Genomic DNA, 144179 nt, shown 5'->3' with positions numbered 1-144179 from the left:
TAAAGAACTGCCTTAACTCTACCTGGCATTGATTTAACAAGGTGCTGAAAGCATTCTTTAGAAATGTTGGCCCATATTGATAGGATAGCATCTTGCACTTGATGGAGATTTGTGGGATGCACATCCAGGGCACGAAGCTCCCGTTCCACCACATCCCAAAGATGCTCTATTGGGTTGAGATCTGGTGACTGTGGGGGCCATTTAAGTACAGTGAACTCATTGTCATGTTCAAGAAACCAATTTGAAATGATTCGAGCTTTGTGACATGGTGCATTAGCCTGCTGAAAGTAGCCATCAGAGGATGAGTACATGGTGGTCATAAAGGGATGGACATGGTCAGAAACAATGCTCAGGTAGGCCGTGGCATTTAAACAATGCCCAATTGGCACTAAGGAGCCTAAAGTGTGCCAAGAAAACATCCCCCACACCATTACACCATCACCAGCAGCCTGCACAGTGGTAACAAGGCAAACCATGTTCTTATTCTGTTTACGCCAAATTCTGACTCTATCATGAATGTCTCAACAGAAATTGAGACTCATCAGACCAGGCAACATTTTTCCAGTCTTCAACTGTCCATTTTTAATGAGCTTGTGCAAATTGTAGCCTCTTTTTTCTATTTGTAGTGAAGATGAGTGGTACCCGGTGGGGTCTTCTGCCGTTGTAGCCCATCCGCCTCAAGGTTGTGCGTGTTGTGGCTTCACAAATGCTTTGCTGCATACCTCGGTTGTAACGAGTGGTTATTTCAGTCAAAGTTGCTCGGCTCATTCTCCTCTGACCTCTAGCATCAACAAGACATTTTCACCCACACGACTGCCACATACTGGATGCTTTTACCTTTTTACACCTTTTTTTTGTAAACCCTAGAAATGGTTGTGCATGAAAATCCCAGTAACTGAGCAGTTTGTGAAATACTCAGACCGTCCCGTCAATATATTTAAATATTTGCTGAAATGTAAGGGGTGTACTCACCTTTGTGACATACTGTATATTCATTTAGAAACATCTTAAGCTACCATATACATCACATCAATGCAGATAATGTGAACAAAAATATTCAGTTTTGTTGACCTGGGAAACAATACAAGGTAGTTCATAAATTTGTACTATTTGGTCTGGTGCAAACCCAAATAGCTGGTTAAGCTTCCTCAGCAGCCAGGCAACTATGTTTGTAAAAGCAGCTACTGTAGCCTTACTGCTGTCAGCTGCTGCCCGTGGTTCAGGGTTTTTCAGGGCGTCACAGTGGGTGTTAGCTGTTAGCCACCACGAGCCATGGACAGAGAAGGAATATATCCAAAAGAGGAAAAGCCTAGCTGCTGACATCCTCCCATACTGCAATTAACTTGATGCGATGTGTAATTATAAGGGTCTTGATCCAAAGTGATGAGTGTGCAATTCTTTCTTCCTCCCATAGTTCATGTTCTTCCAGCTGACAGACCAAAGGACGAGTTGTGGAGTCTGTTTGAAGGTAAACCACAAAACTGTTTTGACCCATGTTGTCTTGGACAAAACACATACATGTTGTTCCAACCAGTAAATACTTTACAGAATGGGAGGGAAATCTTTCTTAAAGGAACAGTCAATGAAAAATTTAAAGTTACCTTATAAAAGCCTGTCCTGTTTTTCATGTGAAAAACAAAAGGTATAAGAAAATTCGATAAACTAAAAGGTAAAATTAAAGATAATCCTGAGCTGTTATTTTATAATGAAATTGAATGGGGATTGGGGCTGTCAAAAATTGCAAAAACTTGTCATAAAATTGTTCCAGATTACACTTTTGCACTATACTTGAATTTGGTTGCCCGAGGAACAGACACTTGCTGTAAATTCATTGAATTACGCCAAATAACATAACTAAAATTTACAATATCTGTAAATTAGATTTTATAATTAAGGGTTTTTTATAATTAAGGGTTGCCAGAATTTTGCTTCAAAATTCACATTTTGTGATCCACAGATAAAAGTAAACATTACAAGTTGGGTAAATGCATTTAAGGGGGAACTATTCCTATAACTGGTTTATTCATTTGAACCCATTTGCTCTTTTTTGCAAGGAAATTAATGACTCAATACAAAAATGTCAAGCTCAAGCTTAATGTTGTTTGTCTTGTGTGTGTGTTTCAGATGTATATTTGTGTGCCGTGCTGGTTTGCTGCTTTGGACTTTTGTGCATGTGTATGTTTACTGTAGCTGTGAGTTGTCAGTATCTGCAGAGGAAGAGACGTTTAAAAGGTTTGAACCTTTCATAAAGTTAAATAATCAATTTCCTATAAGTTATGAAGCATAATTAGCATGCATAATGATATGTGCATTGGGGTGTTAAAAACGCTCTCTTTGCCTCTCTGCACTTGGATTTTAAAGGAAATTGATTGAAAAATGAATTTGACTTAAAGCAATGTTTATATTTATGCATTTATTTTATTTATTTAGATAATGCGTACAATATTTATTGTGAATTACTTTGCCCACAAAAACCGTTCAGTGGAAATCTGATATTTTACATGATGCCAAACTTGACCGTTTTACAGCCCTTACTGTAACACTGTTTTACTAAAATGATATATTGTAATAATTTTTTTTGCCTATTGTTTTTATCAGAAAACTATCACTTGGTCAAGAGCCCACAGAACAGGTGAGAAAACATATGTGTGTGTGCGTTAGCGCATGCATACATGAATGTGTGCATGTGTGTGTGTGTGTGTGTGTGTGTGTGTATAAAGGTTAATTCCAGTCCTTGATTGTAATTGGTCAAATGTAATAAAAACACAGCAATGATCACCGCACCCAACAATTCTTTGCTTGTGTCTGTAATAGACCCCTATACCCTAATTTCCTATGTCCTACATTAGTTTGCTAAAATAATACATTTGAATGAATTCAAGTCCATGACTCCATGTCTGGTCATCTCAAATGCTGGTGTTTGGTAGTTTTGCAATATGATACGAGTGTATATTAGCATATTTTATTTTATTTTTTTCCTATGGCATTTGAGATTGGTTGGACCCAGAAGTGGTGCATGACATCAAACTTAACAAGCGGATAGAGTGGCTGCTGTCCCAAATCTGAAATTGTTTATTTGTCTTTGTGTGTGCAGCTCAGGCGAGACAGTCACCAGTGTAGTCAGTCTGTCTCCTGCTCTTCCCAAAAAAGAGAGGAAGTACAAGAAAAAGAAATGTGTGGAGCAGCCAGATGTGCCACCAGAAATACCGGCTAAAGGTAACATTTCCAAAATTATTTCTATAGTTCCTCTGAAACTAGAAGCCAGGTCATTAGCATAACCTAAAAACAAAAAACTTTCAGAGAAGTATACCAATATTTTGTTGTCGCTTTAAAATCATAGTAATGAAAATATTCAATCTCAGCCCCTATTGCAGACAAAATGCGGAAGCCAAAGCTTTTAAAACCTCAAACCAGAAAAGTGGTTTTGGTAAGTTACCTCATATAAAATGTAGCACACAGACATTTGAGTTTTATGTATAGAACTACCAATACATCTATTCAATCTTATTTTTATAATATTGATATATAAATATATATTTTGCTATATAATATTAACATTATGTGATGTATCCGTCCTCCATTGTGTTTCTGACTCAACAGCCCAAAATTGCTGAGGAGAGTCTGACGTATGCTGAACTTGAACTAATGAAGCCATTGCCTGATGCCCAAACTGCAAAGACCGGAACTGTGTATGCTCAGATACTCTTTCAGGATAGGCCGGTGTAGCCTTAAACCATTTACTTTATTATTTATAACAACATATAATACTGATTTAGGTTATCATTGTTTTTCTCTTCTGCTAAAACATTGTCTATTTTCAAACACTACCTAAAAGGAATTGTACATATTGTATATGCATTCTTTTTATCTATGTTTAATTGTTATCTGTGACTTTCCAAAATGTTTTATATTTAAGTATAGGCCATATGTAAAACAGCACTCTAAGTGGATATTTCTTTATTGATAAGCGACGATGACAAAAGACAGGCCATTGTTACAAATTGGGATTTACAAATCCTTGGGATCTTTTGGATAATGTAAGTACACAACTGCATGAGATATATCACACTGTGCAAGTCTTACATATTGTGGCTTTAATAGCAACCAACTTTTGCATTCCCTATGGTTTTGGGATTAGTACGAGTTCAGCAGTTTTGGCATTGATGGCATCTGAAGCATGCTGTCGATAACCACAAATTCATTTTAACTTAGCTTTCAATAACAAACAACAATTGTGCTTTAAGTAATGCAACAACTATTAAAAAGTGGGTTGAAACATTGCTTTGCTAAAGTGCCTACATGTTTTATACAATTCTGCATTATTTGAGATGTAAATTTGTCCCAAATAAGCTGTCAGTGGAGCTTATCTTGCATTTAACCCAGAAAAACCCACCATACATTTCCATCAAAATCATGGAATTCATAGAGCTGCTGTGACTTTATCACAAACTTCCAACGTGCAAGAAAGTTATCTTACTGTGAAATGAAAAAGGCCCCTTAAACCACACTGAGCTCAACCAGGGCCGCTGCCTTTACCACTAACAAGAACCATCTGTGAATTTAATACAGAGACCCCATGCTCAACACAAGCAAAATCATATACTGCAAGGTTTCTCTTTTCTATGTCATTTTATTTTGTAAATGTACTGTAAATTAAACATCTCTTGATAAAGCACTGAATATTTGACTGTTTGTTTCAGTAGCCCAATTCTTAATCTTAAAGGATTTTGTGTGTGGTTATTGCACTGCAGATTGTAGGATGGTACAAAGAAAGTTTCACATGTGTTTGTGTTTTAAATGCTCAGTGCTTGGAAAATTACCATGTTGGAAGGTACAGTAGGATAATATCTACCTTGTACATAGTAAAACATTTAGTGAAACATTTCTCAGTCTCTAAAAGCATAAATTACTGTAATTACTATATGTTATGTACACTACAAGCCATTTGTTATTACAATTTTCTGGCATTTTGAATTGCTAAAATGATCAAAGAAACGATTACACTACTCAAACAGAAGTATAGGAATTATTTATATGACCAGAAATGGACTTAAACTATTCAATATGTATTTTTAATCCTTTGCTAAGGTTACACCTTTCCACATTCTGTCAAACAGTCCTCGTGAGGTGCATGCTGGGATGTGTTTTAAACTGTACTGAATGGGGTTCCCGTGTAGGCTGGGCACACAGCTGGCTAGATAAGCTGGCAAGCTGGGTAGCTAATAAATAGCTAAAGGTACAGGCAAGTTATGACTAGGGAAATGTTTCCACCAGATACTAAACCCTAACACACCTAACAAAAGAGATTCATGGGTCTGTCCAAGCCATCCTAGTATTAGTCTTAGTCATACATGGTATGTAATGTTCTTTTTGGAAACATACTGTATGGAAACCCCAACAGCATGACATATAATTTGTTCTCGACTAGATTTACACTGTACAATAATTAACCATGACTAAGAGTTTGATGCAATCTGGGAAAAATGACATGTCTTCTGTCTTAAATATTTCATCAAATGAAGAAAATGACTTGCATTGCTTTTAACATGCCCTAAATCAGCCTAAGAATAAGTTGTGAGAAGACATGCCAAAGCCAGGGAAAAAGCGTACTAAAAATAGACATATGGGTGTGCACATTAAAGAAGGGTTTTCATTTTTTCTGGCCATCGGTTGAGTCGCAGACAAAATTCCAGGTAAACATTTATGAAGTAGGTCAGCTGAGGCTTGCTTGTACACGTCTTGCCTGAGACGTACTAAATAAACTGAACAAAAACCACATCCTTGCCTTATTAAACAAACTGTCCATATGCCAGTTTTCCAGCGATGGTCTAACAGCCTTTAACTACACACTTTCCTATTTTGGGGATTTTAAGGAAAACAAAACAGCATCAAATCCATTACAGAATAAAAGGTCTATCTATGCTATTTACTAGCTGTATACTTTTAAAAAAAGATGCAAAGGCTGTGACTGCGGCGGTACACTTTAAAAAGTACACATATTTACCTAAAGAATGGATATTAGTACCTCAAAGGTGCATATTGGTACTGCACCACACAGGTACAAATCTATACCTAAATGATACATTTTAAGACCTTTTAACTATCCCTTTAACCATCCCATTAACCAATCAGTGATCCCGTCACTACATTATTTAATGGATACTGTATAGAAAGCAGGTTGATATCGCAAAAATAAGTCCCAACAGTGTAAAATAAGGGGCAGTGATTAGTTTAACAACCTACTTGCTTGCGAAGGTAAAATACAATTTGCAGGCAAGAAGCTGCCCACAAACTCTATCAAAGATTAATAAGTGACTACTGTGTCAATGGAGAGTTCCACTTACACCTTGTGGGATTTGAACCTGGGTCTCCCATATGGGAGAACTAGTGCTCTAACTCCTAGACTACAGAGGATGAGCTGTGGCTGGTTTGCCAAAATCTGGTCCTGTGTATTGCTGTCTATGCTCAAACTGTTGGCTGGCTGGTACAGTCAGAGTCAAACCCACAAATACATGAAAACAATCAGATCTAAAGAAGATTTGTTTGCTTCTTTCAAAACCCAAATACACTGTTGGCATCTGCTGTATTATTTGCTAATTGTATGTCTATTACTCTTTCTTAAATTGAAACTTACAGGAATACATTTAGCTTGAAAGCACTAAATGTTATGTCAAGTACTTTATCTTAAATTTAATCTCAAATGTCCAGCAGAAACCTTAAGCCCACATCAGCTATGAAGACTGCTTCAGGAGACATAGGACCAGTGATTAAATTAACAACCTACTAGCTTTGTGAAGGTAAAACAGAATTTAAGGACAGAAGCTGCCCACAAACTCTATCAGGGGTAAAGAAATTACTACTTGTCAATTGAGAAATCCTCTTAAACCTTGCGGGATTTGAACCTGGGTCTTCCATATTGGAGAACTAGTCCTCTAAGCCCTAGACTACAGAGAATCTGTTGGAGCCGGAAAGCCAAAATCTGGTCCTGTGTATTGCTGCCTATGCTCAAACTGTTGGCTGGCTGGTACAGTCAGAGTCAAACCCACAAATACATGAAAACTATCAGATCTAAAGAAGATTTGTTTGCTTCTTTCAAAACCCAAATACACTGTTGGCATCTGCTGTATTATTTGCTAATTGTATGTCCAGGACTCTTTCTTAAATTGAAACTTACATGAATACATTTTGCTTGAAAGCACTAAATGTTATGTCCAGTACTCTATCTTAAATTTGATCTCAAATGTCCAGCAGAAACCTTAAGCCCACATCAGCTATGAAGACTGCTTCCGGAGACATAGGACCAGTGATTAAATTAACAACCTACTCGCTTTGTGAAGGTAAAACAGAATTTGAAGGCTAGAAGCTGCCCACAAACTCTATCAGAGGTAAAGAAGTAACTACTTGTCAAGGGTGAAATCCACTTACACCTTGTGGGATTTGAACCTGGGTCTCCCATAGGGAATAACTAGTGCACTAACCCTAGACCACAGAGGATGTGTTGAAGCCGGGCAGCCAAAATCTGGTCCTGTGTATTGCTGCCTATGCTCAAACTGTTGGCTGGCTGGTACAGTCAGAGTCAAACCCACAAATACATGAAAACTATCAGATCTAATGAAGATTTGTTTGCTTCTTTCAAAACCCAAATACACTGTTGGCGTCTGCTCTATTATTTGCTAATTGTATGTCCAGGACACTTTCTTCAATTGAAACTTAAATTAATATATTTTGCTTGAAAGCACTAAATGTTATGTCCAGTACTCTATCTTAAATTTGATCTCAAATGTCCTGCAGAAACCTTAAAGGTATAGCGGAGGATTTCCTTGCATTTTAGAAAAGAACTGCCTTCTCCACTTTTTTAAAAAATGCAATTGCGCAACACTCCTGATTGACAACTAGGAAAACCAATAGTCTTGATGATCCACCCGGAAAAAGAAAATCCTCCGCAATACCTTTAAGCCCACATCAGCTATGAAGACTGCTTCAGGAGACATAGGACCAGTAATTAAATTAACAACCTACTTGCTTTGTGAAGGTAAAATAGAATTCGAAGGCTAGAAGCTGCCCACAAACTCTATCAGAGGTAAAGAAGTGACTACTTGTCAATGGAGAAATCCACTTAGACCTTGTGGGATCTGAAACTGGGTCTCCCTATTGGAAGAACTAGTGCACTAACCCCTAGACTACAGAGGATGTGTTGAAGCAAGGTAGCCAAAATCTGGTCCTGTGTATTGCTGCCTATGCTCAAACTGTTGGCTGGCTGGTACAGTCAGAGTCAAACCCACAAATACATGAAAACTATCAGATCTAAAGAAGATTTGTTTGCTTCTTTCAAAACCCAAATACACTGTTGGCATCTGCTGTATTATTTGCTAATTCTATGTCCAGGACTCTTTCTTAAATTGAAACTTACATGAATACATTTAGCTTGAAAGCACTAAATGTTATGTCCAGTACTCTATCTTAAATTTGATTTCAAATGTCCTGAGAAACCTTAAGCCCACATCAGCTATGAAGACTGCTTCAGGAGACATAGGACCAGTGATTAAATTAACAACTTTCTCGCTTTGTGAAGGTAAAATAGAATTTGAAGTCTAGAAGCTGCCCACAAACTCTATCAGTGGTAAAGAAGTGACTATTTGTCAATGGAGAAATCCACTTCCTTCTTGTGGGATTTTAACCTGTATTTCATGTATTTGTGGGTTTGATTCTGACTGTACAAGCAAAAACAGAAACCTTAAGCCCACATCAGCTATGAAGACTGCTTCCGGAGACATAGGACCAGTGATTAAATTAACAACCTACTCGCTTTGTGAAGGTAAAACAGAATTTGAAGGCTAGAAGCTGCCCACAAACTCCATCAGAGGTAAAGAAGTGACTTCTTGTCAATGGAGAAATCCACTTAGACCTTGTGGGATTTGAACCTGGGTCTCCCTATTGGAAGAACTAGTGCACTAAAACCTAGACTACAGAGGATGTGTTGAAACCTGGTAGCCAAAATCTGGTCCTGTGTATTGCTGCCTATGCTCAAACTGTTGGCTGGCTGGTACAGTCAGAGTCAAACCCACAAATACATGAAAACTATCAGATCTAAAGAAGATTTGTTTGCTTCTTTCAAAACCCAAAGACACTGTTGGTATCTGCTGTATTATTTGCTAATTGTATGTCCAGGACTCTTTCTTAAATTGAAACTTACATGAATACATTTAGCTTGAAAGCACTAAATGTTATGTCCAGTACTCTATCTTATATTTGATTTCAAATGTCCAGCAGAAACCTTAAACCCATATCAGCTATGAAGACTGCTTCAGGAGAGATAGGACCAGTGATTAAATTAACAACCTACTCGCTTTGTGAAGGTAAAACAGAATTTGAAGGTTAGAAGCTGCCCACAAACTCTATCAGAGGTAAAGAAGTGACTACTTGTCAATGGAGAAATCCACTTACACCTTGTGGGATTTGAACCTGGGTCTCCCATATGGGAGAACTAGTGCTCTACCCCCTAGACTACAGAGGATGTGTTGAAGCCAGGTAGCCAAAATCTGGTCCTGTGTATTGCTGCCTATGCTCAAACTGTTGGCTGGCTGGTTCAGTCAGAGTCAAACCCACAAATACATGAAACCTATCAGATCTAAAGAAGATTTGTTTGCTTCTTTCAAAACCCAAAGACACTTTTGGCATCTGCTGTATTATTTGCAAATTGTATGTCCAGGACTCTTTCCTAAATTGAAACTTAAATGAATACATTTTGCTTGAAAGCACTAAATGTTATGTCCAGTACTCTATCTTAAATTTGATCTCAAATGTCCAGCAGAAACCTTAAGCCCACATCAGCTATGAAGACTGCTTCAGGAGACATAATACCAGTGATTAAATTAACAAACTACTCGCTTTGTGAAGGTAAAACATAATTTGAAGGCAGGGGCGGACTGGCCATCTGTGTGATCTGGAGAACCACAGAGCGGCCGGTACTCAGGACGGCCGGTGGGCCGGCCCACCACCCGCCACGCACGCAGTCATTAACTGGTTTTTTTCCCCCCACTAATCTGTTTCACACTCCAGTACTGTAGGTGGCAGTAATGCACCTTTAAGTTGGATGCCAGCTGCACTGGCCGTGGCCGCCAAGTAAGGAGAAGAAGTGGTATGAGTAGGAAGAAAAACCAACCGCAAAGACGTTAGATAGAAGTAGAACATAGAAGCATAGAAACCAACAAACAATATGCATAACGCGGCCGCGGGTAAAAAGCGGAAAGAAAAGGGTGGGGCTGAGAAGGCGAGAGAAAAAAAATTGCGGAATTTAGATAGTGAGGCAGCTAAATGTCACAAAATAACTGAACTATTTAGTTGCAGCACAGCCAGCAGCAGCACCACCTCGCTGTTAAATATTAGTAGTGAAGATGTGAGCCAGACAGCTATTCAGCAACATGCCACCACCAGTGATGAGGGACAGAAAGATGAGCTGGTTTCACAGGTAGATCCAGGGCAAGTAAGTATGGAACATGAGAGGAGAAAGAGAGTTACTTGCTAGGGATGATGTTAGGAAGTGATATGCAGGGGTTGCTACATTTTTAATGATTACAGAAGTTAAAACAGCTAAACTTCAACATTTTAGCTGTAAAATGCCACATGCAGTAGCTAATATTAAGAAATATGTTGTGATTTTACTTTAAAAAATGTTGGTAACGTTACAGTTAATGCTTACAAACTTTGAAGATTTTGAATACAGAAGTTACATTTGTAATGGTGTGTTTTCATTTAGATGTGGTATTACAGTTTTTTTCGATTGCTAAACGACAGTGGGCACAACTGGAGCTACATGTGCAAAACTCTAACTACAGTCTGCAATACCAAAAGTCACATGAGCTAAACTGTACATATCACCTGCAAAACTCACTTCAAGAAACACAACTCTAAACACATGACTCAAAACAACTCAGTGCAGCCAAACACTAAATACAACCCTCAATGAGATAACACACACTGTCACTCACAACACACTGAGAGGAAAAACACTAACATCAAACACCAATACACAAAATACTAACTTTTTATCTTTACAGATTGAACAATTTCAGTGACTTCATACAAAGTAATGTTTTCTTCAAATAATTATTTATTGATTTATTGATTTATCACATGATTTATTGAAATTTTTAGAACAGAACAATTCTTTAAGGTAAATGAAAATTAGCAGTTTGCTTCAGTAGTCTGGAGTAATTTATGGAATTACAGGAATGAGAAAAAAAGGTAGAAACTAAAAGTACATACTGTAATTCATATATGAAACATTTTTTTATAATTGAGTAGCTAATCGTGCCTCTCTCTAGCATCAGGCCACTACATGCCACCCTTCTCCCTCCACAAACCCGTCTTCCTTGTTCCATTTCCAAAATTAGTTTTTCTGAGCTCTACATATATATATATATATATATATATCATATTTATATGAAAGGTAATATTTTATATATATGATATATATATATATATATATATATATATATATATATATATATATATATATATATATATATATATATATATATATATGAAATTGGAATTTATATTTATATGAAATTGCAGTCAGCAGTGTTTGAAAGGCACAAGACTGAAATCAATTCTGTTTTGAATGTGTGGTTCACAGTTTTGACAGCAGTGTGTTAGCATTTGAACAAAGTGTTGTAAATCCACAGTGTGGTGCAGGTTGTGGTTAAAGTCATGGGATAAGTGTGTAGAGTTTTGAAAACTGTGTTCAAGCAATGAAAAACCAACTAGAGTTTGGTCCACATGAACTGCTGCTGTGCAGACTGTAGTTAGAGTTTTGCACATGTGACTTCAGTTGTGCCCACTGGCGTTTAGCAATAGAAAAAAACTGTATTATTTGTGCAGTAAGATTAATTACTGCATAAATTAATTAACATTATTAAGTAATAAATTCATTTTAAGACATCATGGAATAGATTGTAAAATATGCTGTTATAATAGCATATTGTATAATCTATTCCATGCTATCTTGGAATAAAATCTGTTTAAAAAAAATCTATTCCATCATTTGTTTATTCAGGTTGAGCTTAGACCAAGATCTGAGAAAGACACCCACTCCAGCTCAACTTTGAATTTTTTAAGCGCCCCAAGTCAGACAGTCACAGCCTAGAGGTTTTTTTTTTCATACCACCCTCAGAAGAAGACAAAATACCTGACAGTACAGAGAGTGTTTAAACACAAAGATGGCACAGAGAGAAAATGGCTTACATACTGTGAAGAGAACCATACCCTGTATTGTGCAGTATGTTTAGCATTTGCCAAACCAACTGAAACCAGTCCCTTCATAAGTGGAATGAAGGACTGGAACCATATCAGTCAAAGAGTTGAGGAACATGAAAGGAGCAACATACACAGAGGTTGTGCTGAGGCATATTTTTTGAGGGCATCTAAATCAGATATAGCCAGCCTGCTACATGGTCCCCAAATTGTGGCTCACAGAGATCAAGTAAGGAAGAGACGGCAGGTGTTAGAAAGAGTAGTAGATGTAGTGAAGTTCATAGGAAAGAGAGGACTGAGCTACAGAGGACAGCAATTTGAGGCAGCGTACACTCTAGATGACCACAACATTGACCACGGCAACTTCCTAGAGCTCATCATTCTTCTAGGGAAATATGATGTATGTTTGAAGGAACATCTCACTGAGTGCATAGAAAAAAGTAAAAAGATGCACCAGTCACAGGCTAGGGGTCGTGGTGCTGCTGTAACATTTTTATCCAAAACCACTGTGAACACTGTAATTTCTACAGTGAAGTGTCTAATTCAGGAGACCATTGCAAAAGAGGTTGCTGAAAGTGTGATATTCTCTGTGCAGATAGATACAACCCAAGACATTACGTCCCATGAGCAATGCTCTGTAATTCTGAGATATGTTACAGATGCAATTCAGGAAAGGCTTCTTGCAGTGGTTAAGTGTGAGGCATCCACTGGTCAATACTTTGTCCAGATGCTGACAGATGTGATGGAACGTTTTAATCTGGACATCAGTAACTGTGTCAGTAATGCTACAGATGGGGCATCAAACATGCAAGGCAAGTACAGAGGCTTCTCCACACTCCTGTCATCCAAAGCCCCAAACCAGGTACATGTTTGGTGCTATGCACATGTGCTGAACCTAGTTCTGGCTGACACAACTGAAATGGCCATATCCAGTGGGTCCCTCTTCTCCCTCATGAATGACATTGCTGTGTTCATTCGTGAATCGTATCAAAGAATGAATGTGTGGGAACAAAGAAGCCAGGATACTCGACACAGACGTCTCTCTACTATCGGAGAGACAAGGTGGTGGGCCAAAGATGTAGCCTTGAAGAGGATCTTTGGGTCATTTGGAAAACCAGACCAGGCTTTATACATTGATGTCCTCATGACACTCAGCGTCTTTCAAGGTCAGGCCAATTTAAAAACTGCAGTGCGTGTCAAAGCTAGAGGATTCTTAGAGGCTCTGATGAGGTATGACACAGTGTTAACTGCTCAGCTTTTCCTGCGGATATTTGAGGTCACAACACCGCTGTCAAAATACCTACAGTCAAGTGGACTAGATATCTTAACTGCACACAGGATGGTAATGGCAACTCAAGAAACCATGAAGAACATGGCAAGAGATTTTGAGTCAGTTAAGCAAGCTGCTGATACCTTTGTCCAGTGGGCAAATGCACAACTCATGGTGGAAGAGGACTGTGAGCTTGAATTGGAGGCAGAACTTCCACAGAAAAGGAAGAGGAAAAGGAAGATGATGGCTGGTGAAATGACAACAAGTGATGAGACTCTAACAGATGCAAACAGAGCCTATGAAGTTGAGGTCCATAACCAGATTATGGATACAATCACCGAGAGCATCCACAGGCGTTTTCTGACCCATGCTACACTCTATGCCGACTTGGCTCTTCTTGATCCGAGAAACTTTGCTGAAGTGTCATCAGGTACTCTGCCTGATTCTGCATTTCAAGAACTTAGCAAATGCTTGCTCAGGTTTGACAGCAGAGCAACAGCTGTCAATTTGCAGTCTGAGTTAAAGTGTCTGGCAGCTCAGTGGCCACGGCTTAAAATGTCTGCACTTGAAGAGTACAAAGTCAGGATGGTAGGGGGTTGCTGTGATGATGACGAAGAAGACACAGATGTACTAAACAAACAGTGCAAATCTTGTAAGGAATGCCCAGTCTGTTGCTATCAAATTCTGAAACGCTACAACCTCTTCACAGATGCCTATCATATCCTTGGCTGGGGATACAGGTACCTCCTTACTCTGCCTGTGACACAGGTAGCCTGTGAGAGAAGTTTCTCTGTTCTCAAACACATCAAAAGTCGAATAAGAAGCACACAGTCACAAGAACACCTTGAAGCATTCATGCTTATGTCCACAGAGAAAGACATCCTCATGTCCCTTGATAATGACTTGGTCATAGACAGAGTTGCAGAACAAAGCGACCTGTTGAAGAAAATCCTTATCCCCCAACATTGAGTAAAATTCCATTGCTGAATTGTTTTTTTAGGTGAGTATTCAACCTCCATTTACATGTGAGTTTTCAAGTTAAACTGTATATTAAAACCTCTTTACTTTGTGATTTATCATATAACTCATACAGTACTGTGTTGTGTGTTTCAGATACCTGTTTTGTATTGGTTCAGCCAGAGGGACTGCAGTGTGTTGAGACCTCCATTTATATGTGAGTATTCAAGTTAAACTGTATATTAATACCTCTTTACTTTGTGATTTATCATATAACTCATACAGTACTGTGTTGTGTGTTTCAGATACCTGTTTTGTATTGGTTCAGCCAGAGGGACTGCAGTGTGTTGAGACCTCCATTTATAAGTGAGAATTCAAATTAAACTGTATATTAAAACCTCTTTACTTTGTGATTTATCATATAAGTCATACAGTACTGTGTTGTGTGTTTCAGATACCTGTTTTGTATTGGTTCAGCCAGAGGGACTGCAGTGTGTTGAGACCTCCATTTATATGTGAGTATTCAAGTTAAACTGTATATTAAAACCTCTTTACTTTGTGATTTATCATATAACTCATACAGTACTGTGTTGTGTGTTTCAGATACCTGTTTTGTATTGGTTCAGCCAGAGGGACTGCGGTGTGTTGAGACCTCCATTTATATGTGAGTATTCAAGTTAAACTGTATATTAAAACCTCTTGTACTTTGTGATTTATCATATAACTCATACAGTACTGTGTGTTTCAGATACCTGTTTTGTATTGGTTCAGCCAGAGGGACTGCAGTGTGTTGAGACCTCCATTTATATGTGAGTATTCAAGTTAAACTGTATATTAAAACCTCTTGTACTTTGTGATTTATCATATAACTCATACAGTACTGTGTGTTTCAGATACCTGTTTTGTATTGGTTCAGCCAGAGGGACTGCAGTGTGTTGAGACCTCCATTTACATGTGAGTATTCAAGTTAAACTGTATATTAAAACCTCTTTACTTTGTGATTTATCATATAACTCATACAGTACTGTGTTGTGTGTTTCAGATACCTGTTTTGTATTGGTTCAGCCAGAGGGACTGCAGTGTGTTGAGACCTCCATTTATATGTGAGTATTCAAGTTAAACTGTATATTAAAACCTCTTTACTTTGTGATTTATCATATAACTCATACAGTACTGTGTGTTTCAGATACCTGTTTTGTATTGGTTCAGCCAGAGGGACTGCAGTGTGTTGAGACCTCCATTTACATGTGAGTATTCAAGTTAAACTGTATATTAAAACCTCTTTACTTTGTGATTTATCATATAACTCATACAGTACTGTGTTGTGTGTTTCAGATACCTGTTTTGTATTGGTTCAGCCAGAGGGACTGCAGTGTGTTGAGACCTCCATTTATATGTGAGTATTCAAGTTAAACTGTATATTAAAACCTCTTTACTTTGTGATTTATCATATAACTCATACAGTACTGTGTGTTTCAGATACCTGTTTTGTATTGGTTCAGCCAGAGGGACTGCAGTGTGTTGAGACCTCCATTTACATGTGAGTATTCAAGTTAAACTGTATATTAAAACCTCTTTACTTTGTGATTTATCATATAACTCATACAGTACTGTGTTGTGTGTTTCAGATACCTGTTTTGTATTGGTTCAGCCAGAGGGACTGCAGTGTGTTGAGACCTCCATTTATATGTGAGTATTCAAGTTAAACTGTATATTAAAACCTCTTTACTTTGTGATTTATCATATGACTCATACAGTACTATGTTGTGTGTTTCAGATACCTGTTTTGTATTGGTTCAGCCAGAGGGACTGCAGTGTGTTGAGACCTCCATTTATATGTGAGTATTCAAGTTAAACTGTATATTAAAACCTCTTTACTTTGTGATTTATCATATAACTCATACAGTACTGTGTTGTGTGTTTCAGATACCTGTTTTGTATTGGTTCAGCCAGAGGGACTGCAGTGTGTTGAGACCTCCATTTATAAGTGAGTATTCAAGTTAAACTGTATATTAAAACCTCTTTACTTTGTGATTTATCATATAACTCATACAGTACTATGTTGTGTGTTTCAGATACCTGTTTTGTATTGGTTCAGCCAGAGGGACTGCAGTGTGTTGAGACCTCCATTTATATGTGAGTATTCAAGTTAAACTGTATATTAAAACCTCTTTACTTTGTGATTTATCATATAACTCATACAGTACTGTGTGTTTCAGATACCTGTTTTGTATTGGTTCAGCCAGAGGGACTGCAGTGTGTTGAGACCTCCATTTACATGTGAGTATTCAAGTTAAACTGTATATTAAAACCTCTTTACTTTGTGATTTATCATATAACTCATACAGTACTGTGTTGTGTGTTTCAGATACCTGTTTTGTATTGGTTCAGCCAGAGGGACTGCAGTGTGTTGAGACCTCCATTTATATGTGAGTATTCAAGTTAAACTGTATATTAAAACCTCTTTACTTTGTGATTTATCATATAACTCATACAGTACTGTGTGTTTCAGATACCCGTTTTGTATTGGTTCAGCCAGAGGGACTGCAGTGTTGAGACCTCCATTTACATGTGAGTATTCAAGTTAAACTGTATATTAAAACCTCTTTACTTTGTGATTTATCATATAACTCATACAGTACTGTGTTGTGTGTTTCAGATACCTGTTTTGTATTGGTTCAGCCAGAGGGACTGCAGTGTGTTGAGACCTCCATTTATATGTGAGTATTCAAGTTAAACTGTATATTAAAACCTCTTTACTTTGTGATTTATCATATAACTCATACAGTACTGTGTGTTTCAGATACCTGTTTTGTATTGGTTCAGCCAGAGGGACTGCAGTGTGTTGAGACCTCCATTTATATGTGAGTATTCAAGTTAAACTGTATATTAAAACCTCTTTACTTTGTGATTTATCATATAACTCATACAGTACTGTGTGTTTCAGATACCTGTTTTGTATTGGTTCAGCCAGAGGGACTGAAGTGTGTTGAGACCTCCATTTATATGTGAGTATTCAAGTTAAACTGTATATTAAAACCTCTTTACTTTGTGATTTATCATATAACTCATACAGTACTGTGTTGTGTGTTTCAGATACCTGTTTTGTATTGGTTCAGCCAGAGGGACTGCAGTGTGTTGAGACCTCCATTTATATGTGAGTATTCAAGTTAAACTGTATATTAAAACCTCTTTACTTTGTGATTTATCATATAACTCATACAGTACTGTGTGTTTCAGATACCTGTTTTGTATTGGTTCAGCCAGAGGGACTGCAGTGTGTTGAGACCTCCATTTATATGTGAGTATTCAAGTTAAACTGTATATTAAAACCTCTTTACTTTGTGATTTATCATATAACTCATACAGTACTATGTTGTGTGTTTCAGATACCTGTTTTGTATTGGTTCAGCCAGAGGGACTGCAGTGTGTTGAGACCTCCATTTACATGTGAGTATTCAAGTTAAACTGTATATTAAAACCTCTTTACTTTGTGATTTATCATATAACTCATACAGTACTGTGTTGTGTGTTTCAGATACCTGTTTTGTATTGGTTCAGCCAGAGGGACTGCAGTGTGTTGAGACCTCCATTTATATGTGAGTATTCAAGTTAAACTGTATATTAAAACCTCTTTACTTTGTGATTTATCATATAACTCATACAGTACTGTGTTGTGTGTTTCAGATACCTGTTTTGTATTGGTTCAGCCAGAGGGACTGCAGTGTGTTGAGACCTCCATTTACATGTGAGTATTCAAGTTAAACTGTATATTAAAACCTCTTTACTTTGTGATTTATCATATAACTCATACAGTACTGTGTTGTGTGTTTCAGATACCTGTTTTGTATTGGTTCAGCCAGAGGGACTGCAGTGTGTTGAGACCTCCATTTATATGTGAGTATTCAAGTTAAACTGTATATTAAAACCTCTTTACTTTGTGATTTATCATATAACTCATACAGTACTATGTTGTGTGTTTCAGATACCTGTTTTGTATTGGTTCAGCCAGAGGGACTGCAGTGTGTTGAGACCTCCATTTATATGTGAGTATTCAAGTTAAACTGTATATTAAAACCTCTTTACTTTGTGATTTATCATATAACTCATACAGTACTGTGTGTTTCAGATACCTGTTTTGTATTGGTTCAGCCAGAGGGACTGCAGTGTGTTGAGACCTCCATTTATATGTGAGTATTCAAGTTAAACTGTATATTAAAACCTCTTTACTTTGTGATTTATCATATAACTCATACAGTACTGTGTGTTTCAGATACCTGTTTTGTATTGGTTCAGCCAGAGGGACTGCAGTGTGTTGAGACCTCCATTTATATGTGAGTATTCAAGTTAAACTGTATATTAAAACCTCTTTACTTTGTGATTTATCATATAACTCATACAGTACTGTGTGTTTCAGATACCTGTTTTGTATTGGTTCAGCCAGAGGGACTGCAGTGTGTTGAGACCTCCATTTATATGTGAGTATTCAAGTTAAACTGTATATTAAAACCTCTTTACTTTGTGATTTATCATATAACTCATACAGTACTGTGTGTTTCAGATACCTGTTTTGTATTGGTTCAGCCAGAGGGACTGCAGTGTGTTGAGACCTCCATTTATATGTGAGTATTCAAGTTAAACTGTATATTAAAACCTCTTTACTTTGTGATTTATCATATAACTCATACAGTACTATGTGTTGTGTGTTTCAGATACCTGTTTTGTATTGGTTCAGCCAGAGGGACTGCAGTGTGTTGAGACCTCCATTTATATGTGAGTATTCAAGTTAAACTGTATATTAAAACCTCTTTACTTTGTGATTTATCATATAACTCATACAGTACTATGTTGTGTGTTTCAGATACCTGTTTTGTATTGGTTCAGCCAGAGGGACTGCAGTGTGTTGAGACCTCCATTTATATGTGAGTATTCAAGTTAAACTGTATATTAAAACCTCTTTACTTTGTGATTTATCATATAACTCATACAGTACTGTGTTGTGTGTTTCAGATACCTGTTTTGTATTGGTTCAGCCAGAGGGACTGCAGTGTGTTGAGACCTCCATTTATATGTGAGTATTCAAGTTAAACTGTATATTAAAACCTCTTTACTTTGTGATTTATCATATAACTCATACAGTACTATGTTGTGTGTTTCAGATACCTGTTTTGTATTGGTTCAGCCAGAGGGACTGCAGTGTGTTGAGACCTCCATTTATATGTGAGTATTCAAGTTAAACTGTATATTAAAACCTCTTTACTTTGTGATTTATCATATAACTCATACAGTACTGTGTGTTTCAGATACCTGTTTTGTATTGGTTCAGCCAGAGGGACTGCAGTGTGTTGAGACCTCCATTTACATGTGAGTATTCAAGTTAAACTGTATATTAAAACCTCTTTACTTTGTGATTTATCATATAACTCATACAGTACTGTGTTGTGTGTTTCAGATACCTGTTTTGTATTGGTTCAGCCAGAGGGACTGCAGTGTGTTGAGACCTCCATTTATATGTGAGTATTCAAGTTAAACTGTATATTAAAACCTCTTTACTTTGTGATTTATCATATAACTCATACAGTACTGTGTGTTTCAGATACCTGTTTTGTATTGGTTCAGCCAGAGGGACTGCAGTGTGTTGAGACCTCCATTTACATGTGAGTATTCAAGTTAAACTGTATATTAAAACCTCTTTACTTTGTGATTTATCATATAACTCATACAGTACTGTGTTGTGTGTTTCAGATACCTGTTTTGTATTGGTTCAGCCAGAGGGACTGCAGTGTGTTGAGACCTCCATTTATATGTGAGTATTCAAGTTAAACTGTATATTAAAACCTCTTTACTTTGTGATTTATCATATAACTCATACAGTACTGTGTGTTTCAGATACCTGTTTTGTATTGGTTCAGCCAGAGGGACTGCAGTGTGTTGAGACCTCCATTTATATGTGAGTATTCAAGTTAAACTGTATATTAAAACCTCTTTACTTTGTGATTTATCATATAACTCATACAGTACTGTGTGTTTCAGATACCTGTTTTGTATTGGTTCAGCCAGAGGGACTGCAGTGTGTTGAGACCTCCATTTATATGTGAGTATTCAAGTTAAACTGTATATTAAAACCTCTTTACTTTGTGATTTATCATATAACTCATACAGTACTGTGTTGTGTGTTTCAGATACCTGTTTTGTATTGGTTCAGCCAGAGGGACTGCAGTGTGTTGAGACCTCCATTTATATGTGAGTATTCAAGTTAAACTGTATATTAAAACCTCTTTACTTTGTGATTTATCATATAACTCATACAGTACTATGTTGTGTGTTTCAGATACCTGTTTTGTATTGGTTCAGCCAGAGGGACTGCAGTGTGTTGAGACCTCCATTTATATGTGAGTATTCAAGTTAAACTGTATATTAAAACCTCTTTACTTTGTGATTTATCATATAACTCATACAGTACTGTGTGTTTCAGATACCTGTTTTGTATTGGTTCAGCCAGAGGGACTGCAGTGTGTTGAGACCTCCATTTATATGTGAGTATTCAAGTTAAACTGTATATTAAAACCTCTTTACTTTGTGATTTATCATATAACTCATACAGTACTGTGTGTTTCAGATACCTGTTTTGTATTGGTTCAGCCAGAGGGACTGCAGTGTGTTGAGACCTCCATTTATATGTGAGTATTCAAGTTAAACTGTATATTAAAACCTCTTTACTTTGTGATTTATCATATAACTCATACAGTACTATGTTGTGTGTTTCAGATACCTGTTTTGTATTGGTTCAGCCAGAGGGACTGCAGTGTGTTGAGACCTCCATTTACATGTGAGTATTCAAGTTAAACTGTATATTAAAACCTCTTTACTTTGTGATTTATCATATAACTCATACAGTACTGTGTTGTGTGTTTCAGATACCTGTTTTGTATTGGTTCAGCCAGAGGGACTGCAGTGTGTTGAGACCTCCATTTATATGTGAGTATTCAAGTTAAACTGTATATTAAAACCTCTTTACTTTGTGATTTATCATATAACTCATACAGTACTGTGTTGTGTGTTTCAGATACCTGTTTTGTATTGGTTCAGCCAGAGGGACTGCAGTGTGTTGAGACCTCCATTTACATGTGAGTATTCAAGTTAAACTGTATATTAAAACCTCTTTACTTTGTGATTTATCATATAACTCATACAGTACTGTGTTGTGTGTTTCAGATACCTGTTTTGTATTGGTTCAGCCAGAGGGACTGCAGTGTGTTGAGACCTCCATTTATATGTGAGTATTCAAGTTAAACTGTATATTAAAACCTCTTTACTTTGTGATTTATCATATGACTCATACAGTACTCTGTTGTGTGTTTCAGATACCTGTTTTGTATTGGTTCAGCCAGAGGGACTGCAGTGTGTTGAGACCTCCATTTATATGTGAGTATTCAAGTTAAACTGTATATTAAAACCTCTTTACTTTGTGATTTATCATATAACTCATACAGTACTGTGTGTTTCAGATACCTGTTTTGTATTGGTTCAGCCAGAGGGACTGCAGTGTGTTGAGACCTCCATTTATATGTGAGTATTCAAGTTAAACTGTATATTAAAACCTCTTTACTTTGTGATTTATCATATAACTCATACAGTACTGTGTGTTTCAGATACCTGTTTTGTATTGGTTCAGCCAGAGGGACTGCAGTGTGTTGAGACCTCCATTTATATGTGAGTATTCAAGTTAAACTGTATATTAAAACCTCTTTACTTTGTGATTTATCATATAACTCATACAGTACTGTGTGTTTCAGATACCTGTTTTGTATTGGTTCAGCCAGAGGGACTGCAGTGTGTTGAGACCTCCATTTATATGTGAGTATTCAAGTTAAACTGTATATTAAAACCTCTTTACTTTGTGATTTATCATATAACTCATACAGTACTGTGTGTTTCAGATACCTGTTTTGTATTGGTTCAGCCAGAGGGACTGCAGTGTGTTGAGACCTCCATTTATATGTGAGTATTCAAGTTAAACTGTATATTAAAACCTCTTTACTTTGTGATTTATCATATAACTCATACAGTACTGTGTGTTTCAGATACCTGTTTTGTATTGGTTCAGCCAGAGGGACTGCAGTGTGTTGAGACCTCCATTTATATGTGAGTATTCAAGTTAATCTAGAATAATATGCTTTTAACACAACATCTAGTCAACATCAGTGCTATTGCTATAATTTGGATGGGATAGTATCATGAGCCACAATTAAAGTCTTGTGACACTCATGCCAGGCGTTATTGTTGTTGTCGAGTTTCCGCACTCCGATTGCTTTGGGCCGGGCCTAGTCAAAGTCCAGGGCTGTTTTTTAGTCCCAGTCCGTCCCTGTTTGAAGGCTAGAAGCTGCCCACAAACTCTATCAGAGCTAACGAAACGGCCACTACAGCCTTATGTAATTCAAAAAATTAGTGCTCTAACCCCTAGACTACAGAGGAGGACATAACATTTAGTGCTTTCAAGCAAAATGTATTCATGTAAGTTTCAATTTAAGAAAGAGTCCTGGACATGCAATTAGCAAATAATACAGCAGATGCCAACAGTGTCTTTGGGTTTTGAAAGAAGCAAACAAATCTTCTTTAGATCTGATAGTTTTTATGTATTTGTGGGTTTGACTCTGACTGTACCAACCAGTGCTTTAAGTGGCCCAAATGAGGTGCCGGTACTCTATTTTTTTTTTGCTGACTCGACTCCTATATTGAAGGGGTTTTATATTTAGCAGTCAACAGACGACCTTGTAAAAAATAATTAATCCTTTTATAAATTTGTGGATTTGCTTGAGCTAGAAATAGCTACTGAACATAAATAAAATGTGCAAAAGGATTTTGAAAAAATACCATTAGAAAGAGCTATTGTAGAAAGAGTTTTTGAACATAAATAAAATGTGCAAAAGGTAGATATGTGATTAAAATTTTCAGCATGGTTAAATGCTAAAACTAGTGGTTCAGATAGAAAAAGCTTGAAAAAAACATTAAAATGACACCAAGACCATGTCTATGGGGTCAAGAATAACAAAATACTGGCCATTTGAAACTCTAAAGTCATTTATTTTGTCCCATTTTTTTCCATTTTGCGGGTGGTAAAACTACTGTGCACGTCGTTCAAATTCATTGAAATTTCGTTTACTTTTAGTTTAGCAATTAAACTAAATGTATATTACAATTTCAAGCATGTTTTCTGTACATCGCCTGAGGAAATCCGAAGTTGCGTCGAGGGGAACCAAACTGAAAGCCGCGACAGCGGAGATTATCACGTACCTACAAGGCTTGCGTCTGACCTGCAGCTATCATTCTGGCTTGGTGGGATGTCAGCGAGTCCTCTGATTCTGACGGCGTTCTTTTACTACTCAGAGTCTAAAACAAGGAGGGCATATTACGTGTTCATTGTATTTTCATTTTAACCGAGCAGCTATGGTTGAGCGTTTCACACACAAACACACACCTCTACAGAGCACGTTGACACTGACTGACCGACGCATGCGCTTTTAACTTGTAAACGCAAGGGTGTATGGGTAATGTAGTCTCTGCTCTCGGTGGAACGAATTAGGAAGCGTACATTAAGGGCGCTCTGAAAAGCGGCAGCGCAGCCAAATGATTAAATTAAACCTCTGATTTTTAAACAGATGAGCGTTCCGGTATGCTAAAAGCACGTTCTGGGCGCACGTAGAGGTGGTGGTACGCTCAAGAGCTATTTTTAGAAGTGGCGGTACTGAGTACCGGGGCGTTCCGGCCCACTTAAAGCACTGGTACCAACCAGCCAACAGTTCTCCATTGACAAGTAGTCACTTCTTTATCTCTGATAGAGTTTGTGGGCAGCTTCTAGCCTGCAAATTCTATTTTACCTTCACAAAGCGAGTATGTTGTTACAGTTTTTGTCAATTGCTAAAACACAATTTCTGAAACCTTGCACCTTTTTCTGAAAACATTAAACACAAATTCTCATCTTCAAGCACTATTTGCAAAACCTCTAACTTCTCTTGCAAAATGAAACTTTCGCCCCAAAACAGTTTTACCTTTGTGCAAAATTAAACACTGTTCTCAAAACAGTTTTACCTGTGTGCAAAATTAAACACTGTTCTCAATTCATAAACAAAGTGATCAAAATGATATACACTATCAAACAGTGAGTAAACACTACACCAAAAAATAGAAAACACATTGTTCAAAACATATAGTTCTCAGGGAGTAAATTTTTAAATTTTTACAGTGTAACTCTCAATGTTTTGGACAAATTGCAAATGCTTTGATACAATCAAGCAGATGATTATGTAAAAATGTCTGCTGTTTGCATTTTCAATTCAATTTTCATAAAAATACATTACACTGGTTTCTGTTGAATGGTCTTACACCTCAAAACATTTAGCAATTAGTTCATCGTGCAAGGCATGAAATTGTTGACCATATGTGTTATGATCTGTTACTGTAAGCATAAAGCATGTTTTCTATGGGTTTTTTCGTAAATGTGAACTGAATCGATAAATTCCTGTCAAGTGAATCCTGAAATTTTGAGTAATTTTTTTATTTTTTTACAGTTTTTTTACAGACGCTAGGACACATTTCTCAATACTTAGTTCACTTTTGCAAAACTCTTCACACAGTTCTCCTAACCAACTTTCAGCTTGGCAAAGCAGTTCATTTCACATTCAAAATGCACTACAACTACCAAAACACTATATTCAGGTCTCAAATCAACTCATTCTTCCAGAACGCTAGCAAAGGTTGACAGCCGACCAACACACTTTGTCACCCACAAAACGATGACCTAAAAAACACTTAGAACATGTAGCATTATACAATGTTTTCTTGTGTAAAACAAGGATGCATCTCTGTTATAACTCACTGCAATATATGTTACTGGAATGAATCAGACATGATGCAGAATTCGTCAATATTTTATGTCGGGTTTTTTTTTTTATTAATTCTAAAATACAAGAATTTGTATACACACCATCCACTGATACAGATACAATAGTAATGCTAATCTACTCGGTTGTGGAAAGCTGTGGCTGGTCCAATTGTCCAATTGTTTTTATAGCATTTAATTTTACAGTTTTTCTCAATTTCTAAGACACATTTCTTGAATGCTGCTCTCCTTTTCTCTAAACTGTGAACACAAAACCCAATTTTCAAGCTACATTCACAAAACCTCAGACTCCTCTTGCAAAACCAAACTTTCACCTCAAAACAGTTCAATCTGTGCTCAAAACTGAACTATGTTGTCAAATCGTGCCCCGGGTCAATCAAAATTAAAAACACTACAAACAGTCACTAAACACTACGTAGAAAAATATAAAACACAATGCTCAGGACATGAAAGGGATAGTTCACCCAAAAATGAAAATTCTGTCATCATTTGCTCACCCTCATTTTGTTACAAACCCACATACATTTCTTTGTTCTGATGAACACAAAGGAAAATATATTGAGAAATGTTTATAACCAAACAATTCGCGGACCCAATTCACTTTCATAGTAGGAAAAAACTATACTATGTAAGTAAATGGGGTCCACGAATGGTTTGGTTATAAACATTTCTCAATATATTTTCCTTTGTGTTCATCAGAACAAAGAAATGTATGTGGGTTTGTAACAAAATGAGGGTGAGCAAATGATGACAGAATTTTCATTTTTGGGTGAACCATCCCTTTCATGTCCTGAGCATTGTGTTTTATATTTTTCTACGTAGTGTTTAGTGACTGTTTGTAGTGTTTTTAATTTTGATTGACCCGGGGCACGATTTGACAACATAGTTCAGTTTTGAGCACAGATTGAACTGTTTTGAGGTGAAAGTTTGGTTTTGCAAGAAGATTCTGAGGTTCTGTGAATGTAGCTTGAAAATTGAGAAAAACTGTAACAAAAGGAAAGCACAATGTTCAGGGAGGTACAATTTGTTCATTGTACAGTATACAGCCTAAAATGCACTGTACTTCTGTATACAACAGTGAACTGGCTTAAATTTGTTGTGTCACATCATTTGAAGGTTAAATTCATTTTGAGTGGTTGTGTTTAATAAATGGCATGTGTGCTCTAGTTGTAATTGATTGTTGCCGCTTGTGTTTATATGGGGGTAATATGATGCCAATATTATTGAAAATGGACAGACTAAAAGTCACAAATAGATATTACAACTTGTAAACACAAAACCCAATCTACAAATAAATTAAAAATTCACACACACGTTCCTCGTGATCCACAAATGTAAAACAAGATCTACGAATTGTCTTTGTGATCCACAAATATAAAGCATGATTTACAAAAAGAAATCAGTGACTTGTACTTGAAAACCAGAATTTGAATGAATGTAAAGTGACTTTTTTGCAGACGAAAATCATTTTCTATTTGTAGATTGTGTCACATTTGTTTTCAGAATTCTGACACTATTGTTTCGCTTTTGTGACAAAACAACGCCATAATCGTCGAAAATGAAGAGACCACAACCTGCAAACACGAAACAAATCCGCAAATGGGCTCCAAATCTGCAAACAAACTCCTCACGATCCGCAAATGCAAAACGAGATCTACAAATATATAAAAATCCACGAACAGACTCTTCATGACATACAAATATAAAATGCGATTTACAAATAGATTTAAAATCCGTAAACCAACTCTTTATGATTCACAAATAGAAATCATCGACTTGTACTTGACAACCAGAACTCAAATGAATGCAAAGTGATCTGTCTGCGCATGAGGGTCATTATTTGTTTGTAGATTGTGTTGCATTTGTTTTCAGAATTTTGGCACAACCGTTTCGCTGTTTTCTATTAAAAAAATCCACAAATGCCCTCCCCACAAACCCGCAAACAAACACAGTCTAAGTTGTATTTTCCAACCATTGTAAACAGACATTCTTACACATTCTGTGCAAAGTTCAGAATGCAAGTGTTGAATCTGTGTTTGCAGATCACAGGGCATTCACGGATCCTTTTGCACACGTCTACAGATCTTTTTGGCACTATCTTTCCGCAGAGTTTGTCACTACGATCCACGCGTGTCGTCAGCCAATCAGGAGTATTGCTTCAAATTGATGCCACGCCCCCTCAATAAGCTCTTTTCAAAATAAAAGCTGGGCTCGCTGCCATTTACCGTTGCCGGTGTCACAGCGCTGAAAGGCGGCCAGACCGGGTTATCGATATTATATTAATGATATTAAAGCATTTAGTATAGCATGGCAAATATGTAGCAGTAACGTAAACTAGAACAAGCCCTCGTTTAAGTTATTATCAGTGCCTGACAATTCAGCTGGTTAACTGTATGCAAGTCTATTATATTTCCATGAAATTGCTTTTGTGAACAACAAATCCGTGCTGGAAACAACACAGCCAGCAAGCGGCGCGCAGCTAATGTAGTGTGTGTTTACAACTAAGCGTTACCTCCGGTTGGTGCTCAGTGTTTTTAGTTTAGGAGGTTTCTACCGAGAGACGAATTAACACCGAGGTCATGTCCAAAACATACGGACCTGGCCATTAAATCGTTAAAAACACTGAATGAAGCGGTTTTATTCTTAAAACATCTGTGTCTCTTCAACGAACATTTGCCGAGCGTCAGCGAGCCAGCTGGATGGAGTGGAGCTGCTAAGGTGACGCAGCTAAAATAAAGCAAACGGGTGCACCGATAATGTTGGATGTAACTTGCAGTAATTAACAAAAACATGAGCCTTATTTGACAGCTGCACTTATTGAACTATTTGACCATATGCATTTGATATACAGACCGTGGCCGGAATGCACTCACAAATCTCGCTGTTATTAGAAACATTTAACTGTTCCAGACTGAGCATGGACACAAACAAGCACAAGACCGTTTATAAAAGCAGCTGCCTTAGCGTGTACGGAATGAAGTCAAAACGGTCTCGGTTTTTAGACCGGCGGTCTGCCTGTGCCATTCCACCCTAATCCTGACTGCAAATGACATGTTAATATTATATCCACCATTTACAATCCTTCCTTTCAGGTCTGTTCTGCTTTTAACAGCTCAAAGCTATTACTCTCTGTAGCTTTTGAGTCCGTAGGCTACAGGTAAATTTTGCAGTTGTTTTAGTTAACTTTGCAGCGCATTTTATTGTCGGAAATGGTCCTGGGCTGGGTTTTCCTATAACGATTGAACTTAGCTCTTAAGAGCGCTTTCTGAGCTACTTAAAACGATCGCTCGCAGCTGGATTTAAGTGCTACTAACGAGTCGCTATCCGTTTGTCAAGTGCTGAAATGTTACCAATAGAATGACTCGAATTTGTAGCAGAAGCTTGTTTAGGCTAATGATCTTCAGCCGATGTGCACTAATATTTTCAATAATATATTTTCATTATTGTTCAATGACTTTTTAAATGTTTTAATAATTTATTAAATATTCTTTTCCGTATTTAGTTAGGACTCGGCCCACTGCGAAATGCCTTCTGCGTTTCTATTACAATATCGATTATTATTATTATTTGTTGTTTATTATCTATGTTTATTTATTATTATGGATTATTGCATTGTACCGTAAATATGTATTTGGTTTCTTTAATTAGATGCCATTTCCCTTCAAAACAATGTTTAGATGAATTATAGCAGCAATCGGTATGAACCATTTATCAATTTGCTATACCAACTTTTACCAAAATACAAAAAACTTTTACCAACTTGTACAAAATACGTTTTCCTTCTTTATTAATTTAGGTTTAGTCATTTAAATTTGATTTCTCATTTGAATTTTAAATATATTATATTAAAGTAATTTAAACAAAGAAGAACCCAATAAATAAATATACATTTAAAACATTACATTATCGTCATTGCAGGAGTGCAATTGCTGGTTGTCCTGCAGGTGACCTTGTAACTCTGTTGTCTTACGATTACTCCAGAGCACTCGTAGATCTACGATGATTTTCAAGTGCAACTTAAGTTACGAAGCTTTTGGGAAACAGCCCGTAATTCTAAGATGATTCGTACGATCGTTTTTACGATCTACTTAGCCTTACGATGCTTTTGGGAAACCCGGCCCAGGACCATTTCCGACAATAAGGCACTGCAAAGTTAACTAAAACAACTGCAAAATTTACCTGTAGCCTACGGACTCGAAAGCTACAGAGAGTAGGCTAATAGCTTTGAACTGTTAAAAGCAGAACAGACCCGAAAGGAAGGACCGCAAACGGCGGATACAATACCAACATGTCACCCGCAGTCAGGATCAGGGTGGAACGGCACAGGCAGACCGCCGGTCCAAAAACCGAGACCGTTTTGACTTCATTCCGTACACGCTAAGGCAGCTGCTTTTATAAACGGTCATGTGCTTGTTTGTGTCCATGCTCAGTCTGGAACAGTTAAATGTTTCTAATAACAGCGCGACCTGTGAGTGCACTCCGGCCACGGTCCGCACATCAAACGCACACGGTCAAACAGTTCAACCAGTGCAGCTGTCAAATAAGGCCCATGTTTTTGTTAATTACTGCAAGTTACATCCAACAATATCGGTGCACCCGTTTGCTTTATTTTAGCTGCGTCACCTTAGCAGCTCCACCCCATCCAGCCGGCCCGCCGACGCTCGGCAAATGCCCGCCGAAGAGACACAGATGTTTTAAGAATAAAACCGCTTCATTCAGTGTTTTTAACGATTTAATGGCCAGGTCCGTATGTTTTGGACATGACCTCGGTGTTAATTCGTCTCCCGGCAGAAACCCACCAAACTAAAAACACTGAGCACCAACCGGAGGCAACGCTTAGTTGTAAACACACACTACATTAGCTGCACGCCGCTTGCTAGCTATGTTATTTCCAACACGGATTTGTTGTTCACAAAAGCAATTTCATGGAAATATAATAGACTTGCATACAGTTAACCAGCTGAATTGTCAGGCACTGATAATAACTTAAACGAGGGCTTGTTCTAGTTTACGTTACTGCTACATATTTGCCATGCTATACTAAATGCTTTAATATCATTAATATAATATTGATAACCCGGTCTGGCCGCCTTTCAGCGCTGTGACACCGGCAACGGTAAATGGCAGCTAGCCCAGCTTTTATTTTGAAAAGAGCTTATTGAGGGGGCGTGGCATCAATTTGAAGCAATACTCCTGGTTGGCTGGCGACACGCGTGGATCGTAGTGACAAACTCTGCGGAAAGATAGTGCCAAAAAGATCTGTAGACGTGTGCAAAAGGATCCGTGAATGCCCTGTGATCTGCAAACACAGATTCAACACTTGCATTCTGAACTTTGCACAGAATGTGTAAGAATGTCTTTTTACAATGGTTGGAAAATACAACTTAGACTGTGTTTGTTTGCAAATTTGTGAGGAGGGCATTTGTAGATTTTTTTAATAGAAAACAGCGAAACGGTTGTGCCAAAATTCTGAAAACAAATGCAACACAATCTACAAACAAATAATGACCCTCGTGCGCGGACAAATCACTTTGCATTCATTTGGGTTCTGGTTGTCGGGTGCGGGTCGATGATTTCTATTTGTGAATCATAAAGAGTTGGTTTACGGATTTTAAATCTATTTGTAAATCGCATTTTATATTTGTATGTCATGAAGAGTCTGTTCGTGGATTTCTACACATCTGTAGATCCCGTTCCACATCTGCGGATCATGAGGAGTTTGTTTGCAGATTTAGAACCCATTTACAGATTTGTTTCGTGTTTACAAATTGTAGTCTCTTCATTTTCAACGATTATGGCATTATTTTGTCACAAAAGCGAAACAATAGTGTCAGAATTCTGAAAACAAATGTGACACAATCTACAAATAGAAAATGATTTTCGTCTGCAAAAAAGTCACTTTACATTCATTCAAATTCTGGTTTTCAAGTACAAGTCACTGATTTCTTTTTGTAAATCATGCTTTATATTTGTGGATCACAAAGACAATTCTTAGATCTTGTTTTACATTTGTGGATCACGAGGAACGTGTGTGTGGATTTTTAATTTATTTGTAGATTGGGTTTTGTGTTTACAAGTTGTAATATCTATTTGTGACTTTTAGTCTGTCCATTTTCAATAATATTGGCATCATATTACCCCCATATGTTTAGCAGTATGCATGACACGTGCATTAGAGTAAAGATTGTGTTTTGAGAATGAGTATGTGTTTGGAGTTTTGCTAAAAAGTCTAAGTGAGATCTGCAAATTGTGTTTTATCATGTTAAATGGTTTAAGGTATTGACAAAAGACTGCACAATTAGATAAATGAGTTCAGGCAACTGAGATCTTTGTTCAGCCAATGGGCTTTAGTGTTTTAGCAATTGAGAAAAACTGTAAAAAATGCCTGGGTGACTATTCTACACAGCAAAATCACCAGTGTTAAATGTACACTGCTGGTGTATATATGGGTACCACCAGGTCTAGTGGACATTTTGCTGTGGACAAGCACACAAGCACAGTCCAAAGTGACTAGATCTAAAGTGACTTTAAATAACATGCTTTGCCAAAACACTGACTATACTTTGATGAGTGGAGGAATTGTTATGTCTGGTTTTTACACTGAGTTATAATTCACTTAGAAATCAAAGTAAGCTAACCTCTATCATTTCAAAAATGGCTGAGAATTTAAATTTATAGACAATGACAGTTGTGCAAAGGTGTAATCTAAACAAGATACTCTATGTTAAATATGATTTATTCATCCTTTTTTTTACCAGACTGGATATTCATTAACAAAATACATTCCAAGATTTTGTTTTATTTAAAGTTACATTTTATCTATGTAAAGTTAAAAAAGTTTATGATGTCACAATGGCAAGTTCCATTTTTGTTCCATTCATTTGTTTTGTTTTCATCTGTCAGTAACCTGCGGTAAATACATCTTCATTTTCTTCACAGCAATTTGCTGCCCTCTCTTGGTGGGTAAATGCAATGTTGAATGTAATGATATTGTGTGACTGTAAATGAAATGTTAAATTTCACAGGTTAGAGAAAAGTCTGTATGGGATTCACATTCCTCTTTCCATTATTTGGAAGATAAGATAATTTGCACACCAAAAGTGAGGATTGAATTTCTTTCAGAAATACTTGGTGCAAATGATGCCCACAAGAACTAAAGGTTTACCACAAACCATTCATCCACAGTATAGTTCTGCACTCATATTATGTTTACTTTTGGTTAAACTGTAGTTTGACAAGTTACTCATAGCCTAAAATAGTTACATTTCTAAAAAAAAAAGTTTTACTACTGTATCTTGTTTAGCGAAACTGAAAGCAAAGCAAACACATTTGTGACCCTGGACCACAAAACCAGTCAGAGGGGTCAATTTAAGTTGTCCAAGTGAAGTCCTTACCAACACATATTACTAATGATAAATCATTTTTTATATTTTTACAGTTTGAAATGTACAAAATATCTTCATGAAGCATGATCTTTATTTAATACTGTAATGATTTTTTGCATATACAATTGATAATTTTGACACCCATATTGATAACTTCAAATCATTTGTTGATTTTTTTATCACAAGACACACATTTACCTGTGAGATTTGAATATATAGACATGCCAACAAATTTGACTACAAAAATACATTTCACTACAAAAATAAATCATATCTTTTCACACACACATTGATTCATTTCATCCCCTCCACACCAGTTTTTGCAGGAAAAGTAGCTTGCTTTCTAATTCTAAGGCTGGAATGATGCAGACTTCGAGGATACAGCCTTCGATGTCCAAACTGAAATGATATGGTGTAGCCTACAGAGGATATATTTGATCCATATATTTAAAGAAGCTTTCAAATTGGGACGGCCTTATTACCCTTCAGTTGTGCCGCTATAACACAATCATCCTGGAATGCAGCCTTCAGAGGACGGACTCTTCGAATTGGGACACAGCTACTATGTTGCATTCATGCTGCCATTTGTCTGTAAATATCATAAAAATATATATATTTGTCATATATCTAATAAAAACAAGCCACTGTAAACTGAGCTCCTCACTCAGTAAGCCTACAACAAAGCAATAAAACTACCAGGCAGAACAGCGCCTATCTGTTGCCTGGAGACAGGAAAACAAAGCCGTCCTCACGTCTGTTAAAATAATCCCATATGAGCAGCAACAAGCAGTGCTTTCTACTCGGAGGAAATGAAGTAAGTCTGCTGGTTTTTATTTACAGGGTTTCAGAGAGAAGCTTGTACATTATTTACATGGAAGGATCATTAACAGAAGACGGCCTGTAATGATGAGTACACAGTAGTCTCTGGAGACGTTCAGACGTTACTGGCTTTGGCTCTGAGCTGCTTTGAGAGACAGAGATCCAATCACAGCAGGTAAAAAACCAATTTACTCTCAAACTTATTTTGGGAAAAAGGCAAACATTGCTGAATTGATGTTGCTTTACCCTACTGTAAAGCTACATTTTGAAACATGGTATTGGTGTATCTGGTAGATGATCTTGGACTAGCAGTAAAGCAGCAGGTAAAGCTGGGTTTTAAAACATTGTTAGTATCCCTACTGAAAAATCCAGATAAGACCAGCATAAGCTGGTAGCTGTTTTTTCCTGGTTTAAGGTGGCAGAAGCTGGTTTAAGCTGGTCCTCCCAGCCTGGCAAAGCTGGTCAAGCTGGTGGGTCAGCTGGTCCTCCAGCCTGACCTGCTAAATCCAGCTAGACCAGCTTAAAAAGTGACCAAACCACCGCTAGACTAGCTTGCTACACCAGCAATACCAGCTAAAACCAAGCTGGGAGACCTGCTAAAACCAGCTCACCAGCTTATGCTGGGATACCAGCCAAAAACCATAATACACTGAAAATTTGTCCAGGCATTGATAGATTATTTTCTGAAATCTGTATGTGCGTTCACACACATCAAGTCAAGTATTGTTTTTTTAATCATGCATTCGGTGGATTTTTTACCTAGTGTCTCAAATTGGCTTACTATCCGCAATTTCTCTCTCGAAAAACCACACGTTTGCATTTCTTTCAGATTCGTTCATAAAGCGCATGGTGTGCTGTTCTATTAATCTGGCCAATGATCTTTCAGTTCAGTTTCAGCGCAGACAGTGACTCCCGTGTCAAATGACACTCCCATTTCTCACCACACACACACAGCACACCTGAAGTAAATGTCCACATCTCTTCACCAAAGTTGTTTAAAACAGCTTACCATCTATTTGCCAAATTGCCCATGTTCTTCGCACTTGTCAAAGCTTGTCTTTTGAACATAGTGCACTATATGTCCTTAAAAAATAACACTGAAGCGTGACAGTCCCTGACATCACCTTCCTTCAAATAACAGTTTATTGCAAAACAATACGCATTTTGTATCAATAGCCTGCATCCCTCATTTCTCTTGCCTTGTCCATTCACTTTATTTCCTTAAATGAATACATACAAACTTGCCTCAGAATTTGTTTAAAACTATATAATGCATCTCATTTGTTTTAGTTAACAAATTCATAAACATTGAACAATGCTTAACGGGCACATATTATGCAAAATCATAAATGTGTTTTGGCAGTGTGTGACACAACAACCCTACAATGAAAAAATCCACACTTTTCTTATTTTTTTAATCCCAGTTAAATCCAAAGCAGTCTAATAAGACATGTCGTTTAGATTCTCTTGCTAATGTGACATCACACAAACAAAGCCCTGCCCACTGCCACTGACTGACTGGTTAATTTTACTCAAAAGCTCATTGCACATTGCAGGGTTAATGCTAAATATACTATTGTCTCAGACTGTATTCACATGAATCAGATCTATTTGAACTGAAAGCGCTCACTGTTTGTTGGTAAGGGAGTGAGAAGCTGTAACTCATTTGCATTTAAATGTACACACAAAAAAACTCTGTGTTTTTGCTCCAACCCAAATAGTGGCATTTTGGACATGCTATTATATGATGATCTGGGGTATTTTGAGCTGAAACTTCACAAACACACCCTAAACACACCTGAAACTTATATTACATCTTAATTATATGTGCCTTTTAAAGGCAAGCATATGTCCTTTTTTCAGAAAGTTTTTAAAACATAAGCTCTTTGAGAATAGTTCATGCACTGTAGGCCTACTTATTTATACAGACTGTGTTGATTTTGTCCATAGACACTATGGTGAAGGGTAAGAAGAAATCCAGTAATGTACCATCCGGTAGAAAAATAACACTCAAGATGGCCAGAAATGCTCTGAAGGTAACTGTGGATGGGAAACGTCGTCTAGACCTCAGCAACATGGAGATATCCACCTTCCCCAAGTGCCTCCTGAAGCTGTATGACGTAGATGAGCTAGATCTCAGTCGCAACCTGCTCAAGAAGATCCCAGACACCATTGACAAGTTTGTGAACCTTCGATGGCTGGACCTGCACAGCAACCACCTAGAGCAGATCCCTGCGGCTATAGGCCGTCTGCATAATCTCTACAACCTCAACTTGTGCAACAACCACCTGACCACCCCTGGCATACCACACGAGTTAGGGAACCTGAAGAACCTACGCATCCTTAACCTTGGAATGAACCGCATAGAGACCCTCCCTCTTTCTATGGTTGCTCTCAAAGAACTTCGAGAGCTGGGGCTCTTCAACAATCTCCTGACACAGTGTCCCAAGTTTCTCCAGAACCTCCCAAAACTGCAAAAGGTGAACATCAAATCCAATCCCATTCCTACAGAAGACCATGTGGAAGTGGACAGCATCCAGAGAGTTGAGTGTCTGTACCTGGTAAGAGAGGAGTGTCTGTGTCCTGGCTGCTTGAAAGCGTGCAAGGAGACACAGGAGAGGTTAGAGAGTCGAATAAGCACTGCTTTAACGCAAAAGAGAGCCATCTTCGCAGGGCTCCTTACACCAAACTCTGTAGCACAAGAGAATGAGGCTGTGTGGAGATGAAAAACAGGCATTTCAAGTGCTTTTGAATGTAACACTGGGTATTAATATTGGCACTAGAATTGATGATTGTTATTTCATGAAATCATAATAAACATGTAGGCATTTACTGTACTAGATGCTTTCAAATGTGACTTGCAAAACAATAAAGTGATTCATGCTAGGATGCAATATCAGAAGTGCTATGATATCATTTTCAACAATTGTTATAGACATATGCAACACAAACGCAAGGCAATACTTAGTATTTCATGAGGTAGCTATTTCAAATGGATTTGTACACACTGATGCTGTACATTTTAGTATGATCTGCTTTCTCATTGTCCCCCAAATGTCTTTCTTTGTTCTTCAGAACCCAAACAGTTTTTTTGTAAATGTTGTTTTGTGGTTACTCTTTTCAATCTTCAAAAGTGTTAAAGAAATAACTTCACTTCATTCATGCTGTACATTTGAGGTGTTCTGAAGCAGTGGCGGCTCGTGACTGCTCTTCCGAGGATGCGCTAATTCAAAATAAAAGGGCACATTATGCATATAAGTGTTTGGATTGTCACATGTGTGGTTCCCTTTTCCAAAATATGTGTCATGCGTGTGGAGAGATCCTTTGTGCATCCCATATTTTGTCAAAATAAGTGCCTGCTGCACAAGCGTCAAAAGCTGGTGAGCTGATTTTAGCAGGTCTCCCAGCTTGGTTTTAGCTGGTATTGCTGGTGTAGCAAGCTAGTCTAGCTGTGTTTTGGTCACTTTTTTATGATAAAAGAGACGCTCACGTTCACACGCAAGACACTCCGTTAACAGTAAACTCTGATTACGCATGAGATTGTGCTAGTATCTGGCAAACGCGAGCGTCAAGGTAGCAGGCACTTATTTTGGCATGACACCTGATGCACACACGATATTTGAAATGACGAACCACACACATGACAAGCTACGTACATGTTGTGACGAACTTCGCATCGTGCGCTTCATAAAAAGAAGTCACCAACCGCCACTGTTCTGAAGGCATAAAAAATGGTTTGTTGAAAATCAAACCAAAATCCATTATATGATGAAAATCTGGACCTGTGCCTCTCTTTCACTGCACATTTTCTGTATCTCTTTTGTTAAGGCAGTTTTAGGACATTTACTTGAAATAATCTGTAACAACTGGAACAACAATTATATCCACAGTAAAAAAGTAAAAGTAAATGACTTAAAACATATGATGCAACTCATTTACTGAACACTTCTGGGTCCATTAAAAGCCTTAAGAGGCGCTCACCATCCACTCCCATAGTAACCAGAAAACCTAAAACAACACTTTATAAAAATCTGCATTCAAGTTTTGTAAAAACAAAGAAAGACATTGTGCGTTCAAACAACATAAGGTTGACTGAATAAAGACAACGTTTTCGTTTTAGGTGAATTATCACCTCAAAGAAACACTTTTAGTAATTTTGTCAGACCAAATACCTGAATATAAACAGGTTTCATTTATTTTATCATGTTCATTCCAGGTATCTACAATGTAAAAAAATTCTTCAATTTTTATAATTTATAGAAACTCCTCACTTGTCAAGAAATTAATTGTAACTTCAAGATGATTGAACTTAAACATTTAAAGGAACACACTGGAGTTTTTCAATATTTTACTATGTTCTCACCTCAACTTAGATGAATTAATACACACCTACATTTTTTCAATGCGTGCACTTAATCTTTGTACAGCGTGTTGTGAATGTGTTAGCATTTAGCCTAGCCCCATTCATTACTTAGAATACCAACTGGGATGAATTTAGAAGCCACCAAACACTTCCATGTTTTCCCTATTTAAAGACACAAAATAATTTTTAAGTGGATAAAAAATGAAAACTATATGTATAGCGGAAAAGCACGTAGTTTGCAGAACTTCAACCTCAGGGTCAGTGATGACATCACTCCTGACTACTCCCCCTCTCGCTCAAACTTCCCTCAATATAACTGTGCCCGATGTCAAAGTGCTGCAAACTAAATGCAGATTCACCTTATAAGCGACGTTGTCACTGTGTGTCGCTCGACTCTTTCAAAAGAGGAATTTCTATATCTGGTTGTCATAAACAAATGAGTAACGTCCACTCCAGTAACTGACGAGAGATGAATTACGTGACTTTGGTAGTCGCTCCCGAATGTCGCTCATAATTTGCATAAAGTTCAACATTTCTGAACTTTGTCGCACGACTGGACATGCCCCATCCAGTCGCCAACGCTCACTGTCACTCTTGTTGCCGGAAGTCGCACAGCTTCCATTGAAATCAATGAGATTGCGTCGCTCTGCTACTGCTAGTTGCTGCTAGTCTGAATGCAGCTTAAGTGCTCTTCCGCCATACAATATAGTTCTCATTTTTTATCCCCTTAAAAATCAACACATGGGTGATTCTCACGAAAACTTGGTTTTAAAAATGTCAAGCATGAAAATGTAAAAATTGCTTAAATTTACTTTTTTCCCACCAGACATTGCAAAACAAAGTCTGGAGTAAATGGGAACATTAATTTAAAAAGTTTTACTTATCATTTAACACATTTTGTAACATAATTAAAAGAAACTAGTCCTAAAAAATCTCATTACCGCAACAGTCAGAAAACATCAACACTGACATATTTTCAAAATGACATGACAAACCTGAAAGAACATAATTTGGAGATTCTGCACATGCATTTAAAATCAAAGTATTATGCTTCTATTAATTAAATTAACATTTAATAAGCATCTGTTGCGGTAATGATAATCAAAATGTCGTGTAAGCATTCTGACAAGACAATATTTCAAATTAACTGTAAAAAAATAATTTTACCTGGTAGCCATCTTGAAGTAACTGGTCCATGTGCTTGGTCACTCAAAATCAAACTTTATTAAAATTCTGTATGTGTGCTTAAACTGTTCTCAAAAAGTGTTGCGGAGGATGAGAACATCAGGCATGGACACATCATTTTCCTAATTTTTCTTCATTATTATTATACATGAATATTCAGTAAATGTTTTTTCTCTCATCTAAAGTAGTCTAGCAAAACATCCATTTATTTTTTTTTCTTAATATTTTTGTGTTAATTTGATTAAATTACAACATAACGCATGTTCAAACACAGCCGGACACATTGCGGTAATGAGAATTTCAGCAGAAAATGAGATAAAATTTACAATTATAAATTCTTATGTTAAAATCACACATTGTGCAAGGTAGAACACAGTATTGTGTTAATTCTGATGCTTTTTAATGTTACTATATTACACATTTTAAAGCTAAAATCATTAGTGCCGTGGTGTTTCAATGCTTTCGTGAGAATCACCCACATATTATTTTGTGCCACCATACTTACTCGTGTAACTACTCATGTAAGAGTCTTTAAATAAAAACATGGAAGTGTTTGGTGGCTTCTAAATTCATCCCTGTTTGGATCCTAAGGAATGAATGGGGCTAGGCTAAATGCTAACATGACGCGCTGTTCAAAGATTAAGTGCACACATTGAGAAAAAGCAAGTATGTATTAATTTGTCTAGGTTGAGATAAGAACATCAATATTGAAAAACTGTGATGTTTTCCTTTTTAAGGGACAATAAGTAGGATTTTCTCCCATCTAGTGGTGAAATTGTATTTTGCATTCCCAACGCGTGCCGTTATGTACTCACTGATCTCCTTGTCCGTTTCAGCTGGTTCACGTGTTCTGAATGAAAATGCATTGCGGTAGGCTACTGCTTCCTCTCTGCTATTATAGTATTTTTTTAAATATGGTAAAATGACACGGAAGCTTCCTTGGACTTACCTGTTCAATGTAAGTAAAGAGAAGAAATTCTAAGCTTAAAAAGAAAAGTCAGATCACTGGCAGAGGTCATTTGACAACAATGAGGACATATTTATGAATAAAGACATTGATTTGACTAATAAAATACTTTTTGGTTTTGGTTCACTTACTCACTTTTTGCATGAGAATAGTTTCATCATTTCACTCAAGTGATCCTAAACATCTAAAGAGTAATATAAAAGAGAAAGAAAAGGGAGAGAGAGAAGGAGAGAGAGCAGATGAATTCAGTTCTTAATGCAGTATATCTTAACCATTACTGTCTCGCAGACTTCTGCAGCAAAATGAGAAATGTACACTCTGTGTAGACTGAGACAATATACAACAGATGAGATGCTAATGTTCTGTAAGACAAATGGCTCTCTGCTGACAGACTGCCAGCCAAAAACACTCAGCAAACACAGGCCAAGTGCCAAAGGCATCGGCTTACATAAAACACAATTACAATGCTTAGTGTTCCTTCTGCAATATTTCTGCTGTACTGTTGCATGATTAATAGCACATTTAAAGGGATACTTCACCGATTTAGCATTCAGCTTTGTATCTGTAGAAACCCGGCAGTATTACTGAATGACCATGTTTCCCTCCCTCATTTCCCCCTGAGAGGAGAGATATCTGCATTTTGGTTCTGCAAAAAAGTCCTCCGATGATGTAATATGACGATTTTTGCATCATCGGAGGACTTTTTTGCAGAACCAAAATGCAGATATCTCTCCTCTCAGGGGGAAATGATGGAGGGAAACATGGTCATTCAGTAATACTGCCGGGTTTCTACAGATACAAAGCTGAATGCTAAATCGGTGAAGTATCCCTTTAAAACCAAACCACCACAAACTACCAAGTAGACAGAATTTACTGACAAACTATAGTTGTTTTAAAGGTTACCTCTATAAGTAGTGAACATAGTTACTGAATACTAAGTTTTTGCTAATGTACATGGTCAACAGTAGACTTATAACTTGGTCTGATGGTTGCTTCTCAGTCTGTTTCCTCCACACTTAGTACACTGACTGACGCTGACAAGAAAAGAGACTTGACTCAAAGGAAAATGTGAAGTGGATTATGGTATGTTGATTCATTCAATAGCATCTATGTTTCACTAGGGGGAAGCAACGTTTAAAATGACTCAGCTCTTCGTGCTGCCACCTATGGGAGATCCAATGAAATTAAATTCTGAATTGTTTGCCAATGTTTGCTAATACTGCAGAATAAATTGATTTCAAAGGGATTTATTTCAAAAATTTCATCTTTTTGCTTATAAACATCAGCACAATATAATAAATAAGGAAATTGATTCACATATTAGGGTGGTTACCATTAAAATGGTAAATGGAGAAGAGATGTGGACAAAATGAAATTGTGTCCTTGCCTTATACAGTATGATGCCTTATATGACATAGTACAATACCAAATATTTATCACTGTCCAGAAACAAATAAATGACTTTCATCATAGGGTTTTTTTTTAGAGGAGCAGGTGCTGGTGAATATAATTTTGTCCTTATTGATTTTTTACGTGTTTCATTTCTTTTCAGGAACAGTTTCTCAATTAACACTTGGCTCAGTTTTATTGATTCCTCCTTATTCGCTCAATTTTGAAGATCTAATATCAGTTCAATGACATCACTGTTAGTCTAGTGACATCACAAACCATGGATTGTTTATAAAGCTGAAGACAGAATTATTTGTGTTATACATTACCTATGTAATATACAAATAACAAACAAAATATATACAAAACGTTTCCAGAAGTTGAATTGTGTACAGTAGATCAGTGACATTGTTTACTGTAATAAACACATATTGTAATCTGAACATGTTCAGTTGCTATTATTACAGTTTGTAAAACACTAAACTTCAAATTCCCAGTGGCCTAAACTAATTTGTCAAATCATTCACCCTTTTGGAAAATCCTTAAACAAGTTTAGATAGTTTGACACGGTTTTCTAAAGTCATACACTTTTTTCCCCAAAACTCTAAACACAAACTTCTCCCTAAAACAGATTGCACTTGTTTTTGCAAAATGTTAAACACTGGACACAACTACAACACAGTTATCATCAAGTAAACACAACACCTCAAAATTGTTTCCACTTTTTTCTAATGGTATTTTTTACCAATGTTATGGATTTGAAACAGTCTGAGAGTCAGAGAAAGAGTATGAAGAAGAACAGGACACCTGAGACGATGCAATTGGCAAAATTTTTATAAAATCCAAGTGCCGCATATTGAAGAATTAGGCTACTATTACTTACAACACCTACTGTAATATATTCATTAAATTAACTTAACTAAACTTGTGTTATAGAAATTTTTAACAGTATTTGTTAAGTGTGTTGTTTTGTACAATAAATATGTATTTTTCTGTAAGCAGATGTCCTGGATGTTGTGTTCTTCATTTATTTAATGTAGTGTCTAATGGATGCTCTGTATTATTGCTTCATGTGTTTTGAAGAAATTGTTGGATGTTGCATGTAGAAGTAACAGGGGTTCTGTGAATTTAAAGAGAAACTTAACCCTAAAAAAACTTTTTTTAGTAAATGATCTGTAAGAATGATGCTTTATTAGTGCTGTTCATTGATTTTAGTAAGTTATTTGACATTTGGATATAAGTGTTTCAATACTACAATATATGGTGTAAAAACGTCTGAGTGCTCTTCAGGTTGAACGGTGGCTACTGCAGTTGAATTTTCCTATTGGATGTTGGGTCCAAAAAATACCTCGTGACGTAAGCAGGTTCAAGCTCACCACGCCCTTGTTACGATCTCACTACACATTTGGTACGAGCTTAGCTCGTCCCCTCTATCTCCGTTGGGATCTGCCCACTTTTCTTGCATTTTTCAAATATTGCCAGTGGGTGGAGTCAGGTTCTTACCAGGGGTTTAGTTACGCTTTAAAATAGAAAATTTGTGTTAAAAGGAATAGTCTATCCATTTTCCATATTAAACTATGTTATTACCTTAACTAAGAATTGTTGATACATCCCTCTATCATCTGTGTGCGTGCACGTAAGCGCTGGAGCGCGCTGCGACACTTCGATAGCATTTAGCTTAGCCCCATTCATTCAATGGTACCAAACAGAGATAAAGTTAGAAGTGACCAAACACATCAACAGTTTTCCTATTATAGTTATACGAGCAAGTCTGGTGGCACCAAATAAAACGTAGCGCTTTTCTAAGCGGATTTAAAAGGGTAACTATATTGTATGGCGGAATAGCACTTTTGGGAGGGAGAGTGAGAAAGGGAGCGGACTTTTCAGGCGAGTCGCAGTACTCCCAAAAGTGCTATTCCACCATACATTCAATATAGTTACCCTTTTAAATTCGCTTAGAAAAGCGCTACGTTTTATTTGGTGCCACCAGACTTGCTCGTATAACTATAATAGGAAAACTGTTGATGTGTTTGGTCACTTCTAACTTTATCTCTGTTCGGTACCATTGAATGAATGGGGCTAAGCTAAATGCTATGGAAGTGTCGCAGCGCGCCACAGCGCATACGTGCACGCACTAAGATGATAGAGGTATCAACTCTTCTTAGTTAAGGTAATAACATAGTTTAATATGGAAAATGGATTCCTTTTAGGTTTTGATAGAATAAGTGCTGGTTTCGAGAAATGTGTTTTATAAAAACTGTAAGTCAAATGCATATGCACAACAAACAGGGCAGCGTTTTGGTTTTCTGATACACATCTGAATATGGCTCATTATGAATAAGAATAGATGTCTGTAATCCGATTATTCCCCAAAGAGGACAAAGTAAACAAAACCTAGCGTGGTTATAGTCAGGGCTAAAGTAGATCAAAGCGAGCACTGCAAACAGAAACTGTTCCTGGACTTTGGTGGTCTAAACAAGAGGTCTGCATTATCATTGTTATCATTTAGAAAATGAAAAATCTCCTGTTGCTCCATCGCTGCGTGTTTCTGTCTCTGGAGGTATCCCCTGAATTATTGATAGATTGCAAAATCAATAAGTCATGCGACGTTGCATCTCAGTGAGTTATGCTGGTCAAGAGAACAACAGAAGCTCAAATCAGTATTCATCTTAACTATCCAATCTTTATTAAACACTGGAGCCAAATTATCATAACAGAGAGAGAGAGAGAGACCAAGGTCATACATCACCCAACCATTTCTATTTTTCAAGCAATGTATTATTTAGGCATGGACAAAACAGCTTGTTTAACGAAATGGTCTATTATTTGAAAGGTATGATGTATAACAGAAACTGTCCATTTCAAGATCACATCACAAGATCAAAGAATCCAGCAGCAGAGGAAAGCTAAATAGATCCTTTGGAGACTAAACATCCTGACCGCTTGCAATGCATTTTGAAAACCGACTAAGGCCATTTTGAACAAACAGCTAAATCATCAACAAAATTGCTTGTCTGGATATAAAATGACAAGAAAATCAAAAGCTTCCCATTGCAGCAGTCTCGGATGGTTGAAAATGCATAAAATAATTTCAGAAAAAAGAAATCAGATCTCACATTAGAAAATCTGTATATAAAATGCAGATTCATTGTCGTATAACACATGATGTACGTGGATATATTGAAACTTGATGTGACAAACATGGTTTATTTGAGAATATTTAGCCTATATTTGGGAATTGGCACAGATCTCAGTCCTGGAGGCAGTACAGGCGTCGAATGAGCTCTCTCATTTTAGCCTCCATCATGGTGCCATGAGCCTCTCTAGAGCCCCCACCTTTTTTAGAGAGGACCAGCTGTGGTTTATTCAATTGCACTGCTGCAGCTATTATCTGCCATCCTAGGGGTGGTTCAGGGCATGTTTTAGGGAAAAAAACAGGAATATCAAGGGCAGAAAGAAAGGGTGCAAAGAGATTGAGATATGCAAGCAGGTTGAGATATCCCCAGAGATCAAGGGAGCGCTAGCACACATGCCTATGGCCAATTAGGAGGCGGGGTAGGGTGGGGTGGGGAGGAGGTTTCTGAGAAGGCTGTTTTGTGATCATACGCAGAAGGGCTGGTCAATACAGAAGAGCAGATCATGAATAATGCAACGTATGGTGGGTGTGGACCATGCGTAAGCTCTGGCTCGTGGGTCTGTGAGTAAGTGCCGGCGAGCGAGCATGTGCGCACGTCAATATGTGTGAGGAATCCCTCCCCCCAACCCCCAACCAGCCGGTGCCTGCAACATGAGGTCAGCGAGCTAGTGCTGGAAGAGGAGAGACTGAAGAGGAACGGGAGAGGGAATGCGCTGAGAGAGGATCTCAGGAGGAGGAATATGCCGAGCAGAGGAAGCGCAGCCCATCGATGGCAGCCATGCTGAGTCCTAAGATCAGACAGACCAGGAGAGGTACGGTACACTTCATTTGTATTTCATCCATCATCGCTGTCTCCTCTCAGGCAGTCTGTCACGCACCGTACGTGCCTTCATCTCTCAGCATCTCTGCTACAATTGGTTCATTCAACACATTGGATCTCTGCTTCTGATATCCTGGCAGGAATTCTGGAGCTGATTTACATATGAAACTATTTCAACATCTGTATTTCATGTATGCAATATTTTTTTCTGAATCTTCAAACAAATTATTTTGATGCTCATACCAGTAATCAAGTCAAATTATTTATAAAGCGCTTTATATAGTGTCTTGTTGTTGCAAAGCAGCTTTACATGAAAAAAAAAACAGGGAAAACTGGAAAATGATGAGATAATAAGAATGAATAAATTATTAGAATAGGACAATACAAAATTATTAAATTATTTCAGAACAGATACATTTACAAATGAACTATTTTGGTTTATTTCCTGTAAAATGTCATCACATATGACATCATCGAAGTCAATACAATATATCTGAAGCAAAATCTAAATGTATCTATCTATCTATATGTATGTATATATATATGTGTGTGTATATATATATATATATATATATATATATATGGGAAAAACACGTCTTTAATTGCACTTTACATATTAGGAAAACCCAGAGAGGTTGTGTAATAAAATCCTTTTCCTCTGCTCTCATTGCTTCGTGGCCGAAAGTACGATAAACCGTGACCATTCGGCGATGCCTGTTACACCTCACAACAGCTGAACACCAAAGCGCACATTCCACTATCATCCGCAGCATGCTGTATAGATCACTCACACACACCCACAATGGGCTGATCGTCATTTATCAAAGGCCCACACCACTGTCTTGGATGAGACGTGAAGAAGAAGGCAGGAGAAGATCTCAAGAACACGCCTTCATTCATCATGCATCAATTTGATGGATGACGCTGAAGCAATAACCAAAGCTCAATGCGTATAAAGGAGATGAGTAATTTATCCTTTTACTGTTACTATCTCAACACTGCTTGTAGCTCTTTTTGCATCCCCCCATCCCCCAACATGCATTATGATGCTACCTGCTGAACATCTAAGCATCTGCAGGGAGAGGACCATGAACACAATTGATCACTATTTGTTCAGCTGTTACAATTCAGGTTTATTCTGATTGGGAGTATTTTATGGTTGGTTATTTTGTATATTGACTGGTAAACAATTTTTTTTGTATGCAACTGCTTTTTGACATGCCTGCGCTCTTTCAATGTTTCTCGTACTCTCGTGTACAAAAATCAATTTAATATTTCATAGTTATTCATATGAATATTTATGGCCATTATTTATTTATTTGGTAGTACCCTAAGCGGAATAGTGTGCAGTCAGCCAGTTATTATTGCAAAACACATCCCTTCAGGGTGATACAAGACCACTCTGTATCATGTTACCGAGCAAACAATAACCATCATTTCACTGTCTAGGTTAACTATAGACTCGATTTAGTATGGATATGAGTAACCCACTTCTAGCCAAAATAAACTTGAATTGGTTACATGTCATTTTGTTTGGTTTCTTTTTTTATTTAATTTCTTTTTGTACTATAGTTAGCCATCTTTAGGGTTCTGATCACCCTCCAAGGGTTTATTTAACAATATTAACAGAAAACTGTACAGTACTTATTACCATAATAACCATCTTTTACATGCCGTTTTAAAAGCAGGGGTCTCCAACCTTTTCACTGTGGTAAGCAAGGGCCATCACAGTGGATAAAACAGGACTGGAGGGCTACTTTTTTATATAGTCTACTAAAAACTTTGTTGTCAATGCTTACAATGTTAATGTACATAAAAGAAGCCAAGCTGATATAAAAATATGTAACAAATACATTTTAAAATTGAGGATATTAATAGAATGTGCTTTGGCGGGCACTCACAGACTCCGTGCGGGCAACCTGGTGCCCCACGGGCACCATGTTGGAGACCGCTGGTCTAGAGTTTATTTTAGAAGTAATGTTTGTGCCAGCAAAGTAAAGGTTTGCTATCATTGTGTAAAATTTGAAAACAATCTTTTCGCCATATTTTAATTGCAACTTTAGGGCAACTATTCTCAGAGTTGATCCTTTTCTTGCCAAAACAGGCAGTTTTAGTCACCACATCCTAGAAACGCCCTTTACAAAGTGGGAAGATATGAATCATCGTGTAGAGAGATTTGCAAACTGGGTCTTTGCATTTGGTACTATTTGACTTTAAAACCGAGCTAAATAGTTATTCAATCTTTTTAAGGAATTGAGTGGAACAATGTAAACCAAAAACGTCTGAGAGTATGAGATTTGTATACAGCTTTGAGGGCATGTTTCAAAACACAAATGCGACATGAATGTTTGTGTTTGTGATAATCACATCATAGCTGAAACTTTTTATTTTTGCTGACATTGATGAAACATTGACGGAAATCAAATGGATTGCTCGGCAACCAATGTAACATTTCAGTTACTAAAAAGAAAGACTTTATATCATATAATCTGAAGCGAATTTGATCCTCCAAATAACAATATTGACAATTGATAATAATAAATTAAACAGAGCAAAGCAAACTTTGCAAACCATTGCAAGATTTCTATTATTGCTATTAAGGTTAAAGTAAAACGGCATGATTGCACGAGATTGCGTACATATCTTACGAGTTGGCTAATTCGTATGAGTTCATAAGAAGTTAAAGGCGGAGTGCACAATGTTTGAAAGCCAGTGATATTTGAAATCACCTAAACAAACACGCCCCTACCCCAACAGAATATAGATCTTCTTTTGATAGACCCGCCCCACACGTACGCAACCCAGGCAACGATGTTGGTTAGAAGACACGCCGCTTACTGCTGATTGGCTACAAGTGTGTTTTGGTAGTCGGCCCGACTCCCTTTTCCAAAGCGTTTTTCAGAAATTATGCACTCTGCCTTTAATCGTGCAAAAACGTATGATTCTCATAAAATAAATCGAACTCCTAACCCCGCACCTAACCCCAACATCACAGGGCTGAAGGCAAATCATACCAAAACCTACGAATGTGGTCATATGAATTAATACGAATTAGCCAACTCGTAAAATATGTATGGATTCTTGTGAGATAGCGCTGAGTAAAACACTTCATGAGTTCATATTAGTACATTAGCTGAATGTTCTGGTAGCAAATGTATACATATCTGTACCATAATTGTACATAGGACCTTTTTAAAGGATACTGTGCAAGTGACAGCTATAGAGGCCATTTTGATCATGTTTCTGACAGTGTGGTCAATTTTACAATATAGCCATCATTACACAGAAATTGTTGACCTTATTCCTCAACTGACCAATCAGAATGAAGCATGCAAAGACCTCTGGGATAAGAATGAAAATGAGACAGAAATATTGACCACTTATTTGTACAGCTCAGCCGTGGATTATGAAAAATAACATGAAGAATAAACAACACACATCCAAATCTCTGTAAGCCACACATGTATTGATTCAAGCCTACCGCCCAAAGGCATAAGATGAGTATATGTGTGTGCTGGACTGATTCCTATAAATGATCCATTATAACACAGATTTGTTTGTAATTCAGCCTTGTGCCTGGAGGTTGTAAGTTGTGCTGGTGAAGCTCTCTACATTGTAAAATATGAAGTATTTAAAACTGTATTTCACAATTTTATTTATAACGGCTCGTTCTGGTTCTTCATTCTGATTGGTTGAAACGCGTTCTAAGCCGTGATAAAATACCCCGGTAACCCCACGGTTCAGAACGCATCACAAGTATCACTGCGCCACTGTTGCTGCGTACTGATTTATGAAAATAAGCACCACAGTCTTTAATCATATTTTTAATTTTTCTAAATTTGCACAATTATGGCGATATCCAGATAAATGTCAATAAATATTATTGAGTCATTTCGTCAATAAAAAGAAAACGTTCTCTGGGTTGTTTTGTCTTAAATTGATATTTCCGCTATTATCCACTAGATGGCAATCTTACCCAACTTAAACACTGACGCGTTCACTCGACACAACAGCGTTGTGGTGGATTGTTGTGATGGCGCTGAATCTGATCTCTTACAAAAGTTCTTCACAAAAATGGAATTATCTTTTAGCTGAAAATATGAGAGGTGATAAATGATAAGAGAACAAATGAAGGTAGGATGAAACTTTTTTTTTTTTTAAAGCGAAGTGTCTGTTCTTTCATTTGATATTTTATGTTTATTTAAAGAAGATATTTTTTCTTTAAGGCACTAAACTAAAACTGGGTGGCAACTTAAAAAAAAAAAACGTTGACGGGGAAAGAGTTAAGCATGCTTTCAAGCATATTTGATCATCACTTCAACAGTTGCACAATATAAATGTTAATGTATATTTTAGATGAATGTTGATTTATAAAAATAAACACCACAGTCTTTAATCATATTTTCATATGCTCCGCTTCGCGTCGTGCCTAACAACGCCCCTTAGCTGTTATAAAATGCACTGGTAACCCACTGCTTCTTGGGGCTTATTGCTTTAATAATATACACCTTCGTTGCATTTTCATGGATTTTGATAGACATTTCACAAAAATCATCAGACATCACAAACTAACTTTTTAACACATCAGTGATCAATGATGTGATATAACATTTCTATATACTCTCTGAAGATCCTATTAGAGATCCTTTCTCTCTCCCTTCAGACATGACAAAACTAACAAATAATGCAGGGAAGAAGATCACATATGTATTTATCCAGAAGGTTACCGACACAGACCAAAAACAAATAGTTGTCATATTTTGCTCCAAGGTAAAAAATATATTAACAAAGAACGACCTAAAGAAGGACCTTGAATTGCCTTTCAGAGGTCAAACAACTTTAGCCTTGAGTTTAAAGTGTGATGTACAGTAAACATTTGAATATTCATTTTATGAGTATGTGTTTGTCCTTACATGTTAAAACATGTTAATCCTGATATTAATGATGCCCATGTCTCTGTTTGTCACGTACAGCCAGGTCCAAGAGTATGGTGATGGGAGAGGCATCCCGTGGCTCTTGTCGGCCCACCTCACCAGGCCTCCAAGAGGGGGCACTAAAGGCCGGCTGGCTAAAAAAGCAAAGGAGCATTATGAAGAACTGGCAACTCCGCTGGTTTGTGTTGCGTGCTGACCACCTCTACTTCTACAAGGATGAGGAAGAAACCAAACCTCAGGTATATTCAGCTATAGAGACTTAAATGCATTAAATCAATGAGAAGTCTATATTTCTGCTCCTGTATGGCCATTTACTGTGTGCATGTGCTGGGCTTTTGATGCTGGTATAAGTCTCAGGCGTTTTAACTAGTTTAACCAGCAAGCTTCCCTTGGTCACCCAGCTTTGTCAACGGGCGCACAACATTGCAATGACGCTTACCAGCTATACCAGCATCAAATTAGTCTGGACCAAAATTGTAATTCATGTTGTTTTAAAGAACATAGCCCTTAAAAGCAGTTCTTGAATATCAAGTATGTTTGTCGTACATAGTTTTTCCATGAAGTGCTGTTAGAGGATAACTGCAAATCCTTTTAATTTTACCAAATCGTTTCACTTTGCTTCAACAATCCAGGCCTACACTGCTTTTAACAGGTTTAATACTGTCTTATATTAGACAATCAATACCATGCAATCTTAGTACGCTTATCAGTCGTGCTTAGGTGTTTGATGGACAGCGTGTCTCAGAGGAGACTGTCAATACTCATCCCAGCACCATTAATCTGTGCCCATGCTGTGCTGGGATGTGAAAATGTCAATCCCACCCACTTTTCCTGCCTTTAATCAATGAAATTCAAAGTGGAAGGGCTGTGTAGGCAAATCTCACAGCAAATCACACGCTGAGATAAAAGAAGACAGCAAAGACTGTGCTATTCGGTGTGCTAATATCATAGACTGTAAAAAAAGATGGGCGATGCGATGTTGCTTCCTTCCATTGTATTGAATTGAAGCCAAAAATGTCCAACCATGGGTGCCGCCATGTTACGTAAAAACGTCAGTTTGGAGCCAGGTCATGCACAGAAGGATTCATCTGTGGAACCAAAAGCGGAGCTGCGGTATCAAACTTCCTCCCAAACGCTTACACGCCCAATTTAACCACGCCAATCATAACGGCATGCCCCGTTTCTATAGCATCAAATTACTAGCTAAAATGAAATTAATTGAAGATAAATCAGCGTAATAATGACCATCTTTCGGAAAATTTTATTGAAAGTGTCATTTATTTTTTTTTATTGCCGAGTCCCGTTCGTTTGCATGGAGAGGGTGGGGTTTATGACTTCTACTGCAGCAAGCCACCAGGGGGCGATCAAAGAGCCAACAGCTTCACTTTTCATGATGTATGAGGCACACCCCGGCTAATATCCAATACATCATTATTTGTGTTTATTAATAGGCGTTCATAACAGGGACATAGTTTCCGGAGGGGATGGGGGAGACAATATTCACCCCACAATATTCAAAACTAGGGATTACAAATATATGTGCTTGGTTCAGAAAGAGTTCTAGATATAAAATGCCGTGACAAACTTGACAACGCTACTACAATGAATCTACAGGGAAAATAATGAATTTAATGAACACCTCATATGAGGATGTTTGCCAAATAACACTAGCAACATCTGTTTATGACCATGTGTTCATAAAAAAAGTCTTGTGTATTTAGATTTAGCCAATATTTATGAGGTATTTTTCCAATCCTGAATCTTTATTTAGTTTGATAATTCCCACATTCATTTAATTGTTAGTTTATTTTACAAGAGAAGTTTATAAAGGGTAATTACACCGTTAATGCCAGCATATTCAAGATATTGATAATAGGCCTGAAACCCCAAAATGTCTCATGACTATGAATTACCACAAGGCTAGGAGATTTCTTGATGATTAAATGCTACATTCACGCCGTATTGTAATTACCGTTATTTAGAGATGACAAAACCCGTGACGCTCAACTCAAAGCTGTTCACGCCTTCCAACTGGGAATTATGCATTTCTATAGCAACAGTATTAACGGTCAAATAAAAATATTATTGATAAGTGTAAAAAATATTATTATTACATTAAATAGCATTTTAATGTTTCTGCTAAATACAACATAACACAGAAAGAGCGTGAGTTAACAATAATAACAAACTGAAAGTAGTTTGCGTGAGGTTGCGGCGGTCACAAGTCATTGCTTTAAAAACACACTCTATAAGCTGTCATTATACTCAACGAGGACATGAATGCTTTTACCTCTTAAAATCCATGGTAATTACAATATAGCGTGGATGCACCTAAAGAATTGCATTCGTATGTACACATTATTGTGGTTTCATTGATTTTGTGTGTCAGCAAAGGTTAAGTGGCTCATATTTTCCAACTATTTATTTCTCCAGGGCTGCATCTCATTGAAGGGAAGTCAAGTCAATGAGCTGACAGCCAACCCTGAAGAGCCAGGTCGACACCTTTTTGAGATTGTGCCAGGTGAGCAAATCTTCAAATCATTACTGCCCAATCCTCAAGCCAGAATGAGCCATTCAAATAGTCAACATTAACATTTTGACCCATATTTCACATGCACATTTCCCTTCAAGCATTTACAAAGACAATTTTCTGTGATCTTGTCTTATTCAGATTTACTGAATTTATTTTTAAGCATGATAAGTAGGGCTCAATGGCGGGAGGTTCACTGTGCAGTCAGGTTCAGTGTGATTGAGGATTTCTATTTATAGCTGTAAAGAGAAGAAAATCACAAAAACAGTGGGGTATTCCATATCCATGTAAAACAATTCGGTAGAAATGACAGCCAGTAACTTACTGTAGATTTAACCTTATGTTAAACTTTGAACAGTTTGAATGAACATTAACAAGATTTAATTTTTATAATAATAACACTAAAATGACAGCCTCATGCAAAGCATTCTTTAACTTTGGACAAACTGTTGCCAGAAAATAACATAAATTTCAAACTACAGTAAGTTACTGGAAAACAGCTGCATAGCTACAGCTAATTTTTTACAGTAATCAAGTATACGGGTCATGTGAATGATTGTGTAATTAACAACATACACGACGCATTTCCAGGTGTTTCGCATTATAAACTCATCCACCACAAAATTTATCTTCATCCGAATGCATGAGTTTTAGCATGGAGGAGGCATGCAAATATATTTTTACAGACATCCTAATCAGTAACATTTACCATCCGAATTGGGCTTTAGGAACAGTTTATTCACTACAAATGTATGTATGTTTTCGTATTTAAAAAATGTACTACTGACTAAACTATGATTCAAACACGAGTTTTGAGCAGTGCAGAGTAGCGCTTGTTGTTTGCCGTTTCTACGATCACAAATGCAGACATGCTTTTAATGTTTTAGTATTCTTACTTTGCAAATCTGCTACGTTCTGCACAAGTCGCGCTGGTAAAGTTGATCAGCTTGGTCATCTGCATTTTCTGGATCAGATTCGGGTTCGTATTGATAAGGTAAAAAAGATCACAAAATACACGCAAGACACTCCCTTAAAGGAATAGTCTACTCATTTTCAATATTAAAATATGTTATTACCTTAACTAAGAATTGTTGATACATCCCTCTATCATCTGTGTGCGTGCACGTAAGCGCTGGAGCGCGCTGCGACGTTTCGATAGCATTTAGCTTAGCCCCATTCATTCAATGGTACCATTTAGAGATAAAGTGAGAAGGGACCAAACACATCAACGTTTTTCCTATTTAAGACGAGTAGTTATACGAGCAAGTTTGATGGTACAAAATAAAACGTAGCGCTTTTCTAAGCGGATTTAAAAGAGGAACTATACCATTGAATGAATGGGGCTAAGCTAAATGCTATCGAAGCGTCGCAGCGCGCTCTAGCGCTTACGTGCACGCACACAGATGATAGAGGGATGTATCAACAATTCTTAGTTAAGGAAATAACATATTTTAATATTGAAAATGAGTAGACTATTCCTTTAACAACCACAAACATGATGGGCTACATACATGCTGTGACGAACTTTGCATTGAGTGCTCACGAAAAAGAAGTCACCCCCCGCCACTGGTCCATAGAGAGTTTCAGCAGTAACAACATAAACTAACGGCTTTCGTGGAACAAATATAACTTCCGGTAAATTTCACAAAGAATCAATAACAACAAAGTCCTTTTAGAGTAGTTTATTTCTGATAACAAGCAAAATAAACAACAAGTAGATTACCTTAGTTCAGCGAAAGCGTATCAAAAACTACACTTGGCTAACGTTACTGTGTTCAATGTGTACTATATATACAATATTAACTACAGATCGGCTGCAAAACCTCCCATCACATAGTGTAATCCATGATCGCCGTCTTCCCTTGTCTTTAGAAAATCAAAACATCCGTTATTTGTTTTAGAGTTCAGCCACTAGCCAGACCATTAAACAAACAGAGACCAGAGATTAAAGTCTAAGATTAAAGTGATTGCCTTATTATCCCCGTGGTGACGTATATCCGAATGAAACCGGCTTCTGAAATTAAATAAGGCAGGGCTGGATTTGAAATTTTCCACCGAGATCTGATTGGATTGTTTGCAGTTGGGTCATGTTGCTAATTGCTAATCGCAGCCATCTTCTCCCAGACCCCGCCCACCTCCCATATCATATGACCGGAAGTAAAGAGAGATCTTTTTGAGCTCCCAGATAAGTCATTTGTAAAAAAACAGAATATTCCAAAGCAAAATACAGGTTTTCATTTAAGAATTTAAGTTTCGCCCAGAAGCATAACTACGACAATGCACTTGCGTTGGATGAAATTGTCCATAAACAATAACACAAAATAACACTCTAAATTAATCTCCCACTTCAGAAGTTGCCTTTTGTTGAATGCAACTATAAAAATGTGACTTCCACAAATAATAAAAAATAAATCATTTAAAAACAACACATGTTCTTCAAAATTGTCTTAATGAAAAAAATAGAATGATTTAAAAATATGGTATGAAGTTCCAACTTAAACTATCTTTATTAAATTGCACACAAAAAAGCATTTATTGAATTTGTGTTGCATTATATTGTAAAAATATATATATATATATATATATATATATAGAAAATGGAATAGTACAGGAACATAAATGACAAGTGCAGTGATTTAAAAGCAGTGAAAAATCTTGCTGGTCAGCTGGTATTACGACTGGAATTATTTAAATATGCTTGTTAGGCACTCTGAAAACAGATTAAACGTGTATTATGCATGACCGTGACCCCAGTCTCTGGATCTACATAACCCCTTTTGATTTAGTGTGGTTTTCCATAAAGTTCTTTATTAAGGCAGAATACCAAAATGTGGTGAGATAGTGTGGACATCCCCATGTATCAGGCTCTGTGAGATGGATGCATCTGGCATACTGTTTGTTTTTCTTAAGTGCACTGAGGTGTTTAGAAAGGGCTAACAGAGAGGGCCGTCTCCTTCTGTCAGTCTACCGTGAGAAGTCAGAGGGAATGAGAGAAACAGAAGTGAAGTGCTTGGGCTCGAGGTGAACCGAGACGCCGAAAGCACATTTAACACACTTTTCCAGGACTTTGAGCTGGCACGATTCTGCGTCGTTTTATTCTTCTTTCTGTGAAACGATGTAAATAATAATGATTCAACGAAGAGGAAAACCTTTCCAAGCTTTTGAAAGTGGTGGAGGTTTTGGAGCTAATACCTGTTATGAAGTCTTGGGTGATGTGAGAACATCCTGTACCGTGTTTTGGCTCTCAGCCTACCTGTTGGTGAAGGAGACATGACACAACATTAGTAGTTGGCAAGGGCATCATGGGGCAGGGCTGCTGTAAACAAATGAAGCAAAAAACATCACTTTCTCAAGGTAATACCACTGTACATGCATATAAATAGGAAAAACTGGGATGACGTTGTTATAATGCATACCAATAAGGTATGATGTGCTTTCTTGCTTGGTGGTAATGCTTGGTTATAGTTTTTGAATCAAGGTTGCTTTAGGAATGGACTGAAAATGACCTTTCTATACTTACAGAAAAGAATGACAAATCTGTAATGTTTTGTTTGTTTAAAAAGTTGTATACAATCATTTTTAGTTATTCATGCAAAGGTAAAACATTTTACCTCGAAATTACCTTCAAAATTATCCCTAGCTTTCATCTAAAGAATTCATATTAGTACCTCATAGGTACATATTGGTACCAAAGAGTGCATATTAGTACCATAAATATGCATTTGAGTACCAATTGTATACATGTCTGTACCTAAATGTCACATATTAGGACTTTTTTAAATGGTACTGCCCCCATTGACAGCTTGGGTCCATTTTTCTGACAGTGTATGATGATAATGTAATAAGTTAAGGTTAACTAAGATTACATAAGATTTTGTAACCTACACAGAGTTTTACCAATACCGATTGACCAGATTAAACACAAATGCTGGGTTATTTTCAACCCAGTGTTGGGTTATAAAGGGATGAACCCTTTAATTTAAGGTTTGTCCCTTTTTGACCCAACGTTGGATTGAACATAGCCCAGCATTTTTTTTGCAACATGATCTCACAAAGTTCCGTGGCATAGTCACAGAATTTTTTGCTCATTTTTCCGTGCCATTCTCACAGATCTCCGCATATTTCCGTGGCCCTGCCACGGACGTTCTTTTCCGTGGCATTCTCACGGATTGGTTACTCAACTGTTTTGTCTTATTTTCTTACCATTGTCGCTTCGGATTAGGGTTAGATTTACATAAAATGACATCCCTACCCAAACCCAACTCTAACCCCAACGCCAGGCGACAATTGATGAAAGTTTAGAAAATATAAAAAAATACATCAGAAAAAATAGTATAAACCAATACTTAAAGTGACATACTGACGCAAACACCAAATGTAACCCTAAACCGAAGCGACAATGGTTTGAAAATAGGAAAAAGCAGTTGAGTAACCAATCCGTGAGAATGCCACGGAAAAGAAAGTCCATGACAGGGCCACGGAAATATGCGGAGATCCGTGAGAATGCCACAGAAAAATTAGCAAAAAATTTCGTGACTATCCCACGGAAATTCGTAAGATCAGGTTGTTTTTTAAAGTGCACAATGTTCAGTGAAGCAATACAAATACTCACTGATTTTGAAATGTTTGGGTTGTCTCAACCTATGGTTAGGTAAAATATGGACAAACCCACCCTTTTTTTTTGCAAAAAAAAAAAGGATTTGTTGGTTCAACTTAAAAAAAATAAATTATGTGGTTGCCATTTTGAGTTAATTCAACTTAAAAAAACTAAAAATAAATAGTTAAATCAAAAAAGTGGTTGCTAAACTGATCTCTTGAACAAATGCCTCGTCGAAAATAACAAATGTTTTGGTTTCCTAGGTAATCTATGTGTTGATTTTTTTGCTTGTTATATAAATAATCTACGTTTAAGGAACTTTGTTGTTGTTTATTCTTGGCGGAGTTTACCGGAGGTTGCGTGCGGACCACGACAGCCACTTGTTTATGTTGTTACTGCTGAAACAGTCTATAAAATGCTGGGTTATTTTCAACCATGCGTTGGTTTAACAAGGGACGAGCCCAGCAGCTGGGTTGAAATTAACCTAGAAAATGTTTATATTTGACCCAACAATGGGTTAAATCAACCCAGCATTTTGGGTTGAAACAACCCAGCATGGGTTAAAATACAACCCAGCAGGCTGGGCTCATTCCTTTTTGACCCAATGCTGGGTTGAAAATAACCCAACATTTTTTAGAGAGTAGGTTGAAACAATCCATCATTTTTAGAGTGCATGTTTAAGGGTTTGGATGAAGTGTTCTTACCTTCCAAGCTGTTTATTTTGTTGTAGTGTTTGTCTGCTCCTGTATGCAGCATCTGTTAGTCGCCGTTCTTTATGAGCATAATCACTTCTGCTCATAATGTCTTTAAAGGTCAACTGCAGATTATCTTCTCCCATCCTGCATACAGTAATTACGTGGCATGTAATCAACACTCAGCACACAATTTGTGGATCCACAGGTGCTTATATTGTGTGTTTAAAGCCTGTGCTCACTCAAGGGTGCACTGCAAACTTCAACAAACAAGCCTTGATTGTTTGGAATAAGGAAAACTCTCAGAATTAATTAATCAGATAACTGCTGAATACTTTCACCACAAGAGGTTAATTAGAGGGGTAAACCAACCAAATCTACACCCTCTACAAGTTCATATTTCTTTATTATCCTTACATGGTCAGCAAACATACTGGTAGTTTCTAAAAAGACAAGCTAACAGAATGCCACACCAAAGTGAGAAATGAGGACCATGGTCTTCATTATGTGTTTAGACTCTGTGACCCATTCACACAGCACTTTGGTCCCAGAACATTTCCGTTAAATTTGCAGAGAGGATTCTGTGTGAACACGAACACGTCCATAAATGTCTAAAGAGGACCACTATCTGCGCAGAAGCTGCGATCATTCACCAGCATGACAGAACACGCTTCTTATGATCTTTTTATAAACAAAAATTCATGGCTATGGGTTTGCGAGAGAGAAATCACGGAAAATTAGAAAACTTCAAACGATGTGGAAAAAACTACCAAGTGAAAGACTTTAAATACATTGCGTGTTTTTACGGGATCTTTACGGTATCTGTGTGAATGCACGCACAGATTCCGGAAAATCATTTGCAGTGTGAATTAACCAAAAATCAAATCCTGCACGCATTTTCAGTGTATTTTCCATAATCTCTGTGTGAAAAGGGCTTTAGTTTAGCGTCAGTGAGTTCACTGTGGATTGCTACAATTTCTTATCCTCTCATTACTTCTTTTAGTCATTTATCTGGCTAGCCAATAATTGACTGTTCAAAGAATCTGGTTTTGATCATTTATAATTGTGAAGTTTATAACTGAAAGCAGTTTCAAGCACTTCAAATCTGTGTTGTGAATACATGTATATCTGTGTTTGGCTCTTTGGCTAGTTGTGGTACGGCTTTAAACTAAGTTGATTTGTGAGGTGCTTTTTATGCAGTACAGAACAAAATGAGTGAGTTTAATGCTAGAAACATCAAATTTATCTGCTAAAATGTGACATTTATAAACATATGTCATAAAATAGATATAGTACCTGACATGTAACCATGAACAGAACATTGCTATACTACAAAACAAAGCATAACAATGCAGTAGACGGATAAGGAGACGATCCTAACACACCTAGCTGTCACTGGGACGGTACCCTTTCATAAAGTACACCTTTACTCCTAAAGACTTAATACTCACAGGTTGATATTTTGGCATCAAATGTAGGCCTATACATATCTGTACCTATGGTACGTGTTAGGACTTTTAAAGGGTACCGCCCCAGTGACAGTTTGGGACAATTTTGACCATTTGTTATAATGTATTTTAATAAGTATTGGTTAAAGAGAAATAGAAAACCACTTTAGATTTGCTATTAAAAACATAATGCTACGGTATATTATGAACAATAGATGTTTAGTAATAATTATGTTTTTAGATTAAAATGATTTAAAGCAGTTACTTAGCATTTATTTTTGCATGAACATACAGCAGTAAACAGTGTCGTTCCTCTTTTTGTGGTGTAGTGACATAAAATCAATAAGCGATGTCAACAGGTTGCTTCTTTCATTTTTTTCTCTCAGCTGGTGAGAAAGACAAGGCTGCGATAAGCCATGAGTCCTTTCTGCTTATGGCAAACTCCCAGAGTGACATGGATGACTGGGTGAAGGCCATCAGAAGGGTCATATGGGCTCCGTTTGGAGGAGGTAAAAACCAGGTGGAACCTTAACAATGCTATTATAGTAAAAATGATGTCAGACTTAATTCAATACCTTAAATGCAATTCAGTGGTGCCACTGGATATTGAATTATTAGACATAGATATCACTAAGCAGGAAAGAGAGCACTGTATTACGTTGTCTGTAATAGAAAATTAATGTAAAAAAAGTAATGTAAAGCTATTCTTGTGAAACATTTCTCATATAACAATAATGTCAGGACGAGGATGTTATTATTGACAAAGCTCATATTTTAATCATTTTGATGAGTTATTTTTTAGACTAAACAGGCTACACAAACTTTATTCAAAAAAAATTTATTATAATTATTATTAGCTTATTTTATTTTTTATTTTATTTCACACTAAAAATGCTGGGTTATTTTTACAACCCAACATTGGGTCAAAAAGGGACAAGCCCTGTCGTTGGGCTAAAATAATCTAGAAAATGTTTATATCTGACCCAACAATGGGTTAAAACAACACAGCATTTTTGAGTTAAAAAAACCCCATGGACTGGGCTTGTCCCTATTTGATCCAATGCTGGATTGAAAATAACCCAAATAACTTTTTTAGTGTAGGGCTAACCAATACTGTCCATGTGTTTTTAACAACATGATCTCACGGAGAGTCGTGTTATAGTTTCTCGTGTCCGTGGCACGACTTTCTTTTTCGTGTCACAAAAAAGAAAGTCGTGCATCGCACATGAAAAACTATTTATAGAAATTTGTGCGAGTGTCACGAAAAAGATGAAAAAAAAGCTCAATTTCGTGCCATGGACAACAAATAATTGATAAAATTTTACATGACTATAACACAACTTTCCGTGAGATCAGTCTGGTTTTGAAAGCTAATTATCAGTTTTGAAATGAATTATTTTTCAATCTGTTCCCACAGGAATATTTGGGCAGCGTTTGGAGGACACTGTCCAGTATGAAAGAAAGTTTGGTCCTCGCCTCGCCCCACTTATAGTCGAGCAGTGTGTGGATTTCATCAGGGAACAGGGACTTGATGAAGAAGGTCTTTTCCGGATGCCAGGCCAAGCCAACCTAGTGAAGGATCTTCAGGAGGCGTTTGATTGTGGAGATAAACCTCAGTTTGACAGGTGTACTGTACACTTTAAGCATGGGCATGGCTCAGATTGTCTTTAACTGTTCATGTAATAACTCTATAATAATTATTTATAGCAACACTGATGTCCACACTGTGGCTTCCCTGCTAAAGCTGTACCTCAGAGAGCTGCCCGAACCCGTCATTCCCTTTTCTAAATATGAGGACTTCCTTACTTGTGCTGAGCTTCTGGCCAAAGATGAGGAGGAGGTTAGTGACTTAATAAATATAATCTATGGTGTGTTTTTATCAGTGTGAAGAAGATAAATAATGTGGTTTTACTGTAAAATGTTGCATTCGAATGGTTGTACCTTTGAACATTTGTTGTATTTGAAATCCATTTGGCAATAAAGCCTAATCCAAAGAACGCAGCTGCTATGTTGGGCTGAGCTCAGCGAATTATTAAATTATGCAAATGCTTAATAGGGCCTGTAAGTATGTCACCAATTTGACTTTTCTGAATTTATTTGTTAACTGCTATAGAGGAGAAATATTTCAGCAATTGTGAAAATATTATTTGTGCATTCAAACATGGAGCGATTGTTGTCAGTATGTAGTTTGGTGGCCAATATTCCTCCCACATATTTTACAGCTGACATGATGAGACAGAAACCCAGATGAGGCTTAAAGGGATAGTTCACCCAAAAATATGATTTCATAATTTTCTCATCCTCATGTTGTTTCAAACCTGTATGAATTTCTACAAAAGAAGATATTTTGATAAATGATGGTAAGCATACAGCTGATTGTAACAATTGGCATTCATAGTAGGAAAAACAAAAATGATGGAATTCAATGGGTACCATCAACTGTGTGCATCATTTATCAAAATATCTTCTTAATCATTTATAACAATACATCAATAATATTTGTTTTCCTACTATGGAAGTCAATGGTTACAATCAGATGTATGCCTACCATCATTTATCAAAATATTTTCTTTTGTTTTCAATAGAAAACAAACAAAATTCTGTAATGAGTCCACTGTGAGGTGAGCGAGTTGTAGAACCCAAGTGCAGTATTTATTAAATCAAAAATAACCATAAACTAGACTTGACATGAACATACCATAATGTGGCGTGGCATGAACAGAAAGACTTACAGTTGAACAAAGCTTGACAAAGGACAATGGTAACAAGAGGGCAATATATACAGACAAGGAACCAATCAGAACATGACACATCAGGGAATAGGGAAACAAGAGACAACATGCCAAGACAAAATTTCAAAATAAAAGACCTGAACATGAAACAAGAACTTCAAAGTAAAAGACATGAACAATGACCTGACAAAACCCTAGATTTAGAACAACATGAGGGTGACAGAATTCTCATTTTTGGGTAAAAATAGGGTTTGAACATTTTGTATGTAATATGTGCATGTATTTTGCAATAATACCATGTACTGGTATTCTAGTTTTTCATAAGTCTCTTTTTACTCTGGGTACTGAGGTTAGATCATTTGGAGATGCCACATAGTCCTTCCCCAACTGTGTAGTCTATAGATTAACTTTAACACTTCATGCCATGAATATAGCTTTAGATGCTGGAATGGCATAAGTAGCCTAAATAAATAATTTACGTTTATATATGGATATATGTCTGTACTCCAATGTATTTATAATACATACACAGATATATCAGACTATAATCTGTATGGGCAGATAAAAGCAATTTTTCCCAATATGGGACATCGGCAAATGGTTTAAAACAACCATGGCACAGAATTGTCCGTGGCACAAAATTCAGCCTTTTTATGCCTTGAGCACGAATGTCTTTTTTTTCATGACACTTGCACAAATTTCTATAAATAATAAATTTCTCATGTCTGTGGCATGACTTTCTTTTACATTTCATTTTATGTATATTTTTTTCCTATTTTCTTACCATTTTCGCTTGGGGTTTGGGTTAGAATCACTTTCTGTAAAATTTTTAGACATCCAACTCCAGGTGAGAATAGTTTTAAAAGCTGAAGAAAAAATGAGAAAACAATACATAAAATGACACTAAAAATAATCTATTTATAGAAATGTGTGTGATTTGCAATGGACACAAATAACTTAATACAATTTTGTGTGACTATAACTATAACACGACAATAACACGACTTTCCGTGAGATCCGTTTGGTTTAAAAACAGCCGCTGATCAGGGCATATTATGTCCTGGCAATTAAAAGGGGCAGAACATAATAACTTTTTTTAAAAAAGCAAAATTTCGGTATCGGCAGATGATATTCTGAGTAATTGTAAATCACATTGCATCAGCCCCTTTGTAATGCAAAATTGTAAAATGTGCAATAGAAATACATTTGAATTGAATTACACTCATCTAGTATTCATATATACGATTCACGGTCTGAATTGTTCTTATTCTGGGAAAATATATTTTTAAAAATGATAAATAGTTTTTAACTAAAAGACTTTGTGTTTGATTCAATGAATTCATGTTTACACAGGGAATACAAGAATTAGGGAAGCTGGTGAAAACTCTTCCAGCTGCCAATTACAACCTTCTGAAATACATATGCAAGTAGGTGTAAGATATTTATTTTTAGACACATTTTTGTCAGTTCCGTGTTCAAGAATAAACTTCATCTTTATAGATTTCTGGATGAAGTGCAGTCTCACTCGCACGAAAACAAAATGGGTGTGCAGAACTTGGCCACTGTGTTTGGACCAAATATCCTTCGTCCTAAAATTGAGGACCCTGTAACTATCATGGAAGGTAAGCACTTATTTATTGAATTTAACTCATTAGATACAAAACTGTAAACCAGGAGATCAATGTTGAAATGTCACTTATCATTGCAGAGCTGCTTTGCTACAATGCAAAATTGTGAAAAGCACCACGCATATAAATTTGAACTTAACCAATGAACTAATGAGGTCGCCCTCGTATATGTATTTTACAGGAACTTCCCTTGTGCAGCATCTTATGACAGTTCTTATTAGTAAGCATGATCACCTTTATATTGAAAATGAAGACTCAGAAACATCTCCGTCCCAGACGGAAGCAAGATTACAAGTCCAGCAACATCAGCAATCCAACCTGGTTGACTGGATCTCAGAGGAGGACCTCCATACCTGCCCACCCCCAGGGAAGAATGCTAGTCTCAGTGACAACCCAACCAACAGTAGTGCCTCATCTGCAGATGCCTCACAGGTGGCTGTCGCCTCAAAATCCATTCCTCAGGGAAAAGGAGACACAGCTGTCAGTCCTAGTAAGCAAGCCAAGACACTGCCTGGGTGGAAGTACACCTTCAAAGGTCCCTCTCCACGTCCACAGTCCGCCAAAGTTGGTGGCTCCACAGTAGACGTGTCCACCGCCTCCAGTGGGAACTGGCTGATGAATGGGCTGTCCTCACTTCGGGGACACAGAAGGACCTCGTCGGGAGAACGTTCCAGAGAGTCTGGCTCCTCTCAGAGACTGTCTACCTATGACAATGTCACGTCTTCATCGAGTCTGGGTAGCGTCTTGAGTATAGACAGCACGGCGTGGTCGACGTCATCTTGTGAGATATCTGTCCCAGACTCAGCGGGTGACCCGTTGGGAACGGACTCCAGGACGGAAGACAGGCTGCAGCCAGAACTAAGTGCTCAAGAAACGGCGCAGTCTGAGAAAGACGTGAAGTTCAATGACCAAGAAGACAATAGCACCGCCGTGGAAAACTGTGCAGGCGCTCTGCTCTGCAACGAAAATGGGAACGTGGCACCAGTTATTAGGGTTGTGGATGAAGACTCTGAGGAAAGCCACTTGTCTTTGGCCAGCGAGGTGGCGGAGCTGAAAGAAGAACTGAGAAAGCAGAAACAAGCTTATGAATCGAGAATTAAAAAGTAAGGTTACTGCTTCTCAAATGTCTCACTCTCATGTACTTTCAAACCTGTATAAATTTCTAATGAACATAAAGGAAGATATTTAATCAAACCAGTCAGAAGCCCCATTGACTTCCATATTTCTTTACTACTTTTTTCTTTTAATTGTGATTATTTTGGCTCACATTTAACAATTCAACCAATTCAACCAATTTGAATATGTTGACATACCATGAGAAGAAGAACTGAACTGTTGCCCGGTGGTCCAAATTCCTCTTTTCAGATGAGAGCAAGTTTTGTATTTCATTTGGAAACCAAGGTCATAGAGTCTAGACTAGAGGAAGGGTTTAGAAGCTAATAAGCCAAGTTGCTTAAAGTCCAGTGTTAAGTTTCCAGTCTGTGATGATTTGGGCTGCAATGTCATCTGCTGGTATTGGTCAACTGAGTTTTATGAAAACCAAAGTCACTGTACCCGTTTACCAAGAAATTTTAGAGCACTTCATGCTTCCTTCTTGCTGAACAGCATTTAGATACTGATTTCATTTCCAGCAGGATTTGGCATCTGCCCTCACTGGCAAAAGCACCAAAGGTTGGTTAAATGACCATGGTTTTGGTGTGCTCGACTGGCCAGCAAACTTACCAGACCTGAACCCCACAAAACAATCTATTAGAAACAAGAAACCAAAAAATGCATATGAGCCATAAACTGTAAAACAAATATGGACGTAGTGTCTGTGAAGTCACCCATAGGTTTGTAAATAGCTTTTTTAAAGCAAATAGTTGGCATAGCCTGCTTTTGCCATCTTGGCCACGCGTCATCACTCATGGAAAACCGAAAATGGCGGGACGTGGTTGAAGCTGAGGTGGCTGGTTGCTGAAACCACGCCTGTCTAGCTCGACTCTAGTGACTGCAGAGACACTTCACCCGTCACTTAAGTGGCCACACCCTTAATTATGCAGAATTTGAAGGATTAAAATTATTTAAACAAATGAGTTACAAAAAAAATTCACCCCTCACAGTTGTCATGAAGGAAAGATGACAACTTGAAAGCAAAATTAGCTATATAGACCATAATCACTTTTTGTACCAGGCTGTAAACATGTTATTTTCTGCTGTAAATTTCAGCCCAGTCTCCTGATAAATAGCACAAAGTGTAAAACTTGTGCAATACATAGGCCAAATTCCACTGTGGCGTGCATATGATACGCCAGTCCTTCCCATTCACTTAAACGGTGCATCTTTTTTTGTGGTTTTATTTATTGGTTTCTCAATTTTTTTACTTGGGTTTAGGGTTAGAACAACCTTTTGTTATATAAAAATGACATCCTAACCCAAACCCCAACTCCAAGCGACCATGGCTTAAATATGGACAAAAACATGGAGAAACCTGTATATTAAATAACCTCATTAAGCAAATCTAAAATCTAACCCTAAACCCAAGCGAAAATGGTTTAAAAAACAAAAAAAATTGAGAAATCAATAAATAAAACGACAAAAAAAGATGCACCGTTTAAGTGAATGGAAAGGACTGGCGTATCATATGCACGCCAAAGTGGAATTTGGCGTATGTATTGCACGAGTTTTACACTTCGTGCTATTTATACGCATCCTCAGGAGACTGGGTAGTAAATGTGGGCATTTAAACATAGGGGTCTATGGGAACCGACTCCCTTTTGGATCCAGCCTCTAGTGGCCAGTCAATAAATTGCAGTTTATGTCACTTTAGTTTTGGCTTCATAAGAGAGATCGGAAGATTGCCCCTTGAGATGAGCTAAAGGCCACTGTCCAAGAAACCTGGGTTTCCATACAACCTCAGCAGTGCCATATCTCCTCTATGCCACACTGAAATGGGGCAGTACTTAAAGCAAAAGGAGCCCATACCAAGTATTAAGTACATAAAAAGTAAATGAACATACTCTCCAGAAGGCCAACAATTCACTAAAAATGTTTTTTATTGGTCTTATGAAATATTCTTATCGGTTGAGATAGTGAATATTGTTAAATGTGAACCAAAATCATCACAATTTAAAGAAAAAAGACTTAAAGTACTTCAGTCTGTGTGCAATGAATTAATTTAATACACAATTTTATTTTACAATTTTAGTTGAATTACTGAAATAAAAACGAACTTTTTACGACATTGTAATTTATTGATATGCACCTGCATGTGACCAAACGATTGAGATGGGCCAAAGCTAATATGAAACTGAAACATCATTAAAATAGTTTTAGCAGTGGTTTTCAAACTTTTTCAACATGTACCTACCCTTTAATTTTTTTTTTCAAACCAAAAAGTATTTCCATAATTATAACTTGCCATTTTAAAAATAATTGAATTGTTTAACAATTTACAAGCACTAGTAGGAGTGTCAAGTAATTTACAAACCTGTTTGCTGCCCTCTGCAGGTTGGAAGAGTCAAGTGCAGCTATGTGCGCTCAGATGGAGAGACTTGAGCAAGAGATGGAGCAGGAGAGGAAAAGAAAAAAAATGCTTGAGATCAAACTGAGAAACTCTGAACGGGCCCGTGAGGATGCAGAGAATCGTAACCACCTCCTTGAAAAAGAAATGGAAGATTTCTTCTCCACGCTAGGGGACCTGGCTCTTGGAAGCCGTACCAGTGACATTTAATACAAAAAATTTAAACTTATAACAAGGACTTATTTATTATCATTTTATTGCATCAGTGGCCCTCAGACATCGTGATAAACTACGATGAAAATTGGCTTTCCTTGCCAAATTTGTTCATTTTGGATATTTAACACCACCAATTATGTTTTTGAGGGCATTGTGCAAAGCTGTTTCCCTCACGCCAACAGTGTAGCATTTATTATTGTCTGTGTCCACCATTTTTTGTATGTTCATGGCCTATGAAACCATTTTCTGGGGACAGTAAGATCGAGTCTGTTTGGCACAATGATTAGACCATGAACAGTGGGATATTTGTTGAGATCTCATTTTAGAAAATGTAATATTGCAAATGTGGCTAAAATGCTTGCATATTGAGTGACATATACTGTAGGATTGTCAAAGTGACCTGTTAGTGTCACTTATGGATAAATGTGACTTGTCAGATCTATTTGATTTGATTTATTTCATGCGGTACAAGTGTATAGAAAGTGTAGAAATGCTCTGTGGATGTCTCTTAAAAGTTTGTTGTCAAAAAGTGTGATAGGTTTTGTAGCCTCGGCTCATTCTTTAAGTAACTCTTCTGACTGCTTATAGCTGGAATGATATAATAGCATGACGGTTGCAGACTCATGGTTAACCTTCCAGGCTGCTAAAGTTTCAGGTTCAATCTCCAGAAGAAACGACCCAAAAACTGGATATCACCATTGTGCCCTCTTGCTAAATCCTTTTCGCTGCTCAAGTTTCTTTCAGTTAACAATCCACTTTTGATATTAATATTGTTTATTTGTAGAATAACTGCTTTTACAGAAGACTTTATGCTTATTTAGAGTATGTGAAAATGTTATACATCACGATGATCAGACTGTTGTACAGCGGATCATAAATGATGATTAGACGTATGTGCTGTGTTACCAAGTGTCACTGTGGTGCTATGTTATTATTCACAAAAACTTAAATTAAAGGATGAACTGACAAGAATGTACCTTTTGTACAGACTTGATCATTGTTTTGCATGTCTGGTTTGTTATACTTTTGGGAAGAAATAGATGAGCAATTCCAGCATTATGGAGGACATTTTCAGTCAAAAATGTAAATATCATTTATCAGAGAATGCTTTATATTTTGAACCAGTTGTATATATTTTTATTAATGAGTCGTGTTATCAGAAATATTTCAGTTTAAGCATGATCTTTTTTAGATGAGAGAAATGTAACAAGTTTAAGGGAGACAACATACTTTATAGGAATTATGTGAATAAAAATGTAACAATTTGAAGCAATACACTGTAATGTTAGATCTACTTAAAAAATTACATTACATACACTTAAAAAAAAGAAAATAATATAAACACTTCGATTACTTCAACCTAAAAAAAATGTAGACTTTTATAACTTAAAATGTTTGCTTTTTTCACTTTTAAGTTGATAAAAATAAAAAATAACTTCAACTGTTAACACCTTAAATATATAAGTTAATTCAACATTCACCTTTTTACCGTTTAATACTCAAACAAACTCAATTCTTCAAAGAACAAAAATATTATCGTGTGTGCATTTATGGGGAAAAGCAGCACTGTTGACATCAGTGATGTGCGGGTTGATCCGAAAAGAGCGGGTGCCTGCGATCACCCGTGATTACGAGTCATCCAAAAATATTTTTTATGATATTCGGGTCGCGGTCGGGTCGCTTGAAATAAAAATGCCAATTAACTATTTTAAACAATTAATACTTTAAAAAAAACTTGCCTGAGTTGCGGGCTGGTTAGTTGAAAACTTTGGTTGGGTGCGGGTTGTTTATACATTGACCCACGCATCACTGGTGGACATTCATGATATGTTTGAATGGAATTGCTTAGTTAAAAAAAAGTGGTAAAATTTACAATAAGGTTGTATTTGTTAACAATTAGTTAATGCATTAGCTAACATGAACTAACAATTAACAATAGTTCTACAATATTTATTAATCTTTGTTCATGTTAATTGCAGCATTAACTAATACATTTATTAAGTAATAACTGACGACGGACCTTTGAATTATTCGGAAATATGGCACACCCAAGGTGGCAAATGCTGTTACACCGTGTGTGTATTATTTTGCTCTATTATTGTGCCTATTTTTAAGACATTTGACAGGTTAGGTGTGCGTGTTACAGAAAAATAATCAACACCTGCATGACCATAGCCAGCTATGAGGCCACCGAGGTCCGAAACCTTGGTAAATTTTTCATATAAAAAAATAAAATTGAGGTTCACTGAGTGACTAATTAGTAATTTTAAATGACTCACATTGGCATCCGCATATATAATTAAGTTTGGACAGTTTACTGTATAGTTTAGCGTAAAATGGCGGAGGCTGACCGTGGGTTCACACCAGCCGCATTTGAGGCGTCAAATTCTAGTCATAGAGACATTCACGCGGAAATTTGCGTCATGGAAGGGGCTTTTGCAACTCTGCTCGCATCCTGTAATCACGTCACTACTAAAACAAGCTCCTGATAGGTTTATATGGCGTGTTTTTCCGCCAAAGTTCAAATTTCTCAACTTGCACGTTTGACGTGCAAATGAGGCGAAATCACATCTACTGCGCTGTGCTAAACGCCTCATTCGCGCACCAGACCTCCAGACACGCGTCAACGCATCTTCACATTGACTTTACATTGAAATAACTTGCGCTTGAAGTATCTACCGCGGCTGGTGTGAACGCAGCATGACTCAAGCAGCTGTAAGCCACGCATGCAGAATTCGCAGTGTTGCCAGATCCAATTGTGAAAAATCCTCTTTAGATGTAGTGTTTAATTTTTTGGCAATTAATGTGACACTTTGGGAAATGTATAAAGTGAGAATGTGCAGGTTACTGTTAGCAATGTTTTGCTCTTTATGACCCATTTTGTTTGTATTCTTACTAATATCTGGCAACACAGGGTGACCAGCAGTAATCAAATGGCACATCATCATTCAGTGTGGGCAGGTTATTATAAGATTATGTATGTAAGAAACATTTTAACACTAAAAATCAGTAGAAAAAACATCGGTTCAAAGATGTAGAATAATTGGGTTTAAATAAATATGCTAAATATGTAAACATTGGCCATAAAGAAGACTATGTTATTTTATTTAATTTAGGAATAGCATTTAACAAACTCATGCTGAAAACATTTATAAGAGCACATAACCAAGTTATTGTTTATATTGCACAATACTGCTTTGTTATATATATAAATTATATATATATATAATATTTATTATAAAAATGTCCACTCCCAAAACAAAAAGCAATACAAAAAGTTTTTCTTCCCAATAGTTTTAAAGCTCTAGGGTCCCTAAAAATAAAACCACTTGACAAAAAAGTTCAGATTCAAACCTTTTTATTTGCAGTACATGTACACATTGGTATCGTAAGATCCCAGTGCATTTTTGTTGTAGTAGTTCACTTATTGCCTGTATGCCGTTCAGTGCACACAGAGCTAGGAATTTATAACTAACTGAGCTGGCATCGCTAGCAAATATTACATACCAGCACCAAATATTAACAAGTTTCAAGATATTTTACAGATGATGCTTTTAAAATGGCCTTACCAGGTTGATCAAAATCCAATGGCTAAACACTTTCCAAACATCTCCGTCTGCCACAGATTTATTTTTCCAGAATTTTTGGTAAGACAAGTTATGTAACATTGACTATAATGAGCCAAAAAATAAAACAAAATAATCATCTGGATTCAAAAAGACATTGATTTAACTGACAGTACCAAACATCTCTACCTCTGGGTACATAAAACTAACATGTCTAGATCTATCGATTACAACTAGCATGACAGCAGTGGGTATTGCACATGAACTGTAAAAAAATGAATACAAAGAAAATTAAATGAACATAAGATCAAATTTACATTTCAGTTCTCTTACTTCTACGTGAAGTATACATAATGTACAAAACTATATGTTGCCTACTATTGACAATAGTTCACTTTCAAAATAAATAAATAATGAAATCTGTATTAACATCTATCTGACGGGCAGCTGTGTTTAAAAAAAAAGAAATCTGTAGAAATTTAGAGTGAGGTAGTTCATCAAAGCCTACTTTGATCTTAACATTTTAAGAGATGAGATAAAAGCGAATGCAACCAAAACTAAATGCAACTAAAGTTCATCACCCTAAACAAAGCAAAAAATAAAATAAGAGCACTTAAAATGAGAATCAAATCAAGATTGTTATGCCTGGGATGCAACTGTGATAATATGGAAGCCAATCCTTATACAAACATTTGCGATCTTTACTTCTCCTGCATCCTCGAACTATCGACACACATACGCATTACATTCGATACCATCGCCCCAGAAATTTCCCAGACACCTACAGCATTTGATGCAACATCTTGCATATTTCCATAAAACAAAATAAAGCTGCAAACCATATACACATACGAAAGAACAGCCGATTTTCTATTACTTTGATGAAATACCTTAAACCTTAAAGAAACTTCCCTTTACAAATCAGATCTTAAGTGTCATAAATTATACATCTTTTCAACATGCTTTAGCCTTTCAATAGAAAAATAGACACTCCACATGATATGACCAGAATTACTATGGAAAGCCTCACCCAAATTTCTCCATCTTTCTAATTATTCAGGAATGAATGCAGGCACTTAATCCATTATGTAAGCAAAATCAAGACAACAGGTTAGAAATAACGGTACCAAATCTGTCACCGGAAAAGCGAAACGCTGTCAAAAAGTACCCATTTGTATCTAAAGGGTGCATATTAGTACCACAAGGGTACGTACTGGGACCTCAAAAGTACTTTTCTGTATCTAAATGATACTTATTAGGACCTTTTTAAAGGTTACCATCCCAGTGACAACTTTTGTACCTTTATTTCTGATAGTTTACAATGAATGATGAATGACGATTCTAAATGTAGAACTGATTAATTTTAGCACGGAAAGGGAGTAAGTTAGGAGCATGTACTACATACACTTATTATTGTAAACAAAATACATTCTGAATTTAAATCTGTCAAATTCATGATAAAATTATTTAACTTTCCAAACTTTAGAATGAAAAATCTATGTATCGGTTATTGATGGATCACTTTAATTTAGCAAAGTTTAACCTTTAGTAGCAGAATTTCATTTATCATAACCATAAATAAGACCACATGGATGTAAGGATCCATTTACAATAGTCTGAGGCGATGTCTAAAATCTGTTTTAAATCATCAATTGAACCGTCCAAACAAACTCTTTACAAACAATAACATGCTTTAAACTCCTGTACTAAGCTATATAGCACTGAAAGAAAGCATCATGGAAAGCTCTGGGTTCCTGTCGTCATTGTTTCTTGTATCGACAGACTAGATTACATACTGTGACACTGAGTGATACTGAGTGTTTCTTTTTAGACAGAATGTGAATTACATCTAGTGTACTAAAATCATATGTGGAAAAGAAAATGAGTAGCGCACTGATCCTAAAAGCACTTTAAAATACTTTAAGACAACCCAAGTGTTCATAAACCGTTTCATAGTTACACAGTTCAATTTCTGCTTTTAGGCCCAAAGAAAGTCTAGCTAAAGCAATGGTGTATGCACCACTGACTCCAAAACAGTAGTTTACAGTGTGGAAATACTCAATGCCAACATTAAACCAGGAAGTAAATGTGCCACTTAAAAAACGTCCACTAATTAGTGATTAACGTCTCAAAAAATATATTCACCATCTCTCTTTACAAAAACTCAAACCGATCCACATCCAAATGGCAAGATGACATATCTGATGTCAAATGAACGTATGAGAAATTAAAGTAATGCTGGTTTGGTGTAAAAGCCTTTAAGATGCTGTCAAACACTCTTACCTCCATTCTCGTTTTATTTCTATTTTCAATAAAAAAAAAATGATGCCAGTTTAAGAAAAAGGGGCACATTTTGGGTTTTGAAATTGGTGTAAACACTATGCCAGTAAAGATGGGTGTTAGCAGGAACTTAAGGAAAGAGGATAGTCATCTGCAGCAGCCCAGAGGTCCAGTGGATGTCTGGTGAGTGCTGTCTGTATCAGAGGTCAGGGTGGGATCAGTGGACATGGATGAGACGTCATTTATAGAAGAGGACGTTGAGGGCTCCTGGGAGTCACTGCTCACTGCTGCACCTGTGCTATGAGAAACAAATCAGATTTTTATCAGACAGGTACTGCTGAAGCAGTGTTTTTAAACCTGTCATACTACTGAGTTACGTTTCAATTTGTTCGTGTTTCTAGATAGTGAGGTAGTGTCAAAATATAAAAAAAAATATTAAATGTAGGTTTAAATAGATTTCCTTAGGTTTCCTGTATGGATAAACAAATACTGAAAAGATTTTCATTTAAGTTAATACACTATCCAAAGGAAGAACAAAGTCAAACAATAACTTAAATTGGCCACTATACAGTATAAAAAATATTTAGAGGCAAGTACTGTTCAGTTTGTGCTTAGCTTTCTGTTGTTAACTCTTTCCCCGCTAGCACTTTTTCAAGTTTTAAAACGTTTTAAGATTTTCACAAAATTTGAATGCCTTCCAGAAAATGTTCTTCTATAATGTTCAAATGAAAGACCCTCTACTTTTAAACAAACAAAGAGGCTGTTTACACTTGGCATTAACATGTGTTTTCGTCGATCGGATCACAAGTGGACGACGTTAATGCCAGGTGTAAACGGTGTTCAAAACATTTTGAGCTCGTCCACTTTCGACCACTTTCAACCACATCCAGAGGTAGTCGAAACCACTTTCGATCGGATCGCTTTGGAGTTGCGGAACGCACATGTGGTTGAATGCGTTCGAACAGCCACACGCGACCGCCTTCTCTCCGCCCATTTATCTAATCTGAGGTATTAAACACAAGTTTTACGTCTTTTTTGACTGCTGGCGTGAACATTCGGTGAACAGCGCTATTTTTAGCCTTTCATTGATAAAACTAAGCGGCTGATCTCCGTAGTTTCGTTTTGAAAGCGTGTGAAAGTTGCGCGATCCTATTTCATAAATTGCGCTGAAAATTCAAAGAAAGCTTTTACATACACACATACAAAACTCTGTGCAGCATGTTTACTTGCTAAACAAGCAGCGGACTCCGACATAATATTAGTTTGCGTCCATATAAACTCATAATTACTCCCGCTCGGGTTTGAATGACAGCGGAGAGACTCGCCCACCGTCTAACAGACCACCCCCTCATAGTATTCAGCACAGAAGCGGTCGAAAGTGGACAAAAGAGACGGATTTAAATACCAGGTGTAAACGTAATGTGTCTCTCTCGTCCACTTGTGATCAGATCGATGAAAACACATCTTAATACCAAGTGTAAACAGCCCCAAAGGCTTTTGTTAGAGATCAGACTCAGAACGATAATCCAAACATAGACAGTAGCTGGGTTTCCATCGAAACGTGAAGCGAATCTCTTCAAAATTTGCAACAAAAAAAAAAAGAAATGTGAATTAGGTGTGTTTCCATCAAGTTGTTTGAGCGAATGCTAGTGGTATTGGTAACCAACAGTAAATTAAACAAGGTATGCATAGAAAATGGAGACAGGACTGCATTCAGTTACGAATTGGTAAGTTATACATTTACTAGCAGCGTAGCTTGTAATTGCCAAACTGAATGCTGTGCACAGAAAAAGAATTGCAGAATTTTTGATGCAGGCGCCAGCACCAAGCGCATTGCGACGATGTCGAGCCCCATATAAAGGGAACGCAACATCAGCTTATACAGCTAGACGATCAGTCACGTGGGTTTAATGTTCACTACGTCAAAATTCATTCGGCAAATGTGTTTTCATCTCCCATTATTCGCATTTACTCTTTTTCGCACAAGTCAAAAACCACCTCAAGCAAGCGTAAAAACTTTTTTGCATATTAATGGATTTATGGAGAGGACAGGAAAGTACAGGGAGGAGAGAGGGGTACGGGATTGGCAAATGACCACAAGCCGGGAATCGAACTCGGGTCGCTGAAAGTGCGAAAGCACCACATGTCGGAGCGCTACTCACTACACCATCGCCTCTGACATTTAATGCGGCACTTTTCAGTTCGGGCGGCCTGCCTAAGCTGGGAAACCCTACTGCCTTAACTAGGTCGTTAAAAAAAAAATTGCTGCAAAAAAGGCCGTCAAGTGCATCTCGGAGAATAGCACGGACACTCTTCACAACACGAGCAGGCACGCGCGCCACACGGCCAAAATGAGAAAGATGGGTCCGGATCGTCACTGTCTGGAGGATAACTAGCCAGTTGATAAAACATCTCAGAGAATAGCGCGGACGCGTTTCACACCGCGAGCGTTCACGCGCGCCACATGGCCGAAATGAGATAAAGACGTGGTCTGTCATGTCTTGAGGTTAGCCAACTGTAAGTGGACTTATGTTTTGGGTTTATTCAAGCCTGTTATTGTATTAGTTATAGTTCTTGCAAATTTAAAGTAAGTTAGCTGGTGATTTTGTTGTTTGACCAACCTGCTAGCTAGGTTTCACGTGCCTGTTGATTAGATATAATTGTTGAGCGCTCTGCTCACGTTATTTATGCGCATTATTTACAAGCTATAGTATTAACACTCCTTTAAGATAATGCAATTAATAGTGGGAAATAATCAATTTTTACAATTTTTGCACTATCTATCATCGTTCGCCAGACGTTCTACAACATCTGCTTCAGTTTGTGTTTATTAACCCTTTAGATTCACTTCATCACGCAGCTATTCCCATTAGAGGTAAAAACATTTAATTCATTAATAATCTAGTATGTGTTCATTTTCTGTCATTGTTTTTTCAAAATTACGTTTTATTTGAGTGTTTTAAATAAAAAAAATTAATTTTCATCATAACGCGTACTTCCTGCCCTTTGATTGCCACGCCCCCGGCCACGACCCCCCGCCCAACCCTACCACCTTAACTAACAAATTTTCTGCGGGAAACCCTGTAATGGATTTTTTATCAAAATTTGCTTGTTTCTTATGTCATACTTCAAAATGTTCATAAAATCAGTGTGATGGAAACCCAGCTAGTGCATTTAATGCTTTTGGATCCGTAGAGGCTGCATTGTTTTATAAGGTGAGTAACAGCTCCACCGACTGCAAAATGGTAGAAATATGGAAAGACAGAATTTTTATGGCGAGATAACTCCTCAATGGTGGGGAAAGAGTAAAATAACTCCACAAATATTCATATATGTGCCTGTATACCACATTGTGGGGCACTGTGAAATGCTTAACACAGTGTGAAAAACATGATGAAGTGTTGTTTTTATAAATCAAAGAGGTAACTAACCTAGCGAGGCCGGCTGTCCTCGGATCACCCCGTTTTTCGTCCTTTCCTCCAAGTCCAGGACTTCCTTATATATCAGCTCTGATCGGGGAACAGGTACAAAGTTTTGCAAACATTGCATTAGGCAACTTCATTGACACTTCAGCACAGAGCTAATAAACACTTTCATAGAAGAACTCAACTGCTCCTAAAAGGGATAGTTCACTTTTTAAAATGAAAATTCTGTCATCATTTATTCATCCTCATGTTTTTCTAAACCTGTATGAAGTTCTTATTTCTGATGAACACAAAGGAAGATACTATGAAAAATGATGGCAAACACACAGCAGACAGTGACCATTGACTTCCATAGTAGGAAAAAATATGATAAAATTTAATGGGTACCAACATTTATCAAAATATTTTCTTCATCATTTATCACAATACTTCCAAAATATTTTTTTTCCTACTATGGAAGTCAATGGTCACCATCTGCTGTGTGTCCACCACCACCTCCCAATATCCTCTTTTGTGCTCATCAGAAAAAAAGAAACCCATACAGGTTTAGTACAAGGCACAAACAATCTCTATAAGACCATGTGCTCAGCTAACCAGAATCTTATGCAAGGCCGCGGCATTTGGGCAAGATATTCACATTACCAAGATTGCCCAAATCTAGACCCCACTGAAGACCTTTGGAAACATTTAATCTATTCCAACATCAGGGTCTGACACTATTGAAAGAACCAACCCCTACATCCAGTTTTTCAAAATCTAGTTGTAAGTTGCCTTTCCAAAAAAGCTACTATTAGCGAAAAGCGTAGGACTCCTTTTAAAATCAAAAGGCAAATATTATGCCAATTTTAACAAGATTTAATTAAGTTTCAGCTCAAAATTACCCACAGATCATTTGTTATACCCTGTCCAAAATCCCCCTATTCGGGTGGAAGCAAAAAAAAAAAAACACTTTTCATGTGAGTACCGTTAAATGCAAATGAGGTACAGCTCCTCACTCCCTTCCTGCGAATACAGTCCAATACATTATTATCTTTAGCTGCATTAACACTACAACGTGCTAACAGACAAATTTAGAAAAGCATTTGGGTAAAATTAACCAGTCAGTCAATGGATCTGAGTGGGGCTATATCAATGTGACATCACATTAACAATAGAATCAAAACAGCATGTCTGTGCTTTGGTTTAATGAAAAAAATAAATAAGAAAGAGGGGTCATTGTAAGGTTTTTGTGTTCACAGACTGCCAAAACACATTTATGTCCAAACACTGTAAAAGTTGATTTTGCATAACATGTGCCCTTTAAATGTTCAGCACGGCAAATGAGCATTAGAGAGGTCAGCTTTTCAGTAGGGATTTGGCTTTGTGCAGACCAGTCAAGTTATGGTTCATGTAAAGGTGGTTCTGTTAAGTATTTGTAAAATGTCTTACCACCCACCTATAGAAAACACTTGACTGACACAAAACAACAACAACAATCGTTTAAAAAAATACCTTTCCACTCTTCCACTGTGTGCTCTCTCTCATCTAGCTGTTTATCAATGATCACCGGCGGGGGCTGAAGGAGGAGATAAATGTCGGTCAGATATGTGAAAAGGAAAAAAGACTCTCCGGAGACTTTAGTGTCATGCAGAACAAGATCCCATCTGGACTCTGAAGTCATCGAGCCAGCCCCGAAATAATTAACATTGAGCCACTCACCGCTTCCACTTCTGACGGATCGTACCACACATTGATGTAGGGGTGCTGGAGGGCCTCGTCCACTGAGATTCGTTTAGACGCATCTATTACCAGCATTTTGGATAGCAAGTCTCGCGCCTGGCTCGCTTTAAGATAATTGCATTTCAATCAGGAAACAGAGAGGAAATACACTGGGTACTCATGATGATGCTGAATTAGTTAATTTGATATGGAGGACGGGGGCTGTATCTTGAGAAAACAAAATGAAACCGACTCCTGCAGGGCATAACTGCAAGGCATTTTTATTTTAAACAACAATAATGGTAATTTCCTATGAAATGGCTTAACAATAGCAGTTTTGTTTTTTGATGGTGCTTTTGAAACAGGCAGTAGGACGGGGCATATTGAGGTATTATACATTAAAACAATATCTGTGAAGTAAACTGAAACTAATAAGCTTTATTTAGGCATATCATATAGGTAAGATCCATAACCCTTACCTTTAAGTTTATTGTGGTCATTGTCTGCGGGGAAAAGCACATCTGGGAAAAGCTTCTCAAAGGTGTAGCCAGCATAGCGTGGCCTGTTTTCCACGTAAGTCCTCACAGACTGGTTCAGTTTCATCATGAATTCCTGAGATGGCGTGCCCAGCTGCTCGATAACCTTGTTCCACTGGTCAATATCTTCAGATTACAGGTTAAGAAAAACTACTGACAGAAACCTTGCACAGAGAGATGCATCATGATCTCTCTGTTAACTGCCTTAAATGGCAGATTTGTGTGAAATTCCAGTCACACATACACACATTTTCACTCTGAGCTATAACAATTATTCATTTAGCAACTATTCTTTATTATTACATGATTCGTTGGAATGCTTGATTCTGATTGGCCAGTCACAACATTTGCAGGTTTGTTATTCCCAGATAACAACTGCTCAACTAATAACACATCTTTACAGGTACAGTTTAATATTACACAAAAATTTAATGCACTCTCTTTTAATAACATAATGTCATTATATTTACATATGAATAAACCAAATAGTGTTCCTGACATTTGAACGTCTTATCTTAAAAACAAACAAAAAAATACACGGGTTTCCTCGCAATAGGTCTGCATTCGTAAAAATTTTAAACATAAAATATTTAAAATCAATCATTAAATGTTCCTTATCTTACTTATGAGGTAAATAGCCATGTAATAAGTGGGATAATGTATAGGCAGCCCTTTGTTATCGTGAAATAAGCCAGTCCCTCCCAGTGTTGTTTTCGTCAACGATGACGATAACGAAATGATTTTGTTGACGCACTTATTTTTTATGACGCTAACGCGACGATGACTAGCTAAAAATGTCTCTAAGGTGACGAAAACATGACGAGACGCTTTCGAGTTTTCGTTGACGAAACGAGACGGAACGAAAATGATTATAAGTCTGACGTTCATAATGCATGTAATTTCTGCCTATTTTGCGTGAAATCTGTCTGTTTTTAGCTCAAACGTATCAGCAATGCTGCCGCTTTCTATCCTTGCTTTGGGTCAACACTCAACAGTCTCACTCACGCCCACCACCCGGCTGCCGCCATGCCGCGCACGCGCACAAGATTTCAAACAACAACAACAACACACCTGCGGCTGTGGCGAGTTCGAAGGACCGTAGCGGTGACGACAATAAACGGAAACGACGAGATGATTTATGGACATACTTTCAGTGTAATCCATTAGACAGAAAAACGGAATGCATATTGGGAGACGACGGTAAATGTGGCCACAAACTAGGTGGGAAGAATACCACCAACCTCAAGCGGCACCTGAAGGCTCATCATGCTGATATTTTTTCAAAGGTAACTAACAAGTCACGCTGTTAACATATCATATACATTCAATTTTACTCGGCAATCGGCTTGTGACACACTTCATGGTAAGCTTAAGGTTTTACATGTATCTGCTTGTCAAACCTAAGCCCATTAAATACACCACACTTTTTAACCTAAATTCATTGGTTAAAAAATACTTTTTTTACTAAAATTGACTTAAACTTGACTAAAACCTTTTTGCGTTTTCGTCGACTAAAACTTGACTAAAATCTTTTTGCATTTTCGTCGACTAAAACTTGACTAAAACTATAAATTTCACAAGTGACTAAAATGTGACTAAAACTAAAAGCATTTTCGTCCAAAAGACTAAGACTAAAACGAAAACTAAAAGGGCTGCCAAAAACAACACTGGTCCCTCCAGAAAAACGTGATTATGTGATCGCATGATTCAACGCAGAATCAGCCAAAGTCCACATATTTATGCGGGGGCCGCATTTTTTTCAAATACACTGCACTGTCGCAGCATAAATTGCAGATTTCCATGCGCAAAATAGGCGGGGATTGCATGATTTAATAATCCCCGCATTTTCGTAGCAAAAATCACATATATCTTAGCAGAAAGTAAAAATTTTTTACATTCACTTCACACAAGCGCAGTTATGTCTCCTGTTGCCATGGAAACGTTATGAAGAGACATGATTATGTGACATGAACATCATTGAAAAGCTCCAAACTGTTTTTGCAAGTTCATGCAGTTTTTGCAAGTTCCCACAATTTCATTGCATAAAATTTTATAAATATCCTGCATATTCCATCGCATTTTTTAAGAAAACGTGCCACAAGATCAAGGATTTTTGCCGTAACAATCACAAAAAAACGCTGCGCTTTTCTGGAAGGATTGATAAGCCCCTTTGGTGTGATTTATGACCCTACGTTTTGCATCAGGTCCCTGATCAGACTGTCTGTTTCTGCAATAACAACCAGCTGCCTATACACTATCCCATAATTAATTTAGAAGTAAATCTAACTAGGCATGACACAACCTGTTTTTAAAGTGAAATTGGACATCCAATCAGAATTGATAATTTAATCAAAACACACATTCTCAGCTCAAATCAAACTTGACCCTGCCTGTGAAATCCCAGCTAAAGTCATTTTTATGTAAAATACGTTTTTTACATAAAATCATCATATGAAATGTAAAAACTTTGTGGAAAATAACCTTGATATCTTTAACATTGACTGAGTAAGGCCATATCAAAGAATGAAATTAAAGTGAAATCAATCTTTGATACTCTGAAATCTAAAAATCAGATTATGAGACTTAGCCTGGATTTCACAAACAGTCACACACATATCTTGAGTATTTTAAGACTAAATATTGTTACATTTGGTCAGGAGACATGGAAGAACCGATCATATTTCATGCCTTGAGCTTGAAAGACTTCCCCGAATAAGTTTAAAACATGAATCTTTTTCTGGTTTTGCTTCACAAGACATTTAGGGTTCGATTTACTAACAGCTTGCACCAGCACAAACCATCATTTTGGCGTTAAATAACGTCTGTCGGGATTTACTAAAGACACGCAGTGGATAATTACCACTGAAAATGTGTTGTTTAGTTATTTTTGCAACTGACCTTATTGCATATGCATTTAAAGGAGTTTCCCTTTTAGATGCAAAATTTATGGGAGGAGAATATTTAAATGATTCACACAACATGTAATATTGCTCATTTAATATTACTGGTATTTGCGCCATTATTTAAGGCCGAAAAGAGTCTTAAATCATTTTGCGCTTGAAGTTGCTACAATTGTTGCTAAATAGAGAGACATCACAAAGAGCAGAATGCGCGTGATTTAAGGCAGATAATTGTTTTAACACATAGCAGTTTATTTGGAATGCCAGAAAAACATATTACTCAAAAATATTGTTTGCCAAGCCATGTTATTTTTTATTTGCTTAAGTAAATAAAATAGGAGTCACTAGAAGTCGTCACACATTACCAGACGTTTCATTTTTTGTCCTCCAGTTCTTTTCAGTGTACTTCGGCTTTGTTAGCTGGTATTACACACCCCGCATTTTCCGCTGTGATGCCCGTGGTGCAGAACTCAAGATCAGCTCTGCTTATTTGCGCTGCTCTTAGTAAATTGCGTTGGCCATTATGGAAATCAGCTGTTGCGTCTGTGTTAATTAAGTTGCGTTTTTTTGAGTAAATAACCCGCAGATATTACCGCTCCTATCGGTGCTTTCTTGGAATTGCGCTCTCATGCTAATTTGCTCCGTTTAGTAAATCCGACCCCTAATCCACTTGAGTCACATGGGCGTGAATGTGGGGGTGAATCCCGTAAATGTCCTGTAACCATAGCAACGTTTTTTCCCATCTCGCATGGTTAACATTCACTGCTTTGACCAAAATAATATTACAGCGTTATGTTCTGCAATTTTATTAAACTCTTGGCGTTGGGTGTTATATGCATTTGTGAGGCTACTTCACAGAGCACTGTCTTGTCCACGTCTTTTTTGGGCTTACATACCGTTGTGGCACCTCACTGCTTTTCGGCCTTGGCTAATAAGGCAATCAAGTTTTTGGTGTTATTAAAGTGGTAAGGTGCCGGTCTCAATATTATAGTTTTTGAGCTAAAGCATTAGAATTTATTTCGGTTAATCGTGGAATTATTCTTGTTCGTGTTTTTTTTATGTGCAAAAATTGGCAACATGCGCAAGTAAACGCTCATACCTCTGTGATTTTCTGCACACACATTTATTTTGTTTTCACAAGAGAGACCTATGATGTTTAGGATGCACTTTTAAATATTTAAATCAACAACAAGTTGTTCAGTTTGGTTCTGTACAAACTACCCCATGTTTTGCAGGAGTTAGTTCAGTAGTATAATGTGGTTGTCACTCATGTAAATTACTGAAGTGTGTGTGTGTGAACAGAACAGGATTAAACGCTAAATGGTAAAGTGACAACCGAATTTAGATGCAGTTTGTACGAGGCCATGGATGTCTTTTATGATGGCTGTATGTGTTTTTTCCTGTGTGTTATATCAACCTACAGGGATGCCATATTATTTACAAATGTCAGTTTTTTGTTCAGCTAAAGAAAGGAAGTCGTATACAGTTTAGATAAAAACTATCTTTTTCTGAAAAAATGTTAATCATCATTACTCAAAATTTGCAGGAATTTTAGTTTTGGGTATACCAGTGTTCTACAAGCGTGTTATAAACAATATAACCAAGGCACTTGAACAAAAACCTTTATTTTGTGGAAAACACAGTGATCAAAAAAAGAAAACAGCAACCACTTCTAGCACAAAATAAGATTACAACTACAATATTTGAGGGTTAGTCATCAAAATGAGTAGGAAGTATAGAGGACTGTGCTTTGAATAACTTCAGTACATCAGTAGTTTCTCACACCACTCGGGCGTGTTCTTGGTCCACTCTCGTTTCGGTCTCTTCCACATTTCAGTAACTGTAGTCAGTTTCGTAGTCATTATTTTGTCTCACAGTTTAAGACCATTCAGACTAAAACTCTGCAGTGAACAATCCTCACAGCCGAAAAAAACGAAAGGCTTTACTAAGCTTTTCAGGATGGTTTCTGCAGCATTCAAACGTCACTTGACAACATGTAGTTACTTCCCTTCAAAAATCTGCAAATCGGCCTGCAATGTTCATGCAAGACAATGCCCACTGTCACACACTGCAAAACAAGTAAAGCAGTTCCTTAAAGCTAAGAACATTAAAATAATAAAATGGCCAGTGCAGTCCTGGTCTAAACTAAACTGAAAAACCCTTGGCGATAAAGTTATGGCTAAGAAACAGTTACTAAAATGTGGAAGAGAGAGTAGGAAAAGTCTACAAAAATCACACCAGAGTGGTGTGAGAAACTAGTGATGATCTCTGGCCGCAGTTGTGCTAAAGTTTTCAAAACAAAGTCCTTGAATTCTTACAAATGTTAAGAAGTACATTTCTTAGTAAAATTTTTGTCATTATCTTTTGTGCTACAGTGGTTACTGTTCTCAAATTTTGATCAGTGTTTTCCACAAAATAAAGGTTTTTGTTAGTGCATCGGTTAAAATATTAATATTAAAATATAAAGAAAATCGCCTTTTAGTTGTCCAAATTACGTCTTGAGGAAATGCATCCACTCACAAAAATAAAGTTTTTATATATTTCCGGTAGAAAATTAAGAAATTATCTTTATGGAACATGATTATTACATAATATCCTTATGATTTTTCCACAAAAGAAAAATTTATTATTTTGACACATACAATGGCTATTGCTACACATATACCCGTGCAATTTATGACTGGTTTTGTGGACCAGAGTCATATATTAGTGTATTCCTGCACATTTTGAGTGATGATTACCTTTATTTCAGAAAAAAACTTGATCTCTACTATATATGACATAAGGGCAAGTAAATGAGCGTATCCTATGAAGAAAACCAAAAGACTTTCCATTTGAGCCGCACAGTTTAACAATGATTTGAGATGTTAACTATATAATTCATAACACAGGTCAAAGGAAAAGGAAAAAAAAAACACACACAAACACATATAATGGGACAGTAAAGACGACCAGGTAAGGATACGGTCTGTGCCAGGAAACAACACACTACCTCTGACCATTTCAGCCATGATGCAGCCAATAGACCAGACATCAACTGAAAAATGAAATGAGAACCAAATTAAAATGTCAAAAATCTCACAAATGACATAAGCTAAATGCAATTAAAAACAAACATACATACATATAAGAAATCATATCACACATCATAAGACAAACAAAAAACAGGATGCACTGATGTGGATGCAATATACAGTACGGTAGATAAAAGGTAGCATGCAAACATCTCAATGTGCAATCGCTGGTGTGTCGGGCAATTTATCTGCCTACTAGCATTACTCGACCACAGCATTCAATAACCCGTACAAGACCTTTTCAATGTTAGAGACTGAGACACTGACATCCAAGTGGCACCACAAAAGTGGCTATTCACCAAATTCAACAACTGTAGAACATCAAGGCTGAACAAGGATACAGTCCCTCCCTGGAAAAAGGATTTTGTGCCGCACCATCTCTGCCATAATGCAGCCAACAGCCCAAATATCCACTACACAAGTGTAGCATAAAGGAAGAAGAGAACACATAAGCCAAGCAAACAGGGCAGCGATTGACTTTTAGAAAGGTTTTGGGTGCTTCAGCTGAAGGTTAAATGTCAGCATCTTTTGCCTTAAAATTGATTTGCTAGTTTAGCACAGCAGCGAACCACGTTTATTCTCCATCATGGTTTACACAAATAAAAAAGCTGTCGAATAACTAACACGCTTTACATCTAATGTTGAAAAAATGCTCAGTGCTACAGGCAAACACATCCAGTGTGCTTAAGCATGCAGATATTACATTAAAACTAGCTCAGGTGAACAAAGAATCCCTGAAATTGCCTAAACCCAAAAACATCACTGCTATTTGGTGTGTCCAAGGTACCCTTTCTTCATGTGAAATGGTGTGTGTGAATTGTGCTCTTTCTGTGGGCATGCTGCAAAGCAGTAATAAAACAACATACCATTGGCTTGGTAACCCATGCCCAGAATGACCTCGGGAGCACGATAGTAGCGTGTCACCACATATGGGGTCATGAGGAGTCCGGTGGCAGCTGTCCGGGCCAGGCCAAAGTCGAGGATCTTCAGCGTACAGTCGGATTTTACTACTATGTTACTTGGTTTCAGATCTCTGAAAAGAGAGGTTTGAAGGTCAAAAGGAAGGTCACATGCTTTAATGTTTAGAGCTAAAGTGACACTTAATCCAGTAATAAAAGTAGACTGTAGGGCTGTAACGATTAATCGTGCAAATGCGCGTTTTCTCAATAAATGAATTTGAATGAACTACGGTGAAATCCGGACACATCCAAAAGACATGTATTTTTCAAGCCTAGCGCCCCTAGGCCACAAGCGCCGCAGCACTGTCGCAAAGGAAAAGAACTGGCCAACCTTAAAACTAAACATTTAAAACGCTAAACGATCAACATTTTGAGGCATCAGGGAGAAACGCAGTCATGTTACAACTTTCTGATGAGGAACTCGTGGCAGAAGCCATTTCTTAATCTGAAGGTTGCAGCCTATTTCAGAATATTAACAATTATAAAGTTGACTATTATACTTAGTTAATGGTAAATTGTTGAAGTATGCTTATGACTTGCGAATGTAATGCTCAGTTTACCTTAATAACCCAGGCTTGATGACGTATGCAGCCGGCATATTTGACCTCCGGAGGCTGCAGCCTTCCAATTGAGAAACGAACAGAAGTATTTCCTTGCCTTTTTCCAAACAAATATTGTTGCATCGTCTCTCTCTCCCTCGCCACCAGGATTTTCTGCAATGGCGCTCATTTTTACTCCCTTTTGGGTGAAAATTGTCGCTCCAAATGCAAGTAAACCGATGTGTTTATGTCGCCCACTTTGTAATACGTCACGCGAGTGACAGCGGAACGCAGCAAATGAGGAAGAGAGAAACGCTCGGATCTGATTGGTGAATGAATAGGGTTTGGTTTTACACTGTGTGAGTTTGAGCAAGTTTGACTGCTATAGCATCCTGGATTGTAATGTAAATACCATAGACAGTAAAAGAAAGGTAAATACGTGAACACGTGAATGCAGCATGTGAATACAGGGAACTATATGCAAGATAATCGCCGTCATTTATAAAGAAGATCACATTTATGTATGAATCAAGATCGTGAGTTTATATAAAAAATTGCCTTAAAGAGGAATCGAACCCATGTCGCCCGTGTCATAGGTCCGTGACACTAAAGACTGTGCCACAGAGTCACACAATAGAATATGCTCTCTACACTCCTGAAGTAGCCTCCAGCAAAATTCACGTTAAAAAAAAATTGTGTGGAGGAAGTGACGTATGCCGTAAAGCAGATGAATTTTGTAGTTTTTTTGTGCTCTGGTTACTACCCGAAGTAGTTCCTCAGAATCAAGTGTGGCTGCAACAGAGCGCAGTTCACAACCAACACAGACGCAGCGAAGACACAATGAAAATATAATTTAAGACTGTGGTGTTTATTTTATAAATCAACATTCATCTAATTTAATTTATACATTAACATTTATATCGTGCAACTGTTGAAGTGATGATCAAATATGCCTGGAAGCATGCGTAACTCTTTCCCCATCAGCGTTTTTTTTTTTTTGCCACCCAGTTTTAGTTTAATGCCTTACAGAAAAATTTTCTTCTTTAAATAAACATAAAATATCAAATGAAAGAATTCCATTTTTGTGAAGAACTTTTGTAAGAGATCAGATTCAGAGCCATCAAAACTTACACGTCATGCCAAATCCACCACAACGCTGTTGTGTCGAGTGAATGCGTCAGTGTTTAAGTTGGGTAAGATTGCCATCTTGTGGATAATAGCGGAAATATCAATTTAAGACAAAAACAACTCAGAGAACGTTTTCTCTTTATTGACGAAATGACTCAACAATATTTATTGACATTACCTGGATATCGCCACAATTGTGCAAATGTAGAAAAATTTAAAAATGATTAAAGACTGTGGTGTTTATTTTCATAAATCAGTATGTAGCAACATTGGCTCAGTGATACTTCTGTAATGCTGTCTGAACCGTGGGTTTACCGGGGTATTTTATCATGGCTTAACGCGTTTCAACCATTCAGAATGAAGAACCAGAACGAGCCGTTTTAGACGCGTAATTGCTTATTTTATGTCACAAACGCCTGACATTGTTGATTAACTACCACAGAAAAAAAAATGTGAGGGGGCTGGCAGGGGTATTTTTTTACATACTCTGTGTATGATGCCAGCAGCGTGTAGATGTTTGATGCCACAGAGCATCTGATAAAGTAGGTATGAGAGTCTTTCATGGTCCAGCTCCATCTGAATCACCTGGCACAGGTTAGCATCCATCAGCTCCATCACTAGATAACTGCAGTTAAGAGATACAGGTGCAATTTAACTTGTTAAAAATGAGTGAAAATAATAAGAGTAAAAATGCATAGGATAGGTAGAAACATTACATTTGATTTTCAAAAAATATTAAATAACAGATGATCAGATGCAACACTGTGCAAACCGATCAATAACCTTAATCTGTAATTTCATTTTGTGTGTAATATTATAATAATATATAAACACATTTCACTTCTCTTCTACTTTAATTTTTTAAAACCAAACATAACTTACACATCCTGGAATTCTTCAAGCGTCTTTTGTGGCGTGAACACATTCAGTAAGCCAATTATCTGTAAAATGAAAGCATAAAGAGTAATGGATGTGCTCTGTGCTGTTGCATAGCAAAAGAAAATTTCTTGCTATATAAATATGGACTACACATATATAAATAGCACATAGATAAAGACATAAGAACAAAACATGTCTTACATTTTTGTGGTTGACACATTTCATAAGGACCAATTCTCTGTAAGCCCTTTTGGCATGGGTTTGGTTCTGAAAGGGTCGGCTGAGTTTCTTAATTGCGACATTTCGTTCGAGGATGTGGTCGTATGCGGAGCTGAAAAACAAAATGAAAGCTTTTTTGCCTCGCTCTCTTTCATTAAGTTCCTCAAATACTTCCTGTTCATATTTGTTGGGTTGTTAAAATGTTATTTAGATAGATTAAACTCAATCAAATTTAATTTACCAGACAATCCCTTGTGCTCCAGATCCGATTGGTCTCAAATTCTGATAGCGCTTCAAAACGGTGAATGTTGAATCCCCTACATCTATGCTGTAATATTCTTTCTCGCGCTTATTCTTGTTCATGATGAAAACGGTGCTGACTGTGTCTTGGTCATTCACGAAGAACTTCACCTTCAAAAATCTGAAAAGAAAAAGAAAACAGTAAAGTCGACACTGTCTGGACAAGACAATAAAAATAGTGGATTTGAGAAGAACTAACTAGCCACATTATTTATCATCTCATTCATCAAAACATGTCTTTAAAGGCTTTCATTTTTAGTGAATTTATTACTTTGTCTGAAACTTGTTTGTAAGAAAATAACAGTCAAGCTACAGGAATAATATTAAACCGCTTGCTCATATGCATGGTACAAGTAGGGATGGACCGATAAATCGGCTGATGATGCTTGCTATGCTTCACAGTAAATTATGGTGAAATGCCGCTACATCCAGTGCTTTCGTGCAGAAACTAAATATGAGTCAAAGAAGAACACACATTTAAACATTCATCTTCAGGAAATGGCTTAAGCATATTTATATTGTTGTTTTTCAGGTATTTTCATGAAATTAATGATTATGTTTGATGGCTTTTTCAAATGCATGTTATAAACGACTCAAACTTACAGTGATTTCAGATTAATAAGGACTTACTGATCAAAAGGCCGTAGTACATGAAATAGTGGTTCGTAATATCGGCTGTGCGATTCAAAATCGTCAGAATCGTCATCGGACAGGTATATATGTTGTTTTTTACTTGTTGGATAGCCACTACCTTGGTAATGGCTAATGAGGATCCAAATAAATAAATAAAATAAATATGTACATCTTCCTTTTTTAAAGACAAGCTTTTGATGTTTTGACCATTTTGTCTTATTTGCTATAAACAAAGTGTTTAAAATGCCACAAACCGCCACCAAAAACCACTGACACAATCTTTAGATGCGTTGCTTATAACGGTCCACAGAAATAAATCTCAAGTCAGCATTTATCAGTCGAAGACCGACACTTGTGGGTTATTTACACTTGACCACCCGTCTCCTTGCATGCTGCATTTCCTGTATTTAAGTGCTCAAGTGGACAAAGACCACAAGTGTGTGTAAAATATAATTATTCAATGTGATACACTTATTCTGTTGCTCAAATGGAAGGTTATTCAAAGCTTTTTCAGTGCTTAATATTTCTACCAATATTTCAGTGTTGACGTGTCCCTCATTTTCTGCCAGCTGTTTAGATCTGAATGATGGCAAATACTGGAAATTACTGAATTAATTGCTCTTTGAATCATTTTTATCATTTGGCAGCACAGAAGATCAACTTCCATATGTGCAGGTAGTAAACATTGTACTGCAGAGAATTAAAGGATGTTTTTAGAGAAAGTATTGTATAACTAAGCAAAAATTAATTGGTAAATAATATTAAGCCTAAATGTAGAAACCGTGTCATGTAATAATAAAAAAAAATAAACGTCTAAATGTTTATGCATAAAACTAATATACTATCTAATGATTTTTACATAAATAATTTTTGAGATATATAACTTGAATATTAACCCTGGGGTACACATTTGAGGATTTTCCTTTATAACTAGTGCTGCCTCACGATTAGTCGCGACTAATCGTTTGCAGAATAAAAGTTTTTGTTTACATAATATATGTGTGTGTACTGTGTATAATAATGATTTAAAAATACACACACAGACACGCATGTATTTAATTAAGAAATATTTGCATGTGTATATAATTTATATTATATATAAATATAAATATTTATTATATTAATATATTTTTTTCTTAAAATTCTACATGTATGTGTGTGTATTTATATATACAGAATTATTATACACAGTACACACACATATATTATGTAAACAACAACTTTTATTCTGCAAACAGCACTAGGGGCAGCACTATTTATAACCCAATCTAATTCAAGCCCAGCCAATCGCAGAAACTAAAACTGTATATGTGCCAAATCTGATTTCCCAAATATACACTGAAATTGGTAAAAAAAAATACTGACCCAGAATATTTTAATCCCCTGCTGGAATGGTGTATTTTTGTAAAGTCAAAACTTACAAACATTTTTGCAGTTCTGGGTCCTCATTTATAAAGCATGCATACGCACAAAACTGGGCTAAAAACACGTGTACAGCAATTTCCAAGCAAAGGTTGAGATTTATAAAAAAAAAAAAAACTTGATGGAAGAATGTGCGCACCTGCAAGTAAACTCTTGGCCCATGCCCATTCTGGAATAGGGCTGGACGATAAATCACGCGCGACATCATGCGCATCTCCTCAGTAATGCCGGTTCCTTGATTAGTATTAAATCGCCATCAGCTGTTTTCAGATGAGTCGTAGTTCCCTGACAAGCTGGGCCATATCACAGGCGATACGTCCGCGATAATTAATGCAAAATTGCCCCGATTGATCCTCGTTTACATATTTATATTTAAAAAATATATGTATGCATTATATATAAGCCTGTATCAGTGTTTCCCACAGGATTTTGAGGAAACTGTGGTGGTGATGACGTAACCCGCTAATTAGCATATATGTGATGTCATCATGTCGTGTTTGCGTTTGATCTAGTGTTGGCACCTGAAATGTGTTTCACTTCTACTCTTTGATCTGTATCTGTATTTGATCTGTATTATATATCAAATAATATTTTAAGCCGAATTAAGCTGTTTTAAATAGTGAAATAAAAATGTAAATGGGAATCATGAAAATTCTATTTGTGGGGGCCAGTGTTGATTCTGTGGTGGGCCACCACAAATAAATCAATGTATGGGAAACACTGCTGTATGCATCACTGCGTGCATGCATGCATACACACACATACACATTCTAAAACCACCGCAGTAAAACCACCATTGCAGTGTTAAAAAAATCACAGCCCTACTAAATATGCCTATTTTACACCTGGTAGTAACATCTGACTTGGCTGATGATACAATCACAGCCTCGGTTTCTAAGAGATGGGTCTCAAGTTTCATAACTTTTTAGACTTCAGTTATTCTAGAGTACCAAGTTATTCAAGTTATTCTACCTGAATTACTTGAACCACAGAAGTATGCTCCTCACATTCACATTTAATTGTGATTTTAATCTTATCCAAATATGCGATCACATTAATCCAAGAATTAATGATATACAGTATATATGCATACTAGGGCTGTGCAAAAAAAATCAATACAGCTAACTATTGTGATAATTTTTTCCACGATAGTGTACTGATATTTTTATCTCTACTAGTATGGATATAAAAAAACATCAATCCAGTGTGTGCGTCAAACGACCTCCTCCGCCGCTGCTGTAGTTGTCGCTGTCCGGTTGTCTGTCATATACGCCATTCGGCCAATGTCTCAGAAGTTAGCGGGAGTGAGAAAATGGCAGAAAATTTAAGACCGCCTTCAGCTTTCAAAGCCGACGTGTGGAAGCACTTTGGCTTAAAAAAAAATGCAGCTTTTTTTGATTTTTGATAAAAAAAGAAAAAGTATTGCAATGTATCGTAACACGCAGCGTATTGTATCGTATCGTGATACGTTGTACCATGAAACATGTAACGTGATATGTATAATATTATGCGGCCTGAGGCATCACACCAGCCATAACCACATAAAAAAATAAACCCACACAATTATCGTTTTCATGATCGAGTGTCGAAGTCACGTTTGAGTACTCATGCCCATACTTATCACAAACACAGTTACGAGCCGACCCCAAAGCGGCAATCGGTTTTACAACTGATATTTGGACATCTTACATAATGTCAGTGAGCTAGCTTGACTGAGTCTGAAACATGAGCCTTTGTTCCCAAAACCTGGTGCGTTTAATCCCTTGGTTTGGTTCGTTTAGGCATATGTTAGTAGGGATCGACCGATATGGATTTTTCAGTGCCGATGCCGATACCGATTTTTGTTTCATCAGCCTTAGCCGATGACCGATACAGGCTGCCGATTTTCTTGAGCCGATATTTGGAGCCGATACTGGTTTTGCTCACTCAATTTACATCATAAAAATGGCATGTTGTTAAAAAGAGATGTTATTAGTTTGCACAGTTCTTACATTTATTGTAGTCTAGGACTAGTCTAATCCCTGTCCAGGAAACGGCCCCATAGAGATGAAAAAAAACCCCACTTTGTTCAGCTATGATCAGCTGTTAAGCCGAGCTTTCAATGTTGTCGTGAAAAGGTTGGTTGTTTTTAGTCACATGACCTGCAATCGCTTGCGGGTTCCAGCACTCTGTCTGTAAATTATGCCGGAAAAATCAGCAAACACGGCAGCCATGTATCGGCCGATGCCGATACACATAAAACTCGTAAATATCGGCCCGATATATCGGCCGGCCGATATATCGGTCTATCACTAATGTTAAGCTGACCAGATTTTTCAAATAAAAACTGGCGACATGTACTAGTTCAATAGTTAAAATTTAATTGAAATCTCATTTGTTATTATCTACTAACTAAAAATGAAGACAAACCCTTTTTTGATTGTTTTCGTATTTTTTATTGTTGTTGAATTTCTAACTCAATTTCTGTAAATCAAATTTTTTGTTTTCCTTTTTAAAATGCACAGATAAGACAAAATGCAGATAAGTGATTTCATTGTAAACGTGGAACAAAAGGAATAATGCAATGTAAACATTTACACAAAACAAACTGCTCAGTACCACGTTGTGATCAGTTCACTTCGTTGGTTTATTACTTTATGCATCACATACTTAAACTTTGATGTAACCACGCAACAATAATTTCAGCTGCATGCATTCACTGTACACAGCGGGACGTGATGTTGTGATTTTTCGAACGGATTCTTAACCTAAAATGCACCGCAATGCAAGTGATGCAAACCAAATGCAGTGTTCTATTAAAAATGAATGTATGTATTTCTGCCGTACCAAAATGCAATGAAGCCATTGTACGTCTGACTGGGGTGTCACTCTTCCTCATGCACAGAACGCGTGCGCACACACACACAAACACAGGTTGTTACCATAGCAAATAGGCTCACCCCAGAAATTATATATTATTTGTTAGTAGCCTAATGGAAAATGCTGCAGGTGTAGAAATGTACATAAACCAGATATTTAATTGGATGTCAGGGCTAGATTACAGTATGAAACCTGTTGTGCATATTAATAAATTAAAGTGCTTAATTGTTGGCACTGGCACTTATAAAGACTAAATGAAATAAATAGGCTTATTTTTTGGAGCCAAATGCCAATACCTCTGTTTTTTTCAATGCTTGAACACTTTACAGTAGGGATGTAACGATTCAATCACGATTCAATCGCGGTCCTCATTAAAAATGCCTGTCTGAAATCGATTCTGAATCGCAAGGCTGCGATTCTTTGTTTTATGCACAGCTTGTGCCTGTATTACGGCATTTGGTCAGTAGGAAGTCCTTATCAATCTAAAATCATTATGAGTCGGAGTCGTTTATAATGTGCATTTAAAAAGCAACACTCGTTAAACAAAATCATTCAAAATATTCTTTATTATCATGAAAATACCTGAAACAATTTGAAGAACAGCGTATAAATATTCATGTGTAGACATTTCCTGAAATAGCGTTTGTAATGCTACTTCTTGTGTGGCACAAAGGGAGTTTCTGCACGGGAGCGCCCCCTGGTGTTCGGATGTGCCTGGATTTCACCGTAATTCATTCAAATGCATTCATTGAGAAAACGCGCATTTGCACGATGAATCGTTACACCCCTACTTTACAGCCACGTCATTTTCGTTATGCATTATTTGTTTTGGTAGTTTAAAAACACACACAAAATGTATATCCGATTACTCGATTAATCGATCGATTCAGTGCTAGATTAATCGATTTCAACAAGAATCGATAGCTGCAGCCCTAGAGTATGTCCAGTGTGGAGATGAGCAGGAACAGTTGGCTTACATGGAAATCCAGTTTTGGTTTGTTATAAAACAACAGCATCAAAAACAATAACAAGAAAAACAGAGCAAACATTGTGGTTAGTGGCCTTTTAGGCTTTGTATTGGCAAAATTTGGCCAGTGGTGAAAACTAATTGATTTTTGTTTATAGCCTATAAGCTGTCATTACGTTCTTAGAAAGAAAAGCAAAAAGAATTAGCAAAAATCGGTATCAGCAGGTCACTCACATCTACAGAAAAATCGGAAATCTGTCAAAAAAAAATGTAATTGGTTCATCTCTAATTACATGATCTTAAAACACATACATTTCTTTCCATTATAACATAATAAATTATAATAAAAACAACACATTACAAGAGACATTTTAACTGAAACGTTAAAATAAAATTTTATTTGATCTCGCATTTAATCATTTCAAATAAAATCTGCTTTTGGAACATCAGAATGTAAATGATAAACAAAATCGGTGTATGCTGCTGGTAACACCTGTGTGAAAGCCAAATATAAAGAATGTCTTCTAATGGCACATCAATAGATAAATGGATCAGGACATTTGTAACTGCCTAATTTCCGTTCCTATTCAGACACTCTAGCAAACACTGCATTCTTTTATATGACTGCGAATGAAAACCGTCAATCATCTCCTAAAATAATATTGAGAGAAAACCGCACCCCAACAAATGCCAGCCACTGTCATACCCCTCTGACAGCCCTGAACGGTATGATCTGAATTCAACATCTCACACCACCATCCATATCCAATGACCTCAATTTCTCTGATCTGATTTCCCACACCTCCATTCAACACATTCACGTCAGAAACATTAAAACTTGTTATAAAGCCAACCAAAAACAATATACACACGCTCAAAGAACTATGGGAATTAACAACACACAACTTCTATATCTTAAAAATCATAAACTGTCTCTTTACACAATACCTTTGGACCTTACAGGTATCATGCTGTCAAGGTGGGCTGCTCACTAGATTTGAGACACAGCCAATGTCAGTTAACAGATTTACAACAAAACTAAGTACCAAGTTAAACTATCACAATGCATTTTGACCCATAGAAACAGTACAGTACAGTACTTATTATTGTACTACTTCAACAACATAGTAAAGATCCAGCGCCATGGCATATGAACATACTATAATGATAGCAGCAGTATACCATGGTAAAACCACAATATGAGCCCATCCACCACAGCAATATTAAAAGTAAGTTCACACAAAATACGGTGCACAAGCCTGTAGAAACTTAACAATGCGTAGAAAGAGACGTTTACTGTTTAGCTAACCAGCTAGTCAGTGCTATTTAATGTACTGAACAACCACGATAAACCAGCATTACCCTCCCCCAAAGGCCACCTTCAAAACATCGGCGCTAACTGTAAATATGTACCTACCCTCTTCAAAAGTCAGACGGGGTTAGAAGCAGATTAATAAACGCACGGCAGTATGTTGCATTCGCCTTGTTTTCCAAATGAAAATACAAGCACTGCGCTCCCTCCGCTTCCGTCCACTGGCAGGCCTCGAGCTGCGGACACTTGCGTACTACGTCACGAATCCTTGCGTGGCGGTGACGTGAACGTTTTCTGCTGTTTACGCGACGTCATCAAGGTCGGTGACGTTGTTACTTTGCAAATTCGATATGACTGAAGAGATATTATTTTTAAAGAATCTATGCTTATTGAGTAAATAAGATGAAACCGTATGACAGACTATTCATTTATTTCCGCTTTACTTTTTAGATTTTTGTAATGCTTTGGTTTGTGCCTTGTTAAAATTAATAAATAAATAAAACGTGCCTTCTTATTTAATAACTAAACAATACATAACTGTAATATATTGCATATTCTCTAATAAATTGTGTTTTAAAAAAACACTTATACAATTATTTTTGTACTGCCACTGTCGCATTTTTCACGCATTTTGTTAGTAAGCATTTTGGTGTATTGATTACTAAATTGGCCAAACCATACAGTAACCATGGTTTATCTATTGCTTTTGTTGCAAAACCTTATGGTAACCATGGTTTAACTTTTTTTTACTATAGTAAACCCATGGTTAATTGTTTATACGGGGAATCGTTTTGGCAAATCTTAAATATGTTCATATTTGGTCTTTAAAGGTGCAATGTGTCAATGCAACATAAATGCAATATAATATACATAACTACCATATAAAGAACTTACATAATGAACTTTATAGTTTTTATTATTCTAATGAGCCATACAGCATGAGTCCCCTTACAAGGAAGTCGCCGTCATGTACACAGCGTTTATTTTTTTCGACCAGGTTCGACCATCACTTTCCCCACGCAAGCCCTCGCATAGAATTGTGGGACAAGATGATGAAGGTATCTCAGGAGACAGGAAGTAGCCTACACCAAACATTGGATTCGGACGTGCCTTGATGCCTAATTCCTGTCTTGGAATGCTGCTTCTGAAGGCAGCATTTTAGAGCTTTCGCACACGGTCGTTGTCTCAGATGACGACATGTTTGTCCTGTATAATAATAACAATAATAATAATAATAATTAGTTACATTTATATAGCGCTTTTCTCAGTACTCAAAGCGCATATGAATGGGGGGATCTCCTCAACCACCACCAATGTGCAGCATCCACCTTTTAAAACACCATATGTGTTTTAAAATTAAGGGGTGTGCTGTTGGTTGCATTTCGCAATCTCACCACTAGATGCCGCTAACATTTACACACAGACAGAACCTTTAAATGAAAAAATTATTTTTTACAATCTTTTTCAGCTGAGTAACAAATCCCTCTTACCTCTTACCTTCCAACCACCTGCCCTTTTGGCATGTAACAGCTACTTTTAATTGGATTAAATCTAGACCACCTTAGATTCTTTTCCCAATGGAAGACCTGTTACGTCAGATTATCACAGTAAAATGGATTGTGAACACTGCTTTGCAGTTAATTGCTATTTAAAAAAGTGGTTATAGGCTATTTGGTTATAGGCTTGTTCAAATCCATAGTTTCATGAAATTCCCAGACAGCCTGTAGTAAATGCATAATATAAATATGGCAGTAGTGAAATCCACACTTTACTTCTATTGAATCAGATTAGTAAAGGTTTGAAGTGTGGGTGTTTGTCCACACTGATTGGTCGTCCACTGACCTGTCTAACCTTTGCTCTAATCCAATTTAATTCTTATGGCTCCGTTCTAAGTATAGGTCTAATTGAGCCAAACGCAGAGGTGACAACTTTTCATTACAATATCAGGAAGTGGAGAACATGTAATAACACTGACTTTGAAAAATATAGCTCAATTCTATAGTAGTGTTGGTGTCACTATTTAAGTGAGTGAAAAAGTGCACAATGTTTTGGAGGATTTCTACTGAGCAGAAGATATCCGGAAATCAAACATAGCAAGGTAAAGATGCTTTACAAACCCTATACCAAACAAGACTTTAGTCATGGTAGTTTATCTGCATGAAGAATTTTTACAACTAGTAGACACAAAAAATAAAGACAAAAAAACTTTGTGTTGTAAATGATCAGGTAGTTCTGATGTGAAAAGTGTTATTTTACAATACATATCAGTGTAAGTGACAACATTAATACCTCTAAACAGTGATCCTATTATTTTAGTCACAGTAAAATTTATTTTTGATTTTTTTACGGTAGGAAATCTACCCTATTGGCTCATTAATATTTCAGATGTGTGAGTATGCAAGTGTGCTTGGAAAGACAAAGGCATGAGGAAAAACTATATGTGTGTGGTGGGTGTTTTGTTAGTCTGAAGTGCTGTGTCTCTATTATTTAACTCCTGTGATAATTACAGTGGTGTAAACTAGACTCTGTACTTTTGTTGCTGGCTATAACTTGTTTGTATGCAAATGTAATAGAAGTAATATTAGAGATGTATTAGATTTTTGCCGATATGCCAATAATGCAACTCATTTTAGCCAATTCCAGAGTTTTTTTTCTAAGAATAATTAGTTGTGACCATGGACCACAAAACCAGTCATAAGTCACAAGGGTTTATATGTAGCAATAGCCAACAATATGTTGTATCGGTCAAAATGATTGATTTTTCTTTTATGCCAAAAATCATTAGGGTATTAAGTAAAGATCATGTTCCATTAAGATATTTTGTTAAAATATCAACAAATTATTGTGTAATTGGATGCAGTGCTAAGGATGTCATTTGGACAACTTTAATGTAATTTCTGTCATTTCTCAATATTTTTTTCTGCACCCTCATATTCCAGATATTTAAATAGTTGTATGTCTGCCAAATATTGTACTGTCCTAACAAACCATACATCAATGGAAAGCTTATTTATAAATCTCAATTCTAAAAAACGGACCCAACTGGTTTTGTGGTTCAGAAATTATGAAACAATGCCCAGTCTGTAGTAATTAAACACTTTTTATTATTAAAGGTACGCTACAGAGGCTCGTCAGCTAACAAGAGTAAGTGATCGTTTAAGCTAAAACGCATTCAAAAAATAAACTTCTGTGATGACAAACAACTTAATGTGATAGAAATATATGCAATATGTTAAGTTGAAGATGAAGGTTTGTCGCATTGTTAAGCCACACTGTGAAAAATACTTTGCTGCCTTGAAGTGTTTTGTTGAATCAGCTCAGATTTACAAGTCATGTCAACAGAGATGAGTTGTCACAAACTTATAAAATATAGTTGAGAAAAGTCAACTTAATTTTATAAGTTATAACAACTCACCTGTAGTTATAACAACTCATCTCTAGTCAAGATAAATAATAGTGAGTTGGAATGACTTGTGGGTCCGAGTTGATTCGGCAGGGAATTTTGGGACAGCAAAGTGTTTTTTACAGTGCAGGAGCATCCAGCCATATAATATACACTGTTACACTTACATGATTGTAAAATCTCTCTGTAAAAGCTGGATGTGAATACATTTCACAATCAAGTAGTACACCCCTAGCAAACATAATCACTATAAACATGCAAGCTGCTGTGCACAAGCGGCAAATCATATCGGCATAATTTTCCATATCTATCCAATGGGGATAATTAATTTATAAGTCAGTAATACATTTCATTCATTTTAGTCTTGATAAAGCCAAATGTTTGCCACCTCATTAATAGGATCATGAACTGGCTTATTTTATTATTTAGTACTGTTCTCTTTGGTTCACTAGCATTGATTTTACCTAAAAAAACGTCATATAGTCTATAGTAAGTAATTTGCATGAACTGTTCTTAAATTTGATTCGTAGCCCTGGACACACCCACTTCCTGTTACCAATGGCACTGTCGCTCGTGTTGCTTATAGTAAAAAAAGTTAAAATACTGTGCTGCAGGGATGAAGTGTTTTTGTAGGCCAACACAGAAGTAAGCGACTGGTTCCCCTCGCCAAAAAGACCATTCATTTCCCCATACTTTTTGGATTATTGCAAAATATAAGCTTTGTGTTTAACTGAAGTTTATGACACTGACACATTTTTTTCCAACAAGATAATCTACACAGATGAACACAACTTTTATGAAATTTGAAGTCTAAATGCGCTTATTAGAAATGAAAAGCCAACCAAGTGAACTACACTTCGGCTTCTCAGCATCAGCGTCATCACCACCAAACTTCTGACAACTCATTAAAACTTCATCAAACACATTTAAAAACGTGTTCCCTGATAAGGAAATACTTTGTGGATGAATCTTTGTTGGGTATCATGCCCATTTTGTATTGTTTTTGAGATCTTCATGCATGATGACGTTTGAAGTCTGTAGTCCCAACATGTAGTCCCAACATCAGCCCATTAATTTTTTATGTTTTATTCTACGACATAAAACACACAAGTAATACCCTCACTCATGACTTTTAAAAGCTTTAAGGTGTCTTTTACAGGGTGGTTGAAAACAAGTTGACTTTATCAACTTTTTCAACACAGCTACCAGATCTGTGTACGTTAGTGGCATCATGTGGCATCTTCTGTTCACCTAACATGCATGTTTTTTGGACTGTGGAAGGAAACCAAAGAACTTGGAGCAAACCTACGCTGACACAGGGAGAACATGCTAACTCCACAGAGAAAGGCCTATTAACTCACTTAAGGCTCGAACCAGAGACCTTTCAGCTGTTCTTGCTACCCACTAAGTCACTGAGTCACCCACCACGACCCATTTAATGTAAATATGCAATTATCTTATGCAATTGTATTTTTAGAGATACATGACATTCTACCTACAGTATGATCTGCTTATGTGTATTGTGGCTGGCAGAATGAGCATATTTGTAACCCTGGGCGAGGTACTGGAGTCACGAGGAGCATCTCTGGAGGAAGATGAAGTCTGGGCTCTCCTCCAAGTTTCAGCAAAAGCTTTGATAGACATCTCCAGCAAAAGTAGAGATCCTCTTTTGACATGTTTTCTTTAGTACCCTCCAGTCACCCCAAAGCTTTGAAAGGCCTAATCATGTTACCATCTTGTTGATTTCCCTTTATAAAGATCCTGGTAACATGTGCTGTGTCATCAGCCCCTGTTCCACACTCCTCTCGACAAGCGGCAGGATCGCCTTCAAGACCTGCAGCCGTTCTGAGGATCTGGCCTCATTCACCTCCCCAGAAATATCTCAGAGCAGCGCTTACCCCAAGATGCAGGCCACAGAGAAAGTAAGATTATGTGAAATTATTGGAGATGTTTTTCAGGTAGACCTTCCTCTGTTGACTTGAAGGTTAAGGGGTGATGAGTGTAAAGGTGAGCTTTACAGTGTAGGTGTAGTCGAGCTGCTTTACACGTGATTTTACTAACACATTTGTTTGCTCTAAATTTAGATGGTGGTTTACTCTTTAGGTATGACGTTGTATTGGACAGTGGATTATCTACTTCCACAAAATCAGGTGCGTTTATTTTTGGTCAAGTTCACAATACATTCTAATCATTTCCTTTTTTCAGCTTGTCAGTGATGTAAAGTCGCCATATGTTATTGTTTAATTCATTTCTAGCCTGTCCAGCTCAGTGACCACCTGAACAGCCTTTTACTGAGCATGTGTGAAGACTTGCCGCATAAGCGAGTAAACTTACTGACAGTGTTAGAGATGTGTGAAGAACACCATAAGAGCGCTCTTCTATTCAGACCAGAGAACGTCATCAAACAGATGGCAGAAGATGTACTACAGATAGATGTGAGTTGGTCGTTCAAAGTACATTTTGTAGATGCTTTTATCTAATGCAACTTACAGTGAATTACAAGGATATTTTTATCAGTTTGTGTGTTTCCTGGGAATTGAACCCATGACATTTGTGCTGCTAACACAAAGCTCTACCAGTCGAGTTACAGGAATATGTACTACACACTAAAAGGATAGTTTACCAAAAAATGAAAATTCTGTCATCACTTACTCTCGTATTTTTACAAACCTGAATAAATTTCTTTGTTTTGATGAACACGAAGGAAGATATTTAGAGGAATGTTTGTAACCAAACCAATCATGAGCCCCATTCACTTCCACCGTATGAAAAAAGAATACTATGAAAGTGATTGGGGCTCATGAATGGTTTGGTTACAAACATTCCTCAAAATATCTTCCTTCATGTTCATCAAAACAAATGAATATATACAGGTTTGTAACAACATGCGAGTGAGTAAGTGATGATAGAGTTTTCATTTTTGGGTAAACTAGGGCTATCAGAAAAAATGTAGTTAGTAAGTAACAGTTTTACTTTCCATGTCAATTTTAGTATCTCATATAGCACAATAATGTTCATTAAAGCTGTGCACCTCAAATATCTCACTTTTTGTAACCAATGGTTATAGCTAATCATAATTTCATGTCTTTTAACAAGCATCCATCACACATGCCTTCTTTGGTCAAGGTTTTTATTTTCTAGGTTCGTGCTGCACATCTCACAGACCAAAGACAGATGGTCAGAGAAAGACTTCGAGGTGTGTTTCTCACAACCCATTTTTTTTATAAATATGAGTTTAACTAAATACATTTGCAAACCATCATCTTATCCCATAGGTGCTTCATGTCAAAAATATGTTTGGCCATTTAAAGGGAACAGAACAACACCACAAGCAAACTTTAGCAGGTATAGTCTTAAATTAATCCACATTTGCCACAAATTTTTCTTCTGTGACTGAAGTACTAAAAAAACAGGATTTTAGCATCTGCTTTTCTGATCATGATGAAATTATATTGATATCATAATACTGCGACGCTTTACAGTTTTTATCCTCTTATATATGCATTGAACTTGTGCAATTGCATTCTTGGATAGATTTGGGTTTTCCGTATGTGATTTTTTTTATAATGGCACATGCTTGTTTTAATGTGTATTTATTGCTTTGGGCTCTTTAAAGCTCTGCATTGTGTTAAATCCCTGCTGAAAAAACCAGCATACCAGCAAGACCAGCATATGTTGTGTTTTGGTGCTTGTTTGCTAGTGAACACCAGCTAAACCAGCATCAGCACCAGCTAAACCAGCACCAAACCAGCATTAGCACCAGCTAAACCAGCATTAGCACCAGCATCCCATGTTGGTCATACCAGCATATGTTGTGTTTTGGTGCTGGTATGCTGGTGACCACCAGCTAAATCAGCATAGACCAGCATAATTCGCATGCTGGTCCATGCTGGTTTGCTGCTGGTTTTTACAGCAGGGATCTCCTTTCCCCACTCAGTATTAATGTAAAAAATATATAATATTAAATGTGAATATAATTATTACAAGCAAAGGTTTGATTATAGAGTGCCGCAGGACATACTCTGAGAATAAATCATTGTTGGGAATTGTGTCCATGTTGCATTGTTTTTAAAATCTTCATGCATAGGGGTGACCATACGTGACATTTTCCTGGGACTCGTCCTGGCCAGGATTTCCGGTGCATCTTCTGGAAGTCGTATTTGTCCACCGCTTCATCGAGGTTTAATATTTCAGGTTCTATTTCAAAAAAGCAACAGTTATATTGCAAGGTAAGAATGAAACTACAATGGTTGTTTATGTTTTTAACTAAACTGTCAGAACCTCGATGACGTATGCGGTCAACAAATACCACTTCCGGAAGACGCACCCAAAATCCTGCCCAGGACTCGTCCAGGGAAAATGGCACTTATGGAAACCCTATTCATACGTGATGATGTTTAAAGTCCCTGGCAATGTCTGTAGTGCCACCCTTTCAAAGACACGTACTGTAAAAGCTTTAAAAGCCACGAGTGGGGGTATTACTGGTGTCTTTTATCATGTCATAGAATAAAACGTGTAAATATGTTTCCCCAAGATCTCATTTAAGGTGTTTAAGAAAAATCCCATTAAAAAACATACTTTGGGAGGTTGGAACCGGAAGTGCTAAAATGCTAACTTGCTTCCGGGTTTTGCCTACAACAATAGGCATCCCTGCGGCACTCTACTTGTCCATATTTGACCACGGGTTTAAACAACCCAACATTTTTGTGTTTGGAAGAAAGCTTTTTATTTTACATCCAAACTCACAGCTTTGCTCTTCTAGAAGCTGTCATAATTCACATCAGAGAAGCCAAAACAGCATATGGCTGACTCAAAGTCCTTATCTCAGAAGAAGACTGTTCAACTCAAGGCCCAATCAAATGTTTGACTCTGCATTTAGCTTTAATGAAACAAAAATAAAGGTAATATCCCTCCCTCTTTTTTACGGCTTATAACCTATTTTGTCATTTGACAAATTGTTGAAATTTTTTACAGGATATGGGCCCAGAATTCATCAGAAAGTTGGATGAACCTCTTGTCATGCTAGAGCTGCCTAATTCTTTAGTGGTCAGTTTATTTTCTATAAAAGCAGATGTAGTGACTCTGAACCAAATTATTTGTTACATAATATCTCTCTCTCTCTCTGAGTAGTCAAACAAAGGAAGGTTCATTTCAAACCAAAGGGACTTAAGAGTTTTAATGCCAAATGGACTGAACATTGTAGTCAGGTGTGATGTGAAGTCGAGAGCAGGGGACATCTTTGATATGATCATCGCTCATTCAAATCTTGTGGAACATTTTTACTTTGGCCTCGCATACAGTGATGGTAACTTGCATGTATTGTATATTTTTATAATTGTTATGGTATATTTTATGAAATATTCATAGTTCATTTAATTTTGATTGTTAATGCACATTATACTGTTATAATGCAAGAAAAACAATTGATGTTTATTTATTTATTTATATATATATATATATATTCTTTTTTTTTTCATTTTTAGGTGATGAATTTTTCTTCATTAACAATGAAACCAAAATTTCAAAAGTTGCCCCAGACTGCTGGAAAAAAGTGCCCACTGCTACATTTACACTTTATTTTCGAATCAAATTGTTTGTGAACGACATCTCTCTTCTTCTGTAAGTCTTTTCTGACTCACTTTGTGGTGTTTTTGTTACCGTGGCCCAACGTTTTCCTTCATTATGTTCACTGCGTCAGACACCAGCTGACCCGTCACCAGTACTATCTTCAGCTGAGACGGGACCTTTTGGAGGACAGGTTGCCCTGTAATAAAGAGACTTGCTTGTTTCTTGGTGCCTTAGCTCTTCAGGCTGAGTGTGGGGACAGTTTACCTGAGGTAGATTAGACTTCATTTGATTGAATTCTTGTGTTTATTGTCAAGGTTGTAGTCTCCATCTGTGTATATGATATCACATTAAATGGTGCCAAAAATATAATGACATAGTGAGAGAAGATATAAATAAATGCTTATAAATAACAGTGTCACACCTGCAGAAGGCATTAAGAAAACATATCATGTCATATTTATATTAAGCAATCACTCAGTGGTTATGTAATAATATTTTGTGTGCAACATTTTTTTTGGATAAACACTCTGTTTGTAAGTGTTTTTTTTACCATGATCAAAAGCTCTTTTTTGCAGGTTTATGGGAAGAACTACTTTCAGCCTGAGCATTATGTTTCCAAGAGTGTGTTACAGAAAATGGCAATGCCTTGCCTTAAAGAGAAATTACTACAATTACATGCAAAAAATGCAGACATGGCTGTTGAGGAGTCAGAGCTTGAGTTTCTTAAGGTTTGTCATGTTTGTTCTTATATAAGGACTGCTTGGTACTGCTATTTACACTGCAGGTATCACGAAATTACGTGACTATTTCACGCATGGACCAGCGTTAAAATGTCATGCTTTGCCACGTTTGAGCGTGAGCATGTCACGCTTTTCTGTTTGTGTCACTGTCACGTATTGGTTACTCGACTTTTTTGTCCTAATTTCTTAACATTGTCGCTTCGGTTTAGGGTTAGATTTACATAAAATGACATCCTTACCTAAACAAACTCTAACCCCAACGTCAGGTGACAATTGGTTAAAGTTTAGAAAATATAAAAGAATAAGTCTTGTATCTTTTTTTTTATAAACCAATACTTAAAGTGACAAATACTTAAAGTGACATATAACACAATCACCAAATCTAACCCTAAACCGAAGCGACAATGGTTTGAAAATAGGACAAAAAAGTTGAGTAACCAATACGTGACAGCGACACAAACAGAAAAGCGTCACATGCTCACGCTCAAACGCGGCAAAGCGTGACATTTTCACGCTGGTCCATGCGTGAAATAGTCACGTAATTTCGTGATATAGGGTTGGCAGATCACTGGTCAAAAAAGAATCGTCACTACCAGCGTCATTGCTAAATGCAAGATTAGCTTACCCTTGCTGCCCGTCAAGCAAACCAAGTGTTGTCATCTATGTTTTGTTGTTCAAGTTAAAAAAAACTTCAGGTGAAAAACATTCACATGCTGAGAATCAAGAACACCATGCCACCAACATGCTCCATTGCTCCTGTGTTGTGTGTTTGTATGTATTGCGTTTACAATGATGTCACAGCAGTAGAGGCGGCGCAACTGTAGCAATAACTCTCAGCCCAGTCTCACGAAATTACGTACCTATTGTCACATAAATTTTTGATTATTTTTCGTGATACTGTCACAGATTTCCGTGTTTTTTTCGTGGCTGTATCACGAATTTCTGTTTGAGTGTCATTGTCATGTATTGGTTGCTCAACTGTTTTGTCCTATTTTCTTACCATTGTCACTTTGGTTTAGGATTAGATTTACATAAAATTACATCCTTACCCAAACCCAACTCTAACCCTAATGCCAGGCGACAATTGTTTAAAATTATGAAAATAGAAAAAAATTCACAGAAAAAATTGTACAAACCAGTACTTAAAGTGACATACTAACGTAAACACCAAATATAACCCTAAACTGAAGCGATAATGGTTTAAAAATAGGAAAAAGCAGTTGAGTAACCAATATGTGACAATGACACATAAACAGAAATTCGTGATACAGTCAAGAAAAAACACAGAAATTCGTGACAGTATCACGAAAAAGAATTAAAAATGTATGCGACTATAAGTACGTCATTTCTTGAGACTGGGTTACAGCTCTATAATCCCACCCACTCTGTAGCGCCACTATTAAGTGCAAAGGAAAAGCAAATCAAGCCTAAGGCCTTGTCCACACGGACACGGGTATTTTTATAACCATGAGTTTTTTCACACGGTTCGGCCGTTCGTCCACACGAAACCGCAGTATCAGGGCACTGAAACCGAGCATATTTCAAAACCCCGGCCAGGGTGAGCTTTTTAAGAAACCCCGGTTACAGTGGTGTCGTGTAGAGAGTAAAACCGGGGGTTTTGCCTTGCGACGTCAGAGTGTGCGCCGTTATCCACTGTGTTTGACGTCAAGATTGTGGGCCGCGACTGCTTTGTTGATGATTCTGTGCAATGGCGGACGTATCTTGCTAATAATAACTGTGCCAACAGGGCTTCTAACATGTATACAGATAGATGCTCAGTTATCTCACTATATTGCGGAACACGATTTGGGTTATATCCCCGCCTGCTGGTGTGGCATGCTCTTAACAGCGCTTGATAGCGTGCTTTTGCTTCATCGTGTGGATGGATATTTAATTTAAACCGAGCATGTGTAGACGGGATTTTTTTTAGGGAAAACTCCAGTTATAAATATACCCGTGTCCGTGTGGACTAGGCCTGAGTTAAGCAAGCTGGGCAATGTGGTGCCCAATGGCGTCGTACCACACAATGGAAAAGTGGCTTCCTGTTGCCCATCCATCGTTTAAACCAGGGGGATGTTTCCCAAAAGCATCGTTAGCTAACTATGGTCATTGTTACCAAACTCCATATTTGCTTTTGGGACATGCACCCAAGGTTTGTTTATTAACACAGAGAGTGATAATGTCTACTTATATTAATTGACTGAATTAATGTTAGAAAATTGCTGTAAATGACAAACATCTAATGACTACTTTATCTTCTATTTGTTCTCTGTTTTTTCTCTTTATTTTTGAAGTTTTATTCAATCGCAATTACATCATTCCGGGGTTCTCCCGGGGTACTGAAGTTCGTACGCACATATACACTCTTCAAAGCAGAGTTTTAACTATTTTGACAAATGAAAAGACAAAAGAAATTAAAAGGTTTCGGAAACACCCGAATCATTGAACTATGCTGAAATTTTGGGAAACGCACCCCTGGTCAGTTGTAGATGTCTTAAGTTATATAATCTGTCAAGTTATCTTGACAGCACTGATTTAAATCCCCCACCGACCATTCAACAGCTTCCGGAGTATGGAGTGCTGTTTCACCGTGTGGCTCGTGAAAAGAAGCATGTCAACGGAGAGCTGCTTCTGGGAGTGTGTGCCAAAGGTGTCATTGTGTATGAAGTTATAAATAACTCCCATACCGCAAGCCTCAGATTCCACTGGAGAGAGATTACCAGTATCACCTCAGCCGTGAGTCAACACAAATGCAAGACAGACATTAAAAGTAAACAAGAATAAGTCTATGGTTAAATGAATGATGAGCATAATGACAATTAATCCCATTCTTCTCATTATCACAGCGATGCAGATTTGTTATTGAGAGCTGGACTAGTAAAAAGAAGCTCACTTTTCTGACTGAAAGGTCAAAAGTTGCCAAATACCTCTGCGACCTCTGCTCTGCGCAGCACAAGTTTCACAAGGAGATGAGCTCTCGCCAACTCACCCACAGACTTGGTTCAGGTTAGTTCATATCCAACCTCGTACATACACTTTACACTGACTTTAAAGTGATTAGTGTTCCGGCTTCATTGTGTTAATGCTATGGGAATGTTTTGGGCACACACCTGTGTCTGAAGCAGAGGTCTTCATGGGTCCAAAGAAATGTCAATGAGACAAAATGACCCGAATCAAACATGCATAAATATATATTTTTTTAAAGAAATACCCTGAGACAAACCCGAGAAAAATAAGCCGCCTTTCCATTGTACACGATAACTAATGGCCGATAAACCGGAAATCATTCATTCCCTGTGGAGAGTCGCAAAGGGGCTGCGTGAGGTGACGACTATCTGCGGATGAATCATTTTCGGATCTGCTTTTTGAGTGTTGGATCCGTTAAAAAAAAGTAACTTGTGCGTCTACACCGCATGCGATATGCTGACCGGAAGTGATATATTTCAGTGTATTAAAATCAAAAACTGTGTGAGGTAAAAATTATTCATCTTTTTTTACTTTATTAGTAAAATTTGAATCCTTTTAAAAAAGATTTATTACTGATAATTAATAAATTATTAATTTAATATGCACACGTTATTATTTTTAATCTTGTCTCAATATGTTCTCTCAAAAAATATTGCCAGTCTTTGTCATATATGCATAGCTGTTTATTGTTTCATTCATTTGTATTCATTTATTTATTACACTACTGAATATGTGTAGATTGAAGGCTCTTGCACTTAAATGAGCTTCTCTCCCATGTTGGCATGGATTTACGATTAAACTGACATTGCTTGACGATTACCACTAGGGGGCAAACGCCGGCAGTCGTGTCCGAATGTCGTGTAGAGTGGAAATGCGGCTTTTAGACCTGAGTCCGACCTGACCCAGTGGCCATTTTTTTGCAACATGATCCACAAGGTTTCGTGGTGTGGTCGCGGAATGTTTTGCTCATTTATTCGTGTCATTGTCACGGATCTCCGCATTTTCCGTGTCCATACCACAGACTTTCTTTTCCATGTCAGTTTCATGTATTGGTTACTCAATTGTTTTTCCTATTTTTAAAGACACACTATGCAGTTATTTTACCTTAATATAACAGCTTCAAAGTCATTTCGATGGTAAACGAAGTCATAATATGGCGAATCATCCTCCTGTTGAAGATCGGGGAGGACGCCGCTAGCAAAACCACCAATGCAAGCTTGAGAGAACCGCCCCTGACAAATCTCGCGAGAATCACGACTTGCTTTACGGCAACGACGTCACACGCGTTAGGCTTGTTCGACTTCGTGCAGCGCTGCAAGAACCGGCAGTCGGATGACGTAAAAGTACCGCGAGAATGATCCGAGACGACACTTTGACGTCATCCGGCTGTCGGTTCCTGCAGCGCTGCATGAAGTCAAACAAGCCTATAACAACAACTGCACGTGCGCATTTAAGACGTGATGCTCGATGAGGGAAACAGCTAAGAAAACCCGTTCGGAAGAGAGTAGAAAGCGAAAAAGAGAATCTGACCGAGTTAGGAACTGGACAAGAGTCCCACTCGGTCAGGTTTTTACTCGTTGGCGTGAGCTAATAGACAGCACTTGATGCAAAAGGGATGCTGATCTGGCGATCTTGTTGATGGACAAGTAAGTAAATCTCTTATTTGTAAATTTGTTTGCGGTCTATGTTGTATGTGGTTGCGCTTGCTTGTAGTGTGTATTTTTTTACTATGCTGTTCATTCATCCAGTGTTGATAATTAGACCAGTAAAATAACTTCAACAAGGGTCTAGCTAGCTTACGATCATAAGAGCATTTAGCAGACTTGCTAACAAACACTCGTTTCGCTTACATGGTTTTTTTTTTTGCCATCTAAACTCAAGTGTTGTGTTGTGATGTGTACGTAGTCATTTGTCTAATTTCGATTTCTTATGGCCAACGAATAACGGCCAATTTTATGAAATAATGCAACGTATACAATTAACTTTGTCAATGCATTTTGTAATGTTTACATTACAATTAAAAAACAAATTAAATTATACAGTAGACATAACGTTAAACTATAGACTGTTTACTTGTGATTAAGCTGCAATCTTGTAAAAACGTAATAAGCCAGCAAACGCGGTAGGCTACTTTATTATTATATGCCTACTCTACACTTGGCATAAACTTCTTATTATCCTATTACCATCATCTGTAGTTTAGTATACATGCAGTAGCCTAATATTTGTATGAAATTGTGAAACATTACCTGGTCATTATCTTCGGAGTCCATCTCTGCATATTCACGCCCAACACTATCCTTACAGGTAAGTACAGAGTGGGGGTGCGAAATTACGACAGTTGCAAGTTTTCCCCAGCGACTCTAGGGGTCGCTGTTTGACAAAATGTCAAACTGCATAGAATGCCTTTAAACCATTTTGCGTGGGTTTGGAGTTAGATTTGGGGTTTGGGTTAGGATGTTCCTTTTACTATTGGTTTATACAATTTTTTCCGGATTTTTAAACAATTTTCAACTGACGTTAGGGTTAGAGTTTGGTTTGGGTTAGGATGTCATTTTATGTTACAGAAAGTCGTTCTAACCCCAAACCCACGCAGAAATGATAGTAAAACATGAAAAACAATTGAGTAACAGTGGCACGGATGGATGAGCATGGTATTTCGTGACTGTGACACGGAAATTTGTGAGATTAGGTTGTTTTGTAACCCAACTGTACCCAAATATAAACGCACCAGTCAGTCAGAAAGAAACCCTGATGGCCTTGCATATAATTTGGCCCGCTGCTCCATTTTCTTTTTCTTTGTTATCTAATGACGACATCAAGGTAACCGCTAAAATGTGCATTCAAAATTGATTGACAGGTCTGTCTCAATGAAAATTAACCTACTGCCAGCCCCAGCGCTCTTGGCAAACAAAGGAGGTGTTGGAAAAGGATTCGATGTACACACACGAAATAGGTCAGGTTTTCTTGTGTCCGTTCAGCAAAAACTCATTCATTTTAAATTACCCAAGGCCACTAATATTTTACTAGACCCGTGTCCGAGGCACACATGAAACTTTTAGACCCAAACCTGCCTGAGTCGGACCTCAGGTTTTCGGATCCTGGTGGACCCAGGAGGACCTCTTGTCTGAAGCATCTGTAACATCATGCTAATTTATTGGCATGCATGAGACTGGGTAGAAAACATGCCAGAGACTAATGCTGTCCCAAACACTATGTGCTGGAGATAACAACACAATATGATATCCATTATTTTGGGGCTTTATTTTGGACATGCTGGAGGAAGGAAAGTTACTAAATCTAACCAGGACAGCCAAATATTTTTTTAGAGGAGAACATTGTGCAGTATGCCGCCATGTGCAGGGCCCAAAACAACACGATCAGAAAAATGTCTGAGGTAAAACTCAAAGATAGTTGCCTCAATGCCACTACTGGTGACTCCATGAGCAAGCTCTGTGAGGACACAGCCACCCGAATCCAGGCAAAGATCAAAGAACAGAGATGCTTATTAAACCACACAGGGTGAGCAGAACTGCATTACTCATTTTACAACCCTTTTTTAGTTTGTCTGTACTTGTTTTAACATTTGTGTTTTACCTTTAGCATCAACAGTCCAAGTTATTGTAGCTCTCAGAAGCGATGCTCTGAAATCCCTTCGATGTGCTCCCACCTAAAAGGTATGAATTGACTTGTCCCATTGTAAAATCAATTTCTTAACCCTGAAAATGGTAGATACCACAAAACCCTGTGCTAAAAACTTTAAATGGTTAAATAATTTTATGATTTACTCTTGCTTATGATGGTTACACTTAAAAAATGTTGATTCAATTTAAAAAAATAGATGTTTTACATTGTAGGGTTGTATTTGTCAAAAATGTCATTGTTAGTTCATGTTAGTTAATGCATTTAATAAATACAACATTAACATGCAACATAAAGTGTGACATAGACTTTGTAAAATGTCCTCTTCCCAAAGATACTCCAACATGTTCCCGATCCCCAGAGAGGGAAATAGTCTATGCTTCCCTCAAAAAGGATCCCAAAATTGGTCTTGGTAAGTGGCTTCTACTAACTCATACATAGCATAACATAATACATGTTGCATAACATCACACAATAGGTCTCCACTACATTTTTGGCACTAGGTATTGTCATTGTTGGAGAAGATAGTGCTGGGAGACTTGATTTTGGAATTTTTATTGCATCCATCGTACCTGGTGGTCCAGCTGACCAGGATGGACGCATCAAACCAGGTAAATCCTTAAAGGGATAGTTCAGCCAAACGTGATATTAAACCCATGATTTACTCACCCTCAAGCCGTCTGAGATGCACATGTCCATCATTTTTTAGAAGTTATTTTAGAAAATGTCCTAGATCTTTCAGTTTATAAAATATAAAGGTCCATCTCCTTCAAGTCCAAAAAAACAAAGGCCTTCTAGGGTTAATCCGTGCAGTTTTGTCATAGAAATATCTTTTTTTTTAAATTTATAAACAAAAATAACTAGTTTAGTAATGCCACCATCTTAGTCGTAACTAATATCTTAGTGGATGTGACTAAGATGGCGGCATTACTCGTTTATACAGTTTTAAATATGGATATTTCTATGACAAAACCGTACAGAATAAACTCAGAAGGCCTTTATTTATTCCCCTGGAGCCGGTTGGATTACTTTTGTGAAGGACAGAGGCACATTCTTTTGGACTTGAAGGAGGTGGACCACATATATTTATATTGAATAAAATGAAAGATCTAGGACATTTTCTAAAATAACTGAAAATGTGTTCGTCTGATAAATTATGGACATATGCATTGAGGGTAAGTAAATCATGGGTTTAATATAGTTTTTGGCCAAATTATCCCGTTAAGATCTGTTTGAAATCATTCATACTGTATTTCTTGTCATCTTGTGGCATAAAAAGCAATGAATAAAACATTATTTGCTCCAACAAATCATTTCAGAATCCACTTGTGAGCACAAGTTCTTATTGTGTTATATTTTCTGCAGGTGGTCGACTGATCTCTCTTAACCAGATCAGTCTGGAGGGTGTCACCTTCACTGAGGCTGCTGACATCATACAAAACAGCTCGAATGAGGTGGAACTTATTGTCTCACAGCCACAAGCTCTTTCAAGATTCATCTATTAGTTTCTTTTTTATATTTTGCTCCATACGAGATATCCATAAAGACTTATTTATTTCAGCTTTTTATAAGCATGGTGTCAGTGGTTGTATGACAGAGAGAAACTATGAATCTCAGAGTACCATACTGGTTGACAGTCGAGCTGGGGATGACTATTTAGATGAGCTGGTCAGTGTTATGATGACCCCTAAATCCATAAATAGGCTTCATGTACCTGAAGTTCGCATTATTAATGCACAGGTACAGTATTTATGTATATTGTTTTTTCTGAAGTTTTGTCCATTTCAGTAGGCCTATGATCATATCTATTGTATTATTTTGGTGTAAAAGGATGATTATTCCAGGTCAGCATCTCTGACAAGCCTGACACCTAAAGAGTTTTATCTGAAGCTTCGGAAAGCTAGGGGCAGTCTGGGCATCAGTATTACTGTAAGTGAACTGTTTTATATAATTTTTAGGAGTTAACATAAGTGTAATGAACATATGTGTAATGTAAAAGTAATAAAAAACTATAAATAGTCTTAATACAAATAAACTTCAAATTTTTTGAAGGCAGCATTTTTTTAAATAACTGCATGACTAATAAAGTTCTGCCAGCAGATTAAAGTTAAACAATGACACAAAACCTACTATGAGGACAACATCATTTTATAAAATGAACTATAAGGGCTCAGTCACACCAAAAGCGTTTATGGCAGTTGCAGGCGCCTTTTTTGAATGATATTCTATGGGCAGGGCGCGTTTGCGCGCTGTTTATGCGCGCCGAGCGCCTTGCGGTTTTCTGCCGCCTGCCGCGCACGCGTTTTTGAAGGAGCGCTGAGAGCGGAGGAGCGCCTGACGTCATTCGCGTCTTCCATTGTCCAATCGAATGAGGGGAGAGGCGGGCCTTACGTTGTGGTGAGTAAAGTTTACAGTTGCTTTGAAGAACCGGACTCCACTCGCTCACTCTCTCCTGCGTGTTTGTGCTCCCCTTATCCTCAAACAAGGTCAGAGCAAGCGCCCTCTTTTTAAAGTTTCTGCTAATATGACAGTTAACAGCAAAAGAGCGCTCACGCTTCAATATTTGATTGACAAGACAGCTGACTCGGTGGTTGCTTAGCAATATGAAAAGCCGCGCTGCACTGCTCTTTTTAAAAAAGGCAGTGCGTCGCGCCTTGCGTTTGCAAGCGTTTAAAGCGCTTTTGGTGTGACTGAGCCCTAAAGCATGATATTTGAACATACAGGGAGGTGTGAATACACATCACTATGGAGGTATTTATATCAAGAGCCTGGTACCAGGTGGAGTAGCAGAACAAGATGGACGTATACAGCCAGGTATGTTATTATCACAGATAATACTGAACAATCTCAAATCTGAAATGAAATTCAGTCATCATACTCTTATCACATTAATTAAAGTAAATGTTGGTTCATTTAAATCAACTGTGACAACATTGATGTAAAATGATGGTTGTATTAAGTGCATGTTCATATTTGTGTGGGTAGGGGACAAGCTGTTGGAAGTAGATGGCACCAGACTGCAGGGATTTACTGATCAGCAGGCTGTCGAATGCTTGGCAAGAACAGGGGAGGTAAGCTGACTCTCCATTACAATATGGATAACAACCAAAAACTACACACCAGCACTATTCACTTTCCCTGAGCAGCTTATGGCACTTTTCCATTGCATAGCACCCCACGTGTCGGGTCAGCTCACTTTTAGAGGCTTTTCCACTGGGTACATTAATACTTTTTAGTACCACCTCGGTTGAGGTTCCAAGCAAGCTGAGCTCATACTAAAACGTGAGATGAAAACACTGTAGATCACTGATTGGTCTGAGAGAATCGTCACTACCAGCGTCATGCTAAACGCAAGATTAGCTTTACCGTTGTGCATGTGCTGACTTGAGAAAACCTGTTGTCATCTGTGCTTTGTTGTAAGTTTCCAAACTCCTTTTAAGCGGTGAAAAAAATCCAAACGTGTGCAAACATTTTTTGTGGTGGTCAATTTAGATTTTGTAGCGGACTAAGAAATACATTAATGTATGGGAAACACTGCATTCCATAGGTTTGTGAAGAGCTTTTTTGAAGCCAATATTTGGCACAGCCTGCCATCACCATCTTGGCAGTTTGACACCGCGCATCAGTCGTGAAAAAATAAAAAAGGGTTAAAAGGCGGGATGTGGGTGAAGCTAAGGTGGCTGGTTGCTGAAACCACGCCAGCCTAGCTCGACGGTAGTGACAGCAGTGGCAGTTCACCCGTCACTCAAGTAGCCACGCCCTAATTATGCAGAACTTTAAGGCTTAATATAATTTAAACAAATGAGTTACCAAAAAATTCACACCCCTCACAGTTGTCATGAAGGGCAATATCACTTTTTGTACCAGGCTGTAATCATATTTTCTGCTGTAAAGTCTGGCATTTTAACATGAGGTTCTATGGGGATTGACTTCTTTTTGGAGCCAGCCTCTAGTGGCCAGTCAATGAATTGCAGTTTAAATCACTTCTGTGTTGGCTTCATCAGAGAGATCAGAAGGTTGCTCAATGAAAAAGCTAACCAAGCCAAAGTAAGGAGGATGAGCTGACACGACTTGACCTGTGGGGTGTGCAATAGAAAAGCGCCATTAGAGACAAAACTGTATTTTAATTCTGGCCATATTTAGAATTTTAAATTAATATAAATATATAACAAATATGTTGTGGCATAAGAATATTATGGTCATTATGTAATTGTATAGATCGGTGTGCCATTATGGTAGATCGGTGTGCCATTATGACATAATGTACGGTCTTGTTCAAAATAATAGCAGTACAATGTGACTAACCAGAATAATCAAGGTTTTTAGTATATTTTTTATTGCTACGTGGCAAACAAGTTACCAGTAGGTTCAGTAGATTCTCAGAAAACAAATGAGACCCAGCATTCATGATATGCACGCTCTTAAGGCTGTGCAATTGGGCAATTAGTTGAAAGGGGTGTGTTCAAAGAATAGCAGTGTCTACCTTTGACTGTACAAACTCAAAACTATTTTGTACAAACATTTTTTTTTTCTGGGATTTAGCAATCCTGTGAATCACTAAACTTATATTTAGTTGTATGACCACAGTTTTTTAAAACTGCTTGACATCTGTGTGGCATGGAGTCAACCAACTTGTGGCACCTCTCAGCTGTTATTCCACTCCATGATTCTTTAACAACATTCCACAATTCATTCACATTTCTTGGTTTTTTTTATATCACCCCACAAGTTCTCAATTGGATTAAGGTCTAGAGATTGTGCTGGCCACTCCATAACATTAATTTTGTTGGTTTGGAACCAAGACTTTGCCCATTTACTAGTGTGTTTTGGGTCATTGTCTTGTTGAAACAACCATTTCAAGGGCATGTCCTCTTCAGCATAGGGCAACATGACCTCTTCAAGTATTTTAACATATGCAAACTGATCCATGATCCCTGGTATGCGATAAATAGGCCCAACACCATAGTAGGAGAAACATGCCCATATCATGATGCTTGCACCTCCATGCTTCACTGTCTTCACTGTGTACTGTGGCTTGAATTCAGAGTTTGGGGGTCGTCTCACAAACTGCCTGTGGCCCTTGGACCCAAAAAGAACAATTTTACTCTCATCAGTCCACAAAATGTTCCTCCATTTCTCTTTAGGCCAGTTGATGTGTTCTTTGGCAAATTGTTACCTCTTCTGCACATGCCTTTTTTTTAACAGAGGGACTTTGCGGGGGATTCTTGAAAATAGATTAGCTTCACACAGACGTCTTCTAACTGTCACAGTACTTACAGGTAACTCCAGACTGTCTTTGATCATCCTGGAGGTGATCATTGGCTGAGCCTTTGCCATTCTGGTTATTCTTCTATCCATTTTGATGGTTGTCTTCCGTTTTCTTCCACGTCTCTCTGGTTTTGCTCTCCATTTTAAGGCATTGGAGATCATTTTAACTGAACAGTCTATCATTTTTTGCACCTCTTTATAGGTTTTCCCCTCTCCAATCAACTTTTTAATCAAAGTACGCTGTTCTTCTGAACAATGTCTTGAACGACCCATTTTCCTCAGCTTTCAAATGCATGTTCAACAAGTGTTGGCTTCATCCTTAAATAGGGGCCACCTGATTCACACCTGTTTCTTCACAAAATTGATGACCTCAGTGATTGAATGCCACACTGCTGTTTTTTTGAACACACCCCTTTCAACTAATTCAACTAATTGCCCAATCGCACAGCCTTAAGAGCGTGCATATCATGAATGCTGGGTCTTGTTTGTTTTCTGAGAATCTACTGAACCTACTGGTAACTTGTTTGCCACGTAGCAATAAAAAAATATACTAAAAACCTTGATTATTCTGGTTAGTCACATTGTACTGCTATTATTTTGAACAAGACTGTATGTCTGTATAATATAGGTAAAATGTATACCTTGATTGGTGAATGCACTGTAAATTAGCTTTGGATAAAATCATCTTGCCAAATGCATAAATGTTGTTTCAAAGCAGCTTTACACAAAAATCTTGCAGTATTAATGTCTTAAATCCCAGAATAACATTCCAAAAGATGAAAGCATCTCTTAACAGGTGGTGAACCTTGTGTTGGAAAGGGCCAGAGACCCTGAAGTGCCGATGTCACAGAACAGACTTACTGTTAACACTCCAGCTTCTGTAACAACACAGATGAAAAACACTTGCCCTGCCTTTACTATGACAACACCTTTCACCATCAAGCCTAAAGACTACAGCTTTGTGTCTGACGGTAATGAACAGATAAAATTATGCTGGGCTTTCTTGTTTATTTATTTTTTATTGTTTTTGTGATCAGGTGAAAGGTACTGTACATATTTTAACGGATACCAGTAAATGACCAGATCGGAAAAGAACTTCATGCCCCATTTATATACCTTGTATGCATTTCGATTGGAAAGTCTCTGATTTCATGACAAAAGATGGTACAAAACTGTCACATGGGGCAGTACCCTTTATAAAGGTCCTATTTAGGTACAGGTTTTTGAAAGGGTACCACCCCGGTGACCATTTCTTTCTGACAGTGACATATCACTCTCTACGTCAGTGTGTTATTGAATGTCAATGAGGCATTTGAATGTTAAAAAAAACATCATAAAGCTGGCATATTCCTTCTCTCTGTCATACTTTATTTGACAATGAGTCTGGACACATCCCCAAATTATCATTCATTTTACCATGTTGAATGATACGGGTGCATCAGGATTTATTATATTAAATGTAAGGCATTTAATAACATTTGCATAACTTTCCAGAAAGTGCAATGAAACCAGTGAGCTGTTTTGTCATTGTGCTTTGCTAGCAAACACAGGTTATTGCAAAAGGCTTATTCTAGTAGCAGACTAAAATGCATGTCTTCACTTCATGTATATCAGCACATTTGTTTTGTCTCAATACGCACACCAGTATTGTTTTTTGTAAAAAAACATCCAAGTCCTGGATTAATCTAAACCCTGTCCAGGAAACCGCCCATTTATGTCTCAATCTGTACTTCTAACCCCAGACAACATCTTTAAGGTGACACTAAAGAAGAGACTGAACGGTTTGGGCTTTAGTTTATTCATCTCAGAACTGGACACTTCCCTCGACTGTGGCACTATTGTCCGGATAAGGACGCTTTTCCCAGGTCAGGCTGCAGAGGAAAGTGGCCAAATTCAGCAAGGGGATGTCATTCTGTCTATTAATGGAGAGACACTAAAGGGGTTGTCTTATCAGGTAATGATCTATTTGAATCATAACATCCAATATATGTAATATGTGATCATATTTACTATTGTTTGTCTGGTGAAATCTGACCATAAAGCAAGTGCTGCAGTTATTGAGAAACTCTCCATCAGATGTACAGCTTGTGCTTTGCCGCCCTGCTAAAGGTACGGTATGAAAATAATTCAAAACACTGACACACAAACATACAATATGTATTGAATTTTAATTAGCTGGATTTAGATTTTAACTGAAAAATGTCCATGCTGCTTGGTGATGACAAAAAACTTTTTGTTTTTGTTCTAAAGGGACGCTACCACTTATATCTGAGAATATCGGCCAACTGACTTGTAGCTGAACCATAAAGGATATCATCTGGGTGTTTAATGAAGGACTTTTCTATGGAAGAGGAATTGTAATGCATTATAGGGAATGATGAATTTTCAAGAGGAAATTTCAAAACTGGATGAAGCTGGACTTCCTGATTTACCCCAAAATTAGTATTTTTAGGAAGCTGTTATGTCACAGTCTAATTATCCCAATAATGCTAAGAAATGCATAAAATTTGAATTTAAAATAATTTTGTGTAATTCCCACTTAATTCTGGGCTGTCTTCTTTTAAATGGATTTTTCATCCAAATATGAAAATTCTGTCATAATTTATATACCCTCATGTTGCTTACTGCAAAGACAGCTTACCCACTGCAAGTTGTCCTTAAGGTGGCATTGTAACCTCATAAACAAATCACTCGGACTTAAAAAATAGCAAACCCATTGTATGACATTTTGTCTATGTGTTTTTTTACAATTTACTTTAATTGCCACATTTTTTGTCGTAATTAGAAAGTGAATGTTTTTTGTGCCTTGCTTTTACAAAGCCATCATACACTCACCTAAAGGATTATTAGGAACACCATACTAATACTGTGTTTGACCCCCTTTCGCCTTCAGAACTGCCTTAATTCTACATGGCATTGATTCAACAAGGTGCTGAAAGCATTCTTTAGAAATGTTGGTCCATATTGATAGGATAGCATCTTGCAGTTGATGGAGATTTGTGGGATGCACATCCAGGGCACGAAGCTCCCGTTCCACTACATCCCAAAGATGCTCTATTGAGTTGAGATCTGGTGACTGTGGGGGCCATTTTAGTACAGTGAACTCATTGTCATGTTCAAGAAACCAATTTGAAATGATTCAAGCTTTGTGACATGGTGCATTATCCTGCTGAAAGTAGCCATCAGAGGATGAGTACATGGTGGTCATAAAGGGATGGACATGGTCAGAAACAATGCTCAGGTAGGCCGTGGCATTTAAACAATGCCCAATTGGCACTAAGGTTCCTAAAGTGTGCCAAGAAAACATCCCCCACACCATAACATCACCACCACCAGCCTGCACAGTGGTAACAAGACATGATGGATTCATGTTCTCATTCTGTTTATGCCAAATTCTGACTCTATCATCTGAATGTCTCAACAGAAATCGAGACTCATCAGACCAGGCAACATTTTTTCAGTCTTCAACTGTCCATTTTTGGTGAGCTCGTGCAAATTGTAGCCTCTTTTTCCTATTTGTAGTGGAGATGAGTGGGACCCGGTGGGGTCTTCTGCTGTTGTAGCCCATCCGCCTCAACGTTGTGCGCGTTGTGGCTTCACAAATGCTTTGCTGCATACCTCGGTTGTAACGAGTGGTTATTTCAGTCAAAGTTGCTCTTTTATCAGCTTGAATCAGTCGGCTCATTCTCCTCTGACCTCTAGCATCAACAAGATATTTTCGTCCACAGGACTGCCACATACTGGATGTTTTTTCCTTTTCACACCATTCTTTGTAACCCCTAGAAATGGTTGTGCATGAAAATCCCAGTAACTGAGCAGATTGTGAAATACTCAGACTGGCCCATCTGTCACCAACAACCATGCCACGCTCAAAATTGCTTAAATCACCTTTCTTTCCCATTCTGACATTCAGTTTGCAGTTCAGGAGATTTTCTTGACGAGGACCAAACCCCTAAATGCATTAAAGCAACTGCCATGTGATTGGTTGATTAGATAATTGCATTAATGAGAAATTAAACAGGTGTTCCTAATAATCCTTTAGGTGAGTGTAGACTGTATGCCCAATGTGCTAATTGTAAGTTATAAGTAACACTCTATAATAAGGTTGTATTTGTTAAAATGATGGTTATGTAGTAAATGAAAAATAAACTTTTTTTCCTTTTTTGTTATGGCGACTAAAATAATGGGCAACACAGTGGTTCAGTGGTTGGCACTGCTGTCTCACAGCAAGAACGTTCTTGAGTTGTGCCTAGATGAGCCTGGCATCCTTTCTATATGTTGTTTGCATGTTATCCCTGTGCTAGCATGTGTGTCCTTCTGGTATGTCAGTTTCCCGCCACAGTCTAAAAACACGCAGATGAGGTAATTCTGAGTCACTAAATTGCCCTTGTGTGTGTGTGTGTGTTTGTGCGTGTGTGTGTGTGTGTGTGTGTGTGTGTGTGTGTGTGTGTGTGTGTGTGTGTGTGTGTGTGTGTGTGTGTGTGTGTGTGTGTGTGTGTGTGTGTGTGTGTGTGTGTGTGTAAATTGACTTATTATTTATTCAAGATGCTGGGAAAGGCTTAAAGTTCAAAGCTCCCCTGACCTTTGATAAGTGGCTTTGGAAATGGATGAATGTATGGACTAAAATTGTTGTGTTGCAGGGTACTTACAGTATGCAAAAGCTGTGATGCCAACCTGCTAAATTAACTCAAGTAAGAGGTATGTGTCAATGGAGAGGTTCTGGTCCCACTGGAGGTGGTTGTTGAGGGAGGAATGATCTCCAAACTTCTGATCATCATCAAATCAAGGATTTCAACAGGATTTTTGCCTTCAAAATCAGTCATGGCATACATTTTCCGTGGCTCTCCGTTAAGCTGTGCTGTATGTGAGAACTTTTTCCAGTATTATGAAACTGCTCGGGGTCAATCCAATCAAATGACAAGAAAATGCTAACATCATGCTAGAAGGCCCTGGTGACACCAACTTGAAATCTTGTTAGTCAATGCAATGATTTCATTGCCATTTTTCTTAAGCTGAAGGCGCCCACTCTGTTCGTTCTTAAGGCCTAGGCAGATTTCTTTGACCCTCGCAACACATGATGTCTGCTGCTGGCTGAAATATTATTGGGTAAATGCTCTATCATAAACAAACAGACAAACAGATTTAACAGACAAAACATTTGAGGATCTAAATTTTTCTCGAATGCCTGTGACAGGTTTGTGTGTCATATGCACTAGAGGGTGCTAAGGATCAACTCTTACAAATAGGCTGAAATTGTAGCAGTATATCTGTCTCTCTTAAAACAGCACATGTTGAAAACCACAGCTGACCATACAACTCTCGTACAAAAAATTACAAAACCTGCACTTTAAATATATTGTTTTTGTTTTATCAACTCGGATAAGTCATTTTTATTTACTGCAATCTAAATTCTGTTGGGTTGTTTTAAATCCAATGCTGGGTAAATATTAGACAGAACACATGTTGGGTGGTTAATAAATAAACCTATGCTGGGTTGTTGTTAACCCAACCATGAGTCAAAACAACCCAGCATTGCATTAAAACAACCCTGCATAGGTATTTATTACCCCAAAATGTGTTCTGTCCAATATGTACTCAGCATTGGGTTAAAAATAATCGCAGAGGAATGTGTTATTTATCTTAACAAGACATGAATAGAATGAAGTTGACTTATTTCAACTATATTTATCTATTCAAGATAAATAATAGTAAGTTAAAATGAAATCTTGTAATTCTGTTGATTAAACAAAAATATTTAAGGCAGTAAATAATTTTTTCAGTGTGTCACTAGGGTAATACTCTTTCAAAACGAACTCCTTTGTACCTAAAAGGTGCATTTGTACCTCATTGGTACCTCTAAGGACACCTTTATCTAAATGGTATATATAGACCCCTTCACGGTTCACATCACAGGCAGTTTCCACTGCGCATGTCGGGGTCAGAAAAGTCATTACAGCAGATTGAGTTGGGTATTATTTGGTATCGTCAAAAATGCCTACTTATGTCGTGGGCTGTGAAAATCGCACCAGGTCTTCCTGCAGAATCTCAAAAACAAAAAATACAACATCTGCGGCTGCAAGCAATTAACGTGCAGACTGGAACAATGCAAATATCAAAGAGGCTTGTGTTTGTAGTGCTCACTTCATTTGAGGTAAGTCATCATTTTTCAGCCCTGTTATATTAAATTATAAAGCCTGGATGCTATGAACAGTTTGACCCCATGCTGCGCGCGCACCCGATAGTCATTCAATGTTTACAAACCTTGAAGGGGTCTATTGGGGAGGCACAGTGGCTCACTGGGTTGCACTGTTGTTTCACTGCAAGAAGGTCCTTGTTTTGAGCCCCGGCTAGGTCAGGTGGACTTTCTGTGTGGAGTTTGAAAGTTCTTCCTGTGTCAACTCCGGTTTCCTCCAACAGGCCAAAAACATACAGGCTAGGTGAATTGGAGATGCCCCAATGTGTGTATGGGTTAAATTGTGTATGGATTAACCAGTTCTTACCATGATTATAGCCATAGATGCTGAAATGGCATTAAGAACACCCAAACAAACGGTACATATTAGCAACTCAAAGGGGGTAGCGTATCACTGACAATCTAAGTATGTCTTCTACAATGACTATCACAGGTGCTACATTTGGCAGCATCAATTTATTCATTTATCATCATCTATGGAAATTAAAAGCTCAATTGTATAAAAGTTTTTAAATAAAGAACTATTTTATAAGTTAGTATTTTATTGTCATTATAATTTACTGTATTAGTATACATTATATGGTTCACATTACTGTAATGACCCCTTGTATGTATATTAGGGCTGTGCAAAAATATCGATACAGCTAACTATCGTGATACATTTTTCCATGATAGTTTATCGATATTTCAATCTCTACTATCGAAATTAAAAATAAACATTAAACCCCTCTACATTTTTTGTTAAAAAAAAAGAAAAAGTATTGCAATGTATTGCAACATGCAACGTATTGTATCGTATCATGATACATTGCCTCATGGCCCATGTACCGTGATATGTATCGTATCGCGAGGCCCTTGCCAATACCCAGCTTAAATGTATATAATATAAGAATAACTGAAGAACTTTCCGAATTACAGATATCTTTCCTCATATAAGAAAATAGATTAGTTTTAGCTTTTTTAACTAGTGTTGTCTAACCACAGCAGAAATCTGAGGCACCAGTCTGATTTTTGTTCTGCCGGTTCTGCAATACAACTGACAACTTTACAAGTCCCCAAACTCCTCCTATTTTTTGCTCTTAATCTTGAGACCTCCAACAACCATCATCTACAGATTACAGATTCTGTTACTTTCCAGCAACGTGAGCAGCCACGAAATAAAAAATACAGTTTAACAGTACCAAGGCGCCATGTTCCATGCAGTTTTATAGGAGTTAGTTGATGACACAGTGCGGGTATGTTTTACATCCTCGAACCTCAATATTCTCTAATGCTTCCCACAGGAGATGACAGTCGGCCAAAGCAATCAATCATTATGCAGTATCTGTCAATTGCTCTTCATAAAACAGCTATTGCTCCCAATAACATTTCACATTATTTTCACACTGGGAGGGTTTTGGGTGGCCTACCAGTGCTTATAATATGGATGTTCATTTTTATTGTTTGGAAACTGTGTGATAGTTTCATGTAATGTGAGGTTGAAATACAAAGCCTTAGCAGTCTGTGTAAGTCCTGGCTATAGAGAGGAAGTAAACCTAATTAGAGTTAACCTGGAATAGGTTGCCGAGCTTACCATCTGTGGACTGAACACATGTCTGCTATCAGTCAGTGACCATACAGTCACACTTCAGACTTGAGTTGCTATGTGCGGCTGATTTGAGATCAGTTTTTCACTTAAAGACTGAACCTAGTGTTAACAAAGCTGATGAAAATTGGTTAAATGTGATCCCTTACGAATATTAACCATGGTTTTATTGTGGTAAAAGTGTAGTAACCATGGTTTTTGGTGTAGCCTATTGATTACTATGAGCAAAACCATGCTTTTACTACACTAACCATGGTTTAACTATGGTTTTTGAAAACAATGGTTGTCAAAACCATGGTTATTTTGTGGTTACCATGGTTTTACTACAGTAACCATGTTTTTTTTAACTGTAGTAAAACCATGATTAGGCCAGAGGCACGAAGCCGCAGGCCGATTAGTTAATATTCTTAAGGGCTGTTTGACAGATCAAATGATTTTTAAATGATGCATTTAAATGAAGCGAAAGCACTAATATTTCCCCAAATGCTCACACAAATACAGCTCACCTAAATAAAGTCAGATCATTCTGACTTAATGTTGTGTCACCACATCATGACTATATCACATGGTGACACCCTTAGGAAAATTAACCATGTTTGTTTTTTTTTTGTCATAAAAGTGTTTTAACCATGTTTGTGGTGTATTGATTATTAGCAAAACCATTGTTTTACTACAGTAACTATGTTTTTTTAACTGTAGTAAAACCATGATTAGGCCAGAGGCACGAAGCCGCAGGCCGATTAGTGGAGGCAATTATAACCGTGATGATATAGAACAATATAATAAAACTCCAAGAGCGATATTGCTTTATAATTTTTTTTTTTAAATTAGGCAAGAATGACAGGTAACACTTTCGGCTGTTTTAAATCTCATAGATGGAATAGCCATTTCTTAATATTACAGTTTCTTGGTCACAAAGTGTAGTTTTAAGATTAGTTCAGCCGTCTAGAGTATATATGTATAATATTCAAATATGCAGTCGTTAGTAAAGATAGTCCCTGTTTGAACATTTGCTTAGAAAGATTCGGTACGTGAGAAAAAGAGCCATGAGCTGACGTCAGGGTTCACTCGCCCCAGAGCCGGCGCCAGACCATAACTAACAGGGGGGCACTCGGCTTCCAACAGGGGGGCACGCAATAGCAACAATAACTTGCAAAAACAAGACATTAAAACAACAAATACAGCAAGCACACACTCATACAACTAGTACAGACTGTCAGCTCATTTCCCGAATAAAGTGCAAAAGACCACAAACTATGCGCAAAACTATTGAACTTCGACCGCGGCGTGAGCGCAAGCTGAGCTCCGCTGCGCTCGCGCTTGGCTCGACGCAACAACAAACCGCCCTCGTGAGGCGCAAGCCATTGAAATGAATGCGTTTCATAGCGCAGCGCACACCGCGTTCTAGCTTTAAAAAAGCCGCTTTACCATAATCACGTCTTAATGCTGTTAACGGTCTATAGCCACACTTCACATTTAAGCTTATGTAATTTAAAACAATGCTAACTTACCTTTAAAATAGCTGAAGACGGCGTGTAAGAACATTAAACTTCCTTAAAACAGTGTCCTGTAGATTTGTAAATTCCACCTCGACCTCTAATCTTTGTTTGCATGAAGATGAAGCAGGCGGTGCTGGTTCGTTCTAAATGTTCTAATATCCATATTTTACACGATCCATAAAATGCCGCGAAAAAACACGTTGCTAGTATCAAGTCACAAATATGCTAAAGACGTAAGACGGGTGAGACGCGGCAATACATCCAATCAGAGAAATTGGTCTATTTTAATTAAAGAAAACGTATATCAACTATATTTTCCTCATTTGATTACATTACAAGTCATGAAACATTCAATGTTTAATTTATTTAAATTATTCTTGATATATATTAAAGTAATAAAAAACTTTGTAGGGGGGGCACAAGGCACAACAACCTGTTCGGGGGGGGGGCACTGCCCGCGAATGCCCCCCCTTGACGCCGGCCCTGACTCGCCCGCTGACCACCGCCCTATCTGGGCTACATCTCTGACAGAGATTCCCTGGCTCTGCTGTAGGCCTATCTGTGTTCAAAAATTAGATTAAACCCACAGCATTTGGTGTCATGATACTATGACTTGTTTTTTATTCATATTTTGTGTGTTTTGTGTTGTTATTTTTTTGGCGCGAGGTAAAAGTTAATAAAACTATATTTATCTACTATTGCTTTTCCATTTAATCTTTACGTGGTACGAGCACTCGCTTTATTACTTTGTTCTTGTTTTCATGAATGCTAAAATGACCAGTAGGTGGTGGAATGCAATACAAACGGTGAAGCGGTTACTGTGATGTTATCAGTAGAATATCGCATGCCTGGGAAGAGCTCTTAGCCAATCAGATTCGAGAACCAGAAAGAACTGTTGTGTAATTAAATATAAAAGAAAATGCATTCAAAAAGCATTTGAAGGACCCCCAATAATACCACTACGGTACAGTATAGGCTTACAAAAGGTGTGTTTGTTTGTGGCCACACACAAACAAAAATCTGTTTACTTCTGCTTAACTAATACAAATGTGTTTATTATCCAAGTAAATTATGTGCAGATGGTGCAAATGGGCCATGAAGAGTTATTTTGAGAACAATAACAACTAGGAGGTTTATAAGTGGAAATACAGAGTTTTCATCAGTCAGTAGTGGTTTAGTCAACTTTTACAAACTTATTGTGATTCCTGTACCTCAACTGGTAGTGTCAGGAATGGCAGGAAAAACGAACCCAAGCGCAGACGTTGATATAATCAATGAGATATTTATTGACAAAAACAGGAAAACAAAAACCCACGATGGGGCAAACAAGACAAAGCAACACTACAAACTAATGACAGGTAAAACACTAGACTGATACAAAACTAGACTAATGTCACGGCTGGGGGCGGACCCAACTAGACTAAAGGTCACGCCCCTCTCAACTCTTCCACCTCGAGGAGTTTCCCAAGACCACCCCAATGACCAGACAGACGAGTATACTACAGTTAAAACAAGCTTTATTAAATATTTAAAAGGAACGGGGAAAGGGGAAAGGGTAATTTAAAACTAATGTGTCTCTTCTTCGCCTCCAGGGCCACTTGGGGGAAAGACTGGGGACAGGGGCTCCTTTGGGGGCTCCAGCCCAATAATCCGTGGCGCGCTCCGCTTCTCCTGGAGGCAGAATCAAATAAAAGTCAAACAGGGGTAAGGTACTTTGTTATCGGTCGCCGCTCGTTCAACACGGGACCTTCGTTCTCACAGAGCTTCACTTGTACAGGTAGGTAATTGCTATAAGCACAGGACAGGTTTACTTCACAGGTTACGTTACTCACAGCACTGGGGATCTTCATGCACACAGAGCTTCACTTGCACAGGTAGGTAATTGCTATAAGCACAGAACAGTTTTACTTCACAGGTTAGGTTACTCACAGCACTGGGGATCTCCGCTCACACAGAGCTTCACTTGCACAGGTAGGTAATTGCTATAAGCACAGAACAGGTTTACTTCACAGGTTACGTTACTCACAGCACTGGGGATCTTCATGCACACAGAGCTTCACTTGCAAACAGTGGACTTTCGCTACAGTGTTGGTGTACCGTATTCCTTCGCCCATCCACTCAAGCTGTCCGGGCATCGTAGGGACTAGTGGGTCCGATGACACGGAGCCGAACGCTTCCCAAACTCCCCCTCCTTCTTCCACGACCGGGGTCACGAGTTGGGGCGAACTTTCGTCGGGGCTCTGCTCACCACGAGCTTCTGTTGGAGAGATCAGTACACACCCTGCTACAACCCACCGTCCGCACGGTACACTCTTGGTAATACTCACTGGGTTTCACCACTGTCTGCTCTATGGACGAACGAATCTCTCGTTGACACACCCCGGGCACAGGGCTCAATTTTCTCGCTCTCCTTAGGACCCAGGCCACAACGGATGTCGTCGTCTCGCGACTCGTCTGAGGCTAGGCAGTTTGAATGCTACAAGCACAGCATACACACAGCAAGTAAAGCGTAAACACCATCAATCAGTGAAACTCACCCACAGCACTCTTATACAACTTCACGTGGTTTTTAGGTTGCTCTTGCCACCTGGCTACGACGACCTCGAGAGGATGGTTGGGCGATCGCTGGACCGCCGATGAGAGTGAGATGTGTGTTATTCACAGGCCCGGCATGTTGATTATCACTCCTCTGGCTCACCTGCGCTTCCTTTTCCCCACAGGGCCACTGTTCTACTGGTGAACGATGCTTCCTACCAAGTGCTTCGTCCGTGCTTCCGGTCAAACCACGGCTCGCCCACGCTTCCCTCTCCAGTGGGGCCAGGGACCTCAAAAACACAAAAGGAACACACCAAACAACTCTTCGTACAAGTATTGCACAGATAAGTACCACAGCTGTTACTCACTCTTCGTTGTCAACAACAGCTATTAACTGCACTCTTGATGGCTCTGTGTACGCTCTCTCAATGAAACTCCACAATATTCCTTTGTCAGCTAACTGCCCCTTTCTCTCTTCCCCAGGAGAGCGATCCAGCCAGCGTGGTCCGTCTGCAAAGCAGCAACACAGCGTATACAAAGTACACCACAAGCACGTTCCGGTGCAGTGCTCCTTTAAAATCCACCGCTCCGTCCTTTTCGCCTTTCCTGGCTGCCGCACTCTTTCCATGTGCTATAAGCACTTCCGTGGATCAACGGCGCCCTCCGGCTCCTCTAAGGACGGAGCGTGTGATCGGGTCTGCCCTAGGCAGTAAAACACTCGTGCCCGAAACGACTTCTTCCTGTTTGGGCTTCTTTGGGCATTTTATGTGTGTTGTCTCTGTTCCATCCTCCAATCATAAGTTCTCAGCTTGATTTGTCACACCTGTTGCTCGTTTGTCCGTAATCTGTGTCGCTAGGGAGACCAGGAAATAAAATGGTGCAGTTAAAAATCGGGCCCGGGCGGAAGCCATCTTTAGGCGGAACCTTTCCTCACCACTTTTGGTTCCGCCCTATCATAGTCACCCGGTGACACTAAACTTCACAATAAACAAAGCACACTAAACTTAACTTAGACTTTATATATGTGACACAGTACTCACACGTAGCAACACAAAACGAACCAGTGAAGAAACTCCAAACACAAAAGCTGTGTCCCAATTCAGGGGCTGCGACCTTCTAAGCATGCGACCTTAAATACAGTACATTAAATTAAATTAATCAACCTTAGAAATATATGCATCATAAAAATAATAATATTAACACAAAACATAACTTATAATACTTAATCAGTGACAAACTTTTTTTGATAAATACACACTTTTATTTAATGAACGTTTTAATTGTTTATTTTAGAATATCCAGCCGCCATTGCAGGCGCGCAATGAATCTTGGGATATCCTCGGCTGTTAAGGATCCATTCGTTCTATCCTTAACAGCGCGGAGAAATGAGGACGCATTTTGAGGCTTCATTCTAAGCATCCTTCGAATTGGGACGGCCTTACCAGCCTGAAGTCGTGCTGCTGTGACGCAATCGGTCTTAAAATACGTCCTTAGAAGGTCGCAGCCCCTGAATTGGGACACAGCTATTGACTATAAATAGGGAGAACTAATGAGGGGAACAGGTGAAAGTAATAACAAGCAAGGTAGCGGGTAAAAAGTGATGAGACACGGGAAATACGTGGTCTAATATAACCAATACTGAGGACACGCATTTCCCACACAAAACATTGTACTGTCAGAACCCTGCCAACAAGACTAGATATAATACAAAACAAGATTCGGGCAGGATCCTGACAGGTAGTGCACCAATTTTGCAATGCAAAAGTTTGTAGCACTGATACCCAGGGAAACACATTGAACTTGAATGCACTATACTGTATGTCGCTTTGGATAAAAATGTCTGTCAAAACAAATGCATAAATATAATGAAAAGTTTGGATGATCCAGGGCCATGTGACATTCCATATTATTATTTGGTCATACAAGCCTGAATCCTATGTACTTGAATAAGGAAAGGCAAATATCTCTAAAATCACATTTAAACAACATATTTTTGATTGATAATTGAACTTGACATCAACTGTACCGTAACTGTTGTTTCTAAAGTTCAAATGGCACAAAGACACGTTTATTCGAAGTTGTTTCAGCTACTACGTAAGCGCACAGGTTGGCAAGCGCCTCGTGTGACTCTGTATAGAGCCCGTACCCCAGAGAATCGTCAGTCTTTATCGACTAATGATTGGTTATTTTAACTGGAAGGTCCCAGAGCGGCCATATTGAGCGTGCATTATCCTGTATTCATAGTAATAGGAGTGCTCATTCTTGTTATATGTAATATCTTTGCCCAAATTGGCAAAACAGCTCCTCTGATAGGCCAGAATACTTTATGTAAGAAAGACAGTATGGCTAATGGGAAAACATCATGGTACCATCACAAATATTAAATCACTGATCTCTTTAAGTAATTGCTTGACATTTTATACTAATATAAAGAAGATGTGCAGGATTTATTGTAGTAAATGGTATATTGTTAACGATTATTTATGCTGTAGTTAACATGAATTAGCAGAGTGAAATTGTAAATCATTACATTCTTGTCCCGGCACCATGATTTGCCTTAATCTCTCTCAAGAGGCCAGTGTTCCAAGAACAACAGTAATAAAAGCATGAATGAAGGCGTGCTGGAGAAAGAGAGGCGCTCAACAAACCACAGCCGCCTTCTTTTTTCAATCTTAAATGGATAGTTCATCCAAAACAATTCACGCATCAATTTATCACCGTTAAAGTTATTCCAAACCCATAAGACTTTGTTGCAAAGTTATCCAAGCTGCTTTTTACCATAGTGGATGGGAACTATGGACAGCTATGGTCAGATTACTCCTACTTGTGTTCAGCACAGAAAAGAAAATCTTGAATGCGTTGTGGATGAGTAAATTCAGTTTTCCTTTAATCCTTACTACTATTTCAAAGTCATATATGGCAAACACAGCAATATGTTTGGCTTGTATTCAATCTAATTTTCTTGCTCTTCACTGTCTTCAGAACATTGTGTGAAGTTTTGACTTTGAAAGTCTTGTCACTGGTCTAATAAAACTCTCCATTATGACAACAGCAGGCCATGGATATCGCAATATATTCTTCTGGCGAGAACCGCATCTGACATTACCTCATTGAAATAACAACTGCTATTATTGTATGCAATCACACACACGCCTTTACTCTGCTGAGCAGTTTGGGTGAAGCCTCTGCTCCATAAACAGTATCTTGTGGATGAAAGTTATGATTTTATTCGGGTATTTCGCAATCTTAGGGAGTCTTAAGGAATATCATCCAAATATAGCAGATTACTTTTTATGGGCCCTTTAATAAGAATGTCAAAGATCATTAATATTACTGACAGGTCTCATCTCGTTTTGCTTGAACGTGCCCACCAGAGTTATTGTTTATCCCAAAACACTTCCCTGTCGGCATTCCTATGGCTATGCCTCACTTGCATGAAAATGAGCCGTGAAGTAACTATTATCTTAACACTTACATTTTCCCCTGAGGACAGCAATGAAAAATGTCACACAATGTCTCAAACTGGGCTTATATCAAATATTATGTTAACAATAATGAAAACTGATAGTCAATAGATTTATATTCTTATTTAATTGTCTTAAAATAATAATGGTGTGATTGTATAACACTGTCAATAGGCAGTTTTTTACTGCAATTCTTAATGTTATTCCAGCATATATGGCTATATTCATGGCAAGAACTGGTTAATCCATACACAGGTTGGGGAGGGGCAATTTTGGGAACTCCAGTTCACCTAACTTGCATGTTTTTGGCCTCTGGGAGGAAACCGAAGTACCTGGCGTAAACCCACGCTGACATAGGGAGAACATGCAAACTCACAAAGGGGGTCTGATCAGATTTAGGACCATATGCGCCCAAAATTTGGCCCCATTTTGAAAAATATGGATTTTTGTAATGGGAAAATGAATTAAAAGCTGCCAGAAACATAAAATGCATTAACATATTTCACCATAAATGTAAATATGAGCACAGTTTCACATAGAAGGTCTTTAAACTTTAAAATATAAGATATGCTTAAAAAAATTTAAAATGGCCGCCAAATATGGATTTCATAATGTCATAATGGATAGATGACAGAAATTAACCGTTAAAAAGTTGCACATGATCATTAATCCAGTTCATTTTTAAACAAAAAGGAAAAGAGGTTATTATGATATCTATCAAAAATTATGTACTTTTTAAATCTATATTTCAATATTTAATATTAAATTGTGTGCATATACTAATACGCATTATTTTTACTTGGTAGTTTGTCTAGTGACTAGTGACGACTACTTATTCAGTCAGTAGGTTTCATCTTGTGGTGGCCACAGTTGAATATTATTCTCTTTAAAATCTAGGGAACTGGTGGGATGTTTTACTCTTGACTACAAGTAAGATAAAGGCAAAGTCAGTTGAATGTGTTTCTCACTGTAACTCAGTAAAAATAGTGTAGGCTAATAGTGCAAGTAAGCAAATATAACTCAGGCAAATATAACATAAAATAGATCTGTGAAATAAAGTAGGTGTACATTTCAACAGAATTTCATTTAGGCTGGTTATCAAGCTGCATTTCATCGTATTAATTTTATTATAACTCTGTGCTCTTGTACGGCTAGTTTATACCACCCAAAGCTAATCTCAGTCAATTCTTTGCTCTCCAAATGCTCTCACATTGACTAGAAATATTAATTGTAAGAACTGGTGAGTCCTACTGGATAATTTTGCAAGTGGTTTAGTAGGTAGGACTAAATATCACATTGTAGACCGAGTTTTCATCACAAGAAAAATGTAAATTAGCACGATTAGCATGATTACCCCTATTAGTCAATCGATTTAATCTTTTTTGTGCCAGTTAAGTGAAATAGAGTAGCCAATATTTTAATAATATAATATTTTAAGTTATTAGCACACATGTTTTAAGTTAGTAGTAAACCTCAAATACAGTTCCACGTCTTAAGAAAAACGAAAACTACAAGACCACTACACAAGAACTAGAACTGACCTTTTTGGTAGAGACCAAACAAAGATCAGCTCTTAATCCTGGGCTATTCAATTAGTTTGTCGTGAGGGCCAGTTCATGAAAAGCATCTCAAATGAGGGGCCGGAGATATAACAGTGATGATAACTACATTTAGCTACATTTAAACATACTAATGTTATATTTTGGAACTGCATAAAAACAACATTAGTGCATTGTTAGGCTTTTTCTACATCCAGACATGTTCATATGTTGTATTTTAAAATTGCATAACAACATAAGTGCATTGCAAGATGCCCAAGTAAGCTTTATTCTACATTTAAAGAGGTAAATAAGAGCCATATCACACTTATTGAGAATTTAACTCATTTACTCACTTCAGTGCACATAACAAAAAGTTTATAATATGGAACATAATTGTTTTATGCTGTTTTTTGTCAAAGCAAATTATTACAGTAGCCCTGTTTAAACTACAACAGCCATCTTAATAATTAGGCTACCTTCTAATAACACAGAATATGTTTTTAGATTGCGCAAGAGCACTAAAATCAGGTGTATGTTTGTCAGCACGATACGCATAAAGGGGTGCAGGTGCTGGGCTGTGAGCGATGGGCGATTAACTGTTACTCGTTTTAATTGCATTCTTGTGTGAGAACGATGACTCGCATAATATTTAAGCCTTTGTCTGCTTTGAATTTTGGAGAAACAGCAGGATCTTTTTGTCTAGTTCACAAAATTGTTTCAACGAGTTTCCTTTATTAAGACATCTAACGTAAATGTCATTGTGGATAAGCAAGTCATATTTGAGCTGACATATCAGACAACAATTGTCGGAAAATGTAGTATTTTTAAGCTGGAAATACAACAAATAAAGTTAAAACAGCCATAGAGTCCGGTCTCTTAACTCACTACTGTCAGCCATTGCGTCGTGAGACGCGGGCACGAGCGGGGGAGGCGATCGCGTTGAACTTGTGGACCAAAGCGTAAAATATAAACACGTGACACAGCTGCTCGCATCAGTCACGTGACTCGCGCTCTGCAGCTCATGCTGTATGAAACAGACACACGCGCATCAACTCGTAACTGTAGGGCCCGTTGTCTAACTTACTAAATTTATGTCTTTTTTACAGACTACATAAAGGGCCGGATCAAATCACCTTGGGGGCCGGGTTGAATAGCCCTGTCTTAATCACTTGTCATTGTGATGTCTAATTTTGATCACATAACATGCATTTACAGGTAATTCATTAACCCATGTATTGTAATATTTAGTATTACAGGAGCAAATTTTTAAACATATCTTATATTTTAAAGTTGAAAGAGTGCTCATATTTACATATGGTGAAATATGTTATTGCATTTTATGTTTCTGGCAGCTTTTAATTTATTTTCCCATTACGAAATCCAAATTTTGAGCGCATACGGTCCTAAATCTGATCAGACTCCCTTTGTGAGCCTTCCTACCAAATTTGATGCTTTCATTCACAAAGTGATCAATTTTTGCACTTAACCACCCTACTATACTGAAAGGCCACCTGACCTTGCCGAGGCTCGAACCATGGACCTTCTTGATGTGAGGCAACAGTGCTACCCACTGTGGTGCCTTCAATAGGCAGGTGATGGTATAAAATTTTAATTTTACAGTAATTGGTAGAATTTTAATGCAGTAAAGGTTATAAAGTTATGGGTTAGATGTTTATTGTTGTTCTCAATTATGTTTTAGCTACTTTTTAAATTCAAATTATATTTTAGACAAAATAATTATCTAAATAAGGAACTTAGATACATTAAAAATTTTATTTTTATTATTTATAAACAGTTGCACTCTAAAAATGGCTGGGTGATTCTCACGAAATTCAGACTTAGAAGGTGTCCAGCATCAGAATTTTTAAAAAGCCCTTGAAGCCAAATTTTTTTGCACATATAAGATTTCTACTTATGAACTTACTATAATCATTATTTTTAGAGAACTTAAAAAATATTTCCTATAGAATACTTTACATTTTTTAGATTATCATTATAAAAAATTGTCATTACCGCAACATGATATTACATTAAATATATGCAGGCTCGGACTGATAATCTGTACAACCGGGCAAATGCCCGGTGGGCCGGTCGACATGTGGGCCGGTGGCCCCCGAGATTAATTTTTTTTTAATGCCAAAATGTTAAAGTTATTTATTTTCGGCACGTCATGTATAAATGCAGTTGCATTTAGCTTGGGGGGCGGGTGACAGGTAAATATTTTCGGCCTCTTCATGACAGGTTCAGTGTGTGTTACGATCGCGCCCCCCTACTCCACCCCTCAAGTGGATTTGTCCAAGCAGCCGCGAGGTTCATGGGGAAATATACAGTGATGATAGCGCATCATTTAGCCTTGCACTTAAGAATAATCATCATGGACAACAGAGGCTCCAAAAAGAAGAAAGGGGGAGCGGAGAAGATCCGCAAGAAAAAGTCGCCCAGGTATATTAACAACCACCCAAGTATATCTAGCATAACTTTTTTTTGTTTTTTCGTGACAATGACATTTGCGTGCGAGCACGTGTCTCTTCCAATGAGTTCGGTATGTGTTTGCATGCTCTCTGTTTCTCGATGAAGTGCGAGCCGAGGCAAGCTCAGTGTCACATTGTGTCCATGTTTCTGAACTTGAGCAGAGTTGTATGCATTAGAGGTCTTCACAGAGGACCCGTACACTTCCGGGTCTATATTTTAAAGGGGCAGTTGGGACTGGGTCTGTTCCAGTTTAATTACTTCGGTCCGTGATCAGAGTCAGTCGGCGCTAATGCGTTAAAGCGTATGTGCAGTCTCAAGCGTGCCTCTGGTTTCTATGGCTATAACAACTGCCTCTTGTTTTGAAAGTCACAATGCACTTTCTTTTTCGTATTTTTAGGGGTCAAGCACCGAAGGTGCTGTGACACCTATTGGAATTGTTAGTATTATTATTATTATTCTGCTTCTTGTTCTTCTTAGCCATAGGCGTCTATGGCAGCCCTATGAACCGTACATAGGAAAATGATGAAATTTGGCACAGTTGTAGTGGTGGTCCTAAAAAGTCAAGTGACCAAAAATGGGGTCTCTAGCACTAACTCTATAGCGCCACCAGCAGTGCAAAAATTCAATGTTCAAATGGTTATAACTGCTGATCCGCTTGATCTATGAAAATTCTACTTAGTACACGTGATTGCTCTCCTCATGCTTGTTGTTTTTAATACCTTACAGTAAAACTCCACCCATTACAGTAGTGGCCATTTTGAAATGTACAGTATTCCATTTATTCGCTACTCCTCCTTCAAATTTTGTTCAATTGTTATGAAATTTGGCACAGGTGATCTTTGGAGTGAGCCGCACAGAAATGACTGAACAGAATTTTGATATTTATCTTTGTTCAAAAGTAATAAATGCGCAAACTTAACGAGGTTGACATAAAAATGGTTATTCTTTGATCAATTGAAATTAAATTTGGTACACTTCATGTGGACCATGAACTTGGGGTTCATGCCAAATTTGGTCACAGCGCCACCTATGGGTCATGAGATATGAAAATAGGCTATTTTTGCCCATAACTTCTGAACTGTTTGTCAGAAAATTATGATCTTGATGTCTATGGATTGCTTACCTCATGCCGCATCTGCCGATGTGTATTATGCCGGGTTTGACCGAACCTCCTGTCCGCCATTTTGAAATTTCAGATAATTTGTTATATTTTTTTAACTATTGGACATATCCGCGCAAAAATTAGTAAGGAGCTTCGACATGATGTCCTGAAGGTACCTGGGAAGTCAGAGTACAGCGCCACCTAGGGGTTATAAACTATAACAGTTCTTATGGAACTGCTTATAACTTCTGAATACTTTGTCTGATATTAATTTCTTTGTGAAATTGTATTCACTGGTTTATGCCGATTGCAACGATACCTCGTTTGTCATTTTCCAACATTTTGTTCATGTGTTATTGTAAAGCATATGGTAGATGATTTTTTCGCTACTCCTTTTACAAATTTTGTTTATTTTATGCCAGGTACTGCTCGTATAATGTTTGGAGCAATCCACACAGAAATGACCGAACAGATTTTTGATATTCTGTTCTCTTTCTTAGAAATACCACTCCAAAGTTGACCGTGCCTGTGACATTGTCTATTTGTCATAGTAAATTAATGTGACTGTATATTACATTGTATAGCATTACTATACAGAATGATCTTCTTGTCTTCAATCTCACTTGAGCTTTTTGATTCTCATATACATGTTTGTTCTGCTCTGCACTGTCAGTTCTGCATCTGTGTTGATTGGCACATGTCAATCCTTGCAGTACCTAAGCTGTTTTTTTGCTGCCCTTTGAGCTGTGTTAACTGGGTTGTGCATCTGGTTAACCACATGCCATGAGATTCTGAGGTCATGGGTTCGAATCCCATGTGCAGTGATATTTTGTCTTAACTTTTTTCTCACTTAAGTTTTGTGAATCTCATACTATAGATTGTATTTCAGTTATTTGTGCTCTCTGTTGTCATTCCTGCACTTTTGGTAATTGCTGGATATCAATGTTTACAGCTCTAAATCTCTATTCTATAGATTGGACACACCAACTCAGTGGTTTAATTGGTTACTCAGTGGCGCATGCGGTAACTGCTGTGCTTTGGGAACCTGAGGTCATGGGTTCGAATCCCAGCTCTTACTTTCACTTATTGAGATTTCCTTTTGTGTTCACTTTAACACGTTCTTCTCGACCTGTCTGGTTTTCCACACGTGTTATATTTTTGCCATCTTTACTGTTGTTGCTCCGCACTGCAGTGGTTCTGCTCTGCATTTGCTTTGCTTCGGGTTCGGCCTCTATATTGCGCGCTTTCTGCGCTTTGCACATTTGCTGCGTCGTGTGGTTTTTGCTGTGCTTTGGGTGCTCATTGCGCTGAAGGTGCTTGGCCCCGCAATTGCTGCTTGCAGCTATATTTATAAATATTATTAATGAACCATCTTTGCTTTCTGAACAAACATTTTAGATATAAGAGATGGTAGCAAATAAGCAAAGTTAATATCAAGCCCATTGCACTAAACGAGCAGTTATAGCTCAGATGGGCAAACAGTCATTATAAGCTGACTCAAGATATAAAAACGCAAAGCTGTAAAGTCAAGTCACCCGTCACAGTGACAGCAAGTAAAATTTTGAATCTGACATAATGAGTGGATTAAGCTCTTTTAATCTGCAAGGGAGGAATAGAAAGAGAGGCACTTTCACTGCTTCTGCTCTATCTAATAGAAAGTGAAGAAAGCTACATATAACACCGGTCACTTTTATAATCTGTAGACCTGCACTTTCTATCATTAATATACTTTACATATTATTGTATTCCATATAAAAGGGGTTATCTACACAAGTATTGCTTTATATATCAGTGCAAAAATTGTAAAGTGTTTTTGTGGTGCTTTGACAAAACAGTGTCAGCTTTGTTCATGGCAAAGAGAGTTTGCGGTGGTTGAATTTAAACTATACCCTACTGAGAAATTAATATAAATGTTCAATAAATAAAAGCATTGGGTTAGTGGGGCGATTTTTGTGGGGGGAGGGGGGTGTCGTCGGTCCAGTTGTGGGCCGTTCCACAAGAAAATTGCCAGGGCCGAATTTTGTTCCCAGTCCGACCCTGAATATATGCATTTACATACTCATTACAATTTATATAAACTTACATATATACTTACATAACAAACTCATGTTTCGGTAATGAGAACTAAAAAGTTGTCTAGGTACTATCACAAACAAAATATTAACTTTTATCTGGAGAAAAAAATAAGAACTGCTTACCTGGTAGCCATCTTGTGTCCCTTCCAACAATTTTTTTTTTGAAAATGTTAGTTCCTTGAGGGCTTAAACAATGATTGACAATTGTTGCGGAGGATGAAAAAATTTTTCTTGGACACATTTAAATTCCTTATTATTGTCTCTACATTTACCAATGATCACCAAACACCACATGTTTCTTTAATGTTTATAGTATGACATGCACTGAAGCTTATTATTTTTTAGATTTTTTTAATTATCAATATTTCCATGTCAAAGAACCCAAATCCAGCCATGGACACATTGCGGTAATAAAAATGTTCCCCTTACATGTGAAAAAAACAACAAAATAGTTTTTTATGATGTCATTTGAAATCATGTGCAAAATAGTTTTATTATCAAAATGTTTCATGACCCCTCGCAAGTCTAGTTTCACAAGAATCACCTGGGTTATTTACTCAAATTGGACAGAACAAACTGCTGGGTTAAAATTTACCCAATGATGGGTTGTTTTAACCCAACTGCTGGGTTCAGGTCAGGGGCGTCGGACTGGGGGTAAAACCAGTACTGATTACCAGGGCCCCAAAGGAAGAGAGGGCCCTTGTAAAGTATGTAATATATTATGGGGATGGGGCATGGGGGGCCATCAGGACTGCCTATGCATAGGGCCTGAGATCTTGTGCAACGCCCGTGGTTCAGGTAGTTATTAAATATTGAAGTTCTTTATTACATTTTGCATGACTCTTGTGGTCCTCCATAAACAACAACCCAACATTGGGTTAAAAATAACCCAGGCATTTTTAGAGTGTGTATGCAAATAAGTTTTGCATTTCATGACAGAACACTGATCAAATCTAAATGAAGTCTTTTATGAATCAGGAAATGATAGCCATCTTTAAATTAAACATAAACAATCTGGCATTTATGATATTGCTCTTTATAAGTGACTCATTTAAGCACTAAATGCATACCTTGAGTAATTAATTTTTTAAGGTTAGACCTCCACCTTCTTAGTATTCCTCAATGTCTTCTATACTATATGAGATTACAGTTATCTTTTAAATCACAATATGCACAATATTAAAATATGATGTACAGCTTCTCTCAGGGCCATCATTCGGACACAGGCTCTGTGGTGGGCCTGCGTTATCAGGGGAACATTTTTGTGGCCTTCAGGCACCCGGTATGGGTGGTCAAGAGGACAACCACAGGCCTCCAGTCTGGCAAAAGTCCCAACCCACATACTGTACACACACTCCTGCTGTTCCTCAAAAACAAACATCTCTTAAACACCCTTTGTCTTTCAATTACACACTTTCATTCCACAAAGCTGTGCTCTGGTGGCTTGGTAACAAAACATTATATTAATTCGGAAAATTGTAAACACATTGCATCTTTTGAGAAGATGTTCATCCGGCGTACAAAATATTTAATCACCATTGCTATTTCGACAATTACAGTCATTTTGGTTTGCGATTTTGCAGAAGTTAACGGGCAAAGCAAATGCTTGTTTTCAAGAATAATCGGCCTGTGGTGACTTCTGGCTTAATGTCAAAAAGTTTGTGGCTCTGAATCAACCAAACAGACAGATTGTGAAAACTCAGGCAATGTTTTTCACACAGTAAATGAACTGCCCAGCAGCACAGAACCAGCATTTTCTCACTGTAGATAATATTGAACTAATAAACATAAAGCTTATTATTTGTTCTTAACATTCAGATAGATCTTTTGGCATTGGATGTTTTCCAAACTAAGCTGGAAGGAACTGAAACTGAATCTTGTTTCACAATATATCATTGCTGGTATGCAGTACAAGCTTTGTGAAATATAATACACTCTCAAAAATGCTGGGTTATTTTCAACCCAGCATTGAGTCAAAAAGGGACGAGCTCAACTATTGGGTTAAATTACCCCAGAAAATGTTGAAAATGACCCAACAATGGGTTAAACCAAACCACCATTTTGGGTTGATACAATCCAGCATAGGTTAAATTACAACCCATTGTGCTGGGTTCATCCCTTTTTCACCCAACGCTGAATGTAGGCCCTACTATCTTATAAATTTACTTCAGAGTTTTCCAGTTCAATATATTGAATAATTTATCCCCAAAACACTCTTATCCCCAAAGCTAATAAACCAAAACTTCATATTTCTCTCAAAGTTCGTTAAAATAAGTCAATGAAGGCTTCGTATACAAGATACCAATGATAGTACAATGGAGATTCCATTAGATTAAATCAGTGCATATCACAGTTTATCTTTGTTATATTTGCAGTAATAAAACTGAACTTGAATCAGGCTAAATTAAATGCAAAAACTTAACGAAAACACTCTTTCACTGTAATGTGCCACACAGAAAACAGTCTGGAAAACATCAACACCATTTTGGGTTGACCACATTCATTTCCCGAATCTGTTCTTAACGGCTGAACGGCAGCAAACTGTGTCTGTAAACTATAACTTTGATAAGACTCTAAAGCCACCTCTACTGTACCTTTCAGCGGGAACCGTAACTCTGTTGTGTTCATGCCCGATCAAGCAGAACAGTTCAAACAGAAGAGCTGGATTTAACGGATGAGGTACGAGCAACTCGTAAAGCGAAAAGAGAAAAACTTTATGACTTCAGTTCCTCGCCTAACAAGACAAAACATAGAATGAAAGCAACTTTTACATGTCTACCATGCTGCTTTTGGATGAATGTTAATTAGACAAGTCTTTTGTCTGTTTATCTATGTGCATTGACTAAAGTTTTACAGTTCAAAATCCTGAAAGACCTTTAAAAAGCACTAGCTAGGTCGTTTGGTCGTTGGAAGTGATGGAAACACCAAATTTAGAATAAAAATCCAATTTATATGATATTTGCAGTAAAATATCCAAAAACTACTAGGCCAGTGTTATATATTTTGACCAGCCAATTACTTACAATATCTTGAATGTTTTCAACTACTCGTAAATCATGAGAAAATTGTCATTTTAAACAGTGACACGGGGCAGTCCAGTGGCCTGTCAATGACTCAAAATGTACAAATTGTATCTGGAATTCACAATAAAGATTTTTTACACTCGCTTGAGGTGTTTTTTATTTATGCGAAAAAGAGATAATGTGAATAAATTCTGACATAGAGAACATTAAAGCCACATAATTGATTATATAGCTGTATCAGCTGATTTTGTCTTTACCATATATGGGGCTTGACATCGTTGCAAGTTAGATTTTTTTCACATTTCAATGGAAACCCAGCTGTTGGTCACATTTCTTCCCAGAAAATGTGTTATTGCTCACAAGTAGCTGTTTCATAACATGGAAGTTATTTTTCTTTGATTCTCCAAAAATAAAAAAGCCGCAAATAAGACACATATTCACATATAGGGCCTATCTTAGTGATCTTAGCGTATGGTCTGAAGCACAATGCCATTACAAGGCTAGGAAGATCCCGGATATAATTTAATATAACTCGAAATGTGTTCGCATTAAGGTGAGTACATTTGGGGTTAATGTTAATTTCTGGTTTAAATATTTCTTTAATATATTAAAGACATCCCATATGTAATGTTTATTCCTGCGTGTTTTTTATTAACTTATGTCTTCATGCTGTTATTTGGT

The 144179-nt window shown here is 37.5% G+C and overlaps 5 protein-coding genes and 1 long non-coding RNA gene across 8 annotated transcripts in view; 4 read left to right on the top strand and 2 right to left on the bottom strand.

The window, feature by feature from the left end:
• vstm4b (V-set and transmembrane domain containing 4b) overlaps positions 1–4688 on the top strand; it is an 11514-nt gene extending 6826 nt beyond the window's left edge. The window contains exons 3-8 of the mRNA XM_055176916.2: positions 1415–1468; positions 2125–2232; positions 2599–2632; positions 3095–3216; positions 3363–3427; positions 3601–4688. Of these exons, the coding sequence (XP_055032891.2) occupies positions 1415–1468; positions 2125–2232; positions 2599–2632; positions 3095–3216; positions 3363–3427; positions 3601–3726 (509 nt within the window). The 3' untranslated portion in view covers positions 3727–4688. The remainder of the gene's footprint in view (positions 1–1414; positions 1469–2124; positions 2233–2598; positions 2633–3094; positions 3217–3362; positions 3428–3600) is intronic.
• Positions 4689–33113: 28425 nt separating this feature from the next.
• Positions 33114–36871, top strand: lrrc18b (leucine rich repeat containing 18b). Its single transcript, XM_073866483.1, has 2 exons — positions 33114–33761; positions 35537–36871. The coding sequence occupies exon 2, from the start codon at positions 35542–35544 to the stop codon at positions 36310–36312; it is 771 nt and encodes a 256-aa protein (XP_073722584.1). The 5' UTR covers positions 33114–33761; positions 35537–35541; the 3' UTR covers positions 36313–36871.
• Positions 36872–45092: 8221 nt separating this feature from the next.
• arhgap22b (Rho GTPase activating protein 22b) lies at positions 45093–68701 on the top strand. Its single transcript, XM_055176693.2, has 10 exons — positions 45093–45438; positions 50420–50619; positions 52814–52901; positions 60034–60156; positions 61065–61272; positions 61355–61487; positions 63733–63806; positions 63880–64001; positions 64189–65110; positions 67497–68701. Exons 1-10 carry the CDS (start codon positions 45396–45398, stop codon positions 67717–67719), a joined length of 2136 nt encoding a protein of 711 aa, XP_055032668.2. The 5' UTR covers positions 45093–45395; the 3' UTR covers positions 67720–68701.
• On the bottom strand, positions 55504–59028 carry LOC129421274 (uncharacterized). The gene is made up of 3 exons (XR_008637052.2): positions 58212–59028; positions 56103–56163; positions 55504–56015 (listed from the first exon to the last, which is right to left on the bottom strand). It is a non-coding gene; the product is annotated as an uncharacterized lncRNA (long non-coding RNA).
• Positions 68702–71066: 2365 nt separating the features above from the next.
• Positions 71067–96689, bottom strand: mapk8b (mitogen-activated protein kinase 8b). 3 transcript variants are annotated; one of them, XM_073866575.1, is made up of 12 exons: positions 96527–96689; positions 89170–89349; positions 88911–89040; positions 88713–88771; positions 88321–88455; positions 86071–86240; positions 85546–85617; positions 79174–79356; positions 78695–78819; positions 78488–78551; positions 77003–77080; positions 71067–73864 (listed from the first exon to the last, which is right to left on the bottom strand). In XM_073866575.1, the coding sequence occupies exons 2-12, from the start codon at positions 89289–89291 to the stop codon at positions 73719–73721; spliced, it is 1284 nt and encodes a 427-aa protein (XP_073722676.1). In that variant the 5' UTR covers positions 89292–89349; positions 96527–96689; the 3' UTR covers positions 71067–73718. The 3 variants fall into 3 exon arrangements, with proteins under 3 accessions (XP_073722676.1, XP_073722675.1, XP_073722677.1); XM_073866574.1 differs by lacking the exon at positions 85546–85617 and adding an exon at positions 85096–85167 and having other exon boundaries at positions 96527–96687; XM_073866576.1 differs by lacking the exon at positions 85546–85617 and adding an exon at positions 85096–85167 and having other exon boundaries at positions 71067–73869; positions 96527–96685.
• Positions 96690–101010: 4321 nt separating this feature from the next.
• Positions 101011–122217, top strand: frmpd2 (FERM and PDZ domain containing 2). The gene is made up of 28 exons (XM_073866572.1): positions 101011–101264; positions 101358–101479; positions 101583–101746; positions 101909–101974; positions 102080–102259; positions 102966–103020; positions 103100–103169; positions 104587–104725; positions 104799–104870; positions 104955–105129; positions 105308–105443; positions 105523–105661; positions 105968–106119; positions 108682–108868; positions 108979–109138; positions 112429–112621; positions 112703–112776; positions 113076–113153; positions 113245–113352; positions 114107–114230; positions 114310–114481; positions 114572–114670; positions 115465–115555; positions 115727–115812; positions 118806–118980; positions 119752–119963; positions 120052–120118; positions 120260–122217. The coding sequence occupies exons 2-28, from the start codon at positions 101359–101361 to the stop codon at positions 120307–120309; spliced, it is 3345 nt and encodes a 1114-aa protein (XP_073722673.1). The 5' UTR covers positions 101011–101264; position 101358; the 3' UTR covers positions 120310–122217.
• Positions 122218–144179: the final 21962 nt, after the last annotated feature.

Source organism: Misgurnus anguillicaudatus, chromosome 4 (assembly GCF_027580225.2).
Source record: "Misgurnus anguillicaudatus chromosome 4, ASM2758022v2, whole genome shotgun sequence".
Classification (NCBI taxonomy): Eukaryota; Metazoa; Chordata; class Actinopteri; order Cypriniformes; family Cobitidae; genus Misgurnus; species Misgurnus anguillicaudatus.
This window is presented reverse-complemented; position numbering and strand designations above follow the sequence as displayed.

What these genes read in the sequence shown, in the direction of transcription:
- lrrc18b (XM_073866483.1), top strand. Translation starts at nt 35,542, where the DNA reads ATGGTGAAGGGTAAGAAGAAATCCAGTAATGTACCATCCGGTAGAAAA.
- arhgap22b (XM_055176693.2), top strand. Translation starts at nt 45,396, where the DNA reads ATGGCAGCCATGCTGAGTCCTAAGATCAGACAGACCAGGAGAG. An exon ending in ATGGGCTCCGTTTGGAGGAG is followed by an intron (nt 60,157 to 61,064) that starts GTAAAAACCAGG and finishes CTGTTCCCACAG; the next exon opens with GAATATTTGGGCAGCGTTTG. An exon ending in TGGCCAAAGATGAGGAGGAG is followed by an intron (nt 61,488 to 63,732) that starts GTTAGTGACTTA and finishes ATGTTTACACAG; the next exon opens with GGAATACAAGAATTAGGGAA.
- mapk8b (XM_073866575.1), bottom strand. Translation starts at nt 89,291, where the DNA reads ATGAACAAGAATAAGCGCGAGAAAGAATATTACAGCATAGATGTAGGG. An exon ending in AATGTGTCAACCACAAAAAT is followed by an intron (nt 88,772 to 88,910) that starts GTAAGACATGTT and finishes TTCATTTTACAG; the next exon opens with ATAATTGGCTTACTGAATGT. An exon ending in CTTGAAGAATTCCAGGATGT is followed by an intron (nt 88,456 to 88,712) that starts GTAAGTTATGTT and finishes TCTTAACTGCAG; the next exon opens with TTATCTAGTGATGGAGCTGA.
- frmpd2 (XM_073866572.1), top strand. Translation starts at nt 101,359, where the DNA reads ATGAGCATATTTGTAACCCTGGGCGAGGTACTGGAGTCACGAGGAGCA. An exon ending in CCACAAGCAAACTTTAGCAG is followed by an intron (nt 103,170 to 104,586) that starts GTATAGTCTTAA and finishes TTGCTCTTCTAG; the next exon opens with AAGCTGTCATAATTCACATC. An exon ending in GCTTGGCAAGAACAGGGGAG is followed by an intron (nt 115,813 to 118,805) that starts GTAAGCTGACTC and finishes ATCTCTTAACAG; the next exon opens with GTGGTGAACCTTGTGTTGGA.